The sequence below is a fragment of the Buteo buteo genome, chromosome 15 (assembly GCF_964188355.1).
Source record: "Buteo buteo chromosome 15, bButBut1.hap1.1, whole genome shotgun sequence".
Taxonomy (NCBI): domain Eukaryota; kingdom Metazoa; phylum Chordata; class Aves; order Accipitriformes; family Accipitridae; genus Buteo; species Buteo buteo.
The window spans coordinates 21,272,515-21,416,594 of NC_134185.1; the positions used below are offsets into that span (position 1 = coordinate 21,272,515).

At 41.6% G+C, this 144,080-nt stretch overlaps 3 protein-coding genes across 9 annotated transcripts; 2 read left to right on the forward strand and 1 right to left on the reverse strand.

Annotated features, from left to right (window-relative positions):
• Positions 1–11,024: 11,024 nt before the first annotated feature.
• On the forward strand, positions 11,025–26,761 carry NR2E1 (nuclear receptor subfamily 2 group E member 1). The gene is made up of 9 exons (XM_075046380.1): positions 11,025–11,049; positions 15,792–15,937; positions 16,471–16,558; positions 16,857–17,092; positions 18,387–18,533; positions 22,979–23,075; positions 23,461–23,610; positions 23,880–23,985; positions 26,599–26,761. Exons 1-9 carry the CDS (start codon positions 11,025–11,027, stop codon positions 26,759–26,761), a joined length of 1,158 nt encoding a protein of 385 aa, XP_074902481.1.
• Positions 26,762–31,025: 4,264 nt separating this feature from the next.
• SNX3 (sorting nexin 3) lies at positions 31,026–48,250 on the reverse strand. Of its 4 annotated transcripts, none has more exons than XM_075046724.1 (5): positions 47,938–48,250; positions 35,782–35,877; positions 35,275–35,399; positions 34,837–34,924; positions 31,026–31,707 (listed from the first exon to the last, which is right to left on the reverse strand). In XM_075046724.1, exons 1-5 carry the CDS (start codon positions 48,097–48,099, stop codon positions 31,648–31,650), a joined length of 531 nt encoding a protein of 176 aa, XP_074902825.1. In that variant the 5' UTR covers positions 48,100–48,250; the 3' UTR covers positions 31,026–31,647. The 4 variants fall into 4 exon arrangements, with proteins under 4 accessions (XP_074902825.1, XP_074902828.1, XP_074902827.1 ...); XM_075046727.1 differs by having other exon boundaries at positions 34,918–34,988; XM_075046725.1 differs by lacking the exon at positions 31,026–31,707 and adding an exon at positions 31,714–34,103.
• A 6,376-nt stretch (positions 48,251–54,626) lies between these two features.
• AFG1L (AFG1 like ATPase) lies at positions 54,627–121,619 on the forward strand. 4 transcript variants are annotated; one of them, XM_075046731.1, is made up of 13 exons: positions 54,732–54,874; positions 62,676–62,899; positions 72,197–72,248; positions 72,884–72,985; positions 74,389–74,519; positions 79,927–80,026; positions 82,982–83,040; positions 98,377–98,459; positions 101,911–101,981; positions 102,238–102,338; positions 118,554–118,694; positions 120,410–120,523; positions 121,253–121,619. In XM_075046731.1, exons 1-13 carry the CDS (start codon positions 54,769–54,771, stop codon positions 121,385–121,387), a joined length of 1,419 nt encoding a protein of 472 aa, XP_074902832.1. In that variant the 5' UTR covers positions 54,732–54,768; the 3' UTR covers positions 121,388–121,619. The 4 variants fall into 4 exon arrangements, with proteins under 4 accessions (XP_074902830.1, XP_074902831.1, XP_074902832.1 ...); XM_075046728.1 differs by lacking the exons at positions 54,732–54,874; positions 62,676–62,899 and adding exons at positions 64,437–64,610; positions 66,574–66,664; XM_075046729.1 differs by lacking the exon at positions 121,253–121,619 and having other exon boundaries at positions 54,627–54,874; positions 120,432–120,524.
• The last annotated feature ends 22,461 nt before the right edge of the window (positions 121,620–144,080 follow it).

The window sequence follows — 144,080 nt, forward strand, 5'->3', positions numbered from 1 at the left end:
GATAGCTTTCTATCCCCAGAGCCCACTCTCACGTTCACGCTGATGGGGATGGCTCGCTTTTGCTTCCATTTTCCTCCCCTCACTCTTCTCTTAGGGGGAGAAGCAACTTTAAAGCATGGGAGAGACAGACAGAGAGAGCATGACGCCCTATAATCCAACAAGTCAACTTCCCGAGCTCAAACATGAACTGATTTTTTTTTTCTTCCCTCGCCTTATAAAAAAGAAATTGACTTTTGTTTGGAGTTTGTGAAAAGTGGGACTCGGGGCCCAGTCAATGGGGCTCCCCGCAGCGCGGGCTGAGTGGAGCCATCTCGAACCAGTCAGCCGCGGCACCAATTAATCCGCTCTTTGTCACAGCCCCGGCCTCAGCAGCAGTGGCAGCAGTAGCAGCAACACATTTGGCCATTGTTCAGACCTTCATGCAACGGGATTTACCCTTTCAAAGAGGCAGTTTTGTCCCAAAGAGTTCGAGCGGAAGTTTCTCACTGACAATTTGCCCCAAATAGATAGATTTGTCAGCAGCAACCTTTAAAAGCAAAAAGCCATGGAGGAAAAAGGGGAGAAAAAGAAGTGTGGGGGGAAGAGCAAGTGCATCCTTGTCTGTCTGGGGGTCTGTCCTGAGCAGGTGGGGTGGGCGCAGGGCCTGAGGTACAGAAGGGCGAAATGGCATTGATGGGGGCTCTTGTTCACCTCAAGGCAGATGTAGCAAGGGAGCTAACAAGCTCCCAGGCTGTTGTATAGCTGCTCTGACTTCTAAAAGCCTTTCAGGGAACTTCTTTTACATGGCATTGTCATGCCTGCTACACAGCACTGTGCTAGGCTGGCCAGGGTTTCCCAGCCTCAAATACTCCACCAGCAGCTCAACTCTGAGAGCAGCAGGCATCATTCTCCCTGGTCTTGCCACCAAAATCTACATTTAAACCAATACAAGGAGTTTTCCGTAAACAGGCTGGTGTAGCTTTTCCTATGCTAGGTGCGCTGGGGCCCATATCCCAGGCAGAAAAGGTGAAACAAACCCGAAATTATTTCTTGCCCCCACACCAATGCCACTGTGCCCCTTACGGGCACACTCCCCTTTGGACTTCAAGGACCGTTTGCATGAATGGAGGGTCGCTCTGTTGCAAACTGCAGCTGTTCCCATGCACTGCTGTTGCTCCCACCCTCAGATCGTAGCACATCACAACATCCCTGGCTCACACGTGGGACCTGCCCTTCCCCACAACACCTCCCCAGGTACTCCAAAACCAGAAAGGGAAAAGTGCAGGAATCTCTCTCCCCAGCTTGGGCTCCTGCAGATCCAGGTCCATGTACACACAGCCTCTCCCGGCAGCATGGAGACACCTGCTCTCACATTGGAAGGCAGCAGCTGGGAAGTTCCCAACCCTGTCAGATTAATCTCTCTTAATAACACAAATTTTGGGAAAAATGGAAGAAATATGCCTAATCTCACCTGTGATTGCACCTTCTGTTATGCCCAGTCGGGTGGCAAGGAGGTGGCTAGCAGGTTTCTGCGAGCACCATGGTGCTGAAAACTAGAGCCCTGCTTTTTCCTAGGAAAGGCTGGAAGAGGTTGTTCAGCCTGACATACGTTGCCCTTTGCATACAAGAAACTATCATCTCATCACCTAGACATAAAGTATAGCCTGCCCTGCCCTACCCCAGAGGCCTTTGCACAGCAAAGAAGCCAAATTCACAGGAGAACAAGTAGTTCTGCTGTAGTCACAGTTTTATCTACTGCTATTCAGGCAGTTTGGCTTCCCAAACAAAGTTAAAGAAACCCAGTTCACTGAAGTAGATCTGCTGCAGCTATCTGACCAAAAGGAGAGGCATGAGAAATGGATGCAAGGCAGCTATACAGCCCTGAAACTTCACAAGGAACGCTGGAAACTCCATTGCTGGGTGACAGTCGGTCCAGCTCTTCTGTCAGAGTACTTTGTCTCACTGTATCTTAAATGAGTTTGATCTACATTACTCAAAGAAAGAACTTCATTGTTTGAGTATTGCCCAACCCACTGGTGTTTATATGATGGCCTTCCCAAGGCATTTCCTGAAAGACACAAGAAAAATGAAGGCCAAGTTCAAACTGACATAAAAAATGTCACCAGCCTGCTTTATACCCACCAAGTTCCCCTAAGCCTGCTTACACCTGCTCTTGGAAAGGGAAAAGGGTACAAGTGGCTGCAACCTAATTATAAACCAGCCAGAAGCAGGCATTGTTTACAATTAGGTTAGGGCCATTGCAAGTGAATTGGTTTACAGCAAAACTAGAACACACTAAGCTAAAACTGAAACATCAGGTTCCACACGTGAAGACACCAGTGGGTGTTGCACGTTCTAGGTGGCCTTCAACACAGGGGACAAAGAGTTCAACAAACAGTTGCAGAGCAGCAGTGTCCTCAGTTGCAGCAGATGGGTATAAGACCTAAGACCTTCCCCATCTGCAGAGGAGTTTTAAGATACCACAAGGGCAAGGAAGTAAGGATGGACACACCTTGCAATGGTGCAAGGCACTAAGTTGGGGTAAAAGTCAAGCAGTACAATTGCAAATATGTTCAAATACAGTTTTCTCCAGGAAGTCCAGCAGAGAGAGACACCTATGTGGAATGTCTCCTGTGGAGGCCTCATTCATTCAACTCTTCTGGAAATGCACAAGTAAATTAACACTGTTCTTCCCTGGCATGGGAAGAACACTGGCACGAGGGACAATGGTATTCCCTAGGAAGTTTAGCTGTCCCACCCTTTATTCCCTTAGCATGACTGGCCCTGGTCATCAATCAAATCAGCGGGGTTGCCAAGACCAAAACTCTTCTTCCTCCTCAAGTAGTGATTTTGCCTATGATTTCCAATAGCAGAAAAATCTAGCTACTGGATATGACAGAAAATATTCTACCAGCAACAGTGTGTTTACCATGTGCACAGAAAAATGAACAGAAGAATAACCCATTTCCTCTGTCTGTCAGGTGCTGAATCATGTCAACCTCATGCCAGCAAAAGTGCTAGGTGGATTTGAGCAGCATCAGCCAACACTGACTGCAATGATAATATACAGAAAATGTCAATAATAATCAGATGCTCCTGACAGTACAAAACCAGTTAATCAGCCATACAGTAGATTTTTTTAAAACTTCCCATGTGTATTTGCAGCTAAATGACAGTATTTGGATCACTCTTGGGGTTTCCTAAACATCATGATTTAATATGCAGTATAGTCTCTGCACTTGTATTTGGAATAAAAGCATTGTTGAGCAATAATCTGTGCATTGGAATTCTACCGCTTTAACTAAGTGATCTGCCACACAACTTTGCTTACCAGTATCAGCACTGCCACGGAACAGAGTAATTATGAAAAGCAGTTAATGTAAGCATTACTAGTTGTTATTACTCCACATGCACCGTTCCATGCTGAATTGCCATCCATGCAATCCTCAGAGTTTTAGATTCAATGCTTCAATGCTTTGTGGTCTGTATTGCAGCACAAAGAGCTAAGTCACAAGATAAAGCTCTATCCTGGGATTCCCACCACACATTCCCCTTTACATTTCTTTATAAGAGCCATTCCTCATGGAAAAGAGGGACATACAGTTACTGGATCACACCTCAACAAAGAGATATCCTCTCCCATATTCAAGCACCTGTGACTCCCTAGTATTTACAGTGACAAAATATTCTCGTGACAACTACAGCAAAGTTGCATCTCGCAAAATCACGTGAGGACATCAATAAAAATATCTGAAGTCTCTTTAAAGAGCACTTAGAGCTTGGAATCCTTGGGTCAGTAGCATGCAGTTGCCCCACACTGCAGAAAGTACTCAAGGCACCAGGGTTTGTGAACCAGCAAAATACATTGCAAGTTCAAGGACGTGCATTGTATTTGAATGGTGAAATCTTAGCTGAGGACTGACAGGACTCTTCAGGTCAGATAGGCTGCCTAAAACTTTGATTGTTCATGCCAAATTCTGCAGATCTTGTGCACACCAGCAATCCTGTCGAAGCCCATTAAACTACTGCCTATTTCATATTTATGATGGAAGACTGCAGGATCAGAATCTGCCTCAGTGTATGTTTTCATTGGACTGCATTTCCTGTTCAGGTAGAACAAGTGCAAATAGCTGCAGGAGTTAAATCATTTTATAGAGGAACACAGCAGAGCTCTGCTTTCCTCTTTTCTTAGAGGTAAGAGTGCTAGATTTTGTTACACAGGCTGACGCCACTGGTTTTTCAAGCTCACCATCCTGGCCTCATCAATGTCTGAAAACTCAAAAGGCAGAAAACCCCAACCAACCTCGTAATACATCTAGCTGGTTGCAGAGTGATGCATACTGTACTCCTCTCTGCTTGGACTTGCCAGTAATTGCTTTACCTGCAAATATATTCTGTGACCTATACTTTATGAAGCAAGAGATAAAGCAAGCATGTCTATAAATATCATGGACAGTCATAAAACTACTAAACTCTTCTTAAAAATCTATCTGCACCAACTGACTCAATACTTTCAAGCAGCACTGAATGCGATATGCTGACTCAATGCTGCATCTGGATGTATTTATTTTTGTTGGTTCTAAATTCGTTTCCTGAAATAGATATCACAGATCTGGTCGCCAGCCAATATCAAGAGATATAGCTAAATTGAAGTCAATGGAGCTGAGCCATTATATTGCCAGCCAGAAATACGGCCCTTCCTAAGAGCATTCCTTGCTGCCACTACACAGTATTTTGTGCAATTGCCTCAAAGGTCAGCTTGTTAATAGGCTTCTACAGCAAAATTTGGGAGGCCAATCAACCATAGAAATGATTATGCTCAAAGTGCGATCAATCAGGAACATAGCTGAGGCAACTCTTTCCTACACACACACACAAGTGCTTAGGATGTAACCAGAGCTATTTGTTTAACACGTGTAAAATGATTTTTAAATGTCACAGCATAGCTCCAAGATGTATTTATTCCTCGTAGTCAGCATTCTTTTGTTGGCAATTTAAACCTGTTAAAGGATAGACCCAATCTTATTTCAAGTTTTCTTTTACTGAGTTAATAATATATTTGCCCTCGTATTTGGACCTTTCACTAGTTTTATACAGCTGTGTCTCTACCAGCTTCAGTATTGATACTGTCTTTTGTGTTCGTGTCAGGAAAACTAAAATGAGGCTGTTTCTCTCTAAATTAGATTGCAGCTGCTGCTACATCATTGGCTTATTACGACACTTTGATTTATATCTAACTAGCAAACTAACAAATAAGTCAAGTTACTAACTAGAGCCGCTTTGTTAAGTGCTTGTCTGGCATTGTCTAGATGGGATCAGGTACCAATGTAGGCGTATAAGCCAAGCCTGACATATCCCTTTCAAAGGCATACGTGATTAATGGGGCATTTCATTGCTGCAAGTGAACTCAGGCTTGTTCCACCCCTGAATACGAGTATTGAGAAGAAGTGCCGTGGCTTACGGAGATACTCTTTTCTCAGCTATCTTCCTTAGGTATAATTTTCCCCGCTGTTCTGCGCAAGGTGGCTTTGCTAACATATACTCATCAGGTGCACGTGTGGAAATAGAGCTATATAGTCACTGTTTCATGCAGTCATTAACTTATTTAACTGAGCACGCACACGCACAAGGGAGAAACTCGCCACTTTTTCACTGGCCTCTGTGGGGAACGCAGGTCTTACCCAACTTTTTGCCAGATGGATTACTCAAGACGGAGGATGGGCTGAGAGCTACGCAAGCCCAAAAGCCACCAGAGGTAACTGGTACGTTCACTGGGACACCTCAGCACGCAGGGATCGAGCACAGGGCACCACCACCAGCTCAGGGAAAGTCATCCCCGGCTGCAGCAGGAAGGCAGCTTCGCTTTATGGAGGATACGTAAACACGATGAAATCCCCATGCGCCAGGAGAGAGGGAGCATTCACAGGACAGTCTTTTCACTGGGTCATCTTTCTGTACCTTGGATTTTCACATTTTGGAAAAAAGCCTTTTCTTGCCCTGCCTGGAGAAAACTCACAGCATGAAGCTGTGGTGTTTGGGGTTTTTTTTTAATTAGCCACGGCTCTCAGCGCGTCCCTGCAGCCCTGGAAGGCACACAGCTCCAGGGCATCCATGAGGTGGCACCAAGATGGCCGCCAGGGCAGTTGCCACGCAGCGTCCTCAGCCCCCCGGGTCAGCCATGTTGGGTGCGACAGCCCGGGCAGGGCACAGGGAAGGCCAGCGACGCCATCGCTGGGTGCACGGTGCGGGGCCCTCCAGGGAAGGCGTCTGTGAGGCAGGGGCTTCGCAAGGAAGACTCAATACCCCAAAAGAGCTCGTTAGGTGCATTTATACCACCCACATGAGGAGCAGCCTGAGCTGGGCATCAAGCACAGCCATGTCACAGGCCAGGAGCGTGGCAGGGCAGCTGAGGAGCAGCACGGGCCCTACAGCGGCCTTCGTGGTGCCACTGCCCGTCCACAGAAAGGGATTTGTGGTGGTGCTGCAAAAACACGGACTGTGACCTACAAAAAAGGGAAGGCGCCTCAGACTTCAGGGGGGATTGAGCAACCCAGAAGAACTAAACCCGGCAGGTATTTACTCTGCGAGGGTGCTGCCGTGCTCACCTCCCTGCATGGGGCTGCCTGAGGCGCCGAGGGACGTCCCTGGCTCTTCCCTGGCACGTGCACCAAAGGAGGAGAGTGGAGATAGCTTCTTGAGCGCCGCAAAGCAACAGCATCTCCTCCTCCCAGGAGAAAATAGCTCTCTCCTTTCCTTCCTCATCTCCTTTCCAAGAAAACAGGTATGTTAGATTTGCCTGATCTTACCCACCTGCTTCCCATCAAGAGAAATGGATGAAACCAGCACATCCGTATATTCTGCTTCTATATCCATACACCTCTGGCAGCTTAAACTTTTTCCCTGCCTGACCTCCTTCACTTTTTTCTTTTTCCTTTTTTTTGTTCACTGAAGATCTTTTGGCTCCCTATCCAAAGAGCAGAGAAGAGGAGCAAGGTAAAGGCAGAAAGAGCAGTGCACTTGAAGATGGGTTGCCTGTTGGATTTTTCTTGCTGCTAAGACTCCAACAGAAGAAAAGATACCTGGCAAGAGACCAAGGCACAATGCTGAGAAATGTCACCATGTAATTGTAGTCATAGTCCAGAGTCCTGAAGGAGATATAGTGAAAAGGGAATACATACCAGCTTCTGTGGCAGGATTGATAACTATTTGTACTTCCAAGGCATTATGAGGAGACAGCAAATTTCATTACTTTATTAGCATCTCCTGTATAGGTAGGACTGCCTAATAAACAAAATGCTAAATATAATTGTTGTGGTTTAACCCAGTAGGCAGCTAAACACCACACAGCCGTTCACTCACTCCCCTCCACCCCCCGCCAGCAGGATGGGGGAGAGAATTGGAAAAAAGGTAAAACTCGTGGGTTGAGATAAAGACAGTTTAATAGGCAAGAAAAGGAAGGGGAAATAATAATAATAGTAATGATAAAAGAATATACAAAACAAGTGATGCACAATGCAATTGCTCACCACCTGCTGACTGATGCCAGCCAGTTCCTGAGCAGGGGGCTGTCACCCCCTGCCCAACTCCCCCCAGTTTTATCATTCAGCATGATATCATACGGTATGGAATACCCCTTTGGTCAGTTTAGGTCAGCTGTCCCAGCTGTGTCCCCTCCCAGTTTCTTGTGCCCCCCCCCAGCCTACTTGCTGGCAGGACAGTGTGAGAAGCTGAAAAGTCCTTGACTTTGTGTAAGCACTGCTCAGCAACAACAAAAACATCAGTGTGTTATCAACATTATTCTCATCCTAAATCCAAAACACAGCACCATACCAGCTACTAGGAAGAACATTAACTTTATCCCAGCCGAAACCAGGACAATAATGGTAAATGCTAAATGGTAATAATGATAAATACTAAATGTCAACTATAATTTCCAGCCTTGTTGGAGCTGGACTACTTTTCCACCCAACGATCATGGAAACAGCTTTGATAGAAGCTGTAGTGAAAAGCTGGAGTGGGGAGAGAGCTCTTCCCTGTACACTTTGAGGATGAATCCTGCCTTCACATTCAGGGCTGAGATATCTCTGTCCATCACGGAAACCACAGGAACAGCTCTGAAGAGACAGAGGACACACCTCATCTGACGCAGGATTGCAAAGCAACACCAGGCACAGCCCAGGGGACAGGGAAGGGCTGATGGTTTGCTCCCTCCTCAGTGAGGTGCAGCCCCAGCCCAAGTGCAGAGCCAGCTTTGGGTGTCTGGGTTATGTTAGTAGAGCTTTGGGTGGAGAGGTGGGTAGCCTGAGCTCTTCTTTTTTTTCCCTCAGCAGAGCCTGATGCTGTACATGGGAGGGAAAGCCCTGCTCATGCTCAGAGCAGCCTGTCTCTGGTGTGGCTGGAACCTGTGGATGCAGTTTGACCAGCCTTTCCAGTGTTTTTCAGGTGGCTTTGAGTTTACAGGGCGAAGAATTGTGGCTGCTGTAGGGCCAGAGATCTGCCTCACTAGTGCAGGGGATGCCCAGGGCCAGGTTTGGGCCCCGCTGCCATTTAATCCCCTCTCTTTGTTTTGGCCGCCAGGCCCTGCTAGTGTAGCATGGTCACCTCCTTCCCTGTTGCTCTGAACGTTGCTCAGGGAGGTGAACTTTTCCCTGCCTCCCTGGCAGCAGATTTGGAGTGAAAATCTGTCCGCATTCCCTGATCCACCAGTTTCTTTGCTTTCTGGGATCTCCCTGAGCAACTTCCCAGCCCTCTGGACAGTGTCCCTCAGTGTTAGGCAGGACCAGGCTTGTCCAGATTGAAGGCTTCAATCTGTGCCACGGACACGCTGGTCCCATGGGGAGCAAAGAGCAGAAAGTCACTGGGATCCCAGTGCTGTCCAGAGCCATCCAGCCCTTTGACAGAGGTATGGGACAGGCGCAAGAGTGATCACCCATGACCTGGGACAGAAGGACAAAAGATGACAGGCAGAAGGACAGGGACAGCGTGTTTGGTGCTGGGCTGAACCACAACCAGCAAGGGAGAAGTCAGTTGTGGTGTATTAACATATCACAGGGATGAGAAAGCAGCGACCGAGGGACATCCGAGGACTTCACAAGCTCCTCAGCAACCGCTGGCCCTGCTCTCTGGTGCCGTTGCCCGCCCTAGCTCGCATCCGCAGGAGAGATGCTCTTTCCTCCCTCCCCAGATGCGCACCTCTCCCCCACCCTTGGGCTGCTCTAGCAGCTCCCACCTCACAGAGAGTTTCCAACAGGAGTGCGAGAGCTCGGCAGCCTCTCGGCGAAACCGGAGCTGCTGAGTTGGGACGGGGTCCCACCTCTGTCCCCTCGCCACCCCCCCTGCACCCCGGCCCCGGCAGCGCTGCTGGGACACTCGGGGGCGGCGGGTTGCAGAGGCGCGGCGAGCTCGGCGGTGCCCGGGGGTCAAAGCAACCCTGCGGGGCAGCCGGGGCCCTCTTCAATCCCCCGAGCCCGGTGTTGGGGGGCAGGAGGAGTGACCCCCGGCCGCGGGCGGGCTCCTTGCGCGGCCGCCGTGCAACAGGTCCCGGCGCCGGGGAGCGGAGAGCCGCCGGCCGCGGGGCTGAGCTCGGCGGTGCCCCCCCCGGCCGCGGGGGAGCAGGCGGAGGCGATCCCGGCTCCGGGCACGGGGAGACGCGGAGTTTTTGCGGGCTGGGGCAGGGCAGAGCGCTCCCCGCTCCTCCCGAGGGGGAAAACAACCCTCCCGCACTGCTTCCCCCGCACACACCAGCCGTGCGCCTCCAGGAACCAGCCCGCCCCCGCTCCCCCCGTGCCAGCCTCCGGCTCCCGCGGCAGGACGGAGGTCCGGCCGCCCGCCGGGAAGGCTGGTGGCCCGGCCCGGTTCGGCTCGGCTCGGCTCGGCTCACAGCCCCGACCCGCTCCCCGCCGGCCTCCAGCACAGCCGCTGCCCGGGCCGGGGCAAGGGCAAGGGCAGGGGCGAACCGCAGGCGGGCCCCACCTCGCCACGGGAAAATGCAAAAGAAACGGGATCTTGATCCGTTCTTTCTGCTTTTCTTTTGTCTCCTCTTTTTTTTCTTTTTTTTTTCCCTTGTTTTTTTTCTTCTTTTTTTTTTGAGGGGGGGTCCCTTTTTATGACAGCGAGGGCACAAGGCGAGTGAGGAGGCGGAATCATCTCGGCAGCCGCTGCATTTTGTGTGGAAGCCGCTCGGGGGTTCATTAATATCATTAGCATTTAACCCCCTCCCTGCCCCCTCCCCTTCCCAGCGCAAGGTGACGTCACGCGGCGGCAGGAGTTGGGGGGAAAGCAAGGGAAGCTCAGTGGGCAAGGGGCGTCCCTCTCCCCTCCCCGCCGCTGCCTGTCACAGCCTCTCTGCCGATATTATAGGGGCCGAAGCCTGGAGCTCAAAGCGCAAAGTCAGCCAGTGTAATGAACTTCTGGAAACCTTTCCCTTTTTATACCATTCAGTTTCTGAGAGGCAGAGACAGCCTCCTCTGACGCCTTTTCCCCCCTTCCATTATTTTTCCAGGCTCTGATCTCCCTGCTCGCTGCACCGAGGCGCTCGGCGCAGAGCCCCGCTCCCCATCCTACCTTCTCCTTCGCCTCATTGTTGTCCTGGCTGCTGTGGCTCTCGCTTGCCTTCCAGGAGCGCGGTGGCGAGCCCACTCGCACCCCCCTGCACCCTCCCGGGGTCCCGAGAGCATCTGCTCGCAGGGGGGCAGCGAGCGGCCGCCGACTTTGGGTCATTTCGTTTCTTTTCTTTTTCTTTTTTTTTTTTTCTTTTTTCCTTTTTTTTTTCCTTTTTTCTCTTTTTTTTTTTTTTTTTTCCCTCCCCCCTTGCCGCGTCCCCGCAGCGTGTCCCCGTCCCTCGGGAGGACATCGCTGGGGAGCTGGGCAGCGGCGAGGATGTGCCGGCCCCCGCGGCGGAGCCAGCAGTGAAGCGCCCGAGGGAGGCACCTGCCCCGCGGAGCCGCCGCGCCGGCGGGGGGGGGGGCGGGCGGGCGGGGGGCGCACCGCCTCGCCCCGGCGCCGACACTTCGCCCCGAGTTTAACGACTCCCGGGGGCTTCGAGCATGAGCAAGCCGGCGGGATCAACAAGTGGGTAATAACGCGGTGGAGGCTTCGAGCAGCCTTCCCGAAACCGGCTGCAGTCCGGCCGGGGGGGGGCGGGAGGTGGAGGGGAGGGAGAGGAAGGGGAGGGGGGGGGGTTGTGGTTTGGGTTTGCGCTCCCCACCCCCCCCGCCCCGAATTAAAAAAGAAGTGTACATTTCCATCCGGAGTGGCAACGAATATATAGGCTCGGAGTTGCCCCGACGGAGTTTGGGCCCGGGGCTTACAAAAAGCCCTTTTCCAGCTGCCCGGCCCGGCTCTCCGCGCCCCGAATCGGGGCAGGAGCCCCGGGAAAGGCAGCTCCGCCGGCGGCGGGGAGGGGGCTCCTCCCGCCGGGGCGCGGGCGGGCGGTTGTCCGCGGGTCTGCGGTGCCGGGGCGGAGGGGGGGGAGGTTTGGGTTTAAAGGGCATTGCGGAGTTGAAACGTGCTGTTTTTTCTCACGGACTTTATGCAATCTCCTGCGACATAATAATTTCTTTTTAAGAGTTTGAAACTCCGGTCACTCAGTTACACGGAATCGCGTAAGCAACTCGGTTGAAGGAGGATTTAAATGCAATACTTTGCACACCGTTTCCAGTTACAACAAATAATCCTGCAACGAGGAAAGCAGAAACAACTTAAAAGTCACATTTTCCTTAATCCTAAATCCATGCACCTCATAACTGGGGAATTTAAAGCATGACTAACAGCTCTTACAGAATGGCTCAATCCGTATAATCCCAATGGGACTTTCGGAGTTGGTAATATGGACGGAGTCAGTAACAAAGGGGGGGGAGGCAAAAATACCCAATCCAATTTAATGTCTGACAAGTGATGGATCGGACAGTTATTTCCTCTGCGCTCCGGCGGGCTCCCGGGGTTGCGGAGCGGCGGAAAAGGGCGGCAGAGCCGGGAGGGACCCGCCGCCCTACCTGCCACCGGCCGCCCCCCGCCAGCCCCGCGGCCTTCTCCTTGCCGCTGCCCTCCATTATTTTGACCCGGGTCCGCCCTTTGTCCGCGGGGACCGGGATACCCCGGGGGATGGTGGTGGTGGAAGTGTGTGTGTGGGGGGGTACCGCGGCGCGGAAGTCGCGCGTGGAGGAAGCGGGGGGCGCGGAGCCCCGGCGCTGCGGCCGAGCTGCGGCCGGTTCGGCGGGTGTTGGTTTGCCTTCTTCCCCCGTGGCGGTTTTCCGCGCCAGCCCCCCCAGGAGAGAAGGGGGAATAAATAAATAAAATAGTAGCGGGCCCCCGGTGGAGGTAATAACCGGCAGAGGGGAAGGGGGCAGCGGCAAAAAAAAAAAATAAAAAAAAAATGCTGCGCTGCCCGAGCTGCCCGGTAAGTGCAAGGGGAGCCGGAGCGGGATCGGGCCCGTGGGCAGCCGCGCCGGGACGTTGTCGGGGCTCCTGGCAGATTTCTGAGTGTCGGGGAAGGGGCAGGAGGGGCCGGGCAGCCTCGTCCTCAAAGGACGGCGGAGCTTCTGCCGGAGACATTTTGCGGAGGAGAAAACCCGCCCGGCTGGACCTCTCCTCCGGCCGCACGGCGCTGGGCGACCCCCGGCCACGGCCGCCGCTTCGGCTGCTGACTCCGACACCCCCCCCGACCCCCGGGGACTGCCCGAAAGGGACCCCCAGGCCCAACACGGCCAGGCCCCGCGGGGACGGGGACAGGCGGGGACTGCTCCGGGCCGGGGCCCGAGCCCAGTGGGCCTCGGCAACGCATTTAGAAGCCCGACCCTCTGTCCCGGGGCCTGGGCGCCCGTCCCGGGGGTCCCGGGGGTCTCCCGGGTAAGGGGGCTCCGGCCTGGCTTTTCTGCCCGCCGGTGGGCGTCTAGCGATGTCAGCGGCGATGTCTGCCTGGGTGGTAACAAGACCCCGTCCCGCCGTCCCCCGAGCCCAGACTAACTTCTTTCAACAGCCTCTGATGGTAATTACAGTAATCGGGGCTGCCATATATCCTTTAAGCAATTATGACACACAAAAAAAGCCCCCGAGGACCCCCTGTCGTGGGATGTTCAAAACGGTTTCCCAGCTGAACAGAAATCCCATTTTCTTAGCGCTAAACTTCTGAGACGAAGCGGTACCTCGGGGAACCGGAGCGCTTTTAAACAGAGTTAATCAGTTATCTCATGACCCCGTGTCGAGCTTACATTTTTCTCTTCCCACCCCCCGGCCTGCCTCTTCCCTGTCTACTTATTTCATATTTTGCCCTGCACGAAAGTTTTCTCATAACAGCCTCCGCGGGCGTGGGGTCGGGGGGGGCAGAGAGCGGCCGGGATTGCGGGGCGGGCGGCGGGACGGGGCGGGGGGCTCCAGCCTCTCCCTCCGCCGTGACCCCCCTCCCCATCCTCCGCCTCGTCGGGGGCCGCGGAGTTGATCGGACCGGCCGCGCCGCTCCGACGGCTGCAAACGTGGTTATTTGGGTTTGGTGAGATGCTCCAGGTGCTCGGGCTTTAGAGACGGAGTATGTGGAGGTGTAAAGAATAGATGGAACAACGCGTGTTTACATGCGTGGTGCGGATATGCACGGATATAGTGCGTATGATTTTTTTTAAAGCGGCTCCCAGGCTTGAAAATGGGGAAAAACTGTTTTGTAAAACTAAACCCAAGAAGTTTCTTCCCTCTCCGCCGCCCGCTTTTAGCGCCGACGAAGCCGAGCCGGCTTGCCCCGCTCCGCAGGCCGGCCCGGGGAAGCGGGGACCCCCGCGGCTGCCCGGTGCCCGGGGCTGCGGCCGCTGCCGAGGGAAGGGGGAGCCGGGGGGGGAGGTCCCGGGGGGGGGGGTCCCGGCGCCGGGCCGGGGTGCGCGGGGGCAGCGCGGCGGTGCCGGGCTCTGCACCGGGATGCACCACCGCCGCACGTACGGCTTCAGTGTCTCTCCCCCCACCCCCAGCCTGCCCCTCCTCCTCCTCCTCCTCCTCCTCCTCCTCCTCCTTCTTTGTGTGCGTGCGTGTGGACCCTCTCCCTCCCCGTGGATGCTGAGGGCTGGAGAGGGAAGTCGAGCGCTTTCCCCCGTTGGCATTGTGCGATATCCGAATTCCCATGCTACACTTTTTGACGGGTCACTGGTGCCCCAATAGGCAGGTGGCAAGGAGGGCTTGTAATTACACACTCCCAGAAACCGTGCCTTGGCCTCAGCCCTCCTCACGGGCGCCTACCTGCAGCTCCAAAGCCGCGGCTTGCTCGCAGGCGGTGGGGCGGGGGGGGGCTTCCTTTTAGCGGCGCTCCTTATTAATTGCGCAAAAGTTTTCTATTCTTTAACCTCTCCCCCTGCCTCCCTCCCTCCCACCTTCCCTGCCTCCGCCACCCCTCCCTCTCGCAGTCCCTAACCTAATCCCCGTCCCTCTCGCCGTGTTGTGTATAGCAGCTGTCGGGTTTCATTTAGGGGAGAAGCTGGCAGCTTGTGCTCATTGGAGGCAGTCAAACGAGTTTCAATGGGCAAAATCATTAAGTTAACACTTTATCTAATGTCCCTATTGTCTGCCAGCAGGCATTGTCTTAGAGCCTTAGCGCAGACATGTCTGAAAGTATCTCGGGCTCCTAAATTCTCCAGGGAGCGAGAGGAGCCCCTGGGGCCTGTTTCCATCCCCTCCTCCCCGCCCCCCCAGCAGAGCTCCGCACCGCACCGCATGCTGCCGCCTTCCCCCTTCCAGCCCTCACCCCCACGCACCCGCAGCCGGGGCTCTCCCTGAACTACTTCCAAAAAAAAAAAAAAAAAAGATAGCGGCCCCGAGCGCTCTCCCTCGGAGTTTGGAGACCAAGTTTTGGTGAGAGGCACTGAATCTCCAGCTTAAGTTCTGGTAGGAGGGAAGAAGGCTGTTTGAGGCAGAGGAAGAAAAAATAAAATAAGAGAAAAAAAGAAAAGAAAAAAGAAAAAAAAAAGAAAAGAAAAAAGGGAAGAAAGAAAAGGGAAAGGAAAAGAAAAACGAAGAGAAAGAAAAGAGAAAAGGAAAAGGAGAAAACAGAAGAGAGAAGCCGGAGAAAAGGCAGAAGTCGAGCGGGGTTTTGGCGGGTTTCTTGAACCGGGCTGCAATAATCTCTGTACCAGTTTTTACATCACCCTCCGAGCATCTGCAGTTCTAGTCAAAGCCGGTGCGAAGGCAGCGGCCGGCGGAGCGGGGGCTGCGGGCGAGGCGGAGCGGAGGGGAGCGGAGGGGAGCGAGGGGTGCTGCCCGCCCCCCCGGCCGCCCCCCGCCCGCAGCCGCCTCCGCGCACAAAGGCGAGGCGGAAAGTTTTGCTGCAGGTTTTGGGGTGAAGAAAATGGCACGCCTCGTCTGCGGCAGGAGCCAGCCCCCTTTCGCTGGGGTTGCTGCGGGGGGGGAGAGGAGGTTACTTGGCTTCCCGGTCGTTTTATTTTGTTTTGGTTTGTTCTGTGCCTCGGTCTCCTGACCGCTCTCCTGCCCGGGGAAAGTGCCGTCCTCTGTTCGCCGAGCGCCAGAAAGGGAGGGAAACGCCTCCCCAGTCCCCCCCCCAGTCCCCCCTCCCTCCGCATCCCCACTTCTAGCAGGCAAGTCGTCTGCTCCCGCGGCTGTAATCTTCCCTTCCAAAATGGGTCTTGGCGATTATAGAAGATCCAAATAAACGTAGCGGGGCATGAATAATGCTCATTGTAGAAAACTGACACTTGCTCAAGGAAAAGAAAGTTGGCTATAAAATCACTTCATTATTTGCTTGTACTGCGGCTCTGGGGCTAATCCCTCCGGAGGTCAGATTGCTGAGCGCTCGCTCTCTCCCTCTCTCCCTTCTCTGCTTTCAGGTCGCATTTTAGACATCCCTTGCAAAGTGTGTGGGGACCGCAGCTCCGGGAAGCACTATGGGGTTTATGCCTGCGATGGGTGCTCGGGATTTTTCAAGCGGAGCATCCGGAGGAATAGGACCTATGTTTGCAAATCGGGAAATCAGGTACCGGCCGCAGCGCAGTCCCCTCACCGCCTGCACCTCTTACCCTGCATTTCCCCGGGGACCCATGTTGTCCCCCCCGCCCCCGCCAACAGAAGCCCCCGCAGCGCTGAGATCCAGCTGCCACGCAGCCTCACCCCCCCCCCTTCCCACGGGGTCCCGGGCCGAGGCCGGGTCCCCCAGCCCGCCTCCCCCCCCCCCGGGACGTCCCCCCACCTCGGGCCCTGCGGCCGCAGCCCTGCGGGGAGGATGGTTCGGGGTGGGGGGGGGGAATGACGGCGGGGGGGGACACACACACACACCGGGGCGCCCCGAGGGGGCGGCGCCGCCGTCGCTGTCTCGGGTGCTGAAGGCGGCCCCGCCGCGGGGCCGAGCACCCCGGCCCGGCCCGGCCCGGCCTCCCACCCCGGCGCACCCAGGGCCGGCCCCCTCCGTGCCTCCCGCCGCCGCGGGGAGGGCGCTGGGGGCCGGCGGGGTGAGGGCGCTGCTTCCTCCCCCCCTCCCGGCCCCCGGCCCGACGGCTGGCTGTGTTGCAGGGAGGCTGCCCGGTGGACAAGACGCACAGGAACCAGTGCCGGGCCTGCCGGCTGAAGAAGTGCTTGGAAGTCAACATGAACAAAGACGGTACCTGCTCCCCCTCTCCCGGGGCCGGTGGGGCGGCAGGAGGGAGCCGGGCCTCGCTCTTGAGCCGGGGAGCGGTGTGTCACCGCAGGGTCTCCCCCACCCGGGCCCCTAACGACCCCCCCCCATCCCGCGGCAGCCTCGCCCGTTTCTCCCCAGACACCCCGCCCCGGGCTGGGGACGCGGGACCGGCCCCCTCCCCAAAAATTGCAGGGAGGAGGGAAGGCCGGCCGAGCAGCGTGGGGTACCCGGTGCGGGACCCCGCGGTGACCCCCTGGCCTCTCCTTGGTGCCCCCCGCAGCGGTGCAGCACGAGCGGGGTCCCCGGACGTCGACGATACGGAAGCAGGTGGCCCTCTACTTCCGCGGGCACAAGGAGGAGAGCGGCGGTGCCCCCCACTTCCCCGCCGCCGCCCTGCCGGCGCCCGCCTTCTTCACCGCCGTCTCCCAGTTGGAGCCCCACGGCCTGGAGCTGGCCGCCGTCGCCGGCACCCCGGAGAGGCAGGCTCTGGTGGGCCTGGCGCAGCCTACCCCAAAGGTCAGCCACCGCCCCGGACCCCTGGCGGGCCTGCAGACCGCCGCTGCTGGGGCGCCTGCGACCCACAGGCTCCTTTCTGCCTCTGGGGTAGTAGATGTGGTAAAGAGCAAGGCTTGAGGCCTTGCGGGTTGGGGTGGGGACTCCGTCGTTACGGCCCTAAAAGCTCTGAAGGTACGAGGTGCAAGGGGTAAGAGGCCCTCTGCAGACGGGACGTGCAGAAGGACCGACGGATAACCTGCTCTGTGCAAACCCCATCTCTCCTACACCCTTACACCCTCATGGTTGCAGAGGTGCCTCTCCTGCCTGGAGCCCATCCACAAGTCAATTTTAAACCTTGTTTCAACGAGGATGAGCTGCAATCACTGGGTTTTCTTCAGCAAAATGCCCATCTCCATAGTGGTGTAGTCCAGAAAGTACTATCTGTACTGACCAAAGCCTGCAGCTTGTCCACGCAGGCACAAACGTGTCTAAGCTGGCCCTGCACTTCTTGGCTGTGGCATTTCCTAAGCAGCCCAGTGGAAGCGCTGCTGTGGCCTCAACTGCACAAGAATTAGCCATTAGGTGATGTTTTTCATTAACCCTTTTGCAATGGCATTTTGCATATTTACAGCACCTAGAAAACAAAAGAAGAGACAGCTCAAATAGTTCTCCATTTCCAGAGTTGGTAGCTTGGGAGAATCCATCATGAACATGATCACAACATACAGTTTTATATTATAATTTTGGAAAATACTGAATCAGAAATTATTTAGCAAGAAAACATAGCACATAACTCCATTCCAGTCCTACGCACCCTGCAGGTAGTTATGCTTAGCTCTACACATCTGCTTACAGCTTGTTGCAGTCAGGGATCTAGATGAAGGTTAAGGCTAAACGAATACTTACTGCTTTGCTGAGCAAGGCTGGAGTGCTCAATCGTCTTCTGAAGCACAGGTTACAAACACAAATTCTTAATTGAATCTGTATTCTTCTAACTCTGCTACCAGAGGTGAGCTATTGTGTAACAGGGTAAAGGATGACACTGCATTTTGGTAAATTTTTTCCCCTCATGTAATAATTTCGTTCTCCCTTCAACCTCCTCCGGAGAACTGTTTCTGTAGTACAGTTCATCCACATGGATGAGCAGCAGAGAGCAGTTTGGAGTGAGCCCACTGAAAGCAATGCCCTCTGCTTGCAGAATAAGAGAGTGCACACTCTGTATTGGGCATGAGCAAATGGCAGCTGTAGGGGAGAGGAAGAGGAGGCTGCCTTAGTGACATTGTATGAAGTTGCTGTATTTTCTTTTTGACATTAGTACCCACATGAAGTCAACGGTACCCCCATGTATCTCTACGAAGTAGCCACCGAATCCGTCTGTGAGTCAGCAGCCAGACTTCTGTTCATGAGCATCAAGTGGGCCAAGAGTGTCCCAGCCTTCTCCACCTTGTCCTTACAAGACCAGGTAAGGCACCTGCGGTGGGAGTCACGTCGGCCTGGTCTGCCTGTTAAAGAAGGCTCAGAGCTCAGGTTAGGTCCTGAACCTTTGAATCTGTAATGGACTTCAGCAGTTCTGAAGTTCAGAGCAGAGTTTTGGTCTGTCCCTGAAAACCAGGCAGTGGTTTAGAAACTGCTTTCCTTCAACTTTTATTTCATGAAGCAAGTGAAAATCAAGCCAGAAAAAACATCGAATGTAAAGCGAGTATTATGGGAGGACAAGTTCTAGAGGAAAAGTCACCAGGCTGCAGACTAAGCTCAGTGTGCCAAAACTGCTTCTCTACTTGTGGGACAACTTTCTCCTCCATAAAATGGGGAATAGCACCTTACTTTGCTATTTTGGGATGAGCAGTGCTTAGTTAAGCACGTGGCCTCAGGATATGACTGAGGTGATTTCCGAAGACCTCTCCTCCTCTCCTCTCCTCTCCTCTCCTCTCCTCTCCTCTCCTCTCCTCTCCTCTCCTCTCCTCTCCTCTCCTCTCCATTTACACAGCCAACATTTTTTCCTTATTCATGTTGGCTTCAGTGAACTTACTTACAATTACACCAATATGGTGGAAGCAGAATTTGGCCAGCCCTCAATATTTTTCACCATTAATTAAAATCTTCCCTAATTTGTCTTGTTTTCCTCTATGACAATTTGCCTTTGCCTCAAGTAAATCATATGTGAACCATACGAGCTGAAGCAATTTCTTAATGACTTGATTCTTGATGAGGACTCAGTGTGCTTTGTATAATGCACTAATTTAAAAAAAAGTAATCAGATAATTATAAAATGGAAGGGGGGAAATCTATGCAAAGCTCTAATCATAAAAGACGTCTAATACTTTGATATGATTGAGCTAATTTTCCAAAATGGTAACTAGAAACCTTGTGCCTTAGATGTTATGTAGCAGTCATCAGAGGAACTAGTTCCTTCCCTGGATGCATGTTGCAAGTGTTGCAGTTGATATGCAAATACGTATTTTGAACTGAAAGAAAAGAGCTTTGTAGGAAAGGAATAGTGTTTTCTACCTAAAGCTAAATCATGATGGTCACAATGTGATACAAAGCTAAGGTACACCAAAATGTTCCTTTTCTAGCACCAGACTCATGTTTTGAAATCCTTGTCCTGAAATTAGACGCAAGGGGCCACTGCTCAGCTCTGGCTGCAGTACTGCTACGTAGTAAGCATGAGGGGAGCAATGAGATAGACCCTGGGGTTATACATGCCGTCAGGAAGACAGCAGTCCCAGTGTAGCATGCTGCTCTCTCTCCAATGTTGTCTTCTGCTGCCGCTACTCCTGTGGAGCACTGACTCTGTCATGCTGAGCAACCAAAGAAACAGGCCGAAATATAAGGGACAAGCAGCAAGTATCCTGCTTCAGCAGCATCCTCAGTGCACGAGAAGAGGCTGGGTCCATCTCTAGAGCAGTGATGTCCACAGGAGGCTCCTTAGGCGAAGGCTTTATTTGACATCATACAGATGCATTTTCCCAGTCATCTCTGTTAGTGTGTGGAGGAGGGGGCAGCAGGATTTAGGAACAAGGGAGGTCTCCATTGCACACGACCAAGCATGCCTCAAACAGCAAGGCCTGCTTATCTACCATAGATACCAGAGTGTTCCCATCATCTTCATATAACCCACTGCCTCTTTCATTTTCATATCAGGGACTAGTGTTAGTGAATTACACATTAAAATCCCAGCCTTTCCTTAACATCACCTTGACTCGCTGTACCTCATTGCAAGTCAGCTTCCTCAAAACTCAGAGCTGCTCAGCTCTAAAGCTTTGACCTGGGCCTCTTTCTGCATGATTCCCCTGTCATATTCAGGAGAGCTGGAGAAGAAATAACTCTGATTTTCATCACCTGATGTCATGAATAATCAGATGGTTGATTTTTATAATAGTGCCATTGCATTATTTAATTTGACAATGGCCCAGCTGTAAATGTCTGTATTTCTCTTCTTGTATCCCCGACATCTCTCCAAGAAGAGTCTAAAACCTTTTCCTGGATTTTGCTTTTGTTTGTTTGCACTCTTCCAAAAAGGCAAGCACATTGGGATTCCAGGACTCTGTGACAGTTTCATCTCAAAGGCAAGGGGACAAGTAGAAACCAATTTGCTGACAAAACACAAGTCCAAGGATTGCTGCGTCACTACCCTCGGTAAAACAGAGGCTGTGTCCCTTCCCCAGCTCCATGCAGCTAATCCCATTGTGGATTGGAAGCCACACAACAAAAATTCCATGCTTCAAGTTCTGCTGGCCTGCACACCTGCCCACCTTGTCCATAAGACAGATTGGCCCAATGCAGGTCATCAATAAAAGGTTGTACTTACAGGATGCGGTTGATTAAGAAGCAAAAACCAGTCCTTCAGAAAGCCTGGTATTTCTTGTTTCTATGAAGAAGGAGGGATGAGTATGGCTTCAGCATGAATTATTTTAATTGGTGGTTTTACAGACTTATGCATAGGCATGAAGAAAGCTTCAGCTATTAGAATAGTCTCTTATTTCTGAAGTCTTCTGACTTTAAAGACTTAGTAGGAAAGAACATATGAAATTGATATCTTCCAGGAACTACCATTCATTACCATTGTATCTGCATGAATGAATGACAAAAAAAGTTTTACAAAAGCAAATGAAAGGCTGGCAAATCATTTCCTATGTCATACAGAAACCTGCACATCCATCAGGCAGGATTATCAGGAGGAGGGGCTGGGTTCGCAGGCTGCAGCAGTTAGGAGACTTACGAGCAGGTTCAGCTGCTCTCAGAACAGAGCTGAGATGGGCACTGCACCCTAGACACTGCCTGCCCCCCCATTTCATACAATAATCTGGGCAGCTTCCAGTACTGTAAAATCCAACGTAATTACTTCAAACAGTAATTGTATGCAAACAGAGACAGAAATACTTTCCTGTCATGATTTCCTTAGTCAGGTTATGTAGAAGTTCTGCAAAGCACGAAGCACAAAAAGGCACAAAATGGGCATAAGCCTGCAGTGACAAGCTGAGAGCAGAGACTCTGAGAGCTCTTCCTCCCATTCTGATTGGAACAGGGTGGTTTAAAACTTAGAATTAAAACTTAGAATACTGTTAAGAGTTAGCACATTGATAAAGGATCCACTTTTACTGCATGCTTCCTGTATCATCTATTACTTTCACATATATCTGATTCCAAGGAAATCATCATTCATTTGGTACAACATATTTTTTTACTTTATTCTTCCTTACAGACTCTTCATAGACTTAACATACCCTCCTTCCTATTTTCCTAAGAAGCTAAACTGCTGATACTTTCAGGGACCGTAGCAATATTAATGCTTGCGGTTTGGTTTTTTTTCTGCATGAGTTTTGGGTGATTTGTTTTCACTGCATGGAGCCACCAGTTGATATCTCCTGAGTCCACTACAGTTCTGACCCCTCCAAATCTCACCCACCCTCTTGACAGACATGAGGTCCCAGCAACGTGTATGCACCACAGCATGTCCTTTAGGCCATGAACTTCAGCTGAACTGGGGGCCATCCAAACCCCTCCTAAGAGGTGGTCTGGGCCAACAATCCACAGATGCCCTCGAGACTAAACAGGTCTGTTCTAGCTTTGCCAGTCTGCATTACCAGGAGTTTTGTCTCCTCTTCAGATGCACCACTGCCTCTCCACGGAAATCAAAGGCATTGCCTCCAAACAGAGGAAAATGCGTCCTCCACACAACCAGACAATGTACAAAAATTGCAGAGAACTAGCGATGCTGTCAGCTTAGGTGCTTGGTAGCTCAGTTCTCTGAAAGGAAACAGCTCTTAGTGCCTGGAATTTCTGAATGATTTTAAGCAAAAAGCAGGAAAACAGGTGACACTGAGAAACCATATGTGTGTCCGGATGCTGTGCTTGAAAGAGCTGAAGACTTGCTTAGTAAGGAAGGGGTTAAAATACATATGTGCTCTAAAGCAGTGTTCCCTACAGAGTGATGTGATTTCAGGACGTTGTCCAGGCTTTTCTTCACAAATCCTGCCTTCCTGAGGGAAAGGAGGGTAATCCCTAGAGAGCAATAGGAGAGCACTCATCCAGCTTGTCCTAGGACAGCTATATGTGCCGAGGGAGGGGAGGAGAGAGCCCACGCTGTGCTGAGAAACACAGGTGAGTGTTCCTGTTGTGAGCAAGCTCTCTGGGGCAGGAGTTCTCAGTCTCCTTTCTCTTTCTCCTCCCTTTTGGTCTGCAACATGGTGCACAGTGAGCCAACCCTGTGTTTTTCTACAAGGCATAGACTTATTTCTAGACACCTTCTCAAAAAGCTAAGAGAAGAGCTAACAAATGCTGTGGGGAAAATACCATGACAGGCATTTAAAGTAGTTTTTAAAATAACAGAAATTTACATATTTAAATTGTTTATAAATCTATAAATTATACACTATGTTATATTGTACATCTATTGTATGACAGCTGATGCTTTTGGAAGATGCTTGGAGAGAACTGTTTGTTCTAGGAATAGCACAATGGGCCATTCCAGTTGATGCTAACACTCTACTGGCTGTATCTGGTAAGAATTGCACAATTTAATGACTTTGTTACAAAAATTACCATAAAAATACATTACTGAAAAAAGAACAACATGTAAAGAATAACAAATTCCTACTGAACAATAGAGCATACCTGTCATTTATAAATCTATATTTAAATGCAAATAATGTTGTTTTGTTGTATTCATGACTGCTTGCATTGTCATTTAAATGCAAATTACTGTGTTTGTTATCATCCAAGAGAAGATTTTATATTAACTTTCATACAATACAGTCAGTTTACATGGAACCAGATAGACAAGTGTGACAATAGAGTAGATATTGATACAGAGGATTTTGTCAGAAATCAATATAAAATAAAGCAAATGCCTTTAATATTATTCATTTCATCTGTTTCTGTTTTAGGCATGAACGGTGACAATACAGATTCTCAGAAGCTGAATAAAATTATTTCAGAAATACAGGCTTTACAGGAGGTTGTGGCTAGATTTAGACAACTTCGGCTAGATGCTACCGAATTTGCCTGTCTCAAATGCATTGTCACTTTCAAAGCTGGTAAGCAGAAAGAATCTCTTGCTCGCCTGGTCTGATAACTATGAGGTTGTTACTTTAAAGCAAAAACGATGTTTTAAACCAGACATAGCTTTGTATCATCCAACAGGTTTCCCGGTATTGAATTCCAATAGTCAGTGTTGCATTTTGAAAGGCTGACAGTGGAGTGCTGGGGAACTAATGGGAACATTTAATTACCATTGATAGCACTAGCTGAACTGTTTTGACCCACCCAAGAGTCAAGCTGATCTAGTAACTGATCTGCTTTCCAGTGCCTACACACAGTGGTTCCGAACTGAGGAGTTTCCGAAACGCTGCCGCCATAGCAGCCCTTCAAGATGAAGCCCAGCTCACTCTGAACAGCTACATTCATACCAGGTGAGCGGTGTCTTCTCTGAATATTTCTTGCAGGTGTAGGGGTAAAATCCTGCTCTCACTGTAGTGAACGTGACATTTCCACTGACTGAAATGGTGACAGGGCTGTTATAGCAAGAATACATTGGCTGTCAGCCTGCTGGGATTTGGCATTTCCTGATGAAACAGGATCATAGAAAAGGTTGGAGAAGACCCTTAAAATCATCCAGTCCAACCATTAACCTAACACTGTCAAGTCCACCACTAAACCACGTCCCTAAGCACCACATCAACACGTCTTTTAAATACCTCCAGGGATGGAGGCTCAACCACTTCCCTGGCCAGCCTGTTCCAATGCTTGACAACCCTTTTGGTGAAGAAATTTTTCTAAAGGTCCAATCTAAACCTCCCCTGGTGCAACTTGAGGCCATTTTCTCTCGTCCTATCACTCGTTACTTGGGAGAAGAGACCGACCCCCACCTCACTACAACCTCCTTGCAGGTAGTTGTAGAGAGCAATAAGGTCTCCCCTCAGCCTCCTTTTCTCCAGGCTGAACAACCCCAGTTCCTTCAGCTGCTCCTCAGAAGACTAGTGCTCCAGGCCCTTCACCAGCTTCATTGCTGTTCTTTGGACACGCTCCAGCACCTCAATTTATTCAGACAAATGGAAAACTGCTAAAAGGAGAGATCTTCCCCTGGGAAGTGATACCTGCTGTGCAGTTCAGAAGGCTACATTTTATTCAATACCGCTATTAGTGGTGCTCAGAACATCACATCCCACAGCAGTATGAGTGCTTTTCCCTCTAATCCCCCTATCATTTCCCTCATTTTGCAGACATAGAAATTGGGACAGAAGGAAGTTAAAGGGCTCTTCCAAGACACTACCTTGAGTCTGTTCTCAGGTTGAAATGAAAAACCCAGAACTTGTGAATCCCATTTTGGTGCTGCAGCAGAGTGATGAGAATCATTGTTTGGGAAGAAAATCTTCCCCTTGTCTCATTCAGGATAAGTCCCGTGGGATACAGAAATCTTAAAACCCTGCTGTAAAAGCTGTAGCGGTCATCCCACAAAGCATACAGGGGTGAGCCCAGGAATGCACAAAACGTACTACAAAAAGTACAACCTCATACTCTAGAACAGCGGGCTGTGAATAGGTCATTAGCCTCCTCCTATGGACCACTTCAGAGTGGTGGGACTGGGGAGAAGCCTGAAGAGTGCACCTAACATCTTCTGCAACAGCTGCTCTGGTTGGTTCAGGACTTCTGGAGAGCTGTGACAGGTCATGTAAAGTCCATGTCTAAGTCCTTTGGCTGCAGTGGAGGTCCATGAGACTAGCACAGTGGGAAATGGAGCAGTGGAAGAGAAACTTCTATACCATTTTTTCCTTCTGAATCTTTGATCTGATCTCTTAATAGCTCTGCCTAGCAGAAGTCCACTCACTATCAGATCAGATGGCAGCAGTCTCTGAAGCACTTCTATTTAGTCTAAAGGGCATGGCCTGCCCTGGGGACGGGAACAAAAATGCAAATACCATCCAGTTATGGCTAGGTCAGAGCAAAAAGAATAACCGCTGCATAGTAACCTCTTCCTGTTCTTACGGAAGGCCTTTCCCATGAAGATTGCTCCCTGGAGACTCTGAGTGAGACGGGGTCTGTTGGAGAGAGAAGCCAGGGAGGAATGGTTTTACATAGCCATGCTTTCCATTCCAGGCATGGCGACTTTTCCATTGCATTTCTGCGTTGCTGGAAATATTTAGCTACTGGGCTAAACAATATCTGTTGTGAAAGATACTCTTTTACAAGGAAAAAAGTGCAGTCCACTGACAGACTTTGTCACCTTGACTCCAGTGGGATAGGGCTTTCAGCTTGCATTTCATCCTCAGGCTTGAATTTACCTTTTTGCCAGTGTTACTGCGTTATCAGCCCACTGATCTCAGTAGAGTCCCTCTCAACAGGAAGGCAGACTGGAGAAGCAGAGTGTTTCTCCAAACAACCTACTCCTTCTTGTAGGGAGGCCACTGTAAGCAGAGGTTTGAGAATCACTGCTGTAAAGTCACCATAAGCACAGCTAGAATACATATCCTATGTTGTGTTGGCTTCAAAAACTGGGAGAAAGGATGGAAAATATCCTATTACATGAAAATATTACCCGGGGTCAAAACACAGCTTCCTTAACACGAAAATTTCTTTCCAAATGTCAATTTGTATTCAATGTATATGGCAACCAAAAGGGGGCAAAATTACTACCATGACAGTCCAGGTAGGTTTAAATTGCACTTTAAATGACAGGGTATTTATTATAGGTCAAGCTCTACCCTGAACTACATCAAGAACATAGATGTTGTATGAGGGACAAGTCAGAGCAGATCCTGTCTCTGTATTGCTACTGCTCTGAGGGAATAAACAAAGGAGCTAATCAAAACTCAGAGACATTGGTCTATATTCTGCTAACCTCCATTAAAAGAGTTTTCCTTGGGGTCAACCTTCTTGCTCACATGAGTACAAAACACAGGGTTTTAGCACAGGTAGCACCCATCTGTATAATTTGTTGAATATTGGTCTTTTCTATAAAGTAAAAGACTTTCTTTGAAATAATACTTAAAAACTTCAATAACATTTTTTCTCTCTCTGTCTCCCAGGTATCCCACACAACCCTGTCGTTTTGGAAAACTTTTATTGCTTTTACCAGCTTTACGTTCGATTAGTCCATCTACAATAGAAGAAGTGTTTTTCAAAAAGACCATTGGGAATGTACCAATTACAAGACTGCTTTCAGATATGTACAAATCCAGTGACATATAAATTACCTTAAAATAAACAATCAGGATGGACAGTTTGAGAAGAACTTTTACCTATGGAGAATAAGCCTCAACTAACAAAATCTACAGGAAGCATAAGCCTGGGAATGTTTAGCCTTTAAACCCATTGACAAAAAATACCCCGGTAGATATGATTCTGCTGCTCTGAACAGAATGATTTAGATCATGGAGAGAATGCTTTGTTCTACAGAAAAAGTGAAAGTGGTTGGAATTTGGCTGCTATTCCTGTTACTACAGGATGGAGGCAATTCAGATGCCAGTCATAGTTAACAAAGACTCTTCTATTCTCTCATTTAACTGGCAGATCTGAGACACAATGTGAAAGAAGGTACTTTAGTTTGTTCAGTATTTGGAACTGGGTGACCAAACTTGGCTTCTGTTGTAACGTGAGATGCGGTGGCCTTCAGAACTGTTTTAAAAGTAGCCTATGTTGGGAAAATGGTTTTAATATGATAGGCAACATTTAAGACCGGGTTACCAAAACATTGCTTCTGCTATAATACATCATGAAGTGGCCTTCAGAACTGATTAAAAAGTAGCTTATGACAGCAGCTGCATTCTTCCTGCAAAATGAACTGGTGATCTTTGATGCGGATGTCACCACAATTTGTTCAGTTAACATCTCAAAGACAGAAGAGCTTTATAGACTTCCTCCCCAACCTTCCCTCCTTTTCTTCCACCCACAGACACACACTCATACACACACACACACCTGAAAAGGTACAAGTCAAGAAAGGAAGACTAAAACAGCAAAACCAAATACAATGGAGATGACCGCTTCAGTGACCTGCTGGCTGTCCCGTTGGCACAGTGCTGAAACCAAAGGCAACGGTGGCCAAACTCTTTGTCAATGAGATGTGCAGAGAAGTGAAATGACTATTAAAAAAAAAAAATCAATGGAAGGAATTTTATTTCAAAGAAATAAAGGTTGTTGACTGATACAATGCTAACAATTTCCAAAAGTCTCCAATGCCTTTTTAGAAAACTCCAGGTTCTAATGTTGAAGCCTTGTTCGCCTACACCCTCTCACACACAAAAATGTTATAAGCTGCTTATTTGATGTATGAAAAATGTAGAAAAAACATTTAAAGATAGCTGCTGTACTTTTCAAAATTTGATTTGTTATTAGGAACTAGCACTGAGAAAAATCAGCACTTGGACTATCATAGAATGAGTAAAACTTTTCCTGTACAAAGTGGATTAACTGATTTGTGAAGTTAAAAAGTTGTACTCATTGTATTTACAAAGAATAAAAATATATTGAATTTAAATTACTTGTCACTGTTCTTTTAATGCTGGTCCTTCTATTTCTGGATTAGTTTCTTCCACTGTACCCTACTTACCAGGGAACAGAAATACCCTCTACTCAGATGGATTGCCTTGGATGCTGTGGCATCTCCATCATCAGTGGTTTTAAAAAACAGGTTAGACAAGCATTAAAGCAACAGCTTAGGTGATTCTGCCTTGGGACAAAGAGACCTTGAGGTCCTGCATAGAGCTGTCTTCTGTAATCCAAATATACACCTGCTGCAAGGTTTCCTTCTCAAGGAGCTGACACAGAGCTTTTTCTAGGACACAATACCAAATGGATCAGAGGTCTAACCTAGTATAAGTCTTCCGTTTCACGTTATTACAATTTTTAATATTGGTGAATTGTGCAGCTAACAAAGGATGATGAGTAGAAAAACACTGCTTCAGTTAAAAAGATTCTAAAGTTTTATTAAGGTGTCCAATTGTGTAATCACACCAAAGAAAGAGGTTAGCCACTCCCAATGCACAGAACAAGTTGGCAATAGGAGAAGGGAAATACAACATAATGTTCATATGGCAATGAGTGACCGAAGAGCCATGCACACTAAAATGACAGATGGAGATGTACAGTGTATGTCAATGGCTGATTGGTTTTCAGTGTCAAGGAATACAGATCACAAGTGAAATCCTAGCTCCCTTGACTCCAAGCATAAAAATCTCACGCATTTCAGAGGTCAAAATTTTCACCCCAACTCTCTTCCATTTGCACAGTCTGCTAGGTCTCACATTCTATCCTTTCCAATACAGCCAGAACAAAGTATGCAAGACCAGTCTTTTATGAGGCAGGTGAGACAAAGCATGGACTACAGGACTTTAAAACATTTTCTATACAAACTAGGATGGAGCACTTGGGAATGCATTTACCACAAGGCATAGCACGTTGTTAGAAAGAAACCAACAAATGCTTTATGAAGTGTTCTTTCTGCACCTGTAATAACCTTCAACCATTTTCTGCTCTCTACACTAAAAAGAACTGGACAGGGCAGAAAAATCAATTGTGGTTCCCCACTCTGTGACAATTCAGTTTACGAGCTAAGGAAGTTGAACCCAGTGCTGTGCAGAACCCATAACAGAACACTCATTTCAATCAGATTCATGCTGCTGTCCCAGAGCAGCAATAAACACAAACTGCAACCAAACTGCAAGGCTACCACACTCTGTAGTGTGCTGTAGTCCCAGTCCCTAGATCACCCAGGCTAGAGGATGCAACAGAGCATACTGGCTTTCTCCCAGTTGCAAAGCAGGCAGGGCAATGGGTGCACTCCCATCTCACATCCCCTTACCTGCAGGACCTAGCCCAGCTGCAGAGCAGACTCACAAGCTGGGAACAATGCCCAGATCTCTGTGGTTTAGGCACAGCTAATCTCAGACCATGTCTTCCTCCCAGTACTGCAGATTGCACAGAAGCAGAACTAGTTACACTACACTAGAATTAGGGTCTCTAGTTAGCCTGGAAAGACTGAAGGCCAGGTGAAAGCCCAGAGCAGATGTCCTGTCATCCTCAAAGGTCAACACTCCAAAGTCCTCACTTTGGAAATAGCAATACTTTGACATCAAGCATGCAGCTTCAGCTGAATTCTTCCCCCAGCAGATGATACAGATTGTGTCATCATCTTTTAGAGGCAAGATGGGGCATTTACTTTGATTTCTGAAAGAAGCTTCTCTCAGAAAAGAACATTTGAGAAAAATACTTTACTATGTATCTAAACCTAAATAATAAAACTTCATATACATTTAGTCCTTCTTTCCCCATTTCCAAGAATAACTCAACTTTTAAATGTGATTCAACACCACAGGGAATTTTAGAATTGATTTTACATTATCAAGAACTTGCTGAAAAGCTAGACTGTGTTGAAAAGCTAGACAGCTCTGGGCTGCAAGTGGGCTCTGTCAGTTTTGGTCCCTGGTTTCATTAATAGGACTGTTGGAGAGATTTAGCACAGTCTTTGTTAAGTGTGAAGGGGAAAGCAATTTTTTCAGCATCTAACTATTCAGTGTAGCTAGTCACTAGTACTACACAAAATCCTCATTTGTCAGTTCAGTCTTTTACATCCAGATTTCCATAAATTAGTTTAATGGTCTTAGTTAAAAGAAACTAATAACTTCACCAGTAAGCTTGTAGGATGTTCTCTACAGTGATAAGTATAAGAAGGAAAAAAGCAGCAGAGTCAAGTCTAAGCCAATGTGTACTGTTACCAACTAGCACAAAACACTGGATCAGATTGCTACTAGTGTTCTTGAATCTGTTTTCAAGAACATCTGGATAGGTAACTCCCATGTCACATTTGGATGCACTAAGGAAGCTTCTCCAGCCATAGAAGCATCTAGTGAGAAAGACAACTTCAGCAGTGTTCCCTGTGAACTGCAGTTCAGGCATCAACAACCTGTATTTCACCAGTGGTCATACAAACACAATATTACAGCTTCCCCTTCCTTTAATGTTCAGGGAAGTGGTCTACGATCACCTCTTACAGCAGGCTTGTATGACTTCATGTCCCTAATTGTATTTGTAGAGGAGAGCTACTTTAATCTAGGACTGAAGTTATATTATAGGTTATGTCAATATTCCTTTCTCTGTAGGATGGTATAATTTTCACTTGCTAGTTGAAGCTAGATTGATGCTTGTCATGCCAAGTAGAAAGGTACTCTTTTTCCAAACTTATTGAAGCCACAGATCTGTTGACTGCCTACCATGAATAGGGTTCCAGCCTTGGCTCCACAACACAGGAATAGCCTTCAATACCTTTGTATGTTCTTTAACACTTAAGCAGTGACTGCCAGCATCTAAGGGTATTTAGTGCTGGCTGATAGTAACACAAGACTACATTGCAGAAGAGCATCACAGCAAGGCTGAAACACCAGCTCACTTATAGTCAAGTCCCTGTTTCTCAGAAAGCACAAGATATCCCACACTCAAGGTCAAGAGTGACAAAACATTTGAAGTGCATTTTCACTTTTATTTCAAAACTTTAGACAAGTTACTTTAGTATATAAATTTGATTTTTTCCTCTTACAGAATATAAAGATAATTCCCTCATTACTTCAGTATAAAGTGTTTTACAAGCTTGAAGACAATTGCATAAGTGTTTCTCACACAGGGTATCAGAAATAAAGCAGTCTTTCTACAGAAGTTCAGACAGATGACTACCTCAGAAACAGCATAGCAGTTTAGTCAAATACAAGTGAACACGTGACACTACAACTGTGCAAGTTCAAGTAAGGCCAAGTCAGTAAACATTGTTAAGTCATTGCAAATAAGAGTGGAAAGGTTTGTGAGACATTGCCAGGGGTGGATGGTCTCATAGTATAATACTCTTAAATCAAAGATTGAGAGGGATTTAGCTAGAAGACAAGTGAGTTCTTTTATGGTATAAAGCATATGCAAAGACCAAGCAGTGTACTGATGTTAGTGGAAACTTTGTGCCTGTTTATCCTCAGCATGCTAAGACAAACTACAACCTCTTAAAACCAAGCATAAGAACCACTAATGTTTGAGAAGATGTTTTCAGAACTCAAGTATGTCTTATTTTGGATGGTGTGTAGTTTTTGTCTATTACTTCATCTTGTAAGAACATGTGAAGACAGCGCTCGTTCTGTGCCAGTGGGTGGCCTGCAACCCTAGAGAGGAAAAAACAAGCATTAGTACTAACAAATCAAGTCTACTTGCAGCTAGTCAGCAGAGCAAAGTTTTATACCAATAACCCATGGTTGTGCACTTAGGCATAGACCCACTTCCAGTTCACTGTTGGCAACTAGAATGATGTCTGGCAGCAAGACTTGTCATTCTCCCCCAGATGAAGTTAGTCCATAGGAACCCTGAGCTACCTCTGATCATCTGGAAGCATGTTACATTGTCATCTGTCACCTGCAGTTGAGGGGACTATCAAAGTGCCCATCCTAGCATTAGGAAATGTAGAGTTAAGCAAGCCAAGCAGCTTTTTACAGGTCTTGATGCCTTTGACACAGGACACCTTTCTAAAGGCTGCTTAACCCCTCAGTTCTCCACCTAATTCCATAGCAGTTAGCCCAGGCAGAGTTAAAGGCTTACTCCACCAGGGGGTGTGAAGGTCTTCTGAAGGCTCTGACACTGTTGAGAGCAGTGACTTACCATGGTCACTATTCCTAGCACTATAAGCAGCACTGCTGCCCAGCCAGAGGGTACTGACCATTCTGTTAATTGCAGATGTCTTGAGATATGAAACATAAGAGACAGAGCTTGTCTGCTCTAGACTAGACCAGCATCTCTACTGTAGATTTAGTTTTGTTCCACATATAGACTGAGCCATCAGCCTTTTAACAGTAAAGGAACTGAAACTGTATTAGAAGACACTCCCAAGCTTGGAAGAAAACAACAGGGTAATGCATTTAAACCCTTAAAATACCATGCAGCCTTTTGTGTAGGTAAAAATACAAGAGCATCAGAATCCCTGGAAGTTGATCACTTATGCACATGAAAACCTAAAGTGGTTTGCTTTGAAAAAAGTTACATCCAGTTTGGTCCACCAAGACAGGCTGCTTCCTCTATGACAGAAAGCCCCCCATCCTCCCTAGGACAGCCTGTGTCAGCCTTATGGCCTCCATATCTGTCAGACATTTCTACTCTAAATGGACATTACCTAGTAGAATAGGTGTAATACATAGTTAACTCCAGTGGCTCAGCATCAGTACTTCCAAGCACTTTTGTGCATCTTCTCCAAATGTATCTATTAGTGCTTTTTTCACCACAGGACAGATTCACTTGTCACTACTTACTTGTCACTGAAGGTGTCCTTTAGTGAGGAAGCTGAGCTTCCCTATTCAGCTTTGATAAATTATTTCAAGTGCAGTCATAAAACCTATCAATCTTGCCAGGTTTTAGTAAATGGGCAGCAGTCCAAAACACTAGTTCAGAAAGAAGAAAGTCTGGAATAACTAGTTGGAGTTTCTTAGTTTGAGTTTCTTACCCCCATCAGACTGAAGTTGCTGGCCTTGAACTTCAAGAGAAAGATATACAGGAGAAGATGATGAGGCAGCAGCATATTTCTTCTCCCTTTCACGAAGGCTTGCAATTTGGTGGCTGAATTGCAAGACTAGATCTGATCTCTCAGATTCAGCTCTTGGTTTCACATGAATACCTCACTCTGCATTGGCTTTTCCTTAGAATTCTTCACTAAGGTGACCTTTACACATAGCAGCTGCTACTTCAAGAATTATCATGTATCCCACAGTCCAGTTCAGGCAGACAAGAATGTTGCAAGATAGCCACCCCTGTGAATGTCATTCTATGTAGTATTGATGGTAGTGCCAGCAAGCTGGCTCAAGAGAGCTGACTCAAGTAAGCTGCACTGCTGTGATTTAGTCCCTCTTAGATTTTAGATCTAGAGGGATAAAGCTTCTCAACAACATCTATCTTAACACTCCTGGGTATCAAGAACTGACATTGGTGCACCAAGATCTTTTTTGGATATAGTGGTATCAGTTATCTGAGGGACTCCTCTCTAGTTCTAGAGGTAAAGACTAGCTTTGAGAATGCAGCAACATGAATGTATTATCTTCAGGTCTAAGTTCACTAGTACTCAGAGTACTTGGTAGAAGAAGTCTTAAAGCTTCTACATAGTACAAAACTTTAATTAGTAATATTTGCTTGATGACTTGGTCATGCCATTAGAATAAATTGATGAGGTTGAATAGCTAGGAGTTGTGCCTGAAGACCCTTGTTCCAGCTGTACTCAAGTCTGCCACTACATCAATATCTTCATTAACAGTCTGCTTTTATGTTTCAAAGGACGAAAAACTGACCAAGAAGTTTTACACTTCCACAAGATCAACCTGTTACTTGCTGTAGGACTAAACAAGTGATACCAGTAAACTGGCCACTCCCTTTGTCAGCTATACTTTTTTTCAGAGATTCCAGTTAAGATGACTGTTGTACTATCAGCTGCTTCAGAACATAAACAGCCCTCTTCCCCCACATATTGCTAGACTCAGCATACAAAACTTTCAGTAAGTGCACTTCAGCATTTAGAGTCCCAAGCCTGTGTGGATAAAAGTTGTACTTTACAGTCATGACCTTGATTGTACAGCCTTAAACCCCCACCCCACCCCATTCCATCTTACTATAAGCATATCTGCCATCATGTAGTGTAAATGCAGAACTAGATGCCTTGGAAATTGATTCCACTTGTCTTTGAACAGAGGAAAGAGCAGTCTGAAGTATTTTACCTGCTCAGAACCATTATCAATACCTCTAACTTGAGCTAACAAGCAACTATGTTAAGAAAAACTTAAAAGATTTCATACACACTTACTTGCACAGACAGACAATTTTAGTAAACTAGTCACTTGCAACTCCAAAGATACATGCCTGAACTAACTAACAATGACAAGCAGATTGTTATAAGTTCTGGCTTAACTCAGACATCCTGTGTCCCTATTAAACAGCATTACTATTGAACAAGATTAGAATGCTAGTGGAACTGACAAGCTTGAACTTTTAAAGGGAGCAGTCCCAAATCCAGTTGGTCTGAACAGTGCTGGCGCTAGAGACCAGAAGAGCTGATTAACTGACACTGTTCCTTCCTACCCACTGTTTGGATCCACATTGTTAAAGAGATTAAAGTAGCTCTTCAGGTCAATACATGGAGAGTAGTTAGTAGTGTCAGATGGTAGAAAAAGAATCATAAGACTTTGTTACTATAATTTCTGCTCACCCTTTGAAAGGCAGTGACAAAACCCCAAGCATCTATTGCAAACTATGTAGGTGCATACCTCAGGTAGTGTTTTTACATCTTCATAAAGATTCTCATGATGATTAGAGAAAATATGCATCATTACACAAGCTGATAATACCTCACATCTGCAATCAAAGTAAACTGCTGTAAGCCCATTGTAAGCTCCATTGTTCACCCAGTGGAGGACACCTTTTCAGAAATGAAAAAGTAGAACTATTTTGAATGCTATAATTTTAGTAGTAATTTGCATAAATTAACAACAACACTAACATTCATTTCAGCTGTTTAGGTAAACACTAAGACATCTAAACTAAACACTGGATGAGCAATGTTAGTATGTCCTACTGCAAGATTATGTGGAAGTTATTACTCTGAACTTAGTGCAGCTACCATAGTTAGAGGATTAGCAGCTTTAATTAAATTTTCTGGAGCTGAATTCTGGGTTTGTCTCCCGATAACTAGATCAAACACTTACTTGTTTATGAATTGTTCGAGAGCCTGCTTCCTTTCCTCTATAAAGGAATCATCAAATATGCCATCATCTCCTCGGAAAGGGAGCTGACGGAGAAGAGCTTTTCCTGGAAGAGGTGGAACCACAACCTGAAAGATTTAGAAAAGTGTCCATAAGTACAGCCTGTAAGCAAGTTTATACACCTCCTATGCCACCTCTTCCTCCTAGAGGACCCAACTGAATCACATCCCTAGTGAAGCAATAAAACGTGACCAGAGAAGAACAGTATCTGCCCATGGAGGTAAGGTAAATTCAAGTAGTCTAACTCCAAATTAACTCAAAACCATGAAACAGCCTCTAGCATTGTATAACAGAGGTTTGCTTAAAGACTGACAATCTTTTAGTTCTAGACATTTTCAACCACAGCATCTGCTCTATATGATATATACGCTTTATAACAATGATAACATTTCAGCATCAGTACTCTTTGTATGTCTGCGAAGACTTGTATTTACCTTCCACTTTACCCACCTTGCTTTCTCTTTCTAGTTCATTCCTTAGCCATTCAAAGTCACTGTATCTTCTTCTGACTGTAGATTCTTTCAATTTGAAGATAGGTAGATTTGTCTGAAAACAAGACCATAAGCTATTGATTAGATAAAATAGAAGTTTTAATAAGCAGAAGCAAGAAACAAGCTGTTAAGCTACAAATTAGTTCCACTTAAGCAACAACAGTATTGAGAAACACTCAAGATACAGAAATACAGATAAAGTTCTGTAAGCTACATGAGTAAGCTGTGCCTCAAGCCGCTTAACTGTGGGCCTCATTTATATGGCATCCTAATCACTGGTATTTTGCCACCATATCACCTAGCAGATTTGCTGGCCACTTGAGATGTTCCTAAGGTTGCACAAGCACCTGCTATTTTTACTGTCTCAGGTGCAGAAGCACAGCAGTCATTCTTGGCTAGTGCCTTTTATTTTTTTGTTGTTTTATTTTAAGTTGTAAGCCATCTCACTGAGCTTCTGGTCGCAGTTTGAGTGGGTATCTCTGTACAGTATAATTTGTAGGATGTATGCTTAAGCTATCATTGAGTGATACTTTTGGCTGCTCAAAACCCTCCTGTACTAGGCAGGCCTATGACTATGGGCCATTGTATTACCTCCAGACAATAACAATTTTTTTAGCTGCCACAGTTTAAAAGTACTAGAGAAGTTAGTTGTGTACTTTCACATTATGCTATTTAGTCCATGATTTACAAATGATAAGGTACAGAACGGTATTTTCTTATGAAATCTCTTATTGCTAAATGTTTAAAAGTAATCAAGCTCTCCTTCCCAGGTAAAACATTGTTGATTGTACTAGTGACTAATAATAGTCTTAAGTGCAATTTTATTATGTCAGAAGTCAGGCTTTATAAACACTCTTGTCTTGAGGACAAGAATACTCTACTCAAGAGTGAATAAAGCTAGGTCCCCCAGAGTACATGAAGGAGATTCCCAGAAGTACTGGATTATTTTTCTCTGATTTCAGCTACTGGCTTTTTAAACAAGTTCAGCCTTCCACATTACAATATCAACCCTTTGTCAGTGTCTTGGGTAGAAAGCCCTTTACAATATTTAACATATAGGCTCTCACCTACAGAAAATATTCCATTCTGCTCTCGAGTTACTTACAAGAGGGATTAGAATTGAATAAAAGCAGCTAAAAAACAATGAGTCCCCAGGTCTTCAGGAACTCTTTTCATGCTTCTGGGTGTGAAGTCTATAAAGTTAATCTCTAACCAACATATCAGGCTTACAGGTATAACGTCAGGTAGAAGTGCCAATTGAGTTCATTTTACCTTCTACAATCCCTTTTGAACTTTTGACATGCTAGCCCAGCTAGCAAGTTGGTGAAAAGAACTGTTAAGAGTACTCGTTTTCCCTCTAGGTTCCAAAATCTTCTTCCATTTTGAGCATAAGCACAGGAAACATTTAAACTGAAGAGTATGTTAGAAGGCTCCCATTAAATTAAGTGGCTTACAAGTCACAACTTGACAACTACACACTAAAGGAACATGTGTGTCCCCTGTCATTTGGTCTGGATATGAATTAGAACTATCTGTTGAGATCAACTTCTAAACCTTGTGTTACTTAAAACCCAGAAACTGCAGCAATTCACCTTCTAGAAATTAGTACTGATAAAGCAGCGTTCTTCAGATATGCAGCTGTTAAAAAGGATCTATTTTAAAAAAGCAATTTGAGAGTACTCTTTTATACAGCTTAACCAATTCACATCTTAGGTCCCTATTTTTAACTCAGGATATATTCACATCTGAAGTTACTGCATGTGCCTTTCTCATTATGGATTATTACCCCATTTGAGCAGACAATTTTTTCCTTCAGTAGGAAGGGTTTCAGCATGTCCTACTGCCTCTGTTTACCATGGGTAGACAGTTTTAATTAAGCAAGCCAAACAGCTGCTGAAGCACAGGCTATTACTGGGCAAGAATTTGGTAGAAGGACAACCCTAGGGTGTCAACAGAAACTTTCAATTTCTACTGAAGTGTCACTTTAAGACTATACGGGATATTAAAAAAGTTATCAGCTTCACAGTTTTAGTTGAGAGTTATCCTTGTTTAGTCACTGAGGTGCCAGTAGCTATTCTGAACACTGTTCATGCTTTGTTTGCCTACTAGAACAGAGATAAGAGTAAGGCACAAAACTTGAAGTCAGGCTAGTTTCATTTTTACAAACATTTCTCCCCATGCTCATTCAGCATTACACTGTTGGCTTTCTGGCCTGCTGAGCTGCAAAGTCTACTGTCATGAAACTCATGACCCAGTTTGGCACAGCCCCTGGAGCATAGCTCATTCCTCTGATAAATTCAGCATAATTACTGCAGCAATTTGTTTTTTCTACAGTGTAATAATTAGTCTCATTTTTACCAAAACATTTTCAACAACTTCCTAGTCCAAAATCATGCCTCTTAGCAGTTTGAATGCAAGCCCTCAACCTGAAAGGATTATGCATTACCTAAGACATTAGACAACCATAAGTTACTAGTCAGAATTGCAGATAAAGCTTTATTCCAGAAGGACCAATAAACCAGCTCTGCAGAAGCGCCACATAGCCCAAAATCCTAAGCATAGAAAGACAGTAAGACAAGACAAGATTCTGTCTAGCACTCCTTCCGTATCAGACTTTATGTAGATACGCACTAGGCGTTCTCTGACTACTGCCAAACTAACAGTCTGTATTCTGCTGGGTGAGTTAATGGCCAAGCCAGTACACTAGAATAAACATTGTTAGAACTGGTGCCAAGTTAAATTACATAGTTAAACAGCAGATGACAAACCCAGACCCTTAAGTCACTTCTGCATTTCTCCACTCTGATGCCAAACAAGTTTCTACAGTCATTTGGCTAGAGTTCAACAAACTGGTAATGGGAAGCAGTGGTTGCCTGCTAATAGATTTCAGGGCAAAACCTGTATTCACAGTAAGCATGTTTCTTCAGCTACATTTATGTTTTTATAACATATTCAAACTCCAAGTCCAAGCTCAGAAGGTTCCCAATTCATCTCAGAAGTAAATGACAGTCCTAAAGACAGTAGCTTGGATAACCAGGTAACAGTCTTCTAGCTGTTACTACAGTCAATCCCCAAGCTATGCCCAGTTAGAAGTCCAGAAATTGTTTATGTATACAAGCGAGGAGACTTTCACAGACAGAATGCAAGTAGTCCAAGTACTAGTCAATACTGTCCATTCAGCTTCAGATACACAGGTCTCCAATGCAGCCATTATGGCATACAAGTTACCTTAAAAACAGGAGGAAAATTAGAGTACTTTATTTAAAATACATTAGTTTACAATTCTAAGTAATTTCAAGTGTTCTGTTACCTAGACTAGATTAATTTATCCAGTGAGTGGAAAAAGCCCTGCAAATAGCCACACTTGCTCCTACAAATTTGTTCCCACACAAATTAAATGCAAATAGCATTTGGGTTCCTTCAAAGAGCATGCTGACACACCACAAGATTGACTCCAAATGTCACTGCAGCCCAGTCCACCCCCACAACTGCCGAAACTCCACAGCTGTAGTTGTCCAGGATAGTTTGAGGTAAATTGGATTCATTTCCTCATCTGCCAATGTAACTCAGCAGCAGCACTGCATTGCCCATGTCTCCCACTCCTAATAGACTGAGAATAAAGCTTCACTGTTGCCATAGCACCTACTTTGATGTTGTCTTTTCAAGTAGGTTATGGTAGCCTTGATACAACTCTATTTCCATTAAAATAGAGTGAAAGAAAGCACTCAGCACACTTTTGATAGAAGTTTGTGGCCTTGACTCTCAAAAGCTAAATTCAAGCTTCTTACTATCTCTTCATACAAGCTGTAATCTTTGTCAACAGACTACACCCTTTGGCTACATTTACAGTCAGCCAGTGGGAGCTCTGGGGTATTACATTAAGTAGCATTCAGGGTGGATAAAAAAGTATTACAGTTTTCTTAACGCAAGAGCCTGTTGTCCTTTAGTAGAAGAAACTGGCTCCAGCAGTCCACTGTTATTACAAAAACCTTGCCAGTGGTTTGTTTCTGTCCCAACTTGACATAAGCAGCTACCTCCCCATTTCCTACAATTATAAAAAGCAAGAAAGAAGGCAAATGTGCTCTAAACTTCAGTTGCTAGGAGTTTAGATTTTTGCTGTGTACTTTACTGAAGGAAAATATCTTTCCCCACTGCAAAAGGTCAGATAAGGGGTTGTTATTTTTCTAGGTTTCAGTCCTTTTGATCACAGCAGAGTTCAACCTCCCCTTTTATCCACTTGATGTCCAGGTCTACTACATGCAAAAAATCTGAAGTTAATAGAACACTGAAAAATCTGACTGTATGTATACACCCAAGTTTTAAACAATGCTGACTTAAGCTATACCAATAACTATAGAGCTTCTCACTCCACAATACTGAGACATGGAACTAGGATGTTTTCCATCTTAAAGACTAAGGCAGTGAAATCCTAGTAGCAACACAATAACAAAGACTACCAGTCTTCAGACAAGAATTAACCTTTGCCAAGTCCAATGCCTTGAGCTCAGAGTTGCTCTATGAAAATTAGCATAGGGGTGTCTGGGTTTTTGCCAAGCAGCATCTATTGTCACCTGATCAAGTTCACCAACATCATGAACAGCTGAATTATGGTGTGCCATGGTCAAAAGGCTCAAAGCAGGGTAAGTCTAGAAAAACAGATTGTTTACTGATTCTTTATTCTTCAGGTTCCACGCTCAGAAGCCATAGGTAAAAACAGGAGCCTGCTTTAAGGACACACACAGGCAAAGACTTTTATAACACCCAGGCAGAATTAGTAATTATTTCTGGATAATTATTTCAGGCTTAGCAAGCCAAAGCCTCCTTTGAAATACCAAATATTCCTTTTAAAAGAGAAGGGACTGCTATTTTTACACAATTGCAAGGTATAACTGCCATATGCTCTGGTTTGGCCCGCTGTAACGTTACCATTCATTGCTCATTGAGAATGACTGAAGAGGGATCACATTAAGTTGATGCTTTAGCATCATTAGGTAACATCTACTAGCTATGGTCAAATGGGGCCAACAAAATTGCAGTGGATTGCTGCAATTGACAGTTTTTACCAGGAACAAAAGTTTTAATGTGCTTTGTGAACTAGAGACTGTCCAGTATCCCTACACTTCAAACATGCAAGAAACAAGCAATAAGTAACTAGTATAGAAGTAGGCATACTAAGCAAAATATTCTCTTTGTATTTCGAGTTTTATTGGAGCAGTAACATTCACATTGAGTAGGCACCTAACAGCTACAGAAAGGCTGATAGCTCCTCTTCATTAATTTGTAGCATATCTTAACACTTTGGGGGTGCTGCAGCTTAGGACCATAGAAATAGTCTCTGAAGCTTTATTTCCAGGTATAGAGGTGGCTTTAAACCACTTAAGATACAGCTTCATTTTTTTCCCCTGGATTTTAGAGTAAAGCTGCTATACACCAGCTTATGGTTACGCTTTCAAGATCAGCTTTGTGGCCAAAACAACCTATACTGTCATGTGCCCCAGAAGATCCTCCCATGACAGCAGTTTTGAGCTGGATCCTCAAGAAACAGCCACAGAAGGAATACATTCACAGACCTGTCTTCAGTCGGTAAAATATTTGGTTTTATACCTTGATCAGAACATTAGGGCTACTCAATCCTTCTCACATCAAAAAAGTCACAGCAGCAACAGCAACTTTAGACCCTACACTCAGTGCTAGAGCTTCATAGGGCATTTGCATTATGTACTTGCTAAAACAGCCTGCAGTAGTACAACTGGCATTGCATTACCAAGTGAAAAAACTTTAAAGAAAATAATTCCCCTACAGTTAGAAGCTCATAAACCTACACTGCATTATTTATTCCCCCAGATAAAAACAATAGAGACCTGACTGCTCTAAAGTTCAAGTTGACACTTTCTTGGCAAGTCATCTGAAAATAAAGATGTATCAAAGTACTCTGGCATCACATGCCTACCTGGATCACAGCCATCTGTCCTACAAAGATTAGTCATTGTCCCATTTGATTTGGTCTGTTCAGCACTGTACTAGAGTGCACTCTTAATACATGACAATCAAGGCCCACATTGTATGCACAGAAATAAAGATTCCAAGTCACCAGTTAAACTAGTATACTAATAAGAAGCACTATTCAGAGACTTGGTTATTTTATTTACACAGTAACAGACATCAACAATAAACTAGTTCAGTACCTTTGGACTAGGCTCTTGAACTTAGTTTAATCAAAAACCTCTACAAAAAAATCAGCTGCTCAGAGCTAATACATGCAGTAGACTTGTAAATCCATTCTCCTTGCTTCAGAAGTTTTTCATCCAAGCCATTCCACTTCTCTGTCTCCCTAGTCTGTGTCCTGGGAAGTTCTTAGCCTTCCAGATATGCTTTTCTGAATTACTGCTCAATGGAACAATTAATGTTTGTAAAGATGCAGTACCTGGCTGTAGAGCAGAAAAACAAAGTCGCCTGAAACAGTGCATTTTTATTCTTTGAGGAGTCTAAAAATATCTAACTGGTAGCAGTGTCTAGAATAGGGTATTAAAAGAGTAATTAACTAGAGTTAGAGTAGACTTGCAGTGTGATGCAAGATTTGCAGTAGTAGAGAAATAGAGAATTAGTGCTGATTATGCATCCCTAAACACATCCACACTGAGTCAGTGTTTAGTCATTACTCCACCACAAGCTTCACTGACTACAAAACTGAACAATGCTGATGTCAACTATGTGTAGCAGCAGATTTGATTCTTCTCATGGTGGGAGAAGAGTCTGCAACTTCAAACCGTGCCAAACACATGAAGGACAGGAAATTTGGTTCCGTTCAAGGACAGAACATTTCAAAGACACATTCACCAGATCAAGTGTGCCACTTTGCAACACCATGGCATAAGACAAGTGCTTTCTGAGCAAGTTATACTTTCAGTTCATTTACCATCTTACTCTGACTTGATTTGATCACAGAAGTCAGACTCAAATCAGTCATACAAGTTAGACTACTATAAATATGCTGAAATGCAAATACTGTATCCAAGCTACGTCTTGAAAAAAAAGGGTTAAGACAAGAACAGACTTTCAAAAGCAGCTCAAGTTTAGCAGTACTTTGATATACTTCCCCAATCCTTTGAGACCAATACTATTCTTAACACTGCAGGCACTTTACAGCCTGTGTGTTCATTTCCTTCCCCACACTGGGCATATGTAGTCAAGTACCTCTGAAGGTCTACAGAAGTCTTTGTGCAGAAGACACAGGAAAGGTGACTGCTGCCTTGAAGAGCACTGGCACCACCCAAGTGATGCATTTCACACCATCTGGAAGCACAGCAGCAAGGTGTTACCTTTCTACACCTCAAGACAAGCCACTGAGCCATGGAACCTCGAGAAGCTAAGGTGTGCCTTAGTGCCGAGTTTAGTGATGCTGATTAGAGGCAACAGGCCATTTAACATTAAAGAACATAATTAAGATGACAAAGGTTTTTTGTTTAAATTTGATTTGACTAAAAAGAATTCTTTAACTACTTGGACTAGTAGCTCCTGTAACAGGTATTTTATTTTAGTTCTGTCAGTTTGAATATTAATATTATTGAGTATTAAAAATAACTTCTCTGCAAGTTCTCACTAACCATAAACAGATAATTTAACCTTTTAGTCTAGGTGACAAACCCAACTAAAATGGGCAGCACAGAAGTCACTTTTACAGAAAAAATAACAGATGAAACTGTGTTAATAAAGGGCTATTTTCCCAAACATAGCAAGTTCCTGGATATCCGTATGCTTTGTTGACAGTATTTAACCAATGTGCTTATCTCCCATGGCACTGCTTTTATAGTGGGTGTACAGCTCTGAAGTGTGTCACCAGTTGTTAGGATCAGAGTTTGCTTGTAAAGCTTAAGTCTTGCCTCCTTAAAAGATTTAGCAACTGAAGCTATTGCACAGAATCTGAGCAAAGATGTTCCCGTTGATCCACTTACCAGGAAAACTATTTGTTTTGACTACAGTGGAAGTCAAATGATACCTGGAACTGGATTGAGGACTGCAGACATGCTATAGGATAATGTTTGTTCTACCTTTGTTTCCTGGAATTTAGAGAGAAGACTGGCTTACAGCTCATAAATAGTAACAGGTATTTCACATGCCCTTGTTGAAGAGTATTGACATGCACAAGCCCACCCTGAAAAGGTGTTACAAGTAGGAGGGAACAACCACCACCCCTCTGTTGGTGGTTCCTGAGTGAACAGCTAATAAAGACTCATGAGAAACAGCATATAGCATGCAAGGGTATTTATACTGAGAATTTAACTGTTGGTTCACACTTTACCTCAAGTGGTAAAGGCAATGAAGTAGTTTGTATTACTTTAACAGGCAGTCTAGTTGATTATGTTAGTTTTAGCCACTGCACAGTCACCTTACTGTGATCATCTAGATACCTGTAGATGACTATTTTATCAAGTTTTATTTCACTAGAAAAAGCACTTGGTTCTCTTTTTAGCTCACCCTAAGCTTTCACACAAAGGATACCTTAGAATGGTACAAACTGACTGCCTAATGCTGCTGTTGGAAAGCAAATTCTCAACTACCCTGTCAAGAACATAACCCACCCAAATTTGCCATTTTAGCACTGCAGGATGGCATTTTCTGTCATTTACCATTAGTGAACAAGATCTTTAACTTTCATTGCCAAGCTGCACTGCAGTGGCATACTGCTACACTGTGTGCCTTATACAGGTTACTACAGTAGAAAGCTTTCTGCCATCACCCTGTCCAGTTTGCCAGGAACAGAATGTTACTTAATGCAAGTTGAGGCTCAGAAAGTCAATACTTTGGCCAACTGACTACCTGTGAGGTAAGCTGCCCCACTGGAAGTGCTGTACAGGTTCTACCCGCAGCACTCTTAAAGAGCTTAACTGCTTGTGAAAGTACCATATGTTTACTACAATGCACAGCCATCCTACTAGCCTGCAGAGACACACGCTATGAAAAACTTTCATAAGTACTGAAATACAATTGACTTGCTTATCCAGTAGTCTACTGCTGAGCAGTCTACCTAAAATTTTTGAGTTCCCCATTAGGCTTTCCAAATTCCACCAGAAGTTCATGAGTACAGCAATACAAGAACTAAAGCATGAGGTTGTTCCACTTATTGTTTTCCAACCAACAGATATGCTTCAGCTGCAATATCAGTAGACAGCTTGCCAATAAAACCTTCGGGGGAACTCTGCAGTATTTCACACAAGTACTTTTTGCAAGATATTAATTATCAGACATCAGTTCACGAGTGCTAGCGAGCTCAGTCTTCTCCAAAAAAGTTAAGCTTTGAGATTCACAGAAAACAATCAAGATAGAATTACCCTTGGGTCGAGTTCATAAACACCACGACAATGGTACAAGTCTAACTGCATCAATGCAAACTTGAATCTCAGTGTCCTCTGACAATGTTACTGGCTTAGCATGATCTCCAGCCATAACATGAGGCTATCAATAGCTTTTACAAGAACTTGGCAGCAGTTAAGCCATCCATTTCTGCACCACTTAACATTTTAAGGTGTTAGTTGAAGACATAGCTTTCCAGATATGATACAGGTAACTCACTCCATCTTCTCACATTTGTTCTGCTGCACTGCTGGGGGAAACTGCAAATGTCAGCTGCTACGTTGTGACCACAAGCAGTTGTCAAACCACAGAGGCAAGCTGGTGGCTATTGTCTGCCACGCTCCAACAAGCAGCTTATAGTACAAGTACACTCTACCTTTTAGAAATACAATATTACAGCAATTCAAGTTCGAACTCTTCTCCCATGCTGTAACTTGCATATTAGCAACATGGTCTGTGTTCTGCTGAGAAGCAGTTAATTGATACAAGTTTAGACAGCAAACATAATTCTGCATGACTTGTATTACCTGCTCTGTAGCCTTCCAGCATACGGAGACCTAAAACTCAGTTTTACAGTTCATGATAGCTATGAATGTATACAGCATGGATGCACTATGTGTACAGTGGTGCACAACTGGAAAGGGAATGATCATGTATTGTAAGAGATAGTCCTGCATACAAGCATGCAGAGATGCCAGTAAGGAGGGTGGAGGAAACAATGTTTATATAACAGTCAGACTAGGAGGAAGTATAGAGGAAGGTCACAGTATTATCACTGTGTACATTTGTTCAAGTCACTTCTAGGTCTTCATTACAACAGGAATCCAGAATTTTCTACCCCAAACAGCACATGGGCCAAGAGTAATCTGTCTCAAAACTTGCTTTTTTCCTTTCCTTTCCGCTGAAGAACTTCAGTTGGGGATTTTAAAAAATTATTATTTCTTTAATCCCAGCAAATTTGGTCTCATTCCCAAGGCCATATCATAGCTAAGTCCCTTTTGTATCATCTTCCCTGGATCCAGCAATTCCAAATGCTCAGTCTCATGGAAAGAAAAGTCATCAGGAACTTAAGGCACAAATACTTCCCAGCAAGGTAGAGTTACATCTTTCTGCTAAGTGGACAGCTAGGGTCCCGATAAGGGCAGTGTAATGCAACACAAGTCAGCAAATTCTAGTTTGTCATCACAGATAGGCCAAACACAGGCTACAATTGGTTGGACACATCCTGAAACATGAGCATAGCTACTGGACATGACAATTTAGGAGCATCAGAATTAAAGAAGTATCCTCCCTAGTAGCTTCAGATCTCAGTTGATTTTGCTTTTTTAAGTAAAGTTACACTAAGCTGAGAACTTGGACCTTTAATACCAGAAGATACACACAGGGTTTTAGTCTTGTCTGAAGAATTTTAGTGACCAAGGCAGCAGCCCCCCAGCTGAAGCCTTCCCCGCCATGAAGGCATGGGCACTCCATGGTGTCCAGTGAAAGAACTCATATTGCAGTGAAGGTGTGCAGTGGGTCAATGAGGCTTCTTCACCCTCTATTACTGCCTGTAATAACTGACCAGGTTCAATCAGCTGTGACAGAGTAAAGCTATACAAGGTAGTAGACTCAACCACAAGCTACAAAAAAAAGATAAAATTGTACAAGGTTATCTTTCTCAGCTGAACTTATGCCTGGCAGCGTAGACTAAAAGGGTGCCCTGCCTCAAGTCCCTGCCAGCCACAGGCAAGGACCATGCCGTAGATACTGCATTTTTCTGTCCACTCCTCCAGGCCCTGTTTATGAAACTAGAAAGACCAGGAAACATAGTAATGACTTCACATAGTTTTTTTCAAGCTTAAGTCTACTAGCCTTTGGGGCAAGTCAGTGAACATGGCCCTTCCAGCTAGGAAGGCATCTAGTGCTACTAAGAAAAAGTATTTGATAGCACACGGTGAGAAACAGCCCCATTTATTAGGCACTCAATTTATATTTCAGGTATAAAAGAAAACAGAAAGCCCTCCCCCGTATACACTCACCTTATCACTTCAGCTAGCGTTGATCTAGCACATGTGCCCACTAGACTTATTTACACATTCTCTATGGGTTTTTGAGGCTGCTGGAATCCTGAACTTGACCTCCTTCTCTGGGCAGATCCACCCCTATTACTACACCTCAGAGAGCTGAGAGTTTGCCCTCTTCTATTTACTCCGAAACAGGCAAGCAATTGCGCGCAGTACAGCAATATTTCAGTCTAATGACAGCTGTGCACAGCAGTGCTGAAACAGCATTTGTCCTTTGGTTATCTACGCCGACACACCTTGTCTTCGCTACCACCAGACCCTCGGAGTTACCAGCTCCGGTCGCTCGCAGAAGCCGGGGCCTGCTCTCACGCCGAGGACGAAGCCCACCGCTGCTCTGCCATCCCCTCCCCAGCGGTACTCGCCGCATCAGCTGCGAAACCGGCCCTGAAGGACACGGCGGCGGCAGCCCGTCACCGCCACCCCGGCCCGGGGACACCCCTCCCGCTTACATAAGAGCCGGCCGGAGCCCAACACCGACACACAGGCCCCGCATTCGCCTTCTCTCCCCTCACGTTTGCTGCCCAAGGCGCCGGGGCGCGCACATAGCCCGCGGAGCCGCCCGCTGGGCGACCCCGGCCTGGGCCGGGGCGGAGGCGGCGGGGCCGGCCCCTCAGCGAGCCGCAGCGGGGCCGGGGCCGGGGCTGCCGCCAGCGTCCCGTCCCCCCCCCCCACCGTGCCGGACCGGACCGTGCCCTCACCTTGACGCGGATCTCGTAGGTGGTGAAGCGGCCGCGGCCCACCCCCACCGTCTGCGGGTTGCCCACGTCGATCTCCAGGAAGTTGCTAGGCGGCCCGTAGGCGTCGTTCAGGTTCTGCGGCTTGCTGATCAACCGCCGGGTGTCCGCGATCGTCTCGGCCATGGCGGAGCGGGCGCCTTTCTTTCCTCCCCCCTCCTCCTCCCCCGGAGCGCGGCAGGACGTGAGCGAGGGAGCGAGCACCGAGCGCCGCCGCCCCGCGCCGCCCGCCCTCTTATCGCCCCGCGGCCAGCTGACTGCCCGGCAACGCGCACCCACGCCGCCGCCGCCGCCAGCGGATGGGCCCGCCGCCGCGCGCAAGGCAGGCTGGGCTTTGTAGTCCTCAGCGGCCGCCCCCCTCGCTAGGGCCGGCGCGGCCGCCCGCCCTCCGAACTACAGGTCCCGGCGTGCGCGGGAGGTGCGGGGCGGTGGCGGCGAGAACTGGTTTCTGGGGCCCGCCCGACAGGCGGGCGGCGCGGCGGGCCGGGTGCGGGCTGAGGGGCTTGGCGGTGCTGGGGGTGTCGTGGGGCGGGGGTAGGGAGCGGCCGGGGTCTTCTCGCTGATTTCTCCCGCTTGGGGCCCGCAGTGAGTCCCCTCCCCTCGTCCAGGGAAGGAGCGCCTGTGCGGCGGCGTGTTTTGGGGGGGAGGGTTGTGCGGTGCGGGCGGCCCCGGGAGGCCGCGCCGTGAGGCGACCCCGGGGCGGCTCGGCTGGGCCTGGCCCCCGGTGAGGCCTCGGCCTCGGTTGATGCGGTTGCACGGATCAGGGACGTAGGCAGACAACGGCGATGCGATTCGGCCAGCGCAGCGGCAAGCTAACCGATTTTTTTTAAACCGAAGAAGGTTTTAACAACACGTGGCAATAATGGTACATAACTCCTGGCTGCGGCTTGTCACCTGCAGCCCTTAAAGAGTGCAGAAAGGAAGGATTGCTGTTCATGACGGGTGGGGCATCCCAGGTAGGTTAGGTTGGTATATTAGCCAGAAGCATAATCGAGGTCTCGGTGTGAGAGAATAAGAAATGCAATGGCATTGTCAGTGGACATGAGCAAAACTGTACATATCAAGATCAGGGAAGAAGGCAATGGTGTAACCAAGATATGAAATGCTGAGAGCCAGGTTGAAAGGACTGGATAGGAAATGCTGTATATGCAAGGTGTTAGGCAAAAGGAATCAGCCAGGTATTAAGTGTAGGCTGGAGGAGATGCCTACCAAAAGCTCTGTATTGAAAACAAAGTTTTCAAGGTTATTGACCTAACCTGAAAGTAAGATGGCAATGTTGCCTGTAGCAGCCTTACAGCTTTTAAAAAAACAGCAAGTTCTTGAATTTTCACAAATTATATGCATTTAATAGCGGTATAACCAAGTGGCCCAGTTTTTATATCCTCACAGCTTACGAATGTAACAGTTTGTGCTCATTTCTTATACAGGAAAGGATAAGAAAGGAAAACTGTGTTTCCAGAAGGGGAAGGTAGTTTAAGACATTGAAGAATGATGGAAAAAAGAACGACAGAAGGGGAGGAGGAGAGCTGATGCGATTGTTCCCTCCCAAGACATTAAGTCTTTGATTCTTCTGTACCTGTCTCAGGTAGATGGTGTGTTACGATAAAAGAAATGTTGCCAAAAGAAGTGGAATGCTTGCCTTTTTGGTGTACCTAAGACATCAGTGAATAGAAATTACATTAACCCGTGGCTAATATTTCTAAATGACTCAGAGGTCTTCCAGAATTTTTTTATATCTCATAACAGTACCCCTCCAATGATTAAAAGCATATATCATTTTCCTTGTGAAAGTGTTCTAGGGTCACTATGTTCTATGTCTACACAACATTCTATGCAGATAGAATGAGACTGTAGGAAACTAGTTACATTTTTTTTAAAAATCTGTTTCTAGGCAGTCAGCAAAATAGTAGGCTGCCCACAAATCACAGCTGAGAGATTCAAAGTTAACATCTGGCAAGTTTGGTTAGCAGTTGTCTGTGTTAAGAAAAAGATAATCAGAAAGCAGAGATGGACCCAAAGTACAAAAATAGCCCATCCACATAACCAGTATGCCGTAGGTGGTTTGCTTGGTAAATTTTCTGTGAATTTCCTGCTCATCACTCCTCCAGTATTTCTTCCCCTTACTAGTGCACCTTCCTTACATCCTTTCTTTATGCTAATAGCTGCCAACTCTTCACTTTATAATTATAAACAGAAATGAAGCTGACAGAGTTTTATAAAGAAGGAGTGGAAGGGAGCCTTACCTGAATTATACTAGTTATTAAACTGGTCTTGCAGCAAGGCAAGAAAAACCTCATTAATTCTACTGAGATTACATATGCATGCATCTGGATAAGCTTTTGTTTGTTACACAACCTGTGCTACCACATCTGACTGCAAATGTGAAGATATGGCAAAGCACTGGTATTGTCTTAAGTAAGTATAATGTATTGTCTGTCTCCTGGCTAAGCCTGGTTTCATTTTCTATTCCAAAGAAACAGAAAAAGTGCCTAATACTGTATATTTGTGAAGTTGGTGAGCCTATGGTGAATCAAGAATATAATTTGTTCTAATGCTGGATAAATAACTAAGAGTGAGGCTTAAATTGAATGCTTCTCTCACAGCATACCATCTTAGCACCATTGTTCTATCTGCTTTTCTTAATAGACATAACTGGTGGTGGAGAGCTGCTGTATGGAGGCAAGCTACAGGGAGTGAATGTTTTAGTGACCGTGTGTCAATAGCATTGGTAAGTAAGGAGCTTACAGTGATTTGGTGAGGTCTCCCACCTCAGTTTTTTTCATTGAGGTCAGATACAAATCCTCTGACCTGGGAGACAAAGGGGAAGATGCCCTGCTTCATGGCTAGCCCCCCCTTACATCACGTGAAAGCATACATGCCATGCTGGCTAATGAGGCAAAGAGAAGGAATGAAAATGAGGGAGAATCAGAGTCCTGTGAGCCTCCTTGTTTCCTTCCAACCCTCAGAAAATGCATTTGTTTATTTTGAATTATGTTTTGGGTGTTTTTTGCGATCCATGAGACTGGAGTTACACTATCTGTAGTTGTTTCTGCTTGCAAAGAAAAGAAAGTTTTAATTCTGTTTCTGACATGAACTTTGAGCCAAATTTCAAATCTGGAGGGAGAGAGGTCAGCTGTGTTTGTAGGTCCAAAGATTAGATGCAAGAAATCAAGGATTTAGAGTAACAACCAAGAGATTAGGTACTCATGGATTTGTTACTCCACGTTGTTCAACTATGACACAAAGATTTTCTGGCACAACTTGAAGTGGCAATATGAATACCAGAGTCTCATAGCACGTACCCACAGAAGCAGGTATTAACACATTAATTCTTAAATTTGGTATAGTAATACCTCTCAAGTAGTTTTTTGTTTGTTTCTTTGTTTTTAAAAGAGAAAGTCACATTTAACTGGAAACGAAACCAAATCTCTCCGTTATTCGGTTAGGGTTCTCCAGCCTTCTGCCAAATGCCCATGTTAACACATTTTAGTCAACACAGGCATATTTTGTCAAAACTTGTGGGGAATGCTGACTCAGGATATGGCAAAACCCACAAGGCATTGAACTAATTGTGCAATGCTTTATGTGGAAAAATGACTTCCTGATTCCTGCATTAGCTGCCAGTGCTTTGAAGCATGGTGTTTGAATGTCTGCATTGTATCCTTATCATCCCGATAAAAATATTAAACCTATAAATAGAATTTGTAATATCCACATATTTTATATATATATATATTCAGATTTAACTATTGTATTCAGTTCCTCTTCTCCCTTTTTATACAACATTATCCCTTTCCACAAGGGATGGTTCTCATATCCTTCTAGATTCCTTAACGTTTAAAATGTCATCCACCACCTCACAGCATTCATTTCTGCTGCAAACTCCTTGTTCTGAGAGAAGCTGAGTAGAGTCCATGTAACTGGAAAATTGCGCAATGAATTTATAGCACATTGAGCTGTTCGAGCTGACTGAAATGCAAGCTGTAAACAGATAGTGAAAATGGCTGTAAGTCCATACATTTGGGAACATTTCTGCAGCTTTTTTAATCTGAGGCTTTATAAGCAACGTAGACTATTAATAGCATATTTGATTGTCTTGAAATAGATGAGGTTAATAGCAAGTTTACTCCAGGGTGTTTTGACATAATCCCAGGAAAATGCCTTTTGTTGGAAACTGTGTTGATGAAAACTAGCCACAAAATCCATTTTCTTAGAGTAGGCTGAATGGTCAGTCCTAGATCAAAAGTACGTTTATGTTTGGGAGCCAAAGATGTTTCCCATGGTGGGAATGTCTTGGAGCCTTGCAGGCAGGTAGACCCTGTCCTCCTCCTGCAGAAACTCAGAGGGTCTGGCAGAGACCCAAAGACCCTTGGACACATACATGCCCATGGGGTTCAGCACATCAGGATTGCTAAAAGGAGTGAAGTTTATACCACTAGAAGCCAGAGGGGGCCTCTGGAGGGGTTTTATTATACCCCTGATTTTTATTCCTGTTAAAGACCACCTATGCTTTTGGCTAGCTGGCAGACTAATAATGCAGCTGGGTTGAAAAAGTGTCAATTTAATTTCTACACAGTTGCAATGTCACATTTTTGGAGGCGAGCAAGGGCACAGGTACAGGGAATGAAGTATACAAGCATACCACAGAACGGATCTGTATCTGTTACAGGACGTTAACCATGCTAATCTACAGAAGCATACTTGAAAGTCCCATTCTTTTAGGTTAACACCAAAACGTGGTTGAGCCAAGTGCTTACAGCCAACGCAGATTCAGTTCCTGGGGCGTGTGATACAGCGTATGGTGGCATTTCAGAGTTTGCCGGTGTATAGAAGGCTCATAGCATTGCGGAGGGTTTATTCACTTAGGTAGATGATGTCAGAATAGACCCGAGTGGGAAGTTTTTCTATGCTCCTTTGGGTAACAAGGTTAAGAAAAAACCAGTGACAATTTAAATAAATCAGATGTTTTTGCTGAAGATTATGCTGTCATTTTCTCCAATTATTCTTGACATTTCACCCATTCGTATTGTGATCTGAGTTAATAATGGAAGAAAAAACGGCTCTTGTTGCCTTGTTTATTCTTTGTTCTCAAGGAGATAAGCTGTTTATAAAGATAAGTTATTTGTTATTTAAATCACTTTTACTGAAGTTGTTTGTTTCCTTGTTTGAGTTTCTAAAAATATTGCAACAATTGTGAAGCATCTTTGAGACGTCTATTCAATTCACTACGATTTGTACTGGAATTCATTCCTAAATGGACACAGGTGTTGATAGCTGTAACATGCTAGAATGAGTCAAAACCAATAAATGCTCAATAAAGGAAAGATGAAAGAAAATGCACTGAAAACAGCTCTTCTAAGATGTGATAAATTGGCACTTTAGTCGCTGCTTAATTAGGTATGTAGCTCTGAAGATATGTCTAGAGCAACTCCATATTTTAAAACAGCTGAACGTGTTCGAACATAACTGTAATCACTGTTAGTATTTTCAAGATTAAAAACATTTTTTTTAAATTTAGCAGTACCATTTAGGATATAATCAACTTCTGTTAGCAAGCAATTCTATAGTGCCCTGATGTAATATTTTGCTATACTTTTTATGAAAAAAAAAATAATACTGAATAATAGTCTGTGAAAATTACTTGTTCACTTTTTCATGTTGAAATTTAACTCTAGAATAAGATACAGGAATTATGATGTTGCAAACCCAAAAGCCAGTTAAAGCATTTCCTTTGCACTTTTACCATGAGCAGGCATTTTGTTATCTCTTTCTTGCACAATGCACTTCATAGGCAACATCTTCTGAAGCCCCATCCTGACCTTTGGGTGCATTTCTGACGGGAATGGAGGTCCAGCCAGCCAGCAGGCGAGTATTACGGTTAGCGATTCCCGAGTGCCAGTGCCTTTCCGTTGGAGCGTAGGCTTTTTGTATTGTGCCTTTCTGTCAAAAGAGCTTCGTAGTCCCAACAGAGGTGGTTAGGTAAGACATCAGGTACCTACCAAACGAGGCAGGCGGTCGGCCTTCTCCCAAGGAGCTCTCCGGAGCCCCACGTGGGTGTCTGAACTGGTACTGCCAAGGACGAGACTTACTGTGTGCTAAGCACACACTGACAGTATGGGACTGAATCGGCCTCTAGGTTTTGCGTTATCTTCAGGGAAATCTGCTTTTACATTAATGTATCTTGCTGTTGCGGCTTAAATATTTGTTCATGGGCATAAAAGTGGTTGTAGTGCAGATAGGCTGTAATGCTGACCAGGAATATTTGTCCTTAATATTTTACAAATATTTGTCCTTAATATTTTATGGTCCATGCTTTTAAAGGTAAACAAACAACACAAGCTAGAAATCACTGACAAATGCAAATTCAGCTGCCGAAACTCCTCAGTGATGGCCAAGCTGGCCTGAAAGCAGCTGCATGGGGTGCGGCCATGGTGCAGCACGACACAAATCACAGGCGATTTGGTCAGGCGAGCTGTTTGGAAAATGGGAGCGCGTGGATGCGGCAGCCAGGTACTATAAATGGCACCAGTGTGGCACTCGGTGGGTCCCTGAAGTAAGGTTTGTGCCGAGCGGCCGGGGCGGCTGCGGCCGGCTCCTCAGGGGCTGCACCACAGTCTGCGGCTCGGTTTTGGGGGCAAAGGGAGGGAGGGGAGCCGGGGACCCCCGCTGGAACGACTCGCCCAGCACGGGCGGAGGCCCGGCTCCTCCGACGGACGGCGGCCGTTGCCCCGGCGGGACTCCATTTCCCAGCGCGCCCCGCGCCCCCCGCCGCAGAGGCCGGGCCGGGAAGGGAAGATGGCGGCGCCCGCGTCGCCCTTGGTTACTGCGCGCTGCCTGCTGCGGGCTTCGGCGCGGCGCGCCGCCCGCCTGCTACCGGCGCGGGCCGCCGTCCTGCGGAGAGGTCAGTAGCGCGGCGGGAGGGGGCTCGCCGGCCCTGCGCCGAGCCCTATCCGCAGCCGGGCCAAGGGAGGGCGAGCGCCAGGCTGCTGGAGCACCCCGTAGGGAGGCGCACCGTGGGGCGGCCGCGGGAGCCGGTGCGTCCCTCCCCGCCGCACCGCGGGTCTCCCCGCTGTCGGAGGGGGGGCCGGGCCGAGGGAGGGGGCTTACCGGGGCGGGGTGGGCGGCAGCCGCCGGGACGCGCACCGGGCCCGCCGCGCTGGCGTGCCCCGTCCGTGTCCCCGCGTTCGGCGGCCCGGCCGACGACCCAGTCCCGGAGGGGCCTCGCCTCCCCGGGCGGCGCGGCCGGGGGCTGGCGCCGGGTGTCGGCCGCGGTCCCCCGGAGCGGCGGGGGATCCGTGAGCGGCCCCGCGACTTCCCGAGTTAACGATACCGCTTTCCCCTAGTCAACCGGCCTTCAGCGCGCTGCCTGGTGAAGCGCGTTACGCTGCGGCTGCCTCGGGAGCTTGGCGGGCGGCGAGTGCGGTAGTGTCTGCCAAAGCTTTTACTGTGCTTTAGGATGCCTGAAGGGACTTTTTCCCCCCCTTAAGGATCCTCCGATGTGGAACAACAGCTGAGCTCTACGCAGATTTATGGGGAAGTAGGTTTTGTTAACTTGAGGCTTAGGTTAGAGGCGGAGGTCTCTTTTCTTCAGTGAGAGCTATTTGTCCTCGGCCAGTCTGACAAAAGTGTGAGAATTCAGTAGTCGTCAGGTGGGTCCCAAAGGTCTGAAAATCAGTCAGCACATCTCAGAGGACTGATAAGTGTTCACATACACACGCTATATTGCAATTGTGCAATATTTATACATCCTAAGGAAAACAGACAAGCACTACCCTTAGTACTATAGTTGTATATGTTTTATTTGATATTGGTCTAACACTTTAAATCTATGTAGATTGTTTTTTATAACCAACATACTACTATTTTTAAAAAGTTGTCAGAGCAAATCCAGCGGCTTTAGGGATAGTTCTTCAACATCCATGTTAAAGGGAAGGTAGTCCTTACATGTGTTATTTGAGGACATCTGCGAGGGTGGGCAGCCATCATTGAACTGATTTATAATCTTGTTTTTATGATCACTGGTTTATAGTTTTTATTTGTTTTTGTGATTTGCTTTCCACAATTTTGTGAATTCTTTTAATTAAGGAAAAGGTACAAGTAGTATTTGTGTAAAGTTGCAATTTTGCTGATAAAGTTTTCTGTCTTTTTCTACTTTCATATGTAGGTCAGATTGCTAAATGGGGTGTGCATGGAAATAGTACAAGTAATCTTATTTCAGAATAATGTCAGAGGCATGTATGCAAAAAAGCAGAATTCTAGTTCCAACTCTGATGATTCTCTAGAAGCTTAAATTCTGCTTCATACTGCCAGAATGAATAGACTGCAAGAAGGCTAAACAGGGGTTCAGTGATACATCTAAGGTCATATAAAGAGACAAAGATGGGAGGACAGTCCAAGTCCTTGTTCTTGTATCTTGGCTGCAAACTGCCCTTTCTGATTTAAACTGCTCATTTCAGCAGGTATGGTTTGGTTTGTTGTTTTTTTTTTTTTTTCATTTGTTTTCTATGATATTGGCCTAACATTTTCAATTTGTGCAGGTGACTTAGCCCCCCCCCCCCGCCCCCCCCCGTATGGTTGGTTGGATGGACTTTGATTTTCTAAGCGTTCTGTTAAGCATTGGAAAGTAAATAATTCTTTTCAGATGGCCTCCTCTCCCACTCTTCTCATCAAGCATTGTAAAATATTTCGAAAGGAGCAACTGTTTGGTGTTATTATAGGACTATAAATGTATTTTCTGCTTTATAACCAACACATGATCTCTTTCCTGACAAGCTTACATGCCAAGTCTTTTTTCTTCTGCAGGTTTATGCATGTGCTTAGCTTATCAAAATCCTTGTACACTATGGGGCAGTTTACCTATTTGAGACTGATTCTGCAAACCTTGCACATATATGTAATAAAAGATGAGACAAGAGAACATTATTATTATCTGTAGGTACTAGCATGCAAAAAACCTGTCTTTTCTCATATTTTGCTACCTTCATGCCCATTCCTTTGCAGGAAAATAACCTTTGGAGCTACAAGACTGTACCATTGCCCTTCCCCATCACTGTGGTATCATCTAAAAAGGAAAGATTTTGCAGCAGTTCCATTATCAGCTTAATTATGAGTTTAGCGAGGTCTCTGATACCACCATCTGCCTGTTGATAAAAGTGCCTTCTAACTTCAGAGTCCTTTTCTTCTGTCACAGCAGCTGTGTTTCATAGGCAGTTTTAGCAGCTTTACATTAAGGTTTTGGGGGTTTGAAGCAGTTTGGCTTCATAGTGACCCAAACTAATATTCAGAACTTCAGTTTGTATTGTTGAAAACAGGACAATTTTTAAAAGTTACTTTCTATTACCTTTTTTTTCTCTACCCTCCCCCCTTCGAAATTCTGGTGTTTGTGAAAAGCTCTCAAGGCAGAATTCTGTCTGCAGAGCAGTAATGAAACAGGTGTGATTCCTGTATGTTGCCTTAACACTGGTTTAGGAGAAGCTGTTCCAGCTTCTTGATTGTGACTGTCAGCAGAGATGGCAGTTGGGTGATTTTAGGGTTGTTAACTTTCGGGCAGTTGTAACCTCCATGAGTTTGGTTTAGATGTGGTTCTTGGACAACTATTAAATAGACAAACAGTAATTAACCATTACAGCAAAGCATCATAGGAAATGGTCAATTCTCCATCTCTTATGTCTTCAGAATATATTTTCTTGAAAATATGCTGTAATCAACACAATTCTTGAGTGTAGTTCAGGGGTAATTAGATAAATTTAACTTCCCTTATACTTAGAAAGGTCAATGTTGTCTTCCAGCCTTAATCTTCATGAATGAAAACTGTTCCTGATCATTCCCATGAGGGAGTGGTTTGAAGCATACATACAGCACGAGGGTTAAAGGTAATTTTTTTTTTTTCATCAGTCCCCTGAAGTGCTTTTTTCAACTTTGTTTCCAGAATTAATAATACACATTTTCATGTGTACTGTGAGTGACCCTCTAGTGAGTTGAATATTGTAATCTGAAGCATGATTTCCTTTTGCAATAAAAGGAGTTCAGTTCCATTTGTTTGATCTTTGCTTCTTTAGCTGGTTATTATCTATCTGTCATGGTTTTTCTTTTTCATCCTATTAAAGGTCTACAAATCTAATCATGTGTTTAAAAGATGTTTAGTTGGAAGGCAGTAAGAGATCTTGCAGACCAAATTTGAATTCATCTGTGGAAGTACAATAGTTTTTCTCTCCCAGAAGTGAATAATCATCTTAAATTCACATGAAATCTTTTTGTGCTACTTGAAATCTTATAGATTAATAAATTCAAAGGTGTCAGTTTCTGCAGTCATGGAAAGATAGCGAAGATGAAATTCATGTCAGGGAAACCCAGGTTCTTTTCCTAGGCCCTGAAATATGGGGGAGACAAGGACCTGCTTGGATTTTTGTCATGGGAATTATCTTCTGATGGATTTTAAACATCACAGTTCAAAACCTTACATAATGAAATACAACTGCTAGGAAAAAAAAATAAGGATTACCAGGGTGAGTGGTGTTTATCTCAGTTACACTTCTGTGCTCTCAACCTCCTGGCTGCTGTCAAGATCAGTTTTTGATATGCTACAACCTAGCTTCCATTTCAGATTGTCTTCTTATATAAATAACTCTAGTGCCTGCCTCAGCTGTGACTGTCGCTTTCGTAAGCGGTGTCATTGAAACTTGCACGCCTTTTTCCGGTGTCATCTCAGACATCAGTTCTAAGTGGCAGTAGGAAAACATGACAACATACTGATTAGTTTTTCAATTTGCTGTTCTTTTTCCAGAGCAGAAGTTCCCTGGACTTAAGAACACTTTTAATGTAGACACTTATCTTTGCAGTGGTAAATTAATGCCAGTTTACTGAAGGTGTCTTAAGTTCCCCACTTTAAAGGCATTTTTTATAATTTCAGACTGGCATTTTCATTAGGCATTTATACATTAACAAGTTTTTTTGGCTTTGGTGAGATTTTCCCCTCGGATTTCTCCAAGGCAGGACTTTTCTGTGTGTATCACAGTAGGTCTTCACTGCAGCTTGGTCTGTTATCCTTGGATAGACAAGCAGAAAGGCAAATGCAAACAGCTAATTTTATGGCTTGAAATAGAGATTACACTTAAATATGTTAGGAGCAGAAATTTAATAAAAAGTTGCGACCTGGTGGCAACTCTTGAAGAAGCCTGGGGATGCCAGGCTAAATGTGCTAACATCCAACACTGTCCTGCTCCCTGGAGGTGGGAAAGATAGGTTATGGATAAACGCATATCTGTAGTTTTTACACTGTTCTATGTAAAACTAGATGAATAATGAATTGACATTGCGCTTTTCTATAGTCGTATCTAGAACACTACATAGAGGTAGAAGATGCTTTTTCTGTGTGTGACACTTAAAAGATTTCAGAAGGGAACTAATAAAAATTGAGTTCATGTAATACAAAGATAATGAAACAGGAAGAGATAAATTTAAAACCATCTTTTGCAATATGGAGGAGAAGGCTGTAGGACTACGATTAATGTGGTGAAGCATGGGTGATTCCTATTCTAACAGTAGTTTCCTTGATGTAAAATTATGGAAGGTAATTGCCTTGGTATTCCTCTGCTATGTGTTAAAATTTCTGAAGTTTCCTTTTCTTTACCAGTTTGGGAATAGATTACTATAGAAGCATAGTTGTGTGAATGATTTTATAATTGGTCTCACAAAATGAAGGTTAGAAGGGAAGACCCACATTTTTTTCTGTCTCTTAGGGTAGTTTACCACTTGAACAGCTGTCTTCTGCTGATTTACCTCTAAAACCCCTATATGCTCTGTCCTTTTTAAGAGCATATGCCTTTGTTTAGCAGCTACAAGTTTGAGTTTATCACTTACCAGTTACTGGGTGTCTCCTGGTACTGTGTTACAGTGTATCCCCATCATACTTAAATCCCAGCATTCAATGTTATTTTAGGAGAACTGTGAGTGATTTGTCCCATGACACCCTCTGTCATCACTTATGCGTACTCTCCATCTCCATCATTTGTTAATGGCAGAGTACTTTCTTTCACTCCCAGAATGGTTAGCTGTAGATACGTGTAATCTGAGACAAAAAAACATGCTTCTGAGCAGTCCTACTGGTGTGCTTTGTCCATGGCAGGCAGGTCATGAGCTACAAACCTTTTCTTATCCTAAATCAGCTTTTATTTGTTTTTTTCTCCAATCTTAGGGTAAGGAGTAGGAACTGGTGGCTTTATAGATATAATGGTACAATAGGGCACTGGCTGTCCCTCACACTGGATCTCTTGGAGCCATCAAGCTCTATGTGTTGTGAAGGCACGGATAGTTTAGAGGTGCAGATCACAGGACTGAGGTTAACTTTATGTGGGAGCGGAAAGGTGGAAAACAAGACGAAAAAACTTTGAGAGATAATCTGTGCCTTTCCCCCTTCCCTTTGGAGATGGGTCAGGTATTGCTGAGCTGTGTCTGACAGATTTTTGTCAAATTTATTTTTAAAATTCACTGCCCACCAAGGAAAGTTTTCCAATTTCTAGACTATTAATTGATTTCACTGCCTTAATTACAGTTATTAAGGTAACTGTGTAAATACAGTTTATTTCCTTTTCCCAGTACCCTGTGTGTATCTGGAAATAGCTCTGTGCTTTTCTTTAGTCTTCTCTAAAGGTTTTACTCAAATTTTTGCAATAACAAACTTTGAACTTTACTCTCTTTATGTAATCTCTCTAGCTAGGGATGAGCTAATTATTTTTAATTCAGAGCAGTAACTCAATTCCTTCAGGGCAGGAGAATTTGTTGTAATTATTGGCTGCAGATGTAAACAGTGACTGCCTTGCTTTGGAGAAACTAAGGTGTTACTTGCAATAAATAAACATAATTTGATCTAATTGTTCAGTTTTATCCTTTTTTATAACTATATTAATTTCATTTTTCTTATAACAATTTAAAACTTTTCTTGTGCCTGTTACAACTTCTCTGTGGGTTGTGACCCATGGTTTAACAAATAGTCCTTTAAATCATCTTCTACTCTCCCATTTAGCTCATACCTCTCATGAAATATGATGTGAAAATTGAGAAGTATGTTCCAGGGCAGACTATAGCAGTATTGAGTAAAACTGTTTTTTTCATGTGTGCTTATATTGCCCCTCATATATATACATCGGAGTACTTGTGGCTCTTTATTTTATTGTATTTTTTTTTCTCCGATAGTGTTAATGATGGTGTCTCACTGTCAGTTTGTGATCCGGTGTAGTCCCCGGATCATTTTCTACAGAGCTGCTTTTTAGCTGGTCATTCTCCCTCTTTTAAGTTCAGTTATTTATTTGCCCTAAGCACCATATTTTGTCCCCGTTGAATTGCATCCTATTTGTATTAGAGTCTTTGTCCAGTTTATCAGAATTGCTTTGCCTTCCAGGGTGGGTGCAGCCTGCTCCTGACTTGCTGTTGCCTGTGTTCCTAGTCCATGTACTTTATTTTGTCATATACAGGTCATGAATGGAAATTCTGGATTGCACCAAGCTGAGATTCTAAGCCCTCTCTGAAACTCTACTGCAAATATACACCTAGTTTAACTGTAGTAATTATTCATTACATAGTTTTTCTAGCTGTTTTTATACCTACTCAAAAGGAATTTCATTTGCAATTTACTTTCCTGCTTTATATATGAGAATGCTATGTGACCCAATGACAAAACAGTTACTGCAATTAAGATATTTTTTCCTTTACCCACTAAGCATGTTACCTGGTCAGGGAGGTAAACTTGTTGATCTCAGGCTGTTCCTGAGGAGCTGGTGTTGCCCTTTATTTGTGATGTTGTTATCTTGTTAAGTTCTTTATTTAAAAAAAAAACAAAAAAAACCAACCAAACCCAAACCCCATCTGTTTGTACTTGTTCCAGTATTTTTGAATGTTTTGAAGTTGTGTTGACTGACCTATGAATTTCTGGATTTGCCTTTCTCTCCTTTTTAAAGACAAAAAATGTTTCATTCTCCTAGTGTTTTGAAACCTCACCTGCCTTCAGTGAGGCCATTGTGTTGCTTAGGAAATTTAACAAGAAGCATTTAGGGATGAATTTCCTTAGATCTCACAATGTTCAAAATATCTAACTATGTAGTCTATGATATGCATTTTTCCTACTCAAATCTGTTTCTTTTATTGTTGCTACAAATTGTGTTACAGATGATTATACTTAGCCTTTTAAATGACAATGCAAGCAAAGATGATATTAAACACCTTTTCAGTATAGTCCGTTGTTAGATTTCTGATCTTACCAATTTAGCAAGCCTTCTTTGTAATCTTTATGTTCTTTCCTTTCCTAGCTATAGCTCATCTTGTGCCTGGCAATTCTGACTTTTTTTTTTAATGTAATTTAAACAGAATTCCTACTTGAGCATAGCCTTGTCTCTTCTACACAGAAGATAATGCCAGCAGAGCAGGCTGTGGCATTGCAGGGCTTCACAGCTATTGCCTTGCTTACTGTGGTCTTTGACTCTTTAAACTTTCTTACAAAACTCCTGTTTTGGTGTCCACACTAAAGGTGTTTACTACTAAAGTGAGAAGTTGATTTAGTGAAAAACAATGGCGTAACATACTCTAGTGGTTGTATAGGTAAGTGATGTATATATGTCTTTGCGTAAAATATTAAGAAAGTGTGTTGTCTATGAATATAAGAGGATGCTTTTCAGAACTTCTCTATTAATAATCTACTTTTCATTTTACAGCATACACAGCTCAGACAGATGAGAAGACAGTCCCTGGTCCTCCTACAGATTCTAATGCCAGAGCCTTATTGGTTTGCAATGGACCTTTAGAACATTACGACTTTCTGATTAAGCAAGAAGAGCTGAGGAATGATAAGCAACAAAGAATAGTTGTGCAGCACCTGCAGAAGCTGCATGAGAGCCTTAAAGGCTACAGCATCAGTTCAAAAAATCTTCTCTCAAAGGTGAGGTTTATAACGATAAAAATATTTTTTTTTTACATTTATATTTGCTTATAAGAATGTGCTTAAAAATACATAAATTTCTGTCATTAACACAAGTCTTATTTTTGCAGCTGGGCATTTACAGATAGATCATTGTTTGTGTTTGGATCTCTGTTCTTTCTTTTTTGGTTTGTAAAATTCCAGTGGCACTCTAGAAGCAACCAAATTAAATATTATTGAAATAATTCTATAAGAAAACCTGATGTGATTTTGGTTGTGTCCACTGTCTGCCTTTCCTAAAATGTCATTTGGCTATAGGAGAGAGGGGCATAGACCAGGTTTTAACTCTCAAGCACTGGTGTAACATGTGTGTGTTTGGGTTACTTATGCTGAATGTTGATGTTTTGTGTTCTAACAGATCTTCCATGAATGTAAGTGAAATTAGCCAGCAGAGTCTAAATAATCCAAGCTAAATAATTTAGCTTTGCAGAACATTATAATATAGATCAGACATGACTTTTTAAAACAAAAAGTCCATTCTTTCCAGTGTTGTTAGTCTCCAGCTGAGGTAAGGAAAGAAGGCAGAGATGTGATCTGCACCCCAGTTGTGTTTTTGGGGGCATTACAGCTTCTTTTCAAAGTATTAACAAAAATTCAGACATATCCCTGTTGCACAGTGCCTTAGCAACCATAGTGCCTTAGCATTAGTAATGCTAAGAGCCTGCTGTTGCAGCTCTGTAACTTCCCTGAAGCTGTTGAAGCAGTGTCTTCCAGAGCCTCTGTGACAGTATTTTTCATGTCTTGTTCCCATGCTGTTATTTTCAGATTGTTGCTCTTGTGGCCTTGCACCTGCAAATCTTGATAGTGTTATTATGGGAGGTTGTCGTGGGAAGCAACTAGAACTGGTGTGAGAATCCCCCCTCAGCTTTCTGTGCCTCTTGTTTTGTAGATTTGAGTTTATATCCCAGAAAACCAAACATAGCACCCAGCAAAGTAGATAAGACATTTAATTACTAAGTAAATATTAGGCAATCATAGATGTGCACAGAAGCTGAACAACCAGTGAATATGCTTCATTTGCACCTGATTAACATACTCCAGTCAGCACAAATAGTCATAAACATGGTGAAGGGAAGCAACAAAAATAGGGCGTTTGACTGAGTCTGATGATAAAAGTATAGTGCTGGGAAAAAAGCATAGCAAAATATTCATTGCCATTAACATCTTCACTTTCCCTGCCTGCACTGGAGAGGTACCTCCCTACCCCTAAGAGGAGAATGTCTGGAAGCTGTCACTGCTCTTCCCAGCCAGCCACTGAGTGTTTCTCTTTTTCTTTCTCTTGCACTACTTTTGTTTTTATTTTTCGTCAGAAGTAACTTTCATATTTACAGTCAAGGTATGCTGTCAGCTGCAGACCTTGCTAATAAATCTCCATGCCAGCCTTTCTCAGCATCTGTTATGCAACACACCTCATCTCATGGGCATAAATCTAAATATCTAACTCTATTGAACTTGTTACCTAGCCATATACTCCTATTACCTGGCACAAATACTGTATTTTGTTTGCATGGCAAGCCTAAATGACCAGGGAAGCCAAAACCTACAGGGCTCAAGTGCCTTTAAATGACATGCTGTCCTCTGCCCTTTAGGTACCAAATGACAAGTTACTACTTTAAGGCTCTTGCAATGTATATTAGCTTCAAGGCATGAAAAACATAGAGAAGAGTTGGAGGTATGAAAACAAGTATTATACCTGTAAACAGCCTGTGTTATGCCTGTAAATGTGCCTGTTTCAAATAGGCAAGTATGGCAGGGTGCAGAGCATTGGGACACATGCTTGCCTATCAGAATGCCTCCAACATCCGTTGAATGCTTTGAACTCATATATGTAGCTGGAGATCATGCATTTGCTAATCCTGTCCTTGACTAGAAATGCTATAAATGTCTCCCTGCTTCCAGATGAAAGGAAGCAGACTAAACACCTAAGAAGGAGCTCTTTTTTTGTTGAGATACAGTGAGAAGAAACCTGAATGGGAAATAATTCCGTGGAGCAGAAGTCAGGCAGGTAAATAATTCCGTGGAGCAGAAGTCAGGCAGGTAAATAATTCCATGGAGCAGAAGTCAGGCAGTCTGGAAGGATAAACATAAGAGTGGTGAAGTACAGGAAGTAAGGCAAGACTGCTCCGAGAGGTCAATGAGCGTGTCTTTGGAAGTTCTGTTCTGGAAGCAGTTGACCCAATCATCATTATGGGTCCCTTCCAACTTCCGATATTTTATGACCCAGCTTTAAACAGGGGGTTTGGCCACATGATCCCCTGAAGTCCCTGCCAACCTCAATCATTCAATGATTCTAACTTTGATATGGCAATTGGAGCCAAACAATTGTTTGCGGTATATTTTTGCCTGCTCTGGCTGGTCAGTCAGCTCATCACATTACTTAGCCTTTTTACTTTTGGTATTTCTTTAATTAAAATTGCTAAAAACATAAAACCAGTTTCAAAAATGATATAGTCTGAAAATTGTATGTTTATGGTATTTTCAAACATTTGTATTGTATGTGAGTGCGTTCCTATGGATCCATGTTGTCTTGATGCCTTTGTAGGGTAACTGTTGAGTCTGAACAAGCCTCCTGATTCAATTTGGTCAAGAACCAAATAAAAAATAGAAATTCCTTCTTTCAAAAATGGTTATTGCTTATCTTTGGTATCCAAAGCAATATGGCAGTGTGCCTGAATGAGAGAGCTGTTTTTGCGTAAGTGTAAGGAGATCGAGCTGGATTCATCTTGCCAAACTACTTCTCTAAGTGTAATTGAGCAGGCCAGAGTTTTGTATCTTGAGGATACTCAATGTGAAAAGTTTGGTTTTTCATCTGTCTAGGCTTCTTTTTCAGCTTTGGTGTTGGGCTTGTAATCTTTTAAATTACCAATCACAAAATTGTCTTTAGACACTGTATCTGGACTGTAAAAGAGGAAGTCACTCAAAAGGAAGCCAGTTACCTGGCTTGCTCCTGCATTATATTTGGACATATTGCCATTCTTTTATTTGTTTTCGTTCTTTAGAAAAAAATGTTATGATAAAGGTGTTGGTCTTACTGTCAAACCTGAGGATCAGTAGGCTACAGCCTTTTGATCTTTTCTGATAAACTGTTTTGGGCATTTGGATATTCAGTTCTAAAAGTGCTGCCTTTGAGAATAGTTTTGAGACCCGACTTGTGTTAACTGGTGTGCCCTGCATCATTATAGTTGTTAGAGCAGGTGTCTTGTAATGGCTTTGTAGATCAAGCATTATGTGGGTTTGTTATTTACTGTTTCTTTGATTGGGAAGCATGAATAGGGAAGAAAGTCTCTATTGCAGAGAACAAATACTAATCTTATTCTATTTAGGAAATTGTGATGCTACTTTGTCCCTGTATAACAGAGCTAATCGCAGTAAAGCCAGCCTGACTGACGCTTTCTTAGAAGGAAAAAGTCAAATGCCATTTTTTAGGTTGAGAACATGGTTTTCACTAGTTCGTTTAAAGCACTCCTCTCTTTCATTTAACATTACTTCAATTCCATGCTTTAATTTTAAACCAGCTTTTAAAAATCATTGCATGGCTCGCTGATACCTGGGAACTAATGCCACAGTCAGTGAGAAGCAGCTCTAGAACTATTTGCTATTGGGATAAGTGTTGCAGTTTGAGGTTTTTCTTCTAGGGCTTTGTATCTCTGTGGAAATCTTAAGAAGATTGATAACCAGGTTGAGCACTATAGTGCCGTACATCAAAACCAGAAAAGGAGGAGAGCGGTGAGTTTTGTGTAAATCTGTTAAAGCCTGCTAGCTTGTGTAATTAAATCAAATCATACCATGATTTACAACAGAGGAGAAGTCAAAACAACTTTGTTTCTCTTCTGCTCTCTTTGAGGAAGTTAGTTGCCAGTTCAGACAGAGCTCCTTTTGAGATAAAGTGAAGCCGAATAAAGTATGGTTTAAATTCTAGTGCAGGCCAGGTTTTGCTTCAGCAAAGTTGTAGTCAACTTCCTTAATGAAGGTTTTCCCCAGAATAAGAGTCACAGCTGTGAATAGGTAGTTGGTAAAATCATAGCTATCAAGTACTGTACTACCTGTAGACATTGGTATCATATGCTTGTCATATGTCTGCATCTCTCAAGGAGTTTTCTAAGTAAGCAAAATACATGTTTGTTATGATGGATTTTCAGGGCAGGGATGCTGTGGCAAACTTGGTTCCGTTTTGAAGAGTAGAACTAAGGTTTTTCATGCCAAGAAGAGGTGGTGAGTACTGTTCTCTGGAATTGGCCTGGGTTGAATAGGATTTGCGTAGGCTTATGAGTGGAAGTAGTTCACGTAACTAGTAGAAGATGTCTTCAGGAAGTACTAATGATATAGGGTACAGGTAAATCCTGTATTCATGAATAGCTCACTGGCATTTTCTTCCCATGAAGGCCTGGTACTTTGTAAGTGAGTATGCTAGGAAGTAAAAGATAAACTTTATGCTATAGATGTTCAATTGTTTTTACGATAAAATGATTGGCATGGGTTTTGCTTTGTTTTGTACTTAATGGGTTTTAATACATGTAAATGAAACAAAATGATGTATTTTAAATTACTTGAGGACTTGTTGGAAAGAAATCAAACACTTTAATCAGTTACGCATAGTAGTTTGTAGATTGACTTTTTGCTTTTTCAGGAGGTTTCTAGCACCTTGACTAACCTACTTTTAGTATGAAATCTCCTGCATTGAAAAGAATGTACTGGCAGCTTTTTAGAAATAAAAAGTAGTGGTGCCTGACATTTCAAGCATGCTCATTTTTCCTGGCTCTATCATTGAAGATAATGTGTTTGGGAGGTTGCAGTGAAGAAAAGCGAGAAGAGAGAGGGAAGCCTGTCTCTGTCAGCCTCTTCTGTAGTCTGATATCCCCTATTTTATTGCTTGATTTCTTCTGTGGTAGAATTGCAGAAGCCTCTTCTAAAATAACAGTTATTCCAGAAACAGAAAAACTTCTTGCACTTCTGAACCATTACAATGGTCTGCTTTGTTTTTAGTTTTGTTCTTCATTTGTCACTTTTTATCTAAATAGTTTTATTCACTAAAAATATGGTAAAAGTAGGATTAGGGAACAAATATTTATATCAGATACAATACAAGCATTTCAGTGTCTATCCAAGAGACTTGCATTACCTTATAGGCCATAGCTTTCTGACATCGCTAGTCTGGGGTGAGACACACAACACCAGCCATTTCCTTTATGATAATAAAACTCTGTATTTTTTTTACAATATAGGTTTTTTGGGGCATCAGCTTAGAATGAATTTGAAGGGAAAAAAATTAGTCTTGCTGCAAACCAAGTAGGCTTCTGTTTTTCAAAATTATTACTCAAATTTGAACAAGGACTTTGATCTTCAACTTGGTGAAAGCATGGCCTTGTACGTTGAGATATTTTGAGATCCTCTCAATTGAAGTTCAAGGCCGTAAGAGTTTGCATAGATGTTTCAGATCTCTAGATTTTCAAAATAATACCAATTGGGACATCTTAAGTGTTGTTGAGTTGCTGTACTAATGACTTGAAATAAGCTCAATTATAAGTGAGGTCATGTTTTGAAAAGAGGTATGAACAATAGTAAACACCATTCAAGACCTTGAAAATGTCTTCAGTTACAACAGCAACCAAAAAGGAGGCCTGAAAGAGTGAGAGAAAGAGGCAGTTTTGTTAGTGTTTAAAAAAAACCCCAAACATCTGCTGTTTGGAGACTTGTCTCTTGAATTCTGCATATTTTAATTAACCATCTTAGTATTGACATGCATTTTCACTTACAAGTTTTTCAAATCAGAGTGTAAATATTCCCAGGAAATGATTTGCTTGCTTCTGGTGTCTGAGGTGGGGAATGTGGCAGAAGGTGGGAAGACGTTGCACATTATTAAAGACATTTAAGAAAGAATAGGAAGTTGTCAGAATGAAGGAGATATTTGACCGATATAATTCCTTAGATGAGGTAGGATATTGATTGATTAAAGTGCAATTTAAACAAGAAAAGAAAAATCTGATGCAAAGCAAGGCATGCAGTTTTGAAACAGGAATGTGTTTCAAAGGACGAGGAGAGAATTCTGTAAGTCTGGGCATGCTAATGTGTGTGTCCTGTTGTGGAATTGTAAATATTTTAGCATATGAATGATTTTCAAGGAAAAATCTGTAAGTCATCTCATCTATAAAAGGAAAAACGGCTCCTGCTGTAGCATGTCCTGATGATAATGAAACTTGGTGAAGCGCTTAAATTATGCTTTCTCAAGTTATTGCAAACAATGTTATGGGAATTAAGAAACTTGGAGGACTCAAGGGGTTTGACACGTTTGTGGTGATGCCCTTGTTTGAAAGGATGTGGTGAGCATTCAAAACATACGTCTAAGAATTTCAAAATTCTCCCCTTCAAACTCAGACTTTGTGCATCCCTTAATATTTTTGGGTTTGTACATTTTAAATATTAGCTTTAACATCCTTAAATCTTATCATTGTTGCAAAAGCAAATTTATTGTCAACCAATTGAACATCATTATACTGAGACCCCAAATATGCCTCAGAATAATATAGAAGTGAGGAGAAGCACATTTCTTTAGTTTGTCTTCCTACATCTCCCACTTTTTTCCCTTTCCTCCTTGAAATAAACAAGACTACTCTTATTTTAGGATCACTGCAGGATCTTCTGCATTAGATCTCTCCCCCTCCTTCTGTGGAGTGTGTATTTCAATAGAACCAAGATCGGTCTTCTGCTTTCTTCGCCCCCACATACCACTGACTTTCTTGACTGTTTGCTGTGCTCTAAGTTGAACAAACAGCATTGATTGGATTTTATCAGAAATCCTAGTGGAAGTTACTCTTTTTCTTATGCAACTAGCAGGCTTCAGAAGATGAGTGAGAATAATTTAAAAAATAAATAAATTAAAATAATCCATTTTATTATCATGCAGAATAGCTTGAAATGGTAGGATATCTGAGGTTCAGTATTAAAAGTCCACTGATTGAGTTTACTTTTTTAAAGTAAAATACATGTTAAAAAAAACCCAACCCAAGAATTTAAAAATAAATTCTTAGTGTTGTACAATACCTGACAGGATTGCAGAAGCAAGTATCCTAAAAGTATCAATAGTGACACTTCTGGCAGAAGCATATGTAAAATATTTCCTACAAACTTCTTTAACTGCTCAAAGAGCATAAGAGTTTTTTTGGCATTCAGTTTGCTTTTAGAGATGATCAGCTTCAGCAGTATCCATCCATATTTTTTTTTTTTTTTTAGCAATTAGATATCACTCAAAAATTGCTGTCTTCACAGAAAAACTTAATTCCGTTTTTTAAATCAACTGGAAGTTGATTTAGACTTCTGTGGACCCAAGTCATTATATTTGTTTCCATTAGCCAAAAAACCCTTTTTCTGTAACATGTTTTCTAGAAGTGGTAAGTACTGGAGTGAGAATAAAATATGCCTAAAAAGACAAGCTTCAAGATGGTTAAATGTAATTAATAAACACTTTACAATGAAAAAAATGGTATAAAATGTAGGTGTTACTAGTTGTTCTGGTTATATAACCTTTATGAAGACAGATAAAGCGGTACTCTAAACATTGATTTGTTTTTCTAGCTTTGTGTCATTCCTCGTGAAACTGCAAATCACGTTAATGCTGCCTTTTTATGTAATAAATTTAATGTAGTCTTTTATCTTGTTAAAATGACTGTTGTTAATCTCAAATTAAAAATGAAATTCTTATGAATGTCTCTCATTTGGGTTTTTTTCCATTTCTCCTTTCTTCACTGTGTAACTTTGAGCATCAGTAATTTTAATGAGTACAAGCTCTTAAAAAGTACACACTGAAAAATGTTTGTCAATTAAATTGTCTTCCAATGCTTTCAAAGCACTAGCAAATACTTGCAGCCTTGTCTATTAATGGAATGGTTTCAGAACATCTGAAACCCTGTTCAGCCACAGATTGATGATACAAATTTTTGATTATCCTATTAATATAGCTCTAAATTAAATCTATAAGTGGGTCTTATGTAGGCTATGCTTGCATATTTTCTGAATGAACTGATACTATAGGACCTGAGACATTCTCTTTCTGCCTTCTGGTCATATATTTTCTTTAATTAGTGTTTTGCTGCTGACTCCCACATTTCTTTAACATGGCACTGTATTTTGAAAAGTGCTTTAGATTCAAGTTGTTTAGCAATTACCCAGCTCCAAATGAGACCACAGGGTTGCAGCTTTAATTTTCTTCTGTTTTGGCTCAGCTCATAGAACTCGGCAAGTGGAGCACTTGAAAATAACCAAATACTCTTCTGCAGTGTTTTTGTGGATGTCAATTCAGTTTCATGGATTTGATGAGGATTTTGTTAAGGTTTCCATTTTTTTAGAAACTCTTTCTTTTTAGAATTATACTTGGAAGTGGCTATACACAATTCTGAGTGGGGAGGACTGTTTCAAATTGAAAGTCTTGATGTTATTGCAAGTTTTTCCATAAAAATGTGTATTTGAGTAAAACAGAATAAACCATCAGGTGTCATAACATATGTCCTGAGTAATATTAAGAGATTAAAAATTCTTAAGCAGTATTCATTCAAGATAAACATAACTCACTTGAGAAAATTATTAATAGAAGGCATACTTTGAAAATAACCTTTTATATATATGTATACATGTACACACACATGCATGTGTACATAGGTACATATCTTTGCTGTTACTCCATTGATTTTAATCATGTTTAAAACCAGAGATGATTCTGCATTTAAGATTCAGAGTGGAGAGAAAGGGGACCTACAATACTCACTGGCTTTGCAATAGTGATTTTCTAAATCCTGCTGTTTTATATCTTAAGCAGAGCTGCTTTAATAGGTATATAGTGCATATGTCTAAGAATACTACAATTCTGCTTAATTTTATATACTTTTTCCTAGGACTGTTTGTTAAATGGCTTAGTGAGGAAAAGGATTTGTTTTGATGATGATGGATTGGGAAACATTTAATCATTTTATATGTGTTCTGGTAAAAAGGCCTGTGTGCTAGGACTGGGAATGGGGATATTTTCACAATGATCTAAAAAAACCCCAACTCAAACCCTGCATGTGTGCTTGGACTCTTTTATAGAATTCGCACAAATACCATGTTAAGATTGCTTACCAGTTCTCAGCTAATGATTTATTCAAGGTTACACTTTGCTAGCTAGTGCTACTTCGGTGGTTAAATGTAGCTACTTTCTTACTTTACCACAGCAATGTGCTTGCTTTTATTTTACCCCATATTTGTATTTATTCTTTTTCTCTTGATTTGCAGCTCTTTGCAAAAAACAAACCCCCAAAAGGTCTTTATGTCTATGGAGATGTCGGTAAGTTTCAGCTGCATCAATTTAAATGGAATTTTCTCTAAATGCAGGTTTATTAAAATTCTGAAGCGTCTAAAAGCTTTATGTTTATGTAGCATTATTGCTTTAATGAATTTCCAGGATTAGTTTTCTTCCACGTTTTGATGTTATGTAATACAATTATACTCTGAATTCTGGAAGCTGTTGGATTGGACTACATTACCATGTGTAGTTTTTTCAATGTTACCCACTCACTAATATTTGAGAATGCAATTTAAGAATTTGGGAAGTAATTGAGGGGGCCACAGAGAGAATTTATATATCCTAATTGCAACAATGCGGCATGAAAACATACTTTTCAAAAGGAAATACTAAGGATGTTTTCTGGATGCATATAGAGCCATTTCTGCAACCTTTGGGCCATGTCTGTATGGATCAAAATTTTAAAATAGAAAAATAAAAATGCAGTTGTTCCAAGTTTTTGAACAGAAAATATAACTGATCTTCACAAACAGTCTGGTCTTGTACTTATTCTGTGGAATAGTATAGTTTCTATAGTTCAAAGCTAATGAAAAATCATTATTGTAATCAGTACGTACTGTTCTTAAATTAACTACCTGTTGGGTGGGTTTTTTTGTTTTTTTTTTTTTTATTTGAAGGCACAGGAAAAACAATGGTGATGGACATGTTCTATTCTCACTTAGAAGTAGAAAGGAAAAAGAGAGTCCATTTTCATGGCTTCATGCTAGATGTACACCAGAGTAAGTGCAGACGCAGGTATTTACAAGAATTTTATGAAATATGGTATCTATAAAAAAAAGTCTGTCTCATTCTAGTATTCATATTAATCAGCGTAACTGTAAGTATTTAAGCAAAAAATGTAAAAAATAGGAGAGAAGTTAAAGGATTTTAGCATTGTCTGTCATACCAGAGCAGATATTAATTGCATATTATTTCTCAAGTATCTTTTCTGAAAGATTCTGTATACCTGATTATATAGAAAACTTAGGTGTATATTTAGGATTAAATCCTTATCTGTTTTCCAGTTACCAGTTAGCTTATATGCAATCTGAAGAAGGCAATTGCTAAAATTGAAAGAGTAAAGGTTAAATTCAATCTGTATTTTGAATAAGCAATAACTAAATCAGGTATAAATACCAAGGAGAATAAGAACTGTTCTGGTTGGCAAACTTAGTAATACTATCAGCAATTTAGAGGAAAAAATAATAGAAGGAAGCTCATCCTAACTTTCAGAAAATTTTCTGATAGGGTGAATAATGCACTTTGTTTTGACAGATACTGTTTTAGATATTTTAAAACTTGCTTCTGTTTCTAAATTCTATGACCTTAAATACTGTGAAATTGTTAAATAATGCTGTAATTTACAAGTATTGTGACACCTGCGTTTTTCTTGGGAAGCTTTCATTGGTATAGACAACTTCTGCCACTTTCAGTGCCCTCTTTTCTATCATTGTTGGGTCACTGTTGAGATTTTCTGTTTCCATTTCTTGTCATTTGTGCTTAATCTTAACAAAGTAGCTTCTTACTGCAGGATCTTTGTTTTCTGAATGTTTGTTTAGTCAGATGGAATACAATCTATGAGACAGTAAATTATGAATGTAATAATCTTACTTTGTACCAGGACCATCATCTTTACATTTAAAAATATAACTGTGTTGCTATGTCTGAGTTCTTTTAACTAAATGCATTCTAAGCATGCCTTCAGAGGATGCAATGCACAGAGCTGTGTCATTGATTTGTAAACATCGTAAGGGTTTTTCATACTTGGAGATAAGATTAAGACAGAAAATGCCAAATTACAAAGTGAAACTGAAACTAAGGTCATGAATTGGAGCAAGAGAAAACTGTAATTTTTATCAGTTTTTAAAAGATAAAGTATAGGTGTGTAGCTTTCAAGGGTTCTTTGATTTTTGTTTTACATATTTCTAAACAAGAAAATATGAATCGCAGAATCTGTGAGCTTTTAATGGTTGCCTGGATGTGGTTGAAAATTGTTTTGCCCTCTTGAAATTGGACTAAATTGGAAGCTTTCTTATTTTTACTGGACTGGGTTACTTTTTATTTGGTAGCTAAATAATTTTGTTCTCCCTGTCTTAGAAAAAGCAATAAGAAACATTTGTTCTTTTCTGTTTTATCAACTGAGGAATACATCGACTTAAGCAGAGCTTGCCAAAAAGAAAGGCAGGATTTATGGCCAAATCATATGACCCAATTGCACCAGTAGCAGAGGAAATAAGTGAAGAGGCTGCTCTCTTATGTTTTGATGAATTTCAGGTAAGAAGTCAGAGATTACTCCTGCACTTCAAGGGAAACTTCATAAAATTACTTTTGATCTTAAAATATGACACTTGTTACTGCTAATATAGTGTTTGACTCACTGGCCAGTAGTGAACTATAGAAGGTGAAGTGTAGAAGTCCTTTCACAGTTTTGAAGATGGTGTTTGTTGGGTTTTTTTTTCTTTTTTCCAGGAGATAAGATGCAAGTTGGGGGTGTAAGTCCCCTTGTAGTGCTTTCATTTACCAGTCTGGTTACTGGTCATACAAGGGGGTATTGGAGTTGGTGACAGGCTTGTGAGTACTTCAGGGGAGGGACCATCATCCTGTACTGAGTCTGTCCAGTGCCCAGGAGAGTAGCTGTCTGATGCTTGGCATGCCTGGTCTTTGCTGTAGTTCCTGTAAGGCAACAAAAGCGTCTCAGTGTGATTAAGGAAGTGGAAATAACTTGTCAAATTCAACCTAAATTCTTTCCTGAAGTTATTGGAGCCTTTGGCATGGCAGTGCCAGATTATATCAACATAACTAATAGTTTAAGAAACCTTTATTGAATTAAATGTGAAATTAAAAATAAACTCATAAAATGATCATTGCCCAAGCTAACTTGGTTGTTTCATTTGTTTTACACAGCTTGTGAATTTTGTTTTAAGGGCACGTCACAAATTTAAGTGTAGAATTGCTTTATAAAAATTTTTAGGAGAGAGGCTAGAGGTATTTGGCAGCTTTAATCAGCTGAGATTTTTATAATTCAGAGAGAAAATGCAGAACAAGTTAAGAACAGATCTGTGTTAGTTCTCAAATCACCAATAGTAAAAGAATTGTCTATTAACTGTAAATTGTCTGTTATGCTCTTTAATACATTACTGAAATGGATAGAGCAATTTATATCTCTTGCTATTATTTTACAAGCCTGTGCACCTGAGAAAATAACTGGTTTGTGATCAGCTCCCATGAAGGGGATTTTTGTAGCTGTAAAGTAGTAGGTGTTCTTGTTTTAAGTTACTCTTGCATTTTTTGACAAGGGGGAGTCCTTTGATCTATGGTTTCAGAATGGGTGGGGTCATTGCAATTGCTGCTGTTTGATCATTTTAATTGTGCTTTATCTAGTGAATAAGTATGCTGAGCTTCGAAAACTTGCAGTGTAAAACCTAAATACACAGACAGTTATATTTACACTATGAAGAAATGGGAAGGTTTGGAGAAGGTAGGGAGGAGTGTTAACTGTCATGACATCAAATGCTCGAAAGAGCCATCTTTGTTGTACCGTATATTAGTGTAAAAACCTGCTTTTCTGTGTGAATGGCCACTGCTTTCATATCCTGGTGGTGCTGTTTCCAGACTGTCATGTTTCCACTTTTTAAGGGGAGAGACTCTGGTATTTCTTGTTTCCAAATTGATAGCCTGCTCCCCCTGCTGACTTGCTTGAAGTACATCAGTCACTTCAGTTGTAAAAATCACCTGTGTTTTTGGCGGTGGGTCACAGTTGGGAAAGTAATACAAGAATTATACTTTAAACTGTGTTTCTAAGACTTTGCATTCGTATGTGAATTTTAAAAATCTACTTGTTCTGGGTGTACTATTACTCTAAATTCACAGATTTTTGAATAGCTGGATTTCTTGACTGATTTTCTGTAGCATGGAACATTATGCAGGCTTTGGCTACTGAAGAGGAGTCCCAGCTTTCTGAAATTTTGCAGAAGGCACTGAATTTGGGATAAGAAACCTTCTGCTTAAATAGTCATAAAGTAGCGCAGTGGCTGGAAGAGCAGCTCACATGGTGACACAATTAACATTGATAATAAAGAGCCATCTCTGTTTGAGGATGTTTGCAGCTCTTTTCCCCAGTGGATATAATGGCTTGATTTCACTGCAGTCTGATTCACTCATATTTAAAGAATTGCTAGATTAAAATGAAACTGGAAAAAGCTGGGGACTCAGAACATACACTGCTCTGACTTGCAGACAAAGCTACTGTCTGTTTTGACAGATGGAAAGTCAAGTTGGGTCTATACTACTTTGGCAAAATATTTGTGTGTGGAGGAAATACCAGAAAACTGTTAAGATTTGCTTGAAACACTTCAGGTTGCTTACAAATACCTGTTGGAAAAAAAGGGAATAAGCTGAATTTATTTATTTCTCTTAAGATCAGACACATAGACGAATGATACAGTAACAGCAAAAAGGAACATTAATGCTCATATTTCAGAGGAAACCAAATGCAGAACTTCAAAAGATAAAAGCATTGCTGAGGTTGCACATTCCTCTGACAGTGGGCTAAAGCACAACAGAAGTACTCTGTCTGAAGTGAATCTTGTTGCAAAGCCTAGAGAACTGTTGAACTAGTGGAGAGTAGACTAATTGATGCAGAAAAATATTTCAGTACTTTTCAAGTAGTTTTGTGTGTTCTAAAATATGGTTGTATTAAAAAAAAAAATTACTGTGTCTTAAATGTTTCTTTTTGCAAATACTGTGTGATAGCCAGGACCTTAGTGATGGCACTAAGCTTCTGAGTTTGTCCCTTCTGAAGCAGGTGCTTCATCAGCATTTGCCTGAGCCACAGGCTTTTGGGTTATTAAAGCATTGCTACTTCTTCCTGATCTTTGTCATACAGTTTACTGTAAATATTAAAGCCTTTTTTTTTTTAATTTCACGAAAGTCTTAAGCCAATCTAAAAGTGTCCTCATTTTGAAGAAAAACCCTAGAATTAAGCCATTTGTAATTATAATTTTGATGTTTCAGAACACAGAAGCTGGCCAATAAGGGCCTAGTTATTGTTTAGTGATCAAATAACTATACACAGGTAATTAGAAGCTCTAATTCTGGTGTGTGACTGTAACCTATGTTAGTTAGTATCAATAATGAAAACAGAATCCCTATTTCTTGGTAAGCTGAATGATCATACAGTGTTAGACTTTATGTACCATCAGTACCACTTGGACTTAAAGCAAACTACAATTTAGGGAGTTTTTACTAACCTGCATGCTATTAAAAGCCTCTAATAAAAATTAGGCTCTTATTTTTGTGCTAATATTAATTGCTGATAATACATGCTTATGTTTGTCATTCATTAGGTGGAACTGTACCAATCAGTGGCTGACTGAGTCTCAGGCACTTACACATGTAAATTAACTATTAGCCTAGTGTTTTTTCTTTTTTCCTTTTTTTATTTTTAACGTGAGTCATAATGCAAAACAGCACTAGGTCATAAAAATCTTTTCTCTTAAATGCTAATGAAATTTCTCCATTTTCTCCATTAGCAGGCTCTACTTATTGGTAATTTGTAGCCTTTGCTTTTGTTCTCTGTTGCAATGAATACTGGAGACAGTAAAAACCATGAGAAATTACAATGCTTTAGTTACTGTCTTCTACCTGCTTTACCTTCTAGAAATTTTCTGTCTTTCCCAAGCTGTATTAGATAAAAAGAGCTCATATTTGCATCCCAGTTCTCAAAATGGTTCTCTTGCTTTTTGACAGAACTTTCAAGAGGGTTTTTTTTCATAATGGAGTTGAAAACATCAGAATTTTGCATCAAATAACAATTCTCATTAACAAGAGAACGTTATTGTGTTAGTTTGTGAGCATTAATATTCTTTCCCTCCCTGTTTTCTAAAGGTAGCATGCTTTGTATTTTTAAATAAATCATTTTGTTACAAACTTCTTTTATATAATACATTTTTTAAAACTTGGCTATTGGGTTTGCTTTGTGGTACAAGAAATTCAGTTGCCCCTATAATGCACATATATACTGATTCCTTGTGTGTCTTTTTTATTAGGATGGGGGAAGTTCCTAAATTCTAGTATTCAAAAGAGATAAATTATTGATAGGTGGGTGCATAAGCAGATATATTAGACATATAGTACAATAGTGAATTACTACATGCTTTTTGCAATACCGGATCTTAGTGATCAGAGATACACGAATCTGAGGGGTGTGTTACTGGTTGTATAAAAGTTTGTTTTTGAAAAAGGAAAAAAAAAAATCCATATTAATGCATTCCGTAGAACTCATTAGAAGAAATCTTTGGAAGAAGGAAACTGGTGTTTACATGTGGTTCCTTATGAACACTATTGCTTCTAAACTAGCTGTCAGAAATGTAACCTAAGTTTTTTTACTGTCTCTAGTGTTGAATTAAATTTTTTTTCTGCCCAGAAAGGTCATTTAGAAATGGGGGAATGATGGGGAGTGGGGTGGAGGGCTGGTGGAGTAGGGAAAAAAATTATACTGGTTAAAGTCTTTCTGTAGATGTATTACTATCAGAACATACACATCTAAACTGGTGAAAGCATAGCAATCTGTTGTGTAATGAGTGCGTACAACTCTCAGCATGCCACCACTTTTTTATTTCCTCAGAATTGGGGTCTGTTTTGATAAGTCAAAATGCAACAAGTGTCTACATAATAATCAAAGGGAATGTAGGAGAAACAAGTGTAATGATAATGAAGATGGTTTACTTATTAAGGTTGCCGATCTCAGCTGGTGAACTCCTGTAAAATATAAATTGCTGTTGTAACAATGGGCTTTTTTCAGAAAAATCTATTACATTTTTTTCATTTGTACAGGGTGGTTTCTGTGTCCCTTTTATTTCTTGGTACTGTAAAGCAAGTTCCTTAAACTAAATATTTAAAGAAATTTTACTTTATGGCTTATTTTTTAGGGTGGTTTTTTTTGTTTTTTTTCTTCCCCAGTATCACTTGTCCCACCCATTTTTATTTTTCATTCGTGTTTTGTGCCTGAAGGTTAGAAGAGGCTGACTGTGCTGGAAGTGACTGCGTGCCTTTTGATTATTCATGGACAGTAATAGAAGGCACTTAAAAAGAACAATGAAATTGCTTATTTTTGTGATGGGCCATCTGTTGAATTGTTTTTTGCAACAATCACACAATAGTATCTATGTCATATCATTCTATTTTCAACAGCAGCTGATTATGTATATAGTTGGCTACTTGTCTTTATTTCTGAAGTCCCATGACCATTTAAATTCACCTCTGCAAACCTTTGCCTCCAAGGTAATAGAAATGTAAAACAGCCGGTGTGTATTTTCTTTCTGTCTTTTCATGTTTTTTCTGGTTTTTTTCATGTTGTTTCTAATTAATTAGGCCTCTTAAAGGTTTAGGTCTGTTTTCTGTATCTCCCACCTGTAGTTTTATAATAGAAGTTAACATGGAATCATTTAGCAATTGGTAAAGAAATGATGGAGTTCCGCAATAAAGAGCGGGCAAGTTTTGAAAGACCGTGGTACATTCACTGCTTATTAATTATCCCTTTTATTTTTTCTCACCAAGCAATAATTAGAATCTTTCTCCATGGCTTTCACTAACAAGCATTTTTCCTAGCTACAAAGCCACTTGCGGATCTATTGCGGTGGAAGCTGAAAGCAAGATAAAACAAATGTGTTGTCTTCTACAGGTCACTGACATTGCTGATGCCATGATTCTGAAGCAGCTTTTTGAAAATCTGTTCCAAAATGGGGTTGTCGTTGTGGCAACATCTAACAGGCCCCCAGAAGGTAAAAACAAACATGCTACTAGTATTATCCTAATACAATGAATCTCAGTATCTTACAAAACAATCGTATTAAAATCATACAGTATTTAATACTACAAAACTCCAAGAATCTGAGATGTTCCGATTTGTCCTGCTTTTTTGTGTTCCTAAGGAAGAAAGGTTTTTCACTAAGTCTTACTGCTCCCTTCTCTCAAACTCAAGGTGTTGCTCCCCCCACCTCCTGTGTTTTCTGATCTTCTCTATTCTGACCAAGCCAGTGGGAGGGCATCTGGGGACAGGGGAGTTGAGGAGGAGTGAAATATTTCCTCTGGTTTGGATGTATTCAAGGATAGGAAAAGATCATATTCTGCAGAAGAGAGGGGAAATGAGATTATATTCCTTCCTGGTTTCTAACTCAGAAACTTGCAGACGTGATCCACCAGCTCGAAGGAGAGCCCCTTATCAAGATGCCATTCTCACAGCCTGGATTGAGGTCACTCATTGGGAATTACTTAGGTGGAGAGTTGTTTCTATTTGTAACACTATTTGTGGATAAAGGGTGATTAGCTAGGTAGGTCCTTCTACAAAGTCCCCAAATCTGTATGGGTTTTAACCAAGCAGTAATTTTAATTTTTTGCAGAGGAGAAAAATGTTTGTTGTACTGTAGCATTAGCAGTTAGCATAATGCATGCTTTCTGTGCAACTTTTATGACACTTCAGATTAATTAATTTCAGATGTTTGCAAAAAATACTGAAGAGTTACAGTATTAACTATCAGTTAATTTTTCTACCCAAATTGATTGAGTAAAAGAGAATCACTAAAGATTTACAATGCACTTCATGTTTAAAAAAAAAAAAAAAGGGAAGAAAACACTCAAATGTTTTTATTAGAGGGGGAAATAATTTCCCATCAGTTTATTTTCCTTGTTTGAGCAAACAAGATGAAATCATAACTGCTGTAGTTGGGTTGACTACAGATAAACTGGACACTAGTTCCTCACTCAGTTGGGAACCATCCTTGTGTTTTTTGAAGTGCTACTCCTTAAAGTTCAGGAGAGATTTTTACTGTGACTTGGGGATTGTATCCCACGTCTTAAATTGAGCTGTCAGTTTGTGACCATTATCATTGTATAGGGTTTTTAATACATATTAAGTCACTGTGTCAACTTTAAAGACATCCACTTGTGCTAGCTACCCAACAGAGCATGTCAAGAATAGTGTCTCCAGAACTGAGCTATGTTGCAGTCCAGATGTTGGTCAATGCCTGTCTCTTCTTCCCTTCTCACTACTCCTGCGTGCTCATGGTGTGTGTCTGAAATCCTCCCACAGGAAAGAGAGTTTGGTTAGCATACTATGCTGCATCAAGGTTTAAGACTGAATTGAGAGATTTGTTTCTTGTGGATACAAAGGGTAAAAGTAGCTTTTTCATTAGAGAGCAGATGTACCCAGCTGCTGACTATTAGTGATACTCTTAACTATGTTAAACTTCTGCCCCAGGGGAATATGAAGGAAAATACTCAGGTGCAGTGTTTGAGGAATGGGGGCTTCATTTCTCCACCAAAATTACTGTTTATTTTTCTCATCCTCACAAAACAGAGACATAATACAAAACTCACAGCCTTATTAACTAGAAGAACTAACAGAAGTAGCTATTTTATAGTACTGTTACATGTTCATTAATTTTTGCAAGTAAATATGCAATTGGCTGCTGTTTTACCAAGTGTATAGCTATCATGATTTGCAGAGTTATGAATGAGAATGATACATGGCTTCATACAACTTTGTTAGAGTGCGGAATCACCTTCACTGGTAATTTTCCTAAACGTTTCAGTGTATGTATCCAATTTTGTGAAAACCATTTTGTAGGCGTCCTGTTGGTTTCTCTTGCATGCTGAATCTTCTGGTTTGTCATGCATACTGGATCTTCTGTCCACCATGACGTGTTGGCAGAGCACAAAACCTTTAGCTTCGTTGTACCCATCAAGCATTATGCGGAATATAGGTAGTATTAATAGCCTGGCATGGTCTTTGCCAGGAATTTTGGTGACATATCTGCCAGGTGTCTGTATTCTCTTATTTATTCCTCCTGTCAGTCATAGGTGCTGCACTGCCCTTTTATAGGTCTTCCTAATATTAATGAAAAAGAGCAGCCCGTTGTACAGTTTAAATGATAACATTTTCAATGAACAAGTCATTCTGTTATGAACATGTTGGGCAGTTGGATAGTTTCCAGAGAAGAGAATTCTATGCTGTATAAAATACAGACATAAATAAGATAGAAAATGCTGCTTTGCAGTTTGTTTTTATAATTGTCTTTTTGTTGAGTGCAGATTTGCATTTTGTTACATAACATTCTAATTTTTTTTTTAAAAATTCTGTTGTATTTTTAGCAACTTTGCATAAGTTTACATATTCATTTAATTTATCCCCACCCCCACCCCCCCCAGGGATGGCCCTTTTTTTTCCTTTGGAAAAGGGAGTGTGCCTGGTAGAATTGTGAGAAGATAAAGTATACCACAGTACACTGAATAAGAATTATACTAGCTTTGTAAACTCAAATAGCTTATTTTTAGTTTATGTTGGATTTTTCCCCTCTGCCAAATACTTGGGACTTAGCAGTTCTATAGTTTTGGCCTTATAATCATATGAATGTATACCCAGCATTACAAATCCTTTTTTATATCCTTACTTTAAAACATGCTGGTCTTACTTCTTCTGCTAAAATCGGTTATATGTCATTAGAGATTTAAGTCATCTTTTACTCCCTGCCTTTTTCAGACTTTCTCACAATGTTCCTTTCTTCCTTAAGAATGTATTGAATTTTCATACAGCAAAAGAAATCAATTTCAGCTCTCCTTTTCCACCTTTTGTTCCTCCTCTCTCTAGCAACACTGAGTTTTATTTGCCAGACTAAAAGACAAGCTGACATTGTTATTAAGACTAAGTAGCAAAATGGTACTGATTTTCTTTCTTTCAGATCTCTATAAAAATGGTCTTCAGAGAGCTAATTTTGTACCATTCATTGCTGTGCTGAAGGTAAGGAGAGTCACTTGTTAAATGCTTTCCAATTTCAATTTTGCCTGCTGTATTAATAAATTAGAGATTTGTACAGGATTGCTTTGATACTAGTTTCCAGATAAGATGTATAAGCTTTAACTGTTTGTGGCAAAAATAATTCAAGGTAGGGCAAAAAGGAGCTCTTTCTCTATAGAATTAACATGTCTTGAAAGCTGGACATTTTTAGTATGACAAAAAGTTACCTTTTTGACCAAGGTAGCAGAATTTGTTTGGGTAAGACTTTCTTACTGGTGTGTATATGCCATGTAACGTAGTATTCCTCTAACAGTTATACTGTGGTGTACTTGTGGGCATCTTACACTTACTATGCTACAAAAACTTGGTGTTCCTTTGGTGTAAGGAAAGTAGTGTTCTGTATGTACCCCTCAATTACCTTGTTTCTGGGTCTTTCTCGTGTGTAAGTGGTTTTCTGAATGGGTATTTGAGGCTTCACATATTGTTCAACAAGCAGCAGTTCTGAAGCAAGCTTCCTGGAGTCTGCATGTTGTGGTGCGGAAGGCTGTAAACTGTAATTGCTTCATTTAGGTTAAAAAATGGAGCATCCTTTCTTGATGTGAATAATACAATCAGTGCTTATTTTGCTATTAAAAAGAACATATGGTGAACTCGCAACTTGGCCAGAACTTAAAAATGTGTTTAATTCACAAGCTACGGTTGTATTGTTATGTTATTGAGGGCTAGCATATAGCTCCTGCGTCCTGCTCTGTCTGGATTGACATGACATGTAAAATGGAGATAACAGCACTTCCCTACCTCAAGAAGTATTGCCAGCATAAATATATACATAATGTTAAATGTATCAATATCTAAGATAAAAGAAAGGTAAGGTAGAGTTTAGGGTAGGCTGGGCTTAGTGAAATCCTAAGATGGCTCAATTGCCTAAGCACCTTTGAAAATCCCATCTAACGTTGACATTTGAGCAGCTACCAGGTTTACTGAGTTAATATGCCATTGACATGTATGCAGCACTCCTACGTATCTCAGAATGGCTGTGTATGAAGTCAGGGAGGTCACCAGTGAAAGTAGTTTTTACCTGTATGGCTTTAGAAAAGTAAGAAACATAAAAATAACTGAACAACCACTTCCACTTCATATTCTTGAAAAGGGTTTATTCTGTAGCTGACTTCATTGGATGCAGGGAGAGGTCCTGATCATAGAACATTTTGAAGAATAGTAGTAGTTTCATATGCATTTGCTTTTTGAAATGCAGCAACCATGGCAAACCTTTCTTTTCTATATATCTTTCCTTGTTGACTCTTAGTTTTCTTCCTTGATAAATGTAAGGCTCTTTCATTTCACTGATGATCAGACTTAAAGAATATCTCTCATGTATGCTTATTTGTAGTTTCCTTTTTTCTCTTTTTGGCTAGCTGAAGAAAAATAGTGAAATGTAGTTTATGCATACAGAATGCCTCATCAAGACTGGGAAAATAATCTAAATTTTTACAAGGGACCTTGTGGATAGAATGCTGAGAGAAGGTCTGAAGGTGAATTGGTTTAGAGCTGTGACAGGGGATAGAGTAGTGCAAAAAGAAACAAGTAGCACAACCCAGACTAGAGGTAGGTGGACATTGCCATAATAATGAATGAAGGGAGAAAAAACTCAACGCTCTATTCACAAGGGCCTTTCTAAAATTCTTGATTACGTGTTGCCGTTCTTTCCCCTATGTTTTTGTGTTTTAACACTGCTCTAAATGTATCTGCCTTTAATGTTATTTTAATAAATGTTACCAATATAACATAATTCTTTCCCCAAAACATAATGCCTGAAAGATGGGTCGGAGGAAACTTATCAACAAATACTTCTCTGACCTTAGTTGGAAAATGGAAGGGCAATGGCAAGGTATTAAAAACAATAATAAAAAAATTTCCAAATCTGCATTTTTAATTTACCACATCAGAAGTAGGCATTAAAAAAACCCACACTGGAATGTATTTTAAAGTAAGATTTTAACAAGTGACCTTTACATTACAAAGGTGTGGATAGAACTAAATTGATTCTCTGGCTGTGTTAGTTTGAGAAATGTATATTTATGTCTCCCCAATGTAAGTATAATCTGTATCATGGCATTGGTGTTAATGGATTGGAGTAGCTTCTGCCTCAGCTGTTTATAATTCTGTATATGACTTTAGGAAATGTAAAGATGATAACTTCCAGGATTTTGCATGGAAATATAAAGGAAAAATATTACATTGGATGCTTGCAGATGTTTGATTTACTGTCTTCTCTGCCTTTACCTCACTCCAAGCCATATGTGTCTGTGGTAGTGCCAGTCTCATCTAACCTGTTCCCTTGTGGTGGCTTTGACAACTTGGACTAAATCCTGTCTCAGTTTTCTCTAGGCTCAGAGCCTCCTGCAGGGCTTTTATTTGGAGTTTAGTGGTGGTGAATGGGTGGGTTGGTTTTGTTTGTTTGTTTGATTCAGAAATTAACTTTTATGATCATAAATCTTAAAATAAGGCTTTAGCACTAAAAGTGGTTCAAGTTCAACACAGGATCTTTGAATTCCTTTAAGTATTCTTGGGAAGATAGGGTGAATGGGAAGTATTGACAGTACATTTCTGTGAAGAGATACTTCACTTGAAATAGATTTCTCATAAATGGAACACATAGTTCCTAGATACCCTGGTAACTGTTACACAAAAATCTTTCCCTGTCTTCAAATGATCAAAAGAAATGGTTTCTTTCCTGGATCTAGCATTAGCCATGTTCGTCCTTGATTTTGTTGTTGTTTTTATTTTCTTCAGCCTATATAATTCCAGTATCTGTATTTGGGTTCATATTTCTTACAAAGATAACTACAATCCCATTTCTGTGGAATAAGCAAAAAGGTGAAACAGTGCTCTGGGGAAGACACAGTTATCTCGCGAAGTTTGTCTGTATTGCCTTTCTAGGTGGTAGATTACGGGGGACAAGTGATTGCTGAGTGCCTGCAGTGGGAGATGCAATTGGTGAGTTCCACTTTCTAGGGCCACGTAAAAGCTCCAGGTCTGTGTAGGTGGGCAGGCCAGTAAGACAGCAGCTCTTCCTGCCCTATGTGTGTCCCCTGCCCAATTCTGAACCTGTCCCAATAAGTAGTTTGAGATGTAATTTTTCAGCGATTCTTTAGTCCTCTAACTTAAAGTGGTAGTTTGGATGAACAGGGAAAAATTCTCAATTGATCGGTTCGTTTTTGTGGCTGAAATTCTTTGGGACACAATATTCTTTATGGCAGAGCTTTGTTTCTGCAGAGATAAGAGTGCTTCTTCAGTCCATGAAATTTTATAAAGATAGAGCTTTACAGAGATAAAAGATTTTCCTTCCTAATACTTCTTAATTCTATAATTGCAATTAGATTCAGTTCCTTCTGATTGAGCTTTTAATCTTGTGGCATCTCTTACCAAGCATTTTAAAGTGCATGGAACGGCTAAGTGGTTTGTTGTTGGGTTTTTTGGTGTTTTGGTTTGGTTTTGGCTTTTTTTTTTTTTTTTTTTTTTTTTGGCAAAGGCAGTTCTTGAAAAGAAAAACATTCATTGCTCACAGTTACTTTGTTCAAATGCTTAGAGCAGAAATACTCAAAAAATTGTTAATCTAAACCAATAAGAAATATAAAAAATTTTCCAAACATTTTAAAACTGGTTTACAAATAAAGCTATCTATCTTTAACAACTTGATGTAAGATCTGAAGTTAGGCTCTTAAAAAAAAAAAAAGAGAAAGCACGCTTTGTTTTACTGGTTTGGCAGTAATTTTAGCAACATTTTAATTTTTGCAGACATTTAATGAAGACATTTATATCAACCCTTAACTGTTCTGGAATCCTAGTTCTAATTCAGTGACTAGTTCAATGCTTAATTCTTCAGACAAACAGGAAGGAAAGCACCTCAAATAGTTTGTTGTGTATAATCTATAACTTCAATGAGCAGTTCTTGAGTTTCCAAAGGTTTCCTGGAACCATAGCGTGAAGTTTTAAAAAGTCAAGGCAAGTCAAAATACCAAACATGTAATGTCTGCATTTTCTCAGGTTTTCTTCTTGCAGTGGACCTGCACTGCAGTAAATTCTGACTGAAAGTCAGGAGGTTTTAGGGCTTTTCATAGCCTGAGTATACCTTTAAAAGGTACAGTTTTAAAATAAAATGTTTGGCTTTGGCTACCTGCATTTTGCTTTAACTAAAGAGAAAGAATCAACCAGAAGCCTGTTGTCAGTAGGACATGAAATTACTGTAAGCTTCCTATAGTGAACTTTTTTTTTTCTTCTGCTATTAGGGACCAATTGTACACTCCTTTCAAATAGAAAGTAATGTATTTTTATACGCTGTATTGTTCACTGTCTTTCTCAAAATTGGTTGATATTTATTTATTGACATTGTTGCCTACTCTGGTTGGTTTTAATTAAAATATACTCTTTCTTTCAAAGCAAGAAATGGAGGAATTTAAAAGTATTTTCATTTTTCAATAACTTAGTTTGAATATGTGAGAAATATTTGTTTAAAACATTTAGAGCTGTCCCTAAGGAAATTGTGGGAGTTAGTTTTGTACAAAGGCATCTGGTAGATATAAAATGTCTTTGATGGTGCACTCAGCTTTTGTCCAACCACCTGTGTGAGAAATGCAGAGATTTGTTGATTGGCGGGTCTGCCTCTACCCGCCCCCCCAAAGTCATCTCCTTGATGAAATTGATTTGTCAGTTTGTTCCAGTCTAATGGTGTGATAGCCCAGCAGCTTTCAGTATGTTGAATAGTTAAAACCTGCTTTTGAGGTCAGTGTCAGCCACTCTGACCCCTGTGAACTGTCACCTGAGTCAGAATTGCAGGGATTAGGCCTTTGATATTGTGATGGCTTTGCCTATCAATTGACTTTTTCATTACTGAAGATGTTGGGCCTTTTGTTTCCCTTCTTAGTATGTAACCAAGCAAACTCCTAAGTAGAAGGAGCATTTGTTCTTGTTCTCTCTCTCTGCAAGTAATAGAAGTACTCATCTTTTGTGAAGCATACCTAATTAAACATAGAAAAAATTAAAAGTAGAAAATATAGCATGATGGCAAGTATTTTTGTGCTGAACATCAGTATAATTTCTGGGTAATTTTAGTTTGACAAATTTATAAGACTGTCAACTAACAAAATGTTCTATATAGAAAGCAAGGTGTCAGATTAGAAGTTACCAGCCCTTTCTGCATTCAGCCTTCTAAGCCTGTGTACGTGTTAAATTTAAACACAAGGATTATTTGAATTCTGTAGTTCAGAGCACTTAACTGTTACAGTATTTTATAATGTACCTATTGATTTAGCGTGTTCTCTAGATATTAAGCTGTTCAGTTTGTTTACCTTCTGCGTCTGTCTTAAACACACGCGCATGCTTGCTCCTAGATAGTTTATTTAGGTGCAGATGAAAACTTTCTTAGGATAAACTAGTTGCTACTGTAGCTCAGTCTCAGACTCCCTGCCTTCTCACTTCCTTTAATTGTTAGGATTTCCTGAGTTCTTGCTTGGTTTGTTTACTCCTTGATTAAAATGAGTAAATCAAAGCATATCATAGATATGGAATAGTTGATTCCTGCTGTATCAGGGTAAATTAGTCTAATTACACGTGGCAGTTTTATTTGCTTGTGATGTAATGTGAAATGAGGTCCTGCCTCCCCTCAAAAAGCCCGAGCCAATTAATAAAGCTTTTAAGCTCTTTGTCACAGGCCACCGTGGAGGTCTGCAGAGAAGAACTTTAATCCAATAAACATTTCATTTAGATCATGAAAAGAAAGCATGAGGAGAAGCTCCTACAAGAGAGGGTGTTAGCAGCAATTCTTGCCACGAAGAGATGTGAGGAATTTGCCAAATTAACCAAGAAGCCTTCATATTTAACACATAAATGTGTCAAAACTAATAATAGAATAATTTAATTTGAGTTGAACCTTATATTGTTAAAATTCTAAGAAGCCACAACTGTTTTCTTCAAAGACTTTACTGTTGAGTTGGATGGACAGGGCAAGGGAAGGTTGTGAGAAACCCAGATAGCAAATAACACTGGCCGAAGCTGGTGGAAAGAAGAAAAAAAAAAAAAAGGAATAGATAATTAGGTGTAATTAGTGTGTATGAATTGTTGTCTCCCTGCCCTTGGCTTGAATAAATTTCGGAGAAGAAAAACCTTAGTGGTGAAAACGCTTTGATGTAAGAAGAGTCATTGTGGTTTGGCAGCATAAAGGCAGTGTTTTATACTTCTTACATAATGGTTGCGATACAGAAAGAGTGAATGGACCCAGCACCCCCCAGCCTGCTTTACAGCAAGGACTTTTGGATTCCCTTGAAACAAAATGCATCAGAAGTTTTCAGTTGTTGGTAATGAGGTAGTGGACCTCATCAGAGCTAAGCGTAAGCCATCTTTAGCCTTTGTTTAGATCTTAATCGCTTTTTTTTTTTTATTCTGGGAAATCCAGTTTTGTAAATCAATACTACCTTTTTTTTTCCCCTGCCTGCCAACAGTTCTGGCAGGAGCAAAGGCTAATACTGGGAAAAGAAATACAAATCAAATGTTAAAAAGAAAAACAACAGCAAAAAAGAAATCTAGACAAATAACTTCATCCATGGTATAATTCCAATGAAGTACATGTATTAGGGGTGAATTTGACCCTTAGCTTACAGAACATCATGTTATAAATTCGGAGTGAACTCTTGGCATTTGTTTTTCACAGACACCACAGCTTGTTTATTAGGAGTTTGAAAGTTACAGTCATTATTGGTTCTTTAGCAAAACTGAATGTTACACAGTGGTTTGGGGGTTGGTTTTAGGTTGTGGCTTGTTTTTTCTTTTTTGTATTTATAGTTATTCTGCAAGGAAGATTTCTTCTTAGGTGATGTGAAATGGGGAGAGCTGTTCAGTGTAATTTGTATTGCATGGAAGTTTACTCTGCCATTCTTCTGCTCCCTGACTGGAAAAAGGAGAGGCTACTTGTCTCCTACCCAGCACAGCCACATCTGTACCTCCTGAATTCTTTCACTTTTGTCTGAATATCTGAAATACTATTCACAGAACAGTACATTTTAAGAGTCTCTGTCTTTATTCATGTACCATTATCTTACAAGTTAATTGTCTATTTTTCCTCTTCTTAGGGGGTAGCTGATTTGTAGCTAGACTTAAAATAAGTTATTGAAAAGTTGTACAATAGATCGTATGTTCCTTGTGGTAGCAAGAATAGTGGGGTTTCTTAGTTGTTAAAGTTTTGAAGGCTGTAATGTAAACTTGTGCAACTTCCATTGAATTACTTTTATGCCTAAATTTATCTCTGCTAAACTCTTCAGTTTAATATTTTTTAAATTTAAATAATAGTTTAAATATTCTTGTCACAAGTGTAAGAAAAAGATTCATTTAAAAAAATTATATTTGGCAGTATTTCACTTCCCAGATCTTTGTGCTCTAGGTCCATTTAAAAATAACTCACAAATAAAATGTTTGTCATCCAAAATTAACCTGAGCATGATTAGTTTCATTGATATTGTACAGGATTCTTGGATGACATTTTGAAAGTTTTCCTCAAAATTTGTTTGTTTTTTGGGGTTTGGGTTTGTTTTTTTTTGTTTTGCTTTGTTACAGTGTTTACAATTGGGACAAACATGAAGTGTCTAAGGCTATTGTAGCAATTTCCCCATATTTTGTTATTGCGGAAGAATATAGGGGAAAAGACTGTAAAAAAATCAGTTAACCCCTTAAAGCATTGCACTATTTTGTAGAACAAATAGCCTTTTGTACTTGAAGTTGATTTGATCTGTGAAAGGCAACACCTGAATATCATGCAAAGCTAAGTAATTATGACTGATTGTAAGGTGGGTTTTTTTTTTCAGGTATAGGTCACGGGAAATTCAGTTAGGGTAGAGTATGTACAAAGCTAAGAAATATGCAGATTTTTCTGTTGTAAGATCGTGTAAAAATTATTTACAGTTAATACTTGCATAAAGGTTAGAAAGGTTGATGAAGTGATATTTAGTTTTGCTTTACTATTCACTGCATGTCAGAATGTAATTATGACTGATTCATGAAACTGTCTTAGCAATGAACCATCTTTATTAAAATGCTGATCAAGACAAGAGCTGACAGTAATAAAGAATAGAACATTTTAGTCTTGTTGCTTTTGAATGATTGCTAATTACCCCAGAGGTCATGTATAGTGCTTATGAGGATTCATTGACATTTTCTTTAAAGTCTACTGTTTCAACAACATCTGAACAGGGAGACAAAAACTGTATGCACACCCAACAACACTTGGACCAAGTTTTTATCCATCACCATACCTGATGATTCCCTTTCTCATTGTCCCTCCCCCTGAGTACATCTCATTTCCATGGATTGGTGTAGCAGAAAGTTAAGTGTTACAAATTTGATTCTCTCTCTCTTTTTTTTTTTAAAATAAGGCAAATTTTAAGCTTGGATAAAAGGAGCAGCCCTTTGAAGGTCCTGCACCTGTATTACGCTTGCTCGTGACTAATGGTCTGGTTGATCTCCTTCTAGAGCTGCACCAGAGAGGAAACACTGCACTTAACTTTGTACACTTCTCAGCAGGCTGTGGACAGACCTGCCCAGCTCGTGAGTCCCAGTTAGACCAGTTTCACATTCTGAAACATGCTGGTGATTGTCATTTGCTGATGACTTTGAGAGTATGCCAAAGTTAAAACCTGTGGGTATGCTTTGCAGGTCAGAAATAGTTTTTTCATGACACACTGCATTTTTGCTCAAGAGGATTCTTGTTCTACCACAGTTATGAATCATTTGGGAAAATGCCAATTGTAATGGTATCCTTTGGATAAAGAAACCTTTTCTTGAAATCGCTTAAGAAAGAAATTTAAGAAAGAAGAAATAATATTCTAGTTGATAATCAAACACTACATGGAGTCAAATAATGAAAAATAAAAATGGTTAAGTTTAGTGAGTTCTGTTTACCTGAGAACTCTTCCTCTGTTGCTGGTTGATGGCTCTCATCATGCATCTACATGTTGTGTGATGCAAGAGAATTTTTCTCTCTCAGGCTGGGTGTAAATGTATGAGAGGAATGATTGCCAATGAACAATCTCATTATTTTCTGATTTGCTGGGGGGAAGGAATATTAGTGATCCTGTGTATTGTTAATGGAGATCAAATCAGCAGGACAGGTGTGGGGTGTTTTTTAATGGGGGGAGGGTTGTATGTAAGCTAATACAAAGAGTTAGACACGGAGGATGCATTTGAAAAGGGAAGGTGATACCTATGTGGAAATTATGATTCCTTTTGCTCAGAAAGAGTGGTTAGAAGTTGCACTTTTCGGGCATTGGTTATTAATAGTAGGTGTATAGTTCTTAACAAGCATATTAGAACCAGAGGCCAAGAGTATTACTTGTGCAGCTTTGCATGCCTGGGGATAGGATGATACTCTGCTTGTGTGGAAGGTGTATTTGATACTGCAGATGCAGTGCTACTGCTGCATTTGCAGGTGTCTGGTTTGATCCAAGTGTGAAAGGCTGAGGAAACTCAGCGGGTGTGGGAATTAAGGTAATGATCATCCCAAGGTGAAGCACTCTCAAATCTTTGTTCCCCTATACCTTCTCTGGAGGTCCCCTGATAGGGTTTGTCTTACCCTATGGGCTGACAGGGTGATTTGTATGAGTTTGTATGTTGGTTTTTGGTTTTCTTTTTTTAATGCCATTAAAATTCAGAGCAGAGAATGTCAACTGGGTTGACTTACAGTGGTCTCCAGTAAGGTTAAGGAATACCTGCTTAACCTGCATTATCAAGGGTCATGAGCTGATCACAATATTTGAGCTCATAGGGCCACGTGGTACACAAGCCCATGTATTAGCATTTCAGGTTTTTTGATACATGGGAAACATATGTCTTGAGAACTTGCTGGTTATGTAGTTAACTTTGCCTTTTGAGATTTTCTGAAACCTTTGTTCCTCTACTTAAGGATCTATCATGTCATGTACTTTAATTTCTTCAGCAGTGAAACATTTTAATAGCTACCATTCTTGATTGCAGCAACAAAGGAATATTAGAGGAGCTTACAGGAAGAAAAATGTATTTATATTACTCTATATTCAATAACTTTCTACAGTAGGTATACTGAAAGTCTAATTTTATCTATTGTATCTGAAAGTTGTCGTTTTAGGTGTTTTGTCTCGAGTTGAGCCTTGAGGCTTTCTCTTTTTTCCTTCTGGAATAAAAAGTTTTTATGCCACTTCAGTGGAAATGAGTGCATGATCATGCTTTATTTTTAACTTCCTAATTGCGTTTTCAATTCTGTAATTGTATTTGTTCTTTGTACACATAAATACATAAATGACTTCAAAATAAATTGTATGACTAATTAATTTTATGCATTTGAATTGAATAGGGTAAGTCAGACTTGAAACATCTCAATAGAATAGCAAATCTGTTGGAAACTGTAGATGGTTCCACAAGAACAGACGAGGCTAACTGTAGCTTCAATTTTAAGTATTTGTTTCAAAAGAAAAGTAGAAGTTTAGCCCAAGTAAATGAAATCTGAAAGTTTAAAACTCCATCTTAAAAAATGGAAACCAATAGTTACAGTCGTGGCTTTGACAATTAAGTACTAACAATCTGAGCACTCCAGTTAGTTCTTTGGCTGTTGATTAGGATTCCGTGGTGGTGATTAGTGAGTGTGAGGATGCAATCACATCTGTAGGGTTTAATCAGTCCAGTGCTGGAGAAGTTAGTCCAAAGATGAAGAAAGAAACTAGAACTTCTACATGTAATCTTAGTAGGGTTTTTCCCCAGGCTGCAAAAAGATCTACCTCCCCTGCCCCCAAACTTGCAGGGTTTGTAAATGATAGTACTGATTTTCTGGTTCCGTGATGCAGGAGTATAACGTCGTTGACATCTCTGAAGCTGAGAGAAGGTGCATGGTGGTACTCGCATATGCACCCTCTCTGAGGTCCAGTATTTCATTCTTACAGTTGTGAGCAGTATTTATATTTCCATAGTGTGCAACCATGTATCTGCTTTTCATTTTTGTAAATCTAGTATTTTAAGTGTTTTGCTTGAATGTTTACAATATTTTGGTGTGCTTTATTTTCTTCTATTATACATTCTGATGATATGCTGTCTTTTTAACATTTAAAGCATTTCTCTTGAAAAAATTATTTACAAATATGAACATTTTGCCCTCTACATCCTGTGAAGCAGATAAGTGAATGTTTACGTGTGTAGAAACAAAAGAACTGTGGTGGGTACCCTCGTCTACAAAGGAGACCCCAAAAGGAAAAACTTTTGGATCTCTGCTCAGCACATAGCTTCTCTGTGACCTTTCTGACTCTGGCTTTGAGTAAAGGTGACCATGTGCTGAATCCCCCTTTAGAACTGTCTCCACCCGTACATTCTTAACTTGGAGGAGAAATGCTGTTGTTATTGCCTGGTGGTGCAAACAATCCTCCCGTTACCACCTTTTCAGTTCACTGGTACTGCTATCACACCCTTTCTCTTCTCTACTGCATAGAGCTCACTTTGCATAAATAGCATTGCCCACACCAGTGCATGTTTGTATGCCATTTTGTTGGCATTAATTTCTTCCACATTATCATTTAATGGTTGATTTCTTTATTCACACTTCTGTTTGTTTTTTTTTTTGTTACGTTATTTTCCAGTAGCACCTATAGATCTATGCCCTACTGTCATATAGTTATGTAAGGAGAAGGTTGTTCCTACCCTACAAATGTTATAATCTAACAACAGCAATCATGTTTTAAAGGAATGTTTTCTGGGAACATGTTGCTACACAGATCATAATGTTTTGTTTTAATAGCAGGGACCATCCATTTTATGAATACAGTGTCTAACAGAATAGGTGTGAGTGAACTTTGAAGTGTCTCAGTAGAAATAATTAATGATGAACAGCGGTAGATACTTATTCAGGTGAACCTGTAGAAGGGTTAGGAAATTCTCATGGCTGTTTTATTTTTGTTTAGAACATGGGCTCTAAATGGCTGGTGTACCTTCCTGAACTGAGCATCAGTCTGGAGAGGCCAAAAAAAAAAAAAAAAAAAAGCAGGGAGGGGGGAAGAAACTGGCTTCAAGGTCCAAGTCAGTGGTTCTTGAGACAGTACTGGATGAAAAATATGCTAGACAGTCAAAGTAAAACATAAACCAGAATTTGACTGAGAATGCTGGTTTGAAAAATAAGAGGCAGAACTGTATTTGAAAGATGGGACAGAATTAAGCAAAAAAACCCCAAACCCAAACCAAAATTGGAAATTAATTAGGAAAATTCAAGGAGCAGGATAGTAAAAGGCCAAATGTTTTCCAGAGGACTAAGTATCCCTATGTTTCTGTTAACTGGCTCCTACTTCTATGCTTATATTGTGTGTTACAGAAAACTGCTGTATATCAGAATTCTGGTTTTCCATTTTGTTCATGTTTGGTTCAGTTGACTTTTGCCTCCTAAGAAAGGACTGTAATAACTGTATTTTATACATCTCTGAACGGGATGCTGCTATTGCCTTTCTGGCCGAAAGGTCCTATAGCCCAGAATATCTAACATGTTTTTGAAATAAACTGTGTAATGTTATATCACACTAGAATCAGTAGTAGTACATTATTGTAGACATACAAGACAGGGTTTATAGGGAAAAGAAATATCTTTCATTTAGGCAACTGTTTGTAGCTTAAAAAGGGCCCAGAAACGTAAATAAGCTTTTGAGCACACAAGCTCTTCTTAACTAGTGTCACTAATGATAGCGATTTTTCCTGAATAGTGGTAATACTAATTACTCTGAAGAAAGAGAAAAGGGAAGGAAGACAGGAGAAATTAATCTACTTCATAGCTATATTGGTACTATTTACATCTACGGTTCTTAGCTCCAAAACTCATTCACTATAATGTCAAATCATGGAGTCATAAAAGACTATCAGTGCATTTAAGGAGTGATAAATTTGTAAGCAGAACAAAAGTGGACTAAAATACTGTAGCACCAAGTGCTGATTTATATTTCAGCAAGCTGCAGTGGCCTGCATAATATAGCCCAGTATCAGTCTGTATTTGAGTGCACAGAATGTCTGCTGTACTCAGCAGTCATTAGCAGCTGAGCCACAAACACTGCTGTAAATATCAGCACAATAAATTTACACCAGCTACAGTGTTCAGGTGCCCTTTTTTTTTTTTTCTTTCAGCCCTACCATAACCATACCACACTTTTAAGTATATGTAGTTGTGTGTTCACTCTTCACTCTGTATGCAACACAACACCCTGAGAGAGCAGTAGAGTTTGTAAACCCACCTTGAAGGCCAAAGAGATGAGGCTGAATTCATGCCAAATTTCCTATCTGTTGTTTCCAGGAAAAAAAGCCAAAATGATAAACAGTGTTACTAAATGTCTGAGTATTTAAAGTTAATCTAAATAATCTCATATTCTGCATAGCTGTAGTAATAATGTGTTGTGGTTGGGTTTTTTTTCTCCCCCCTCCTAACATGAAGAAAATAGTACTTGAGCTAATCTACTACTTTGAAAAAAATAAAACATTAGGCGGAAGGATGCTGAGCATCAGTGCCTGGCAAAGAAAAGCTAAGTATACCAGCTTTGCTGTGAAATTTCAGGAATCTTCCTTCTAGATTGACTGCCAGACTGATGCTGAAGAAAAGCTTAAACATCCTCCCTCCCTTGTGCATATTATTACATGCCTCTGGAACTTTTTTCTTCTGCTCTGTTATTCTTTTTCTTTGTAAGCTTTCACAAAAAGAAAGGGAATAGATTGTAATAATATTGTAGCACCAATGCTATTGTGTTTGCAGTAGCCTTAGCCCAAGATAATGATTTGATTAGCATGGCTTTTTCACTTACCGGAATTAAAGATACATGGATTTTCCTGAGATTCTGTGCTTTCAGGATGATTTTTTTCCCCTTCTTTCTTCAGCTATATATCTTTGCAGAGAAGTTGGAGGTTTAAAATACGTATAGAGCCTTCATTAATAGCCAAGGGTAAAAAAATTAGGGCAATGAGTCATCATAGTCACTCCTGCAGATATTTGTATTCTATAAGTCCTATGCAACACATTCGTTCAAAAGGGCCATTGTTCCTTAAATCACTGATGATAGTTCTTCTAAAATTCAAGGGTTTTTTTCCTGCAATGTAGTTGCTAGAAATGAGATTTGACATTTCCAATTTTGTTATTTGAATGGCCTCAAGGAGGCTTTGAAAAATTTGACACACAGAATATGAAACGCTTCACGAGAGTATTAAAGATAAACTAATAGTTCATAGTGCAGTGAAGAAGTAGATTAATTTAATGGATTCTAGCAATCCACAGAATTTTAATGGTGTTGAATTACCTATAAAAAAAGTTTTATTGCTCTAATTAAATTATTGATAGAGGTATATTTTCTAAAATATTAAAACTTTTCCTCCCTTTCTTTTATAGCTTCTTTTGCTTCTAGCTGTATAACACCCAGAAGTTGTGTATGTTGGCAGTAGTAATAACAGATAAGCAGAGCTATTCCCTTTGCCCCAGAGGGTGTAAAATCTAGATCCCACTGAGGTTAGGGAGAATTTTGCTCTCAGTCTCAGGCCTTGAATCAAAAAAAGCACCCTTCAGTACAGCTGGTTTTGAGTTTTCTAACAGAAGTAGTTATTGTGACTACTTAGGGACATCTGTATCACACTGGGAATCTTACAGGTTGTTTAAAGGGAAAAAGAAAAGAAGATCCTTTTCTGAGTCAATTGAGACATCACAAAAATGAAACAAGATCTTTTTGATATAGAGCTTTGTTTATTCCCCCTTATGCTTTGGTCGATCTTGCAGCAAGACTTGGTTCATATATTTGATGTTTGACTCACAAAATTTCTTATCTTCTTAGTAGAAGGAAAAGATAAAATTATTTTTAGCTTATAAAGTAGAAGTAGTTTCAGTTGTCTCTGTTGCTAGAATTTGATTGTAGTCTGTTAAAGTTTTATTGCTCCTAATTTTCTGTGTCTAAATGTATATTCTTTAATATGAAAATAATTATTTTTACACACTCCCCCAACAAAGCACTACCCAGAGAGAATGAGTAATATCAACTGTCGTTTCATTTCGTGTGCTTCCAATTTATATTGATTTTCTAGTTGATGGACTTTTGAAAATGGTTACTTTTTTGTTTCGAATATGTGAATGATTTCCAGCTTATTTCTTTGCTTTCATAAATGTAAAGGAGACTTCAATTTTGTGATCTTGAATTTCAGTTTTGCAGATGAAATTCATGCTGATGGTTTATCACAGCAGTGTGTCTTCTCTCTAACACAGACAATAGTAAATACAGCTTTGGTTTGAGGAAAGCTTGCTTTTTTTTTTTTTTTTTTTTGTCTCTGTAGAAATACTGCAGCACAATCCAGCTTGACTCTGGAATAGACTACAGGAAACGAGTGCTTCCTGCTGCTGGAAAACTTTACTACCTGTAAGTTTATCTATGATATGGTATTTGTCCTCTTTTTCCTTCTTATTAGCCAGTAATTTCCTAGTCAATGGGAAATGAAAAATGTATAGTAGAATTAGCAGAGTGTGACTTTTCCTTTCTTTGCCTTCTGGTCCATTTTGTTCAGCAAACCGCCTTCCATTATGCCTTGATATTAACTTCATTAAACTACATTTTCAGTATCGACACTAGCATCATTTATAATGTGTGACTGAATAAAAACTAATTAGATTTTTTGGGGAGGTGTGGTGTTTGGAGAACTGAAGTGACAGATGGTTAGAAAGTAATGAATATCCTCTTGTAAGAGATTGCACAATTCTCTTATAATAGAAGAACATCCTTATTGTATTTAAGTAATTAAGTATTTATAGAAATCCAATGACAAGGATTCATTTAATGTTGGGTGTTTCCAGTGCTGTGGATTTAAAAAAAAAAACACAACCCAACACCCTCCTATTTTGACAGATTGTGTCTGTTTATCATGACAAAATTTCTTTAGCACTTTATTCTATATTTGCAAATAAATATATTTAAAAATACATTCACAGTGTGCTTATGGTTGCAGCATATATTTGCCTAATAGAAACATCCTCTCTTTTTTTTTTTAAATACTTTGAAACCTTTTCATTGCAGACATTTTTCTATTTCATATTTGTTCTTACAGTATTATTTAATCAATAACAACCTGAGCAAGGTAGACAACAATAAGTTAAAATGAGATTTATAACTGTTGTATCTTTCAAACCAACATACAATATCGATTTAAAAATCATGTTTCTATTAAGAAAGGTGCAGTATTTTCATTGATGTATCAGATATTTGAAATGAAGTATGTCCGTATCACTTTATTATCAAGTTAGAAATTGTAGTAGTTTGTCCAGAAGGAGGAATACTGCTTAGTAGAATTACAACAGGTAACTCTTTCTGCTTCTGGAAGGAAATGACAGAATTTTATATATGGAAAACAGGGCAAACGCATGTTCTGTATCTTCAAACAAAATGTGACTGTATGAAGTCAAGAAAAGTAATTCTTGTTCTATATTCTTGCCTGACTCCACTTTCTTAAAGTTTTGCGCTGTCTGCTTGGAAGTACTGTTTGAAGCTAGCACTGTTATCTTGGCATTGCTCATCGTGCCTCTTGTTCCGATGCCTACATAGCTGTCTTCTTATGGCCCAGCTTATTGCACCCGTTGCACTTTGTGACTTTCTGTTTGATAATTGCGGAGAGCACCTACCATATTCTTTTCTCACTGTCTGTACTCTGAAGAAAGGAAAAGCATGTGCATGCTTTCTAGCAGGTAAAAGGCTAAACGTGGTGCCTATGGCATCAGCTGACAGAGGAGAAGAAATACGAACAAGTCCCAGGAGTAGTACCCAGCCAAAGTATTTCATGGTGTTCTGCTGTAAAACTTGTGATTGAGTGAATGGCAGAAATTGGTGATAAGTCTGTCTCATGTTCTCTCATTGGAAAGATGTTGGTTACTTCTAGAGCTTGTCGTATAAATCATTAGGAAGCAGTGGGGAAAAAAAATAATTAAAAAAAATCCTGTAGCTGCCAATGGAGATAAGATATTTTATCATCCTTTTTTTTTTTCTGAGGGAATGTCTTTCATTCTTCTATTCAAACTTGTTCATTGGGGCTTTCAACCCTGAGGAACTAGCACAGTATGTGGGGATTTTTTTGTTCTGTTTTGTTTTAATATTAGGTACTATACAGTATTTTGCTACAGATATTTGAAATGTATTTACCAGTCTTGCCCCCAAAAGAAAATGTTCTTGTCCAACACGTTTACATTACCCCATTAATGGTGGTAGTATCATCGTGACATTTAAAAAAAATCCTCTTGATGCTTCGTAATTTGTGTAGTCTTTTCTTCATTTAAAATATGCAACTAAGGGTTGTTTAGAGCTGTTTCATACTCATCTGAAAGGAATCAGTATAACACAATTACAAGATTTCTGATCAACACAGCTTCTGTGATCTCAGTCTCAGGTGTCTGTTTTCAGAACAAACTTTCTTGGCATTTAGGTGCAAATATCCACCTAAGCATCGTATTTGGCTGTTTCTTCTTGTAGCCTTTACATCAAACTTTTTGATAGTTATACGCATACTCTCCAACTTATATGCACTCTTTCCCCCTTTTATGGCTTTTTTTCCTGTTTTTATCTGTTCCTTTTCATTTGTTGTTTTATTAGAGGAAAGCAGCACACAAGTATCAATGTTGAGAGACTCTTCTTTTTTTGAAGTTACAATTTTATGTAATCTCCTTTTCAGAAAAGGTTTTTGAAGTGTTTGAAATGGCACTTCCAGAAGTCTGTAGAGTTTTTTATCCAAGTTCTTTGTATCTACAAGGTTTGTTATCGTTAAGCTTGAGCTAAAAAGTAGTTATTTCAGTTCTGCTGTTAACATTTTTAAGGTGCTTAAGGCCTAATGAACAGGAAAGTAATTGTGTAAGGTGCTGATCATCACTTGTCATTTAGAGGAGGTCTAGAACTGTGTGAAGCAATGCAGCTTGAGTGCATCCATGATCTGTAAAAGTAGACTTTTCACACCAAATAGAGATTATACAAACTTCAGTGAAGTGTTTTATATCCTAGTTCTAGTTTATTGTCTACCGTAGCATTAATTTACTATTCTCAGCTTTCAAACTAGCTGAGAAAAAACAAACGGTTAGAAATATTATCTATCTTCTTTAAGAATGAAACACAGAAAGGCTGGCCCTCTAACCATTTCAGTGACAAAAAATATTTTCTGATCATGCTGATTTATAGTTCTTGCAGCAACCAGCAGATGAATATAAACTTTACTTCAGCTCTCAGCACAGATATTTTGCATTTTCACTGTCTGTGGTTGAACTTTTCCCGAATAGCATTGGGGACAGAGCGGGGGAAACTGATAAAATTACTAATGGGGAGATCAGGCTGGTATTTTCAATTTTGTAGTTTAATTTTGCAAATTGTCTGATCAATACAATCAGTTGACTTGATTCCCTCCCCACAACACCCTGAAAGCTGCTCCAATATTTAATTTCATGAAGTCGCCTCTCAGAAATTTCAAAGGATACTTCTTTAAGTGCTTGACTGCCTTGCCTTGTCTATTTGCTCTTATTTTGCATGTAAGATAGAGCCAGCAGCCTTTTTTCTCATTGTGTACACATAGTGTTAATGGATCTGCTCTGCCTGTATTGCCTCATTACTGGAAACAGCTTAAAACACAGAAGTCTTTCAGTGTATGCAAATAAGGCAGAATCATCTACCTGAGAGTTAATATTCTCTACTTTTAAGTGTATTCTAAATCTAATGTTTGTATTTAGAGCATAACATCCTGTTCTCTTTTTTTTTTATGGGCAAAAAGCTAAGCAGGCTCAGGCAGCTGTTTGATGTTGGCTTCAAGTGTTATTAATTTCATATTCTATTATTCTTTTCACTGTAGCACAAGTGAAGCTGATGTGGAGGCTGTCATGGATAAGTTGTTTGATGAGCTGGCTCAGAAACAAAATGATTGTACGTAAGTTAATTTCTCTTGAAAGAGAATACATTTAGAACACAATGCCCAATCTCCACTGACCAATTAATAAGTTCCATTGCTGTATATGGGTTGATGCCACACTCAAGTGGCAGTCATTGTATCAGCATTTTGTCTAATTTATGTGTTGAATCATGTGCTATTATTCATCAAGCTATGCATTTCCTATCTGTAAGAGATGAATTTTATAGTAATTATCCAGAGAAGATTGAGTCTTTGTTCATGTTCCCATAGTAACTAGACCAAGGATTCTAAAAGTGCAAGGCAGAGAGCTGAGGCTGAATAAAGCGTGTGGAACCATTGCAGACTTCACGTTTGAAGAGCTGTGCGACAGAGTGAGTACCGAGTCAAATCTAGATCAGTTAACGCTCAGACTTTTCACAGTTTAAAAAAACAACGAACAAACCCCAAACACAAAACCTCAGTATTTTCACAAGTTGTACTAAATTAAAAGGGCTTTTTTTAACTTGGCAGAAAGATTTTGAATTTAACAGGAGAAAAAAAATGAACTCCCCAAAAGAACAATAATAATTTTCTTTTTAATGATACAGTAAATTCACTCTTAAGTACATCACAGATTGTTTTCAAAAATCCTAATACGGTATGTGCATGGGCTAACATCACTGCTAGTATGTTAGTGGTCACAAAATACCAATATGTAAATAGCATTCAAATACTGTTTTTAAAATCTGGGGTTTAAGTTGATACTCAAGCAAAGGAGTAGTAATGCTGGCACCACAAGAGTAAAGCTGTTGTTGCATGCTTTAGTTGTGACTAGCTGTATAGGGGCTGTTTAGTCCCAGGCCTTCTCAAAATTTGCCAAATTTTGCTAAATACTGCCAAATTCTCTGCTAAACACGTGGGGTGTGATTCCTGGAAAGCTCTCTTTGTATATGACCTCCAGTGGGTTTGAAGACAGTCCCCCAGAAGTTGCATAGTACTTCAGTGACCTCTCTGCTCACACCTGAAGTTATTGTTAAATGATCACAACTCTAAACTGGGCTGATAGCACCTTTGATTCAGGATGCTGACCAGTCCTTTGGTTATGACATTGTTTTCACTTCCTTGTAGCTACCAAGTTGATAACTATTTGGACAGAAATTTCACTGGTTGTGTTTCAGACTGTAGGTTTTAGGCTTTGTTGGTTTTTAGTTTCCGACAAAACTACTTATCCATTTGTGAGAATGGAGATATGTCATGGGTAGAACAGCTTGCTTTTTCACTGAAAGTTTTGAGTCCTTTTCTTCATTGTGCCTGTTTTCAGCAAACACTTGTGAAATTCTTTAGTCCAGTAAATGCTTTATGTACTTAAATGGGATGATAAATTGCTTCTAAGGAGAAGTGCTCTGGCAGCTCACATGGCAGTGGCCACTACTTTGGGTCTGAAGGTTCTGATCTGGTTGAAGAATTATGTGGGGTTCAGACCCCACAGAGCTGAGGTGCTTGGTTTGTGCTCAGAACAAGTAAAGAGAATCCATATGAAATGTTAAACATCATTTAACAGTAGTGTTCTTATGCTGATCACGCAGGACTTGGGGAGTCATGCTGTCTCAATTCAGATACCTTCTGCAGATCTGTTATGATAGTCTCTAATGGAATAATCACATGCTTAAAACTAAAACAACACAGCAGACAATAAATGTTTTTCTTTAACAGCTTCCTCAGTTATCACGTAGTTTCTTTGCATATGCCTCCATTTGTTTCTACCTTTAATTGTTATATACAATTATTTATTTTGCCATGAATTTTCCCTTCAGATCACTGATGTACCTTCATAAATAATACATTAGTGTATTGGTAAGGTGGTATATCACTGTGCTCACTTCATAGATAGAGAAATATAGTCATGAACTTCAGAATTGTCCATTAAATTTGGATGAACGGCTTAAGTTGCCTTTAATATGTTTTTTTTTCATGAATGTAAACCTTTATAGGACTTCATAGCAATAGTAAAAGTTCCTATTGGTATAAGCTGCATTTAAGACCTTGCCTGCTGTGTTGCTCTGTTTGCCCACCCTGTTGCCATTAAAATCTGCTAAAAGCAAAAGAAAAATTCAGTTGTCAAACCGTGAAGCCATGTTCTTTCTTTTCATGAAATCTTTCAACTTTTTGATGGAAAAATTTGTACATGCAGTATCTCTTTTTAACAGTCAGAATGGGAAGTCATTCCCACTGATGCCACAGAAGAAGTAGGTAGGATCCAGAAGTATGCGCTGGTGGTTTGTAGCCAGGAAAAAAACCAAAGTCAGGAGACATTCAACATGACAGGAAGTATAAAGTCATTCAGAAATACTCAAGTAAGCTGGCTAATAGTGGGAACTATTTGTGGAGGGATAAAGCAGAAATGGGTAGGAGACATAGCTACAAGGTATTTGGTACTGCTTGTTCTGCCAAATGTTAGACAAGTTGACAGGCATCATGAGTGCAACTATTAAGAAAAAGGAAACTGGAAGGCTGAGAAAGATGTAATGAAAAGGAAGATCCACAAAAGAAAATACTGGAGGGGAATTTGTTGGATTTGGCTAGAGTGAATCTGCACGTTTCTTTGTGTAGGACATGGAGACAAAGTCCCATGGGAAGCCGGATTGTGTGAAAGGATGTGGGGTGGGGAATCTTCCTAGGCAGAGCCTGTAGCAACCAGGAAGGGTCTTAACTGACAGCCCAAGCAAAGCATCTTAGGTAGATAAATGCAATTTGAAGTTGGTGTCATAGGAGCCAATTAAACTTCTGACAGAATTGAAAACAAGATTTGCAGTTGGGTTTGTACCAATGATAAGACCTGGTGACAAGCATGATAAATGGGAAATTCTCATTAATGAGAAATTGAGAAAATGAGAAAATAATTGATATTATTGAAATCTCATGGGACAATTCATAAAACAAGAATGTGAAATCAGTGCTTACAGCCTACTTAAAGACAGTGGCTAAAAGAGCTGGAGGATGGTATGCAACATTAAAGACACTGGTACCTGCCTTAAAGTTAATTAATACAAGGATCTTGAATACATATCAATCAGTCTGCTAATTAACAAACCCAAGAGGGTAGTACTCATAGGGGTCTGTTGCAAACGGAGAATGAGGTACATTGCTTCTTAAGCAGCTGGCTATAAAAAGCATATAAAGAAAAAATACCATTATATGGGAAGCTTATGCTGTAGATGAAATGCAGGAAATGGTGAAATGTAATTAGCCTGAAAATTGCAAATGATAATTTTCTAGCATAAAATGTACTGCAGCCAGTACAAGGTCGTTTGGTTTGAGCAGCTTTATGGGAACTTACAGTGATGAATTCATCTAGAAATTTGTGTTGCATAGGGACAATCTTCTCCATAATTTTCTAACATTCAGTGTAACCAAAAGATACTTCTGAACAGTGAAATTACATATTTGAGTGTTCAGGAAAAGTAATTTTCAAAAGCAAAAGGGAAGTATGACCAAAACTAACTGGAAAGGGAAGTGTAAACAGCAACAACAAAACCCAGGATGGACTTTTTGAGGAAGAAAGTAGTACAAGTATGTCCTGTGTCACTGTCAAGACAGAATCAAATAACTAGTTGCCATTCGTTCTATATTATGAATTGCAGGAAAATTAAAGAGAAACTAAAGGTTATGGGCAAATATTATGTCTGCTCAGCTGTAAGGCTTGTTGTTGTTAAGTAAAATGGGAGTTTTGATATGGTTTGTATTATCTGAATGTTATTGGCTTATTCTTAGTTGGAGATAGGTGAACTTTTAATAATGATGTGGAAAAAGGAAAAGGTTTTGCAAAAAATACTTTTCTAGGTGAAGCAGAGTGGAATACTTGTTTCACTAAAGGGTAATAAAATAACTTTCAGTCTGTTAGTAGTTAGTATATGTTAAAAGTAGCCTGCAAATACATTTTGAGTCATTGGAGTCCTGGAAAACTAGGCTGAGATCTCTAACTAGCTTTTTATTTTTGAGAAATGTTGGAGTGCAAGAGAAATTCCATGGCACTAGAAGAATGCTGCTATTTGCCAATATTAAAAAATAAACAAGCAAAATCTACACAAGCATGATGACCAGTATAACTGCAGGCTGTTGGTCAGTTTTTAGTCCAGAAAGGGTAATGGAGAAGCTGGTTCTGGATTCACACAGTGGATAACTAAAGAATGGTAATGAAATTAATTCCAGTCTCCCTGATTTTGTGGAAAAGGTTGAGTTTTGTAGATGCTGTTCTTGCGAAGAAATTGGCATTATGCAGTGTCAAGAAAGTATTTGTTAAATGGATGGATAAGTTAGTTAACTAACTTAGAAAAAGAATTATTACTGAAGGATTGTTGTTGAGTGTAGCATTTCTAATGAGTATATTTTTATATTAAGCCCAGTACAGTAGTTATTTTTCCCAGCAGTTTTGAATATAACATAAATGCTAATACAAGTTTGCTGTAAATACAAAGAGTGCTGTGTGTATGGGGGGAGGAGCAATGAAAACGAGGATGCTGTGTGCAATTTATTTCTCAGCAGAACTGAGATTTTGGGGAGGAGGGAAAGGGTTTGGGTTTTTTTGGCTTTTTTAAATCTAAGCAAACACAGAATTTTACCTCTAGAAATATGGAACACATGTCATACCCACAGGAGGAGGAGACTGTGTCCGAGGCACAGTGACTTGGAAATAGATTTAAGTGTTGTAATGGACAAGCAGCTCAAAAGGAGCTTTTGGTCCAGTGTTAGAGTGTTTAGACCTAATTTCATCCGGGTTGGGTAGAGTGGAAATAAATAGGAGGGTAGAAAGATTATTTTAATTTTGAAAACATCTCAGATTGATGGCAGAATGTTAGGTGTGTTTTTGACATCAGAATTTTAGAAAAGACATTGAAAAACTTGAAGATGCTGTTGAAAAAGCCACAAGTCATTTCAGCTGGAGAATTTGTGCCCTCACATGACAGACTTACAGTTCAATTTGTTCAGCTTATCAAAAAGAGGACTGGAAGATGGTTTTATAATGTACAGCTATTTCCACAGGAAAAAAACAGGTATTAATGGGCTCCTAAATCTAGCAGAAGAAGGTATAATGAAAACCAGAGACTACAGAGCGATTGAGATTTAAAAAAAAAAAAAAGCACCACTGCCATTCACACAGTTGGAACAGTGAAGGAAGTAGCAGAGCCTCCTTGTACTGTGTTTTGGGTCAAAACTGGGTGTCATTTTGGGAAGAGGTGTTTGTGTTTGAGCTAAGTACTAGTTCTTAGGCTTAGCTGTCTCTAAAATTCAGGAAATCGGAGGATCTCGTGATCTCTTCTGGTCTTAAATTGTCTGAAACTAGGGACCCGAGAGACTCAGGGTCCCCGCTGCCTGTTGGCAGCTGTTGAACAAGTTCAGCAGCCGACGGGAATGTGCCCAGTCCATCTCGAGGGGACGACCTGCGCTCAACCCCCTCGTGCTTTTGGGAGTAGGCAATACTTAGCCTACTACCAGTCGGTGCAGTGAGTTCAGACTGTGTTTTTCCAAGGCTTGTGGCTTCCTTGGATTTGAGTGGGGTTTCACAGGATGTGTATAAGGCATTTCCCTGATACCAAGCACCGTTTCTTCCAAATTTGACATTCCTGGTCCACAGCATGGAAGCACTACAACTTCTCACTGAGCCACTGCTAAAGGAAAGTCTAACTTGAGGAGCAAGATCTGTAATTCTCAGAAATACAGTAATTATTACTGTAATAATAATTAATACTGAAACTTTACGAAAAAATATTCATTCACGCACACAGATGCATGTTCATATGAAGTTAGTTTGGGGCATCCATTCAGAATGGGAAAGTTTCAAGATGAAAACTAGTTTCCTAGTGGAAGGTGGATATCAACTCTATTCAGACTTTTGTTTACATGTTTCCTGTCCAGTAAATACAAGATAGGGATATTTTTTTGTGTGTGTGTGAAAAAGTTTACGTTGACAGAACAAGTCAAAATATAGTCTAATTTAATTTAGTTAATGCAATTAACTTTGGTTAAACTTATTTCCTCTGTTACATTTGGTTCATAATTCCAAAAACTTTATTTAATTTAAGGTAGAGGGATAAGTGAGTGTAATGGAAGGAATCAGTTTTTTGGGGAAGTTATTTCTGATTACACTGAATTGTTGCAGTATTATCTTGGAGTTGCAATATTATTTGCTGGAGTTTTCTGAAACTGACATATACCACTGCTCATGTGGTTCTCAATAATTGTTGCAATATTAGTGGACAACATTGTACTCAAAACCTGGTGAATTGATTTCTTTGGCTATCCATAACCCTTAATGGTTCCAGAAAGAAGAATGTAAGTTTTGCAAGAGTCAAAGGGTGGATGCTTTTGTTATGTTGGACAAATAGCTTATCACCCAAATGACTCTGCTTTCACGTCGTTGTGACAATATGTCTTCTGGTCTGGTCTTGGGTAAGTGTTACAGTGCAGTCCAGAGGGATAAACATCCAGACCTAAAATGCTACATTTGTTGGTATAGGATTAAGGAGTTGTGTTTGAAATTGTTCAGATTATTTACTTAGTAATGTTTGTAATACAATATTCATATGAACAGCCTGTAAAACTTTTTCAAATTCAGTGATGTTTCCTTTGAAATAAAACTAAAATTCTGTTTTAAAGAGAAATATTAAAACATTTTCCACTTCAGAATCAGATGATTTCATGAAATATCAGCCAATATATAATAGATGAAAATAGCAAATCAGCAACTGGTAACTTCATACCATTTGAAACATCTCCTAGCTTTAAGTAGAATTTTCAAAATAGCTGCTTTTGTAGTTAATACTTGAGGACCCTGGGAGATAGAGTTGGTGCCTTGCTAGTATTACAGTCTTTTGTTTCTTGTTTCACATGTTAGCATCAGATTTTTTCACATCAAGAATATAAGGAGTTATTTCTGTCTAAAATAATGCATCAGATATTGGTAATTACTGGTTGTCCATTATTGTTTATAAAAATAAAATACAGAGAATATATTGTATGCAATGCTGATGTGACATGCAGTTGACTTGGTAGAAAGCATCTTGTTACATTATTGCGTGCATCGATTTTTAAATCATAGTTTCTCAGTTGAGGAAAATCCAAGTTTTAGCTAATTTAGTTAATACCAAATTCATACACTTAGCTTTTTTGCTTTACTGGCTATGTGAACACGTGGAAAACAAACCAAAAAATGCTGCATGAGATGATATTGATCTATTTCAGTTGCTTCAGAGCAAAATGAGAAGCAGTTTTTCAGATCTGACACATCAGGGTTTATGTGGCAGTATGGCACATGGTAGCTTTTGTCATGGCTTGAAAGTAGTTACCTGCTCACTAGAATGGAGTCCTGTAAATGTGCTTCTCCAGTGTAATCACCTAGGAGAACTATGCTTGTTTTTTATCAAAATGTTTGTTATCATACCATCTTTTCTAAGGCCCCATAAAATGAACAAATGTAGCTGGAGAGAAGGCTGGGAGAGGCACCAAGCAGAATACTGACATACAGTTCCTGAATTTTATTGTTAATGTTAACTTCCCCCATTCTTTGTGACCTTTAATTATTTTCTTCCTGTCAGGTTCTCCATCTATACAATGAGGGATACATTTACCAATGGAGTTAGATTGTTGCAAAACATAATTAGTTAATTTTTTCATTGAGTTACTGCGTGAATGAAAGATCGCCACGATAGTCGATTCTAAGGAGCTGGTTGTTGATAAGTAAATTCAGTTTATAATTGTCCTTGACAAATTCTAGAGGGCTTTTCGGATGTTCAGATCTGATAATTTGAACTCAAGAAAGTGTTTAAAAAACACTTATTTTTCCTTATCCCTTTTCTCAGCAGTTGTATGTATATCTGAAGTTCAGATGAAAATACTTTTAAAAATAAAATATACATATTAACTTGATTTTAAAATCTCAATATCATAAACTAGCAATCATGCAAATGTCTTTCTTACCCCATCAGAGTAGCTTTTCTCTGTGTTTACACATAAAGGTTAGTGTTCATTATGCCTTAGAAAAATCACCCTCTGCCAGTCCTCTTTCTTCACTTCCCTTTTAAAATTTTATTTAAAAAATGGTAATCGTGACAGTTTTGCTTGCATCTTGTGTTGGCATAAATAATTTAGATAACAGTGTACATCATATGTAATCTTCTAAGGTCCTAAGGGAGTAAGGAGATACAGTCTTCCTCACAGCATTATCTTTTACAGTCTTCCTCTCACTTGTGCGTAGCAGCTACTGCCCTCTTCTGGGAGTACTGACTTCGTAGTGTACTCAAACACATCCCAGCCTTTTCTTTACTAAGGTTGAATAACTTTATTTCGTGAATCGTGTAGTCTTTTCATTAGGTAATTAAATATACCCTTTCATCCAGCTGCCAAGTACCAATGAACATAGTGTCTTAACATGATAGGAAAGTCTATCTATAAAACTGATTTCGTGAATGGGTAAACTAAAGATGTGTTAAATGCAAAAGGGTTAATACAGAAATGCATGGAAGGTCATGAACAACAAGTCACCGTTACCGGGGAAAGTATATCAGCAAAGTATTGCCATATGCACATCCTATTCCTATATTCACCCTACACAACTGCTTCTGGCCACTATTAGAGGATATGGGGCTAGATGAATCCATGGGGTTTATTATTTTTAAAGTAATTTAAATAAGGTCATGTTTTCAGTTTGAGCTGGAAAACAGAGCAAGGGAATTTGGGTTACTAACCATTAGCAAACATACTACAGCATAACGAAGTTAAGAAAATAGATTTAATATCTATGTTGTAAAAGGTTATCTTACTGTGATTTTTTTTTTTTCCTAGAAGTTGTTTAACATTTCTGTAATTGGCAAAATACAGTATTTGTGTAGATTAATACAACAAAGAATTGGCAAACATCTTCTGTTAGGTTGTTGTTCCATTGCGATAGGTGCACTGTACAGACCAGGAGGAAGATGTGTTTCCTAACTTGCATAGCTTGCACTTCAGGATGAAAGATGTAGCTAAGCTTTAAAAAAAAAGAAAAGAAAAAAGTCACCATTTTCAAAGGCAACAAGTGATTTAGGAATGCAAGTGTCTGTCAGTTGAATGTCTTCCCCTACATGATGACACAACTCAGCTGCATATGCAGTTTAATGATTCTGAATCATTTTGAGGGAATTACCTTGGTTAAAAACTGCTAAATGTAACCACTGTGTAATTTGGTGTCACCTTTAGGATTATAGGATTGTTGGGTGTAGTTGTAAATAAACATACCATGGAGTTGTTCAAAAGTGAGCACTATTTTCAGTAACTTTTTAGAATCATAGTTTTCTTTAGTTTGATTTTGATCTTAGTTTTATTCCCAGCAGGAGATTAGCTTTTGCAGCTTAAGCTCTGGACTGAAAGTCTATCTTTTCTTAAAGCAAATGTAGCTAATGATTTAATCAGTTTCTACACACCCCCCAAAAAAGTTGCCTTACCTAACTCACACATATGTTTTATAAAATACACTTGAAGAAACTTATTTCGGTTAGACATATTGTAATGACGTAGTATTGTTCGTCAAACCTCCTTTCTGTTTCATACCTCATTATATGTGTATCAGGGTTTAATTTTAGAAAGCACTCCCTTCAGTGAAAGCTGCATAAACCTTGAGGTTTTAGATCCTACACTTTATAGACCAGGGAATACATAAAAACAAGATTTTTGAAGCTGATTGTGCTTTTAAGTGTTTGCCTGAATGTACTTTTTTTTTTTAAAGCTTTGACCATGGTTTTGAAATCTTAAAAGTAAGTGCCAATATTTAAATAGACCTATAAATAGAATGACCTATAAACCCAATTCCCACAGTTTTTAGGTTCTTTTGAAAACTTGAAAAATCACAAGATCACTTGAATTGTGATCTAGTAGCTTATTTAAGGGGAACTTACGTGTTATTTTGATGTATATACACTTCTTTCTTATGGCCTTTTGTGTTTTACCTACTTATACCTGTTGAAATTGTTTGTAGGCTTGTTTGCTTACTGTACAAAGCAAAAGAAATCTTTTTTTTTTAAGCCTTAACTATTTTTGGAGACCTTTTTGTTGACAAATGCCATACTTTGGAGTTGCAACTGGAAATTTGGCAGTGAGGGCTCTGGGAGCAGAAATATGGCTTTTGCAGTTCCTCCAGTCTGTAGCCAGCTTTGACCAGCTGATAGGTCTTTGAGGCATCTCACTTCTTATAAGTTCAGTGTGGATCTCTGCTGCTGTTTAGTAGATAAGCTCTTCTAAGTCAGGAGTGATTGTGCTGAATGTTGAATAAACATAGGAGCGTGCTCTAGTGAGACTGACATTTCAACTCAGCTGGGATAAAACAGGGAAATGGGCAAATATCAATGACTAAAGCAGTATTCATCTGTGTGCAAGAAAATGAACTTAAGCAGAACAGGTGCAGAAAAGGTGTACTTGGGAGAGTCTAGGCTAGAATGGCATGCATGTTCTCCCCACAGGAGGTGGGGGGGGAAGTGAGAACCTTATCCACATCAGCCACCCCAAGTAAAGACCAAGAATGGAAAAGCACTATTTCGTTCAGTAGATAACACTGTCATACATGAATATAGAATTCTTTATTAATTAAAAAAAAAAAAGCTGGAAGTTACAGGCATCTTCTTAATCTGCAGAAGAGCAAAGGTCTGAAACAACTTTCCACTATGAGAAATGTGACTAAAAAACTTCAGCTGTAAGATCAAGCAAAATCAGTTCTTACCAGGATTCTGTGATGAGATAACCTGAGATAGCAGGGGTCTGTACTTGATCCCAAAAATATCTTCTACCCCACGGTTTATAGATCTCAGATTCCTGCTCTACTGATCCATGTGGGTGTCAAAACTGGAAAACCACTTACACGAAGGATGGGCAGTAGGTATAAGATAAGGTGTTATCAACACCTAAATGCAGTTAGAAAATTCCAGAATGACTGTTGCTTGTGTTACCTGAGTTTGTCCCTCCTTCTGCATAGGCACTACAGTAATAATCATTGCTATGTGATATTGTAATTACGTGATCACATACAGCTGAATGCTGCCTTGAATAATTGGCTTCTGTCATAGTCTGCCCCAGAGTTGGTGCGTGATACTACTCTTATTTAAAAAAAAAACAACAAACCCAACCAAACACCCTACCCCCCTAAAAAAATCAAAACAGAAAAACATGACCAAAACCCCACCTTTTTGCTGTTGGCAATTGTAATCTTAATTTTCTGGACATTCTTCTTGAGGCGCCGAGTCCTAGACTGCCATAGTCATGGCTCTAACTGAATTCAAGTGAGTGGTATGCTTTGAATTGGTAGTGTTCCATGAAACCTGAAAAAATCAACTTTCAGAGGTCCATTACCTGACATCAAGAGCTCACATATGCTTTTAATTTCTCTGTCTTCTGTTTGTAAAATGGAGATAGTATCACTTTCTTGACTCACAGCTGTAGCTGTAGAGATAAATTCATTACTGCAGGTTGAAGTACCTAGCTGTTGTGGTAACAAAAGCCAAAGCAGAAATGCATAATTCTTCTTCCAGGCAAGCATTTGAAAAGTTGGTAAAGAATGAGATCTTGTGGCACACCAGAAGTGAGGACAAAACACATGTTGATAAGTGTGCGTTATATGAGAACCACTGTTCTGCATACTGGTAGGTCAAGGATCCTGGGAGAGGGAGACGCATCAGTTAATGTAAGTCAAGACTATAGCATATATCCAAGAGATAAAGATTAATGGTGCACAGGCAACTGCTCTCTAACATCTGTGTCTGACTTTTCAGCTTTAATAATGTTTTCAAAATGTAGCTTTCATTTGTACAATTACTGCTGGAAACATCATTGGTCTGTTTATTTTTGGTGTCATCCTGCTTAGTAACTAAAACACACATTAAGGACTATTTTAAAAGAAAGAATAATCAATTAGTGAATATTTTAACAAACAAGTTGTATAGCCTCACATCAAGTAGTGTTCAAACAAGTTAAAATAATTATTTTAAAGTTGCAGGCCAACTCATAGTGCTTAGTTAGGAAGCTCCAAAACAAAACTGCATGTTATTTTAATCTTTCCTTATTATGCCCTCTGATATGATCTTTAATTACACAATGAAATGCCTTTTCTTTCCCACCAGAAACCTTCAGTAAAACTTGATAAGAAATTGCCTTCTTAATTAAATCCTCAGTTTATTAATAATGCTTCAAATGAACTTCTCATCTTTGCCTGTAACTTACAGAACTTTCCAACAGATTTGCACTGCCATCAGTGTCTTTAAATTTTTTTAACCAAGTTAGCCGTGCCCTAACTATCTTGGTTTTTATTTAAAATTCAGCGTGTAGCTGCATCACAGATCACGCCTTAGGTTTTTCTGTTTCTTTCTTGAATTAAGATCTTGAAATGCTACCTCAGTGCTCTATTTTATTAGCCCTACTAGTGATAGAGTGTGGCTCCTTTGGAAACAACAGAAAGAGCTCTGTAAGTTTTTGTTACTGCTTCATGTCTAAGTTGTAAATATTATCTAGTCTTAAACTGTATTTTGGTTTTAGGAAGTTTTGGAGTGTGTGCACTGAATTATGGTTATTGTCAATCACAACTCTTCAGGATGTTACTGGAACTGGCCCTGGAATATCTTCCACCATCAACAAAAATAAATTTTCTCTTGAGATGAAATATCTTTTTCTAACATAAGTAAAGTGTTCTGTATTCTTCAGACAGTCTCTAAAAGATGAGCTGCTTTGCCATTGATGAGTCGACAAAGGATGCTTTATACTTTAATTAAATGGAATATATAATAGAAACAGGAGACAACTAACTCTTAAAACAGTCCACAGAGAGGTCCAAATAATAAACATCCTACTTGAACTGAGATGATGATAGCTGAAAATGCATTAAGTAGACAGAGAAACAAAAACAAATGAAGGTGAGAACTCAGTGAAGCAGGCTGAAGTGGAGTAAACACTTTGTCAGGACAGTAGCCCATGTTAGTGCTAATGGGTTTTGCATTAGTATGATGGCTATAAAATACTGACTCCTGGGATCAGAGTTAATGACAAAAATCTACAACAATTTTACCTTATATACACATGCAGGAACAATAATACCATAAGAAAGATTCTTATCTGTTGGGTTGTTTGTTTTTTTTTAATAATATTGCAGCATGTGAAAGAACTGGTAATAAATGGTAAGTGACAATTGTTAGGTAAATGTGTTATGGTTCTGAAGTTGAGTTTTGATTGGTAACTAATGAAACAAAAAAGATCAGACAGTACCAGAAACACACACCAAATCAAGTTGTTATTTTTAGAATGTTGTTCAGAGGACCAGATTAATCAGGCTAAACTTTTAATAAGAGGATTACATATATCTGTATCAATGTTAGGAAGATTTGTAGCTTCATTTGCAATTTCAGAGGAAGTAATACCTTCATGTGTGCTACTGACTAAGATGAAACACTTTCTGTGACTGGTTGAGGTTCATAAAATAAATTTCAGCCCTGGTGGATTATACAGAGGGCAATGCTAAGTGTCTAAAATCACTTGCCATTAGTCTTGTTACCTAGTCCAAGCCTGTATTGCTGGCAGTCAGGATCTAGCCAATACTTGATGCAAGGTGAGGAAAAAGGGCTTGTAGGCAATACTGTAGAAGTGAGGGCAGGGCTGTTGGCTGCTGAAACAGCAGAAATCTGCTCCTCAGTGGAGCTTCTGTATATGGACTGTACAGCCAGAATCTCCAGCAGTGGTGTGATCTGGCCTTGAAGACATTTTCCCTGACTCTTTCCTCAGCAGCACAGAGTTGGTTCGTGGGTGCTTGTGCCAGCCTCATGCTAGTTTTGCAAAGACAGTAGGCCAGTGAGAATGTGACTTGAAGCTGTCAGTGTGCCCCTGCATCATGGTCTCCTGCATTTGGAGCGTTTTGAGTGTAGCTGGTGAGTTAGAAAAGTTGAAGCAATTGGAGGCAGCGTGGAAATTGGGCCAATACCAAGGTTAGAGGAATACAAAAAGGGCTTTAAGCTGTCCCTAGAGCATTTGCAAATTTGCTGGTGGTTCCTTCTTTTTACAGTAAGTGGAGTAAGGCAGAAGAAAATTAAAGGACTTGTTCAAGATGAGTGTAAGTCATGTTGAGAACAAGATTAAAAGCTTTGTCTTCATCTCCAGGGTTATGTCTTTCTAAACTCTAAAAGTAGAGAGTTTGAGAACACCTCTATGTAAAGAACTACAGCTGATGCCAGCTGAGTCATATATAACAACAGACTAGCTGACTTGGAGTTTCAGTTGCGTCTCACCAGACTTGAGTCTTGGCAGGGAGGTACAAACTTACTCTATTAAAATACTCATGGCTGCTAGGCTCAGATCCTTCTGATCGTAAGATTTTGGAGTCTCCAAAGGCACATTTCCGCCAACATTTACAGAATATTATCACTTAGCGCTGGCGTAGGTGTTTCAGAAAATCTTGTTAAACAGCTTGAAATGATCTGCCTTTTATGTCCTTAATTAGAGGAATTTTTGAATTGCCTGCTTTTTGCACTGCTGAAGTAGACTGAATTCTTGTTTGGCTGTGATAAAGATGCATATTGTAACCCTCTATGAACTGTGGGTTTATGTCTGTATAAAAAGCAAAAGAAGTATTCCATCTTCCTTTTTTCCCATTTGAAATGCATTAGCCTTATTTTTGTCTTCCATCTGTTTCCTCCCTCCAACTCCACAGGTTTTTCATTTTCATGTTTGGATATCCACCAGGGTGCCCACCAGGTTCTTAGATGTATAGCTCAGCGGTTGGGCACTTCAGTTTGCGGATTTTGCAAAAGTTTGAAGCCTTTAATTTTTATTTATTTATTTACTTTAGGAATCGGCTTTTAGTATTTGATACTTTGTATTTGAAATGGGGAGGATGTATTCATATGGTTTCGGTGAGAAAGTGTCATATTGGGGCAAGACAGAATAGAATAATTCCTCAGGGTTTTGGGCTTCAGCAGAAGAGTGCTTGGGCTCTTCATGTGATAAAAGAATGAACCTGAATAGCAGTGATGTCTGTGATTTCTTATCTAAAGAGAGACATGAGGAATTATTTCCTTTCTCACGTGCAGTTAGATCACTGCTGTTGTCCCTCTCAGGTACTCAGTACATGGGCATACTTGATCTCTTCTGTACTTAACGATACTTCAATCCTAAGTATGGAATAAAAACTACCATTACTTAAACCGTTTGCTTACCACCAATCTTAAAATCTCCATCTCTGTTGCTTTTAGTGCTTCCACTGTTTTCTTTTGCACTTGATACGATTGTTGTCCAGCCAACGATCATTTGCATCTGATGGTGAGATATGCGGTGGGCTAGCTCTGTGATGTTTCCATCCAGCAGTTCCTTTCACTTTCTTGAACTTTTTCATGCTTTATTTCATCAAAACATTTTGAGTTCAGCTGCTCTCTGTCCAGATGAGATTTTTTTTTTTTTTTTTTTTTTTTTTCCAGAGGTGATGCATGAAGCTGTTGCTGGTAGCCCTCATGGTGATTAGTTTCTTGCTTTCTGGTTAAGAAGTCCATAGGCTTGGTCTACAGCAAATTTGTCTAGCAATTTCAGTTAGAGAAAATATTTTTTATTTACTGCTTTTAAGATATTAGCAGTATTGCAGTGCTTTATAACCATATTATACTGTTGGTACAGCACATTTCATTAGCTGGGAAGGGAGTTGTGACATTATCATGCAAAATGCTGCTGATCTTCCTCTGTGGAGTAGTTGCGTCCAAGATACTGAAGTACTTGCACAAGTAAAACTAATGGGACAAGTTTCAGGAGTATGAAGTTTTTCTCCTAACTACTATGACTTAATAGCCCAAGATAAAGTACTGCCTGCAGTACTGATAGGGTATATCTTGCAGAAAAGATTATCTTCCACGTAATGAAAAAGTATTTTTAAATGAATGTATTTGATTGTATACTTGAATGAGCTACTACTATTTGTGCATATCTTCTGTTGATGGTTTAGATACACAAATAGAAACTAATAAGTTCTTATTAAAGATTTTTATTTCATCATTACAGATGAAACCGCGAGCAAAGGAACTGCTACAAAATTGTATTTTTGTTGTTTCCTGTTGCTTTCAGTACTTAGAATGTAAGATTTTTATTCAGTCTGGGTTAGTCTTGGGTGAACAAAATGCAGGTCTACTTATAATTTAGTAACTAGCCTATGCATTTGCATTTAAAAATCTTGCTGCTGGAAAGCATCCTAATAGCTGTTCAAATTATTTATGCTTTAGGTTGACTTCATAGCTTAACCATGTTTTTTCTTTTCTTCTATGGATTATGGTTTATAGTGATTTATTTTGTTTGAGGTTGTCAGATCAGAACATTGTCAGGATGTAGAAGAGCCACATTTTTAACTATTGAACACTGTTCAGGTAAAGGTGACATTACGAATGAGCACCCATATATATCTATGCTAGTAAGGGCAAACAAGTGCTCCTGAAGCAAGATGTGAAGAAACAAAAATAAGAATATGATCAGAACTTTACACCCTCTTTTCTGTAATTGTAGTATTTCAAGATACAGTATTTATGTATCATTCTATCATGGGTTTCCATTTCTTATGGTTTGTTTCATTTCAGCCTCTTGGGGCCAGTGACTATTTGGAGATATCAAAGCATTTTGACACAGTCTTTGTTCGTGACATACCACTTCTTACAATGGCAAAGAGGACACAGGCTCGTCGTTTCATTACTCTTATTGATACTTTTTATGAGCATAAGGTGAGAACCAAGCCTTTCCTATATGTATAGGTATAATACTGGGAGCCCTAAACCCTGACTGTTATAATTGGTTTGAAGTAAGGCTTTCTGTAGTAATGATTTGGAAAATATAAGCAGAATGAACTAGCACTGCAAAGAAACATCATTCCAGCTTCACAAAAAAGGCCCCATTGCAATAAAGGCAAATAAGCAGGTATTTTTTTGATTTCTGTAAGTATTAAACATGACCATAAATATAAGCCTGAGCTCATTTGCCTTTCTTCAACGGGGATGTTATTTCTTTCCTAACCCAGGAAAACCACAGAAGCCATGTCATCATTTTAATAATGAAAGATTGTGCTGCCAACTGTGCTGGAGTAAATTTAAATTTTTTAAATTTTAATCTGTATGGGCAGTTGGTTGGGAATCAGTGCCTTCCTGAACAGGGTACAGAGGAGTTAATAGCATAGTTACATTATTAAATTTAAAGGAAACAGTCACTGTAGGCTTTACATTAGGTTGCAGAACTGCTAATGGAATAGTAATGATAAATGCAGCACTTCATGTGGATTTACAGAGGTTTCAATCATAGAAGCAAAATCAGTGCTACTAAAACAAAGAGAAGTTCATGTTTAAGATGATTTCTTAAAAGTAATACAAGATATGAAACCCTATCTTATGTGTGATTATATATGCGCACACTTAAATATTTATGCAATCAGGAAATATCGATTGGGGGGGGGGGGGGTTCAAGAATGTCCTGGCAAGATGATCAGAAAGGCCCCGATTCAGCAAGGTATTGAACTAACTAAGTGTATGAGTAGTCTCATTCAAGTCAGCCAGATTCTTTGTGCTTTATGATTTAGAAATGGATGGTTTCTAAGAGGATATGCTAATATTTATAAACTAATAATAGTGTGTTAGAAATGGGGAGAGTGGTAGTCTGCTCTATCGATGTGCTGTCATTAAGAATTGCAAGCAAACAGCTGCTTTGTATTACTTCCTCCATAGGAATAACACAAGTGTTAAAATCCTGTCACAAGTAGTTGCTTGGAAAAAACTACCTGAGAAGGCATATTTGTGGAGACCTGTCCACAATGCAAGCATTTTGCCTGCATGCTCTCAACCAGTGTCTCTTTTTGTAATAATATTTCAGTCGGTGTTCATTGCAGACCCCCAGAGAGACTGTATCTCACTGCACATTGTATCTCCTCCCAGCAGGCATGAAAACAGCATCATTACTGTTATTAGCAAGTAATGTGCACTTGAGTAGCATAGGTGAAAGCAAGAGTGGTTCCACTGAGCCTTCTGGAAAATTTGGCATTTAAGCATTCTTTAGATGGAAATACGTGTGTCGTGCACTTACCTACTGAGAGGAGTCTAACTATGAGGGGAAAGGAAGCATTGGTTACTAATACTTTATAGCTGTTATTTTAGAAAGTAAACTTGATTGTGAACTCATTGCCTGTGTAGCAGATATTTTGAGTATTTAACAGCACAGTTATGCAATTTCCTGAGTAAAAGTTACATGAGTTGTTATTTAGGAGAAGATCCTGTAAGGTTAATATTCCAAATGACTAAGGTAAATTTGTAACAGCAGTGCTAATAAGAGAAAGGGAAAATAATCTGAGAAAAAAAAGGTCGTAATTTGAACTTTGCTTTTCATCAAACATGGATTTTATTGCTTTTCTGTAAAGCCCAAGTGATGATATTGTTGCCTGTTTTCCTTCTCTCAGGTGCGTATTATTTGTTCTGCAGTGACTCCGCTCCAAAGCTTGTTCCTGGTAGAACATGACAATAGTGAGCTAGAGGACAACAGAGTGTTGATGGATGATTTGGACTTGTGCCAGGTACATGATATTAACATCGTCTCCCTTTTGTAATAAAATTGGTTTTGGTCTCATAATTACAGCAGCATTTTAGGAAGAGGAATCAAGTAAACATTTAACTAGCGATTTGCTGCTTTTTCTGCAGTGTATCTGTCGCTTTCATAATTGTATGTTATGTTATTTTTTCATAGTCAAAGAAAATGTCACAATATAGAGAACCATTTTGTGTAAGTTTTAGGGTCATTTTGATTGTTAATCATTATATCTGTTCAATCATGTATGAAAATACTGATTTAAGTTTAGCTCCTACATTTAAAATACAGAAATAAAAGATGGTCTGTTCCACCACTTCCTAGACTATATAGGACTGCCTCACAAACAGTACTATTTTGCATGTTGCTTATTCTGGTTTTCCTTTTCCATATAACCTAGTTATTGTTAGTGAATTTTTAAATGATTTGTGTAAATCAGTATACAATTAATCAACAGAAAAGTGAAAATAGATGGTTAAGGTGTTGTCATGTTGTTTTAAACCCAAATTATTGTTTTGCTATGTTCCTTCAGAGGATTACCTAATAATAGGTGTTTTTCTTTAATTTTTGGATGTTACTTTTATTTTTTTGGTGCCATGCTGCTTTCATGTATTGTCAAAGCCTGTAAAGCACTCATCCTTAGGAGTTAGATAGGATGCACTTCAGTTCAGCTATGTCTCTCACAGTTCTGCGGTACTGTTTTTGTGTATTAATGTAGGATTCTGCCAAAGGACTCTCCATGTTTACAGGAGAAGAGGAAATCTTTGCCTTTCAGCGTACTGTCTCACGGCTTACAGAAATGCAAACTGAACAGTACTGGAAAGATGGGGACAGAAGCAAAAAAAAGTTATAATTAAAAGTTTAATAAAATCACCAAGAAGTAAAACTACAGAATTTGAAAGCTTTTTAGCACAACTGAAATAATAATTGCACTTTATCATTTGGACTGTGTTTTCTTTCATCAGTTGTTTTTTGAGCTTAACACATGAGGACTCGGGATTTTTTTTCTGTACCGCCAGTGTGTGGACATGTGAAATTTTGCCTTCGTTTTCTTTTCTGTAAAATATAACTTTGATGTTCAAGAAGTTTAATGGGATTAGAATTTTTCTGGAGAATTGGTCTAGAGACAAAGTTAATGGGCTGTGCAGGGTTCACAGTAGATTTATAATGTCATGTGAAGAGGGCACTTTGTGGTTTATGGACTGCTTCTGACATGTACAATGCAGTTTGGACAAAAGAAAAATCAAATGCTTTCTTTATGGAACTCCTGATATGATATTGTATAGGTCCCTGCTAGAATCCTGGAGATCCTCTGTAGTATATTCTGGGGTTTTTTTTCTTATTTTCTGTGTGTAGCCATCTGTTGACTTCCAGGCTCTAAGAGTTTCTTGTAATCAGACTTGCTCAGTCTGGGTCATTGAAAACTAATGGATTGAACCAAGAGAGAACCCTGAGGAGGAGCTTGAAGGTACTTGAAACTGCACAGGATAAAGATCTAAGTAATCACGGATGGGAAAAGAAACTATGGTAAGACAGGGTATACTGTAACATAGAAGTGCAAGTTAATACTCTTCCTAAGTTTTGCAGTTCTTGCAAGCCTGGATATGCTGCCTCTACACCAGTGACGTACCTCTACCCTGAATTTTCTCAGGCTTCATCTATACCAAACCTTCCATTGCTGCTAGCACACCTGCCCTGATCTGGGGACAGTAGTACACAGTACTACTGAGGCAATTCATCATGCTACAATAGGAATGTGTTTCATGGAAATGATGGGATATTAACTGATACCTCAAAACACATCACCTATCCTCGTGTTTGTAGTTGGAAACTTTCTTTTAGTTAAAAATGCAATTGTGTCATTCTCGGTTTTAATCTAACTGAAACAAAATATGATATTGCAGATACTGGCTTATAGTGTATTTTTATAAAAAGTCATTTTAAGACCATATTTAGAAACCCTGAATAGGCAAAAACATTATGCAGTTGGACTGAGAAGTTTGCCTTAATTTCTTAGGGAGAAGATAAATAACACACTGTCCCCAAATTTGAGTTTTCTTGGATTTTGCAACATGACCTTTTTCTTGTACTGTATCTGTTATCAAAAATATTCTTCTCTGCCTTTGTTAAGCCTGATTAAATTGTTTCAGTTGTAGCCCCCATCACAATTACAGAAAGCTTTTAAAAGGGAGTTTTGTGTGGCAGGGAGGACTGGAGAGGTCCTGTGCACTTGCATGTGTTACGGTAATACAGATGCTTTGGAGCCATGTGCTGAAGTGTGGTTTTCTGTTCTGATCACTTCTGTTTGTCCTGGAAGTTACTTATACTGGCTATACCTGTTCTTCAGAGAATTTTTAAAAGCCTCTATTTATAGTTTACAACTTATGCAACTATGTTTTTATTCCTATAAGGGTGACTACCGTGGAGAATTTTAATACATATTTATGAAAACCCCAGTCAGAATACATTGCTTATACTTAAGAATATCCGAATAATTGATGTATATTTTGAGAGATTTGTATTAAGTTTCTCAACAGAGGAACTATTGAGATTAATGCATGTGTGTCTGTATGTACACACACATATGTATACTTAATTTATACATATCTATATTTATATAGATAAAACTAATATATGTAATTTAAATGTATGTGGTTCTATATTTATACATGGCAATCTATACTTATCAGCCTGGGCCTGTGCTGATAACTCTCTGAAGCTTCAGCCTTGACTTTTTTTCTAGCAGCATTCAAATGCCTCCTGAACCAGAATGTAATGTGGGAAGATGGGAGGTGGTGGTAGATACCCTAAAGCACCTTGCATCTGGATATTTATTTGCATTCTTTTAAAAACCGTTTATATGTTTAGCCTGTATGTCCTCTGTCATGTGGTACGGGGGAAATTCATAATCTTGCAGAACACAGGTGAGATGTTTGGGACATGTGAGAGAGGAGGTCCTGGCAAGTTTTGCATTCCCGTGGAGACTGTCTGGGGCGAGGGAAGTGAAGTGTTTCTCCACAGTCTGTGTGAGTGGTGACCGATCTCCTTTAACCAGGGGATCCCTGGAGCCCTCTGGGCAGATGGTTGTGGTCAAACCTGCAGCTTTGCCTATTGGTATTTGAGGCTCTTCTGCAATATGAGCACCCATTGCAAACTTGGATACTCCAGGTTTGTGGAAGCTCCTAAATGCAGTGGGACTGATGCATCGTTGAAAGCCTCTGAGGATGTAGGTGAGCTCTGTCAAACCACAGGAGGAAAGTTCCCGAAAGCTTCTAGAGCCAGCGCTGCTTCCAGGGCATATCGCTAAAGCCATAGTGCAGTTTTTCCTTGGCCAGCAAGGAAGCTCTCTGTTGGGAGTCATTGGTAGGCGCCAGCTGTAATCAAGGAGAAGAAATGGGGAGTATTCCAGAAGTGTTTTGGGGCTGAAAACAAGAAAAGCTGCTTGAATCATTGTGCAGTATTTGTGGTTGCACTGCAGAGTGTGGATTGCCACAGAGAGAGATTGATGGGACCAATTTGTCAGCCAGCCCAGATGCCAGGGCAGACATCCCCGCAGTAACCACAGAAGAAGCATATTTATATCCGTCTACTTCCCTGAAGAAAGTGAGGCCCTGTATGCTTATTCTACGATGCTGCTAATGATTTTGTAGCATGCATAAAGTCTCTTTCCAGTAGTGAATTGGGGGGGGCTTCTTCTGAGGTCAGACAACTTCCAGGCAACTGGTGCTGGCCAGAATCTGTCACTGGGGCACGACGGACAGCACTGGGTATGTCCTGCCCCAGGGCACTGGATCACCTATGCTCCCAGCAGTCCTGTCCCCTACTGCCTGGCTTGCTTCTCACTGCTGTGAGACAGCAGTGGTCTGTGACTTTTTATTCCCACACTCAAATGTTGTATTTGCCAAAATGTGAACTGTGAGATGCCTGTGAATAAATTATGCACACTCCTTGATGGCCTTAAAATTGCTGGACTTATGCTGGATGCTTCTATCCCAAGTTGAAGTATTGGCTCTTCAGGTTTTTCTTAACGTGCAAATTCGTGTCATCTCAGATCTGCAACAAGTCTTTATTTCCCTTTTAGTCATTCAGCAAACGTTATTGTCAAATTATTTTTAAGGGTCTTTTCAAGTAACCTTACTGATGTAGTATGATATTTTGCTGTCACAGGAAGTAAAATCCTTGTGATTATGGACCATGTGAAACATTTCATGTTGGTTTATAAAGGCCACATCCTGGCTGAGAATCTCTGAGCTAACTTGTTTCAAATACTTGATTGACGAAGGAATGTTCCCAATGCCCAAAAATTCTATCCATATAGACATTTTATCTTTAAAGCTGTGTTTTCATTTTGCATTCTTGTGCAGTATCTCTTACTTGGCTTTTTTTTTTTTTTTATAAATAGTGCAGTTGTCTTTCGAAGTTACTGGTTTTCATTCTTTACCTTTGCACAGATCGAGGGAACAATTGCAGTGTTTTGGGTATAATGAGACAGCCTTCCACAGGTCTTTGGAGGAACTAAAGGTGCACTTACTGCTGTTGTCGCTTTTTGATCTAAAAAGGAAAACTATTAATGGCTTTTTTTGAGTAAAGGTGATCATAATGACACTATAGCTGGATAGATGTTACCAATTTTGCAGCAATTTAAACATGAAAAAAACAAACAACCTGACCAGGTTTCAAACAGTGCTCAGCGTGGTCACCAGCCATCTAACAAGGAAGAACAGTCTCTCCATCAAGACCTGTCTAAGAGGATAAAGAACCCAGAGTTTTCTTTCTGCAGTTACCTGGATCTGAATATTCCTGGTGCCTCAGTTTCCCTGTTGATAAAATGGGAATGATATTACTTTTCTTATTTGCTAACACTGGAGTGCTGCCAGGCTTCACTCATTAATATTCTAAGATGCTTGCTGAGGCTCTGGGATGAAAATACTTCAGTAAAGTATGTAAATAGTGCAAAAAAAAATTTAGCTACTCAAAGTGGATTAGTTTCCTTGTTTGGGTTACAGAATTAATGCCATCAACTAAACACAACGTGCCTCTTTGTAGTGATGGTTTTGGGTTTTTTTAATAATCTGTTCTAAAGAAAAAAAATTTTGAGGTTTGTGATTAAAACCCTAACCAATTCATGTAGTTGTTCTTCTACCTGTAATGACAAACTTCCTGTGTGATTCATTACAACCTTAGCTCCTGTACTTGTGAAGTACAGTGGCTTTGTAAATTCTGTTGGGATTTTCCTGGTATGCTGAGAATTTTTTTTTAAATATGTAATGTTGAGTCTAATATATAACAAACTGAACGCTCCTAAATCCTTCTGTTATTTGAGAAGAGTTTGTTGTAATAAAGAAAAATCAATAAATCCAGATTTTACAAACATTTCACTTATTACTCATGCTATTTTAAGGTATATGTTCAAATAGATAGGCCTTGTGTTAATTACTTAGTGAGATTTTTTTTTTTTTCTTCTTTATCTCTGTCTCCAGGGGGCAACCCAGACTGGCAGCACTGGCCGTTTCTGGGCATTTGGTTGCCTGGATGAGCTGTAGCACCGCAGGCCATTGCCCTACACATGGCTCGGCTTTTGGTAGGTGTATCCAGGGCTTGTCAGAAAGGTCCTCCTTCAGAGGCAGCCGAGACTTGTCCTCTGTGGTTACTGCTGCCAGCAGCCCTTATTTTTGGGTTTGGAACACTTTTATCCACCTCTCTGACTCTGTTCTCCAGCAACTTGAGGTTGAGGAGCTCCAACTGAGTGCAAACCACAATGAAAGTGCTCTTTTCTTCTGTTAGTTTGGGATTCTTACTGTTCAAGATCTGCTTTCACTGTCAATTAGTTCTGCAGTTAGTTGTCATATGTGTTACACAGCTTTGAAGATTCCCCCTGGGAAGCAGTTAGTTAAGATTTAGGCAGGCAGAGGAGGGTCTGGGGGTCACTGCAGCACCCCGGTGCAGGTGCCCTCCTGCAGCACCTGTTTGTGTTGTGAGTGGGAGAGCAAGGCTGCAGCATGGCACTGCTCCATGGGTGCTAGTGGCAGATAGTCAGACAGTTCTTGCTGACAGATGGCCAACACTGTTTTACAGTTTGGGCTTGAGAAACCAGTGGTGTAAAATTTTTTTAGGAGGGGTTAAATTTTGGGGCTATTTCTATACCTTCTACTGGAAACATTCCCCATTTCTTGAAGAGAGGGATCATCAGGCTGAGTATCAAGCTGTGACCAACTTGCTCCAGTATCTTGCTTGCAGCAGTGTAGTATCCAATGTTTGAGAAGAGCATCGAGAATATTTCTTAATATCCTGTTAAAGTTTTACACAGGTTTGTGAAGCAGGAGGCTGTATCCTTGCCAATGGTTACATGCCTTGTTACTCATGTAAACATTGGATCCTTTTCCAGACTGACTTAAGATCCTTTTTTTCTTTTTTTTTTCCCCTCAAACATCTGCAGCAGTGAGCCGTCAGGGTCTAATTAGAAATTTTGCTCAAAAAAAAAAAAGAGTCCTTTTGCATGCTTCGCTGCCTCTTCCCAAAACACTTCAAAAACAGATGCAGTCAATCTGCCTTTGCAGTTTTGTTTGTCCAATGGATGTTTCTCTCGTATTGCCCTGATCCATTTCCTCTCAGAGATGAGCAATCCCCAACGTGTCCCTCTTGTCAGAGAAGAGTGCTGCTTGTCTTGGGCTACTTAATCTTTTTCTGTTGTTCTGCAACCTCACTTCTGACGTAGGAGCACAGGTTTGCGTGTCTCAGCTTCCCCGGGACCCCTGGGCTTGGAGTTTTCCTGCTGCTTGGCTTTGGGCCTCGAGAGCTCTGGCACATATGAAATATGGGGGGTGGGGTCTCGGTGTGCATCCATGCCCCTGCAGAATGGGAGAAGTTTCTGACCTTGGGGTTGGGGCAGTGCCTGCGTTTGCCTTTCTGTCCGCCGAGGAGGAGGACTTGCAACGGCAGTCCCTTGCACGAGAGTAGAGGGAGGATGGAGCAGATGGAAGATGCAGGCTACTTGCTCCCTATCCAGCCTTCTGCATTCTCCACATATTTGTAAAACAACTTTTGTTTTAAATTGAATTGAATTCTGAGAGTGCCATTGAAATACAGAAATGCTTCTCACTGACCTATTACTCTGCATTCATGTTGGTAAAATTTTGGATGAGTTTCTATAGTCCTCCCGCCAGTTCTTTGTCAGGGTGAAGGGTTTAGTTGGCTCTGTTAATCCACTCTCTAGCTGAAATTGTTCATTTAAATCGTTATAAAAATCCACTCTTTTCCAATGCGAATCCTATATTCCCAGATTCAAGTACTGCTGCCAGTGCAAAGACTTCAAATTCTTTGAGTGCTATCACACTGTGTCAGTCCAAAGCCAAATTGCAAACACTTATCCACAATTCCCCTTACTCAGCTTTAAGCTAATTTTTCCAGCAGGCAACAGTAGCCATAAAAGTATAGGGAAAGATTGTTAGAAGAGCTTAAGAACTGTTGATTGATGCCTTCACAAGCTGTGGCATAATTCTACCACATCTTCTTCTTGCAAGAAGTAAACCTTTTCGTTCTGTTACTTAAGAGATTTTTAGCATGGGGTTCTTCAGTGTCACAGTAATTAAGAGTGATCACACCCACTGAAAGATGAAGCACGGAACAAAAGATCAAGTGATTGTTTAAGCTGAAGTTAACTGAACCAAGAAAAGTAAGCTCACTGACATGAAGAAAAAAGCTTTCTTTGTGTCCTTGGTCTTTTACAATTAGCAAAGCTAAACAGACTTGTGTAACTTTTTCTACCTACAGTGATGGATAATGTTCAGGTCACAACATGACGTGTTGGGCGGTGAGGTTTTTTCCTGCAGGCTTGTTAAGAGTATCGCTCACGTCAGGTCTTTCCTTTAGCTGAAGTATGATGTGCCCAACAATGCTTCCCTGTTAGTTGAGGTTCAAACACGCTGCAACAGCTAACAAAGTTAGCTGGGGTGGGGGGAGCGAAGTTCGTTGAAAACATAGGCAGAGGACCAGTCTCCTCCAGTTGCAGTTGATATCTGCCGAAAAGTAACATTTCAGAGGCCAATGGAGAAAGGAGCAATTACTGTCCAGCAAAATTACAATCTGAATGGGCTGCCATTTTCAGTGCTTCACTAGGACAGCCGTGATTGCTATAGAAACTTCGGAGCGTGAGACAGAGAGGTTTTCCAGCACTGGAAATTGCGAATGGAGAAGGTTAGACTGGGTGCAAAGCCCATTCAGTCAGGCAGCTGCCAGTTGAGCCTCTTTGCCAAGTAGATTGTAGGAAATGCTGATTAAAATGTCCACTGAATGCACCAGGCAAATTAAATTTCAGTCACAGCTGCCCGGCCAGTTTCGGTGGGAAGATGGCTCCGGCGCGTGGTGCACCTGGGCTCGCTCTCCCCGCTGCAGCCTCTCCCACGGACGCTTGCCCCCTGCTCACAGGTATGGCAGTGATGCTGTGGCAGTGATGCTGCAGCCGTGGCAGCCTAAGGACACAGGTGAGATGAGGTTTTTGGGGAAAGGTGGTAGGGGCTGGTCTAATAAAGGATGTCTGTGGGGAAAAATAAAAAGGAGCCAGACATTGTTCCAGGTGGGGGAGCAGTGTCTCTCCCCACCCCAGCTGTGCCATCTCTCCCAGGGCACAAGCTCAGTAGATGAGGGCTGCTGCCACGTTCACCTCCCCCTGAGTGGGCTGGCACCCCTGTTTTGTCCCCCCCAATGGCCTGTGTTGCTATATAAATAAAACTGCTCTCTTTGAACGTGTTGTCTTCCAGCCCCTTCCCCTCCAAACAGCCTGTGATGGACAGCTGAAACTGTCCCTTTGGGCCAGAATGGCTGGCGGTACAGCTGAAAGCCCACCACAGACCAGGAGACAGGGCTAAGCCTGTGGGAGGTCTCGGTGCGTGGGGCTTCCCCCTCATCACCTCTCCAGCAGCTTAGACAAGCCCCTGAAATCCCTCCCACAGCCCATCGGTCCCCAGCTTCGGTTGCACACCCAGGTGCATCTGCAACTCCTGTAATGTCTCTCCTTAAGAGGCTGCTCTTACCCCAACTCCCTGGTCCTTTCATCTATGCTGCGGAAAGGTTTAATCTCTTTTTGTGTTCATCACTGGCCTTGGAAAAACAGCTTGTCACCCTTCTGGCAGCAAACTGGCAGCAGTTATTCCAGTACTTCGCTCCCCACCAATCCCCTGAAGGACTGTCCGTATTATTAGGCTTTATCGCCATCGTTGTTTCATTTCCTCCTCTCTCCTGTCTCTCCTCAGCCTCCTTTGATTTAACTCCAGGCAGTCAGCCAGAAGAGTCTCAGGCAGGTAAGCTCAGACACACAAAATGCTGTGACACAGTAACATGGCCATTTCCCTTCTCCTCCACAAGCTGCATGCAGCTGGTGTGCCGGCTCAGGCAGCAAAGCCTTCAGCGCTGCACCCCTTTACAACAGCTCTGCTTAGGACAGTTGCTTTTCCAGTCGTGCTTGGCTTTGAGAGAAAAAAATAAAACCACTTTGTGAAACAATGGGATTTCCTACCTACCTGTTTTGCAGTTTCCAAATACACTGGTTCTTCATAGGCTGCACTTGGAAAAAAATGTTTGCATTTAAGTACCAAGAATTATATGGCCTGTATTAGTAAAAGCAATGAGATTTGTCTTGCAGCATAAGGGTGAATGATGTAACAAGTCACAGCTTATCAAATCCATGAAATGCTTGCTGTATGGAAATTTTTTTTTTTTCAGAAAAAAATTATGCACTTTTGGTAGGAAATATAATGGATATTTTGGTCAGATTGCGATTCTGTTCATTTACAATTTCTCAATACACAGTTCTTTAAAAGTCAGCTGACTTCATTCTCTGCTCTCAGAGAACCTGAAGACAGTGCTCAAGCATCAAGACATCTGCTCAAGCCAATGTCTGTCATTGTCTGCTTAGGCTTTTTATATGCATTGGCTATTTGTTTTACTAATGGCTAACACCAAGCTGTTACAGTAGTGTGTATGTATATGTGTGTGCATACATATACACACTCAAGGACCTATGAATGGGTTTTGCAGTCCTTGTGGCCTGTAACTGTTCCCATAGCCATGAGTTAAGGCTTGGTTAATGGATGCCAGTCTGTCAGTTCTTGACCAATTTAGGAAATTAGTTATTGACATAATGGAGAAATTATCTGAGTGTATCACAGCAACCCATACTCGAGGACACCTCCGTCTGCTAAGGTTGACCCTAATAATTAACAGCCTTACCCAGTGCCCCAGAGGTGCTTTATAAGGCACAAGGCTGAAGGTTAAATATGTCCTGTGCATCAGATGTGCTCATTACACCAGTATGTCTGTAATGGCTTTCCTGAAGCCACAGCAGCTTGTTAATTGATTGTTCTCATTTTACAGTCTTTCCAGGGGTCCCCTGTACCATTACAAAGCTGTGCCCTTGTCCTGGCCAGATTGCCTTTTCCTGTTCAGCCCAAGAACTAGTGTCCCCTCGCCGAACAGGGACCCGCCTGCCATCCCTTTGCTTGCCCTTGGTCAGCTGTACAGTGCTGCTCAGGCACCCACTGTTCCTCTTCCCCCAGCCCCACTCCTCCACCTCAGCTCTTCCTTCTCTGAAATTCAAAGGCTCCATAGCCAGCTGCCTCCCGTTTAACCCTCCACCACCACAGTTTAGCATCGAGGCAGCCCTGCAGTTCTCCCTTGTTTGGTCCAGGGTTTTTTAACTTAAAAGTTTTCCAGTATGAGAAGGTGATGATGAATCAAAGGCTGAGTGTCATGGTGTGGAAGAGGAACAAGGTTTGCAAGGAGAGCGTGACCAACAGGTAAACCACCTGCTTCTCTGATCAACTGCTACAGCTGGAAAGAAAACCAAAAAGCTTTCTGGGATGGAAACACCTTTGCTGGCTCATTTGGAGCTGAAGCCATTGAGCTGTTAATGCCACAACTCCTCCCTACGTCCCAAGTGAGAAATGAGCTGCAAAGGCCTCAGCCTTGGGTTGAAATCCTCCCAGGTACTTGGGTACCTGGCTAGAGTGGAAGGTAGGTCCCTGCAAAGAGGAGCTGGGCTTTAGCACCTCCTGTCTTTTAAACAGGAAGAAAGACGACTGAATTTTTGTTTTGCGTATAACAGGGTAAGCAGAGGCTAAAAGCAGGGCGAAGTGAGTTTCAGCAGAGCTTCGCATTTCTTGGCTTAAAACAGACACAAGCTCCCATCTTCCCATTGCCTTCACTCCACAGCTTTCCTACGGTCATGCAAGGGGGGGATGCGCAAAGCCCTGTTGTGTTATGGCTCTTGAGGAGGTTTTACCGTTCCACTTGGGCTGAGATGCTCCTGATGGAGGGAGAGGCTAGACACACTGTCAGGATTTGTGGCTCCCTCTCCCCTGACTTTGGTGGCAACAGACAAGTCCAATGCTGTATTTTAAGTGACTGACTTGAGGCACCACTGTTCCATAATCTAGGCAAAATGGAGAACCCAGGCTAAGGCAGGATAAGCAGTAAATTAGCATGAAAGGCTGACTCTGAGAAGAGCTAGTCCCTAACCCTGTTCTGTAGGAATACCTTTGTGCTTGGGCACATCATATGCCATCATCTAGCTCCACCGTGCGTTGGGATCTCTCCTCTTGCCTGCCACAGGAGAGAGATTTTTTTTTTTTCCCCTCACCCTTTCCCACACCAATGTACAAGCACTAGCAATGGTTTCTCTTCAGCGGGGTGTTTCAATAGTACCAAGCAGGCAATTTCACATAAATCACGCTCATTATTTGTGCGGTTCGGTAGCACTTTTGATTGAAATGCCTTTCCCGTTCTCCTTCGCTCATCTGCTCCACAGCGTGCATACGCTGGCCTCTCCGACGGTAAAAAAAGTAGCAAGCTGGGGCTATAGAATTCCAGATTGGCAAAGATCTATCGGGATACCTGTCCTTAGGATGACGGAAGAAGACATCTGGATGGCCCAGGACCCCCCCAAAGCTTGCATCCACCGGGGCTCTGAAAACGCATCCTCTGCAGTCAGTCATTCCCCCGACGGTAACTAAAATGGACCCTGTGCCCCAGGACGGTGCCTCAGGCTTTCTCCTACCCTCGTTTTCAAAATACCACCTTTCATATTTTAAAACTGTTTGGAAAACTTATTTACGAGGAAAAAAACCCAACCCAAACGCCGCTGCCTGAGCGCAGGTCGTTGTGCTCCGAGCTGTGAGGACGGGCTCGGAGGCGGCCTGCAAGGAGGGCGAAGCCCACAAGATGGCAGGGCCGCATCGCGGCACAGGGGCCGCCCTGACAGAGACGTTAGCGGCTGCTACAGAGGCTCGTTCTGAAAAGAAGCGCCTAAAATACGCCCGGGCTTTCACCTTGCCGTCAGACTGAGACGAAAGTGAAATAAATAGAGCGTAGCTTGGGCAGAGATTCCTCGCAGAAAGTGCTGGAAAAAAACCCATGGGGACTCCCAGTACCCACCCTCCTGTCAGGGAATGAAGCGTTAGCTGGCGTCTCCAGGGTGCCCTGCGGCCACAGCTCTGGGGCACGGGTGGCTGGAGGCAGAAGCCAGGCGTGGGGTCGCAGTGGGCGCTGTGGGGACAGCCCGTACCCCCCGTCAGCCAGGGCGACCACAAAAAAGGGGGGTACAGGGGTTGCATGGGGCTGCGGGGGGGCAGCGGAGCCTTGTGCAGGCCTGGGATGACTTGGCCCTCACTGCGATACAGAAGATTTACGGGTTTTAATATGCAACCAGTCAATTATTACTTGGTTTGGGGAAGCGAGGGCTTCCTTGGAAGTGGGGCTGCCTTATATTCAGGTAAATATCCCATCCCTGGCAGTGTTCGAGGCCAGGCTGGATGGGGCTTTGAGCAACCTGGTCTAGTGGAAGGTGTCCCTGCCCATGGCAGGGGGGTTGGAACTAGATGATCTTTAAGGTCCCTTCCAACCCAAACCATTCTATGATTCTATGATACTTCACATCGCTTGATCCTATCCCAGCCTTTCACCCACAGCCAGATTCTGCCTTGCAATGGCTCAAGCAAAATCTTCCTGGTTGCACCACCACGCAGGATCCCTCAGCGCGGGGCACGAGGCACGCATGCTCCTGTGCAAAGCAAAAGGCAGGCCCCTAGAAATGTTTGGAAAGCTTGGGGCTTCTGCATGGCTACCTTGTGACTTCTCAGGCAGGCACATCCCTGCCTGGATCGCTGCCTCCAGCCTACCCTTTTTAGCATGTGTTGGCACCACGTTGGCTTGGTGATGAGAGGCTGTCTCCAACCTGCGCTGCAGGTGGTCTTCGGGGGATCATTGCTGCCCCTGCATGTGGGACTTTTTGGCAAGTGGAGTTGGTGAGTAGTGCCATCCATGCCTGGGATTTTATTTAATACTGGGATGCTCATTGCACATACAAGTGGTCTTATGAGAAAGGGAGAATCACCAAGACTTCAGGTGCAGCTCTGAATTCCCCAACTTCAAGGGCAGCTGTGACAACAAGTTGTTCTCTGTATCTCAGTGAAGAAATCTCCTTAGTATGGTTGTTTTCATCTGCTGGGATCCTTACATAGTTCTCAAAAAAATTGCGACACCTGGAACAGATTTGGAGTTGATACAGCCTCATTTGTTCCCCAATAGTACAAGCCAGTGCCCTCCCAGCTGGGAAGAGCCTGGCTTTTGAACAAGCCTGAAACTCCGATGCTCTGAGATCCCAAGCACTCATAGGATTTGGCTTACGGTAGACTCCTCAAAGAAAATCCCATGACTATGCCTTTAAAAAGAGATGGCCTTTGCTTGGGCTTGCTGTGGTTAAGAGCTTCAGGAAGCTCCCCAGTCCTGTTCTGCCACCCCTTCATCACCACAGTCTCTCCACTCCTCCTCCTTCCACGTGGTTCAGCTTGCATCAATCCTCTCCATTGCCAGTGTCCTGAGGAGAACGTGCAGGCTGTATCCTCTCCAAAAACACAGGCAAAGAAGGTACTAGAGGAGATGAGTCAACCTCTGCTTAACATTTTGTGGGTTGGGGTTTTTTTTAAATTATTTTGTTGGGTTTTTGCAGTGGAAGCAGGTCTTGTCTGCTTGGGCTTCCCCATGTGACTTCCCCTTCCAAGCTCATATCCTCTGCTGGCTGGTGCAAGCAGCTCCTTGTGCAGTCAGCTTCTGTTCTTTTGAGACACCAAACTCTCCTCATATAGACTGCAAGCACCCCACATGGCATTCAGTGAGCCAAGCATTTGAATGCTCAATATTGTTGCATATTTAAGTACCTTTTAGGCTGTATCTCTTAATCCTCAAGCTCTAAAAAATGCTAAATTCAAATGGAAAATAATAGACAAACTTGTTATGCATTGGTACCTCTGTGGCTTGCCTAGAGGCAGAAACGATGTTGAGACTTTTTCAAGTGAAACTATTGTACAAACATGTTGAAGGGAGGCACACATAAGAAGAGACTTTTACTGGAAAACTTCGCTCCTATAGACAACGTGCTGGAACAGAGGTCTGGTGACAGGTAGAAAAATTACCCCAGTGTTTTAAGAAACAAGAAGGAGGATCAGTCTAGCTACAGTGAAGAAGAGACAAGGGAAAAAAAGAAATCAGCTCCAATCAAGCATGCCAGGGCATAACCCTCTCTGCAGATCTCTTCTCATAAGGGCCCAAGCCCATGAAAGAACTTGCAATCAATGGATGCTAAAGTCTACTGAAGGAGCAAGCAGGCCATTAATGTAACAAGTCAATGAACTTTGATGGAGCTGACTTTTCTGGAAAATTAGCTGGATTGCCAGGGTAACCAAATCACAAAAGGATGCAGGACACAATCAACACACAGAAGGATACAGACATTTGCTGAAAAGTTCTATGGGCATGACAAAATTAAATGAAACTGGATGTCCTAGAAAACAGTTTCCACTTTCATCATGTCTCTTGGCTGGATTCCACAGCATTGCAGAAACATTTCTACAAGAATTGATTACTTCTCACATTCTGGGCCCTGGAGAGCTTCCCACGCCACCCAGAATAGGTAGGTCTTTTTGTGTACAGGCTTAGAGGTGAGATCTAAGCCAGCTGGGTAAAGTCACCATGCTTCAATTACACATTACTATGCATATGACTGAATCCTGCGATCAACAAGCTGAAAGGAAAGAGAGTAAAAGGACTAGCCACTTATTTTACACACATTTAGCAGCAGGATATGCATATAAAAGCAGATAAACTGAGGGAGCAACAGTAAGCTAATCTGAGCCAGAGAGCAGAGGTAGATCTTCTTCTGACACTGCGAATAAGCTTCATCTGGCTAGTGACGAAGCAAATGGATCCATACTACAGAGTGAGGTCAAAAGCAACATAGAATTGAAGAAGTTTTAGACTCATGAGTTCAGTTTAGCCTAAAACATGGGTCCTTCAGTTCCAAAACTGAATGTTGCCCAAAGGCTGAGAACAGTGTGGATCAGCTCCCGTCTGAGTTTGTTTTCAGCTGCAGTCTTTGCAAATAAGAGTAGCCACTGCAGGACTTCACCTGGTGCCCTAACTAAGCCACTTCCATCTCTCCAGCCACAGCCTTATTCTTACATCCTCTGTACCTTCCTGCACTGGAGCTCTTTGCTCATGCAGATACTTCTACTGCTTTCCAGAGGCATGTGGGCCTCTGGAAAACTGCTTGCATTTCCTAAATAAATAAAAACTTTTCTTATTCTTAAAAATTTTTTTTTTTTTCCCACATAAAAATAAGTTCAGGACTCTCACTATTTGGAGATCTCAGTTCAAACCCCTGCTCTGCCTCTTAACTTCCCAAGTTCCAGAGACTTGATGCATCAGGTTAATGGCTTGTGGGTATTGATGACAACTGGATGACAGCTCCACCCTTTCATTTGCCTTGTTTCAGCTCTGACTTTGTACAAAATTATCCTCTGGAGCAAGGAGAAGCCAGCAGACTTGATTTAAGACTTGAGAGAATAAAATTCTTGCATCATCCCAAGCAGAGGGGGAGGAAGCAGGAAAGCACTGGGACCCCAGAAAAGGCAACAGGGAATGAGAGATTCTTGATTTCCACCACTAACCAGTTTTCCAGGAGAGAAGTCTTGTTTTTAAAAGGAGATTAGAGCGCTTTTCTAGATACAGATTGCAGGTATTTTGCAAAGATACCTTGGTGCATTCCCGTCAATAGCTACAGCATCTATAAATTTATACTTCTGGATGAAAGGCACTTTATCAAAAAGTTCCTGACAAGCTCTTATCTATGCAGCACATCACTGTCATACCCATCCCATGTGAAATCTGTGCAAGAAAGACAGGGTTCATTTTGTCAAATTGTAAGGAACAAATGGTGCCAGACTGAGTGAGAAGCAGCCTCCAAGACCTACTGCACCACAAATCTCAATGCAGCACATTGCACCGAGCCCAGCAGCAAAGGCAATATAAGAAAATGGGTATGAGGGAAACTAGGAGGCATGGAGAACAGGTGAGTCCAAAGCTCAAGAAGATGAAATAACAACAAACAAAAAGGAAGCTACTTATCCGAGCCACCACATGAGCCGCTGAGCATCATAAATTTTTACTCATGCTCTCCTGAGATGAAAGACACTGACACCAATCTGTACAGAGGGCTTGTGGTCTGGAGAAAGATTGGTCTTGCAATGGGTGTTGAGAATACATTAGCAAAGCCCCAAGCAGGTGAAAGATACAGTCCTTGCAGAAATAGAGGATGTATTAGTGTGCCAGCAACGGGGCTGTCATTTTGATTCTTCCCTTCTGCTTTCTGCTAAGTGCTGTTTTTCTCAGTCTCTCAGAGGTTAAGGACAGATGGGAACCATTAGATCTTCACGGCTCCTTTGGGAACTGTTAGTCAGACCTCTTGCCTATCCCAGCCCTTCAAACTTCACCTGCTTACCTTGCCTGAGTCTTGACTACAGTGTCACTCATGCTTTTAACTGTAGTTAGCACACATCCATCAGAAACATGCCTGTCTTGGCTCGGACGCATCTGGAAAACGCGCCAACCGCCCTGACAGCTTGTTACAGTGATTAATCACCTTCATTCCAATAAATTTGTGCCCAGTTTTTCATATGAATTTATCTGGTTTCAGCTTGCTGCTACACATTCCCATAATTTACTAGATTAAAGAGCCTTTCAGTACCTGATATTTTTCTCCCAAGGAAGTTCCTTCACCATCATAATCAATTCCCTGCTCAGTCTTTTTTGATAAGCTAGAGAGAGCGAGCGCTTCACATCTCCCATTGCAAAGCATTTTCTCCAGGCTCTGAATCATTTTGTGTGGCTCTAATGTTCCACCACCCATTTTTCAACATCAATTTAAAACACACAAGCCATCCCAGTGCCAGTCTCATGAATACAGTGTGTGCTCATATCCAGTTGCTTGTCCCTTAGGACTCTTAAAAAAACCCAACAAAACTATTCAGACTCTTAGGCAGATGCAGGATGGCTTCCTTCTGGCTGGTATTTGGAGCAACCAAAAACCAGCCATCAGTCACCTTCACTGGTGCTGCCATCTCAGCAGGTGAAGAGAAAGCATGACAAAGCTGTCTCCCTGCTCATTCACTGTGATGTGATTCAACATTGGAAAGCAAGGCTGCCCCTGCGCGGGGTACCACACAGATTGCCCCAGGCGCACCCAGACCACATCGAGAGGGATAAACAAGCCAACGGACACAGAGCAGCCGTGTCCAGGCTGTTAAACTCTCTTACCTATCAAAGTGGAGTGGCTGCAGCCAGACTTTTTACATCTATGCCTGGGAATTGTTTGGGAAAGTGCTAGCAGCCTGGGCCAATGCTGTGCCAGGGACCATTCTTCAGTCTCACCATGGACCCAGCTGAGCTCCAGTGCCTTGGAGTGCTCCCCACCGCCACCCCCTTTACCGAGGGAGATAAACGCCACCTTAACACAGAACCAGCCTCCAAGGAGGGAGAAGGATGAAGCGACTCCCTCGCTTTCTCCTTCCGAACCCTCTTTCCTGACAGGTTAGCAGGGCTTCAGACCAGAGGGGCAGCAACAGGCTGGGGCATCCTTTTCCTGCCCAGTGGCGGTCTAAGGGCTCGCACTGACACTGGAGAGGAAAGACGTCCATCGCAGCAGAGCCTCTGGCAGGTGCATCAGGCCTCTCAGCGCAGCCTCGTGTGTCTCAGCAAGAGAAAGGACGCAGGAAGAAAAGGCAAGAAATAAGGAAGAAAAGGCAGTAAAGACACTTTTGCATAAGCTCAGAGAGCAGGTCTTGTGTCTGAGGTCTTGCATCACCGTGTAGCTGGGATCAAATCCAGGCTGGCAACCGCACCTGGGCTGATGCTTGAGCCCTGGGGGGGTCCCTGAGCTGCCCATCCTGCATCAAACATCCACTCAGCACCAGCACCCCAAAGCTTTCTCATGGCAGGCCTGTCCTGCTGCTGCTTGTCAGAGTCGAAACAGCAGTCACCCAGGTATCCGATGCCAACAAAGCTGGTGGCACTTCACACCTGTCATAGGTAGATGAGGTGCCCAGGCTGAGCCTAGATACCACTTCTTCTACAGTTCCAGGGTTCTCAGATCAGGAGGTTGAGGGAAGGGTGATTTTGGGAAAAGTTAGTCTCCCCCCCAACTCAACAGAAGAGAACAAAAAATATCTGATGGCTAATTATTTTGTTAGATTTTGACTAAAACAATAAGAACTTTCTATTTTTCCACAGGATTGTCCCCTTTCTTATATTCTGTCAGTGGCAGAAAATGCTGAATCACAAACCTGGAGCTTTAAAAAAAAAAAAAGAAAAAAGTATTTCATATGCAGAAGAAACATATCTTACATCATTTCATGTTTCCTGCTCTGCTCTCTGGTGCCACGTTCCTCATTTTCAGGCTGTTTTAAAGGTCAGGATTTGTTCTGTGAAGCTGACCTCAGACATGGGAAATATGCTGCCTCATCACTCCAGGATCTTTTCTCACATGATTAGTCCCAACATTCCTGCAAGTAGAACAGTCCCCAATCACCACCGCTGCAGCCACAAAAAAAAAAAAAAAAAAAAAGCAAGATCTTTTTTCTTTCCATTCCCCAAGTTAATATTTACCACCATCACAGCCTCATTTCATAGGCTGGGGGCTACTTCAGCAGTGTAATGCTATTGCCATCTATGGGCAAGTAATAGTCTTACCAGTCATACTTAACGAGTTAAAGTCAGAATACATACCTAAACTGACAACTACTCTCAGGAAAGTTTTAAAGGACTTTAAAGAGGATTTTATTTAAGATTTTCCAACGGCTAAAATATACGATCTGGATAAAAGTTAGTCAAAGACAGCAATTACTTCTCATGGTATTTGTTTTAATCCTTATTATGTATTCATTCAACTGGCTTCATTTTGCATGAATAATTTTATTTTGATGCTATAGTTTGAGCAGGCGGGAGAGGTCACGTTAAGGTGTTGATCCGGAAGAAGCATGCACACTCTATTTTGAAAAAAGATCTGAACTTATTTGAAATCACTACTATTGATTATCAAATGTTTAAAGAATGATGGAAGGCACAACAGTGATGAACAAGCTTCAGTGCTACAGGAAAGCTGAAAATTCATTTATTTATTTGCTTAATAACTCTTCTAAAAATGTAAGATTTCAACCTTAATAAAAGAACCAGTCAATTAATCTACTGGTTATAAATTACAAATATATACTGACAAAATTGTCTGATTGAAGTGTAAAAGTTACTGCAAACTCTTTTTAGCTTGCTTAAGCCTCTAAGAAAGAATCTGGCTCTTTTTCAGTAACCTAATGGACCATGTTCATATGAAAAAGTTTTTGTCAGTATCTGTAAGAAACAGAAATCAAAACTGAACTCCCACTCACTGGGAGACTCTACAGGTGACATTTAAAAGAAAGCACAACACCACAGCAAGATGAAAAATGGGTTTTCTGTTAAATTATAACTAGCCAGACGGTTATACTGCTCTCAGGTTCATGATAAAGGCATAAAGATTGCCTCCCATGCCTGCAGAGCTCATTGCCAGGTGGCACGAACTATGCACGGTTAACTTGTCAGACTCAGCCTCTTCTTGTTGGTCTCTGCTGAACCAGCGAAAGGAAAATGCTCAGGCCGTGAGAGCAAAGATTGCCCCACAGCTTGTCACTCAGGAAAAAAAAAAAAAAAAAAAAAAAAAGGCGGCTAAGGCATCGGACCCACCTCAGGCCCTTGCCAGAGGAAGGGCACTGTAAGACTGAACCTCACAGAAGTCATACGAAAAGAACCGAAGCACAAAGTCAGAACAAAAATGTTTGGATAGGATTTCTGGAAGAAAAAGCCAGAGGTGTTTGTGAATAAGCAGAAGAATAGGCACTTCCAGTGACCGCAGAACTATAAACAAAAGCACTTTTGTGCGCTCCCGGATTACTTGCTCTTATTTTCTCTTACAGTCACATGCTTATGTGGGCCTGTACAGTTTGAAAACATGATTCATTAAGACGCCTTAAATTGCTACCAAGTATTGTACTATTAACACTGACTTTGTTTTAACTTTCCTGTTACTTGGTATAATTTGTTTCATAACTGTATCATCTCTTACTTGACCAAATTGCCACTGAATCCTTTAAAAGTTTTTGTGGATATGTGCACTATATTTCCAAAGCATTTCAGATTTATGGGTACCCCCCTCCCCCTGTCATTGTTTCATTGGTTCAGGGACATTCCCTTCTTTTCAGCAGATTGAAACATCCAGTAATCTGAAACAGATTTGGTGACCCTATAGCATTAAATCATGCTTTGTGGTGCTTTATTCCTGCTCCAAAAGACTTTATGCATTAGCGGGTACATAAAATTGCACCAGAGACTGAATACATATTGAAAAGTAATAAACGATTCCATATGGTCTTAATTTTTCAAAGCAGCGCACCACTGTTTTAAAGCAATAGTGTTTAATTTTCCAATTAGGAAGATTTTTAAATAGCCCTTCTAACCCACAGATATGGGAACACTCTCACTTCAGATACTCTCCCCAGCTGAGAGATTTCGGTGCACCAACAATTTTCACAGTCAAATGGTGTCCTTGGTTAGCTAGCTAGCAAGGGTACAATTAGCCAAGGCAGTTAATTTCCTCCTTTTATTCAAAAAAGCTTGTGTCATCATTACTGCGAAGACACAGGTCACAAAGCCTCTGTGAGCAAACTGAATAGCATACGTTCCTCTTTAAGCTTCACGTACTTGAACATCTGTCAGACCTCAGCTACAGTTCCTCCCCAGTTTTCCCTCTTTACTTCCAAGGAAAAAATCTATTTTGGTAAAACAAGGCTTATAATACCTCTACCTACATACATTTTAAGCCCAACGTGCCTATTTTGGAGAGTAGCTACTGCATTTGGAAACAGCAGCCTCTTCAGCAGATAGGTTCTCAGCGTGTATTCAATTACGTATGCTCACTTAAATGGTACCCCCCCCAAAAAATTAACAAAATAAAATTAGGTCTCACTCTCGCTGTCATTGGCTCTCCACAGGTAAACCAGCAGTGAACGACTTAAGATGCACACCTTTAACACAGCAGCTTGCTAGACTGAAGGAAATGATTTTGCAAGGCAGGTGAGGGTGCGTACGAATGGAAGAATTCAACTTTTCAGATTCCAGGAGGAGTTTGCAGGGCAGTTAGCTATAATTGCATGCCCCGAGCATGTTTAAGTGACATTCACATAAGCTGCAAGGAATGTAAGGCCTTTAATACCAGAAGCAGGACTGGGGCAGAACTGAGGCACTGAAGTTAAGAACTGCCCTCCCAAAAGCCCCTGCTCAACCAATGCCTAATCCCAGAGGCTGTGGAGTCCTATTTTTAGGTTGTCAGCATCCCAAGATACAGGACATTCTGCCTTTCGCATACCCAGAACCACCCTGTGCCTGCAGAGCTCATTGCCAGGTGGCACGAACCACGCTGGGCAGCTCCGTGCCTCCCTTCCCCCTGGCCCAGCACTGGAATTTGGAGCTCAGACACGTCTCCATGCAAGACGAGACCCTCGGCCCCGGCTGCGCAGCCTGCTCAGAGCACAGCCGACACATACCAGAGGGCTCCAGCTCCTTACAGCACACTGCTGTGATCGCTCTTCCAAGACGGGACAGCAGGTAGGAGGTGCCCATTGCTATCCCATCACCCGCTGCAGTGTGTCTCGGGCACTCAGGAAATGTGACCCCCTTCCCATTCCTCTGACTTGATGCAGCTCCTGAGTCAGCAGCCACCCAGTTCCTCCAGGGTGGGAGAGAGAGAGAACCAGCTGCAAATGCTTATCATCAACTTCCCCACCATGTGCTGAGCCGCCGACTGCTTTTGCTTAACGCTTCACCAGCCCCTTTGAACCCTTTCTCAACTCCCCAGGGGGGCACTTCCTTCCCTCTGTGTGCCTTGCAGGTGCTCCCCACACCAGGAGACCCAAGGTCAGCTTCTCCCCCTGCTGCCCCCAACCTTCTTGAAGAGTATCTTACCTGGGAGGTAGGCTAGCCTGAAGAGTATCTACTGGGAGGTATGCTAGGCTAACACACACTCCATTTTGAACCAGCCTGTTGAACCCGTACTGCTGCCTGGGGGAGAGGGTGGGGATTCAGGATTCAAGGAGAGGCCATGACCTAGCAATAATAATATTGCCATGGGGAAGGGAGGGGAACAGCCTTGGATTTCAGTCCCCTTTTCCAAGTGTGCTCCATGTACTTTACATTGAACGTTTGTCAGAGGACAAAACACGAAGTTCTGGGAAAAGGACCAGGAGCCACATCTCCAGCTCCTAAGGAAGCGCTCTGATCGCTGGAGATACAGAATGACGGGGGGAAGGAGGTGCTTGGACTTCTTCTTCCAGGGGCCACATACAGAAGAAAATAATTAATTCTTCGAGGGAACAGAAACAAGCTATATGTAGGCACCTGCTCTCAAAAGGAGAGGCCAGGCTGTGAGCCTCAGCAAAGGGAAATCCTTCCCCGCAGCCCTCGTTCTTTTCACCCCATCCCTGATTCAAACCTCTGCTATACAAGCGTGCCTTACGTTTGCAGGTAGAGGGAAGCAGCGTGGTTATTTTAGGGCTGCGGTGCGCAAGCGCCTCTACAACGAAGCAAGGACCGAGGCTGCATCTCTCCGCACAGCACCGCGCAGACAGGACAGCCGCCTCAGGGATGTTTTTGGCCAACCAACACTGCCACGGTTCCAGGGGTGTCGCTTTCGGGTCTCCCCATCAGGGCCCTACCTCTAGGCACCCGGCACCCGGCATCCTGCCGCCAGACACGCACCGGGTCCCCTTCCCTCACGCAAGGCCTGCGAGTCCCCTCCAGAGGTGGGCTTCGACGTAGCTTTGGGAGAAGGGGAACGGGGGGTGTCGCAGCACCTTCAGGAAGGGCTTTTCTCCCACCGCCCGAAGCCCGTCCGCAGCCTGACCGGGCAGCTTCACGGGATGGGGCCCGGGCAGGGCTTGCAGGGGGAGCTGTACCGGAGCCCCCCCCGTCCACACCGCGCACCAGCGGCCGCTCCCCAGCCCCTGCCAGCCTCACGCCAGCCAGGGCCTGCCGACCGGCGCTCACCCCCCCCCCCCCGGGCCAGGCCGGCAGCCAGTCGCGCAGCAGGCCCGGCGCCCAGCCGAGCCCTCCCGGCCCGCCGCCACCTCCCGGGACCGGCC

Coding starts and splice junctions, on each gene's coding strand:
- AFG1L (XM_075046731.1), top strand. CDS start 54,769: ATGGCGGCGCCCGCGTCGCCCTTGGTTACTGCGCGCTGCCTGCTGCGG. Junction 83,041..98,376: donor CATTCATTGCTGTGCTGAAG/GTAAGGAGAGTC, acceptor TTGTCTCTGTAG/AAATACTGCAGCACAATCCA. Junction 120,524..121,252: donor ATGATTTGGACTTGTGCCAG/GTACATGATATT, acceptor GTATTAATGTAG/GATTCTGCCAAAGGACTCTC.
- SNX3 (XM_075046724.1), bottom strand. CDS start 48,099: ATGGCCGAGACGATCGCGGACACCCGGCGGTTGATCAGCAAGCCGCAG. Junction 35,878..47,937: donor CCTACGAGATCCGCGTCAAG/GTGAGGGCACGG, acceptor TCTTGTTTTCAG/ACAAATCTACCTATCTTCAA. Junction 31,708..34,836: donor ATGTAAAAACACTACCTGAG/GTATGCACCTAC, acceptor TTTCCTCTCTAG/GGTTGCAGGCCACCCACTGG.
- NR2E1 (XM_075046380.1), top strand. CDS start 11,025: ATGAGCAAGCCGGCGGGATCAACAA. Junction 11,050..15,791: donor CAAGCCGGCGGGATCAACAA/GTGGGTAATAAC, acceptor CTCTGCTTTCAG/GTCGCATTTTAGACATCCCT. Junction 16,559..16,856: donor AGTCAACATGAACAAAGACG/GTACCTGCTCCC, acceptor TGCCCCCCGCAG/CGGTGCAGCACGAGCGGGGT.